This window comes from Python bivittatus, unplaced genomic scaffold (assembly GCF_059951505.1).
Source record: "Python bivittatus isolate LINGU-HERP-01145 unplaced genomic scaffold, Pbiv_v1 ctg000610_np1212, whole genome shotgun sequence".
Lineage (NCBI taxonomy): Eukaryota > Metazoa > Chordata > Lepidosauria > Squamata > Pythonidae > Python > Python bivittatus.
This window is the reverse complement of record NW_028277088.1, coordinates 41007128-41151306: the sequence shown is the minus strand read 5'-3', so window position 1 is coordinate 41151306 and position 144179 is coordinate 41007128. Positions and strand designations below refer to the sequence as shown.

The window sequence follows — 144179 nt, the reverse complement described above, 5'->3', positions numbered from 1 at the left end:
CATAGCAGAGATGGTAGTGCAATGTGTAGAAATTATAGCACTCACACATACACAACCAAAAGTATGGATCTAGTATGTAGATGACACCTTTGTCATAATAAAAAAGGAACAACTAGAGAAGACACATGAAACCATCCACAACATCTTCAAAGGAATAAAACTCACCAGAGATGAAGAAAACAACAACACGCTACCCTTCCTGGATATCCTCATCAGCAGAGGAAACAACAGCAAATTAGAAACCCAAGTCTATCAGAAGACATCCCACACTAATCAAGTACTCCAACCTCCCACAAGAGGATCTGTGTAATTCAAACAAGCACAAACGCATTGCAGCAACCCAGAACAGCAGAAAAAGGAAACAGACCACCTATGCAACAGCTTCCAACAAAACAGATACCCACACAACTTTATCAAAACCTGCCTGACCACTCAACCCACTACAACACAACCAACACAAGCTATGAAAAGGATAACACTGCCATACATCAGAAACATCTCAGAAACAACTAACAGACTGTTACAACCACATGGCATCTCTGTAGCACACAAACCAACTAAAGCCCTCCAAAACCTCTTAAGTAAACCAAATGACCCAGTAGCCCAAGAAGAAAAAACAGGAGTCATCTACAACATACAATGTAAGGACTGTAACAACCACTATGTGGACAGACAGGCAGAAGACAAGCAGAGCGCATCCATGAACACCAACTAGCAGTCAGAAGACATGATGAAAACTCCTTAATCTCACAACACATTGACAGACTCAATCATAATTTCAACTGGGAAACTATCAGCATCTTAAACCAAACTAAATCCAAAAATGCAAGGGAATTCCTGGAAGCTTGGTATTTAGTCAAGTCAGCCATCAACAGGCACACAGAGAGAAACAACATTTACATACCATTCAAAAAATACAATAAAAAGCTAAAAAAAGGAAACAAAAAGACCAGAAAACCTCCTCACCAGCAATCAACAACACTCAGATAAGAGGGATTAACACCAGGATTAACACCAAATAATCAAGCAGTAAATAATACCATAATCAAGGAACTAACTCAGACAAACAATCAGGCAGTAAACAATAGCCTAATCAAGGAACTACCAAGGAGAAAACAATACCCCCTCCAACACTGACAGGGCAAGCTACTATATATAAACAGAGAGCAAACCCCATTCCATTCTAGCACTGAAGATGTTACCTAGTCAGGTACTGAAATGTCTGCAAGAAAACAACCAAGCTCAGAGAACCCCAAGGACTCCACAGTGGGTTAGTATGTCATGCAAAGCCAGCCATAGAGGTCTGTAAATCATGATTTATGGCTGTGGAAACCCAGCTTCCAGTGATTGTGCTTCTCCACTCCCTACCCCCACTAACTTTCAACACTTGCATGAAGGACCTTATGCAAACATTTCCCTGCATGCATCAATGCTAGGGACTAGAACAAAATCACAATTGGATTCAATATATTTTGAGTTTATTAAACATAAATGTGATTATTTTCCATTTGTATTTATGTTTCCTGTCCCGTTAAAATCATACTTTATTAATAACTTCCTGGAGGTTTTGGGGGATGTATCCAACACTTTCAAGGCAACTCAGGGGCTTTGGGTCCTAAGCTAAATCATCACACCTTACTCACCCAGTGCAAGTAACTCAAGAGTAAATAATTTAAAATAAGACATGAATGCAGTCCAGAATGATCAACCATCATTTCAGGGAAATCCACTGAGGCGAAGGTTAAAAAAAAACCACCTAAAGATGACAGCCACAACTGTACAACCAAAGCCCCATCCATTAAAAAAATTGGGTGGGCTTTGGGTGACATAGTTGTGGCAGCTTCTTGACTTTTTTGAGACACACACTCCTTAGACACTTCTGAATACGTGCCACAGCCAGCTTTTCAAACATTCGTAGCTGAGCCTTTAAAACATAGTGGTAGACAGAGACACTTCTTACCACATGGAGATAAATTAGCAGATGCTAATTGTTGTTTACCTGAGAATGCATTTTCTCCCTTTCTGTTAAGAAACAGAAAACTACCTTTAAAATATACATATAGGTATACACCGGTATAATAGTCCCCTATAAATCAACAGCATCATCTTGCCAAGAAGAATACAAACCAAGGGAAACAGTTTTATGTGCAAAAATGAATTCTCCAAATGTACATGTAACCATTTCTCTTCATTCTAGTGATGCCTCTGAAAGGTGCAAGCACAGATGTCAGCCCTACAAGATAGACTAGACTAAGAAACCAATGCCATATAAGTCAGGACTACTTTTATTGTAACAGCTTTGGTAACAGAATCTTGCAAGTCTGAATGTGCTTCCCTCCTTCCTCACTTTATCTTCCTGTGAATTAGGGAGGGGCTTGTCTGAGGCATTTTCTCAAATTAGTTTCTTGGGTAGGGCTCAAGCCCTGCTTATCTAACTGTTGTCTTGTAGTGGCTCTTCCTCCTGTCCTTCAAGGCCATTCCCTATTCCCTCTACAACAGACCACCATTACTAAGAAGAGGCAGGAGGTATTCGCTGCTTTGTTCAAGTTGCTTATTGACAGTTACTGTTGCCTGAACCAAGCATCATGCAGAATCCCTTGGTCTCTCCAGGTTAATTAAGCTTTCCAACATTCAACGACAAAAGCAGTGGTGATTACAACACAAACATATAGCTGGAGAGAGGTGTATAGTGCATCAGAGGTCAGCAACCTTCTTCCGTTGAGGGCCACATTACCTCTAGCCTTAGTCTACTAGGAGGGCAAATGGTGGGCAGGAGAGAAGCAGTACGTAGTATCTCTCTCTTTAATACATAGTCATTTTCCCCCACTTTATGACTTTCTATCTTCTCTCTCCTAATTTGCAAGGAAAGATAGATAAGAAACACTGTTGAGTGAAGCTCAATTCCTGCTGAGGGCAACAATATAAAGTGGTTTGCCTTCTTCTGGAATGTTGTTTTGACTTCCCACTTTAGCCCACAGCTGTGGGATTTTCCAGTGATCTCCTATCCAAAAACAAATCAGGATGACCTATTTAGCTTTGTCAAGAACAGTCAAGATCAGGTAGGTGCTGTCAATGATAACTCTTAACTAGGGTCTAAACTAACCTTGGTTAATGGATCTGAAATTAGTCCAAGGGCTACTACATTGAGTTCTGGACTCTGCCATTTAGGCAGAAGTTCCACTGAATACAATGAGTGTTACTTCTGAGTGGACATGTATCCAATTGCACTGGGAGCTTTCTTCCTGTTTTTTACCAGGTTCAGGTGCCAGCAAAAAAAATTAACAGTCTTCCCCAGATTTGCACAGAACATTGGACTAAAAAGTAGTCAGCCAATATTGACTCAGGGTATTGTATGAACACAGCCAATATGATTTCTGTTTATGTTTTGGCATGTTGTACAAATACAGGCATTAGGGTTTATTCAGGAAATCATGGTGCAGTTAACCATGGGTGAACATGCTGTGGGAACAGAGCCACTGCAGGTCATAGCTTGTATCGGTCTCTGCTAGAAAAGTGTTGGCCCTGGATATGCTGCCCCTGCAAGCTGATAAATAAATAAATGTCTCCTGTTTAGGATGTGTTACCCAACTTAAATGTTGTTTGGGTAACTTGCCATTAGATTTACAAAAGCAACAAGCATGTGAAGCCTGTAGTACAAAACCAGCCATTGGATAAGGAAGAAAAGACAGGGGGGAAAAAAACAGGAATGGAAGGAAGAAGAAAGGAAGGTTGGCTCTCTGTCACTGTACTGAAGTCTTGAGTAATTCCTGAATAAAAATGAATTATGGTAGCTTTGCTTTGCTTTGCTACCATAAGATGGATATGGGTGCCAGAAACCCAAGTTCAAATCGAGGATAAGTTCCAAAGCTTCAACAGCTCTCTCTGGCTACATTTGCACAAAATGCCGACCCATGGTTAACTGAAGCATGATTAACTGATTGAACCTAACTGCCTAAGTTAACACAGGTACACAAATGAGCAAACCACATTTTAGCCTAGTGTAGGCAAACCCGGCCTCTCTCGTTCTAAGGCTGCAATTGTTTAACTCTGAGTAAGAACTATAGTATTGGCTTCAGTAGGCTGCAGCTGCAGAGAAGTTGTCAGCTGGTAGCTGTTCCACTGGGGAACATGCCAGGATATCCTCAAGCCTCCTAATATCTATGTGCAATCATTGTGCACTGTGTGCATGGAAATAGATAAATAAGGTCAAATAGGTTCACCTGCCATGATTCAACATACCCATCAGAGATGCCATAACTTGCAGTGTGACCCTGGAATACCACCAAAAGAAGAGTGTTCATGGGGGGTGGGTCCATAATAGTCAAGACGGTGGTTGCAATCATACAATCCTAAATTCCATCCCCTTTTTTTAGAGGCAGAGCAACACAGGTAATAAAGAGACAGCATTTTCATTACACAATCATGGATGCCATCTTTAATTTTTTGACACCCCCCCCAGCAGATGCCCCTGCTTCAAAAGGTGTAGCCAAATTGTAATTTCTGGCATAACAAAAATGGGAAATTATTAAATAAGGAGTTGAAATCATGCCAACTGTATTGAATCGATTTAATTTAAATTGCATAATAGGATTCTTTTCCTGGCCCTGCCCACTTCTTGTGCTTAGTCTCCAGCATGTCTCGTAGGCTCAGTATGGCTTTTAGCTGGAGAAGGGTTGTACTCTTCCTACAATAAATAATATACTAGTTGGTTTTATGTTGAGTCCACTGGCAACTCCATTGGCAAATGCTGAATGGAATCCTCATGCACTGCATTATGAGAACTGAAGAACAAGGAGGGAGAAGAAAAATGGACTTGCCTTTTTTGCTCCATGTTACTTCCTTCAGAATGTCGAGATTGCCTTCTCTTTCCCAGTCTTATATAATCCCATCTGTTTCCTTGGTTTCCTGCCTTTCTGTCCTTCTGTACTTGGGCACCACTCTCAGTCTTGGGGAGATTTCCTGAAGGGTACATTTTGCTATTTAACTGTTCTTCCTGGTAGGCTTTTCTGCTCTTTTCACATTATTCTTTAGATTTCTTTTTTCAAAAGAGTGCTAGTTGTTTCTTTCTCTGAAATCTTGTATTAGATACCAAATAGTAATTTTCTAGGTCTGCTCCATAAATTGATTTTGTCGCAATAATGATTCACTTTGCAATCTGAACATGAATTAATAACTGTAGCAACAAGAGTGACCTGCCAGATAAAGATCTGAAGTTGATTAATCATCTGGTTTTCATCAATTAATTGATTACATTTAAATAAATGTCATTTGCATATTAAGAAAGCATCAGTAGCTTTTAGAGGAAAACTAAAACAAGACAATTTATCCCTGAATCTATTGAACTGAATATTTCCATACATTTTTACAGCTAGACATCTTAAATATTAACAGTAAAACACACATCCACATTACTTTTAAAAAGGCAAGCCAATATTTTCATTAATCTCAGATCCAAATACTAAATATATCATGCTGATCAATCAATTTTTTTTCTTGCATGTATTTCCTGTGTTTTCTTTGGGATCTCAGAGTGAAATATATCAGACTGCCTTTTAATTTTACCCACACAACGTTGAGCTGGGAGAATGGGTAGTCCAAAAGTTATCTAGTGAGCACTGTGGTGGCTAAGTAAGTAGGGACCTGAATCTGGGTTCCCCCAGGCCAACTCTACATTACTCACTTAGTAATCTACTTATTAATTTTAACATAGTTTATGGTCTGTTGTATTTCTAAACTGTTAGAACAGCCAAGACATGGCAGCAAGAGATAACTGAAAGTCCTAATTTTTTGGTGTCCTCCACCAGGTCTGTGCCCCCTAGATCTGGTGGCTCTACTCTTACTAGTAAGTAAATCTGTGAGGAATCCAGACTGTCATACTTGGATCTTTCTCAAAATATAACTAAATCTGGATCTGAGTGGATTCAATATTCTACACTGAATTACATATAAGAGACTAGAGTAGAAATGCATAAAACTATGCAATAGGAAACAGGAAGAATCCCTGTTATGGATGATATTAGAATGTTAATGAATACATACTTTGGTATACAAATACAATACAAATACAATACAAAATACTTTAATGACAAAGTATAAAATATATACAAGGAATTTGTCTTCGGTGATGAACAGCAAGATCAAGTATTTAATATGATTGAAGAGAGATCTCAGGGCATCAGAGATATTTAGGTTTTGATGCTAGATTCTCATTGTTTCGTGCACCCATTATTGTTTTTCCTAAGCACTAAATGGAAACAGAGTTTTCTGCTTTCCCCACATCTAGTTGTGGTCCACACTTTTACACCAAGATGTGTAGCCCTCGTTTTCAATTTCATATGAATTTAATCAGCAAAGGAGTGGGGAGACCCTATCCTTGCTACTCCTGCCAGTTTGCTAGAAGGGAAGATAGAGAATAGAGAAAGCAATAACATACAGAGGAGATGTTTCAGGTACATGGATTTTACTGATCATTCTAAAGAGGGTGTTTGGTTTTGTTATTACTGGGGGGAAAATGCTGCCAGGTGGAACAATGTTGACCAGATTGGTTATTCTAAAATTAGTTAGGGCAATGTATTTATTAGATCAAATTAATGGTTATAAATAACATTGACGATTCTCAGTTCTTCAGAATTCTTTATCAGGCAAGAAATAAAACAAGGGCATGACAGGAAGTAATTGATACTTAGTTACATTTGCATTTAGATACAACAGCCTTTCCCAACCTGAGTGCAGACCAAGGGCTCTGTAGGACACCTACTGAGGGGTTGAGTTCCAGTGTTAAGATGCCCTGGAGCTTGAATATGCTCTTTGTATGTTACTGATAACCCTGTTGGCCCCAGAGTAGTAGGTGGAAGGGAGGGAAAACAGGGCAGTGATAGAATTCTTTTTAAATATTTTAATTTTTTTTGTGAAAACTATTCTTGGCTTCTCAAATGCAAAATAATAATAATAGTAATAGTAGTAGTAGTAGTAATAATAATAATAATAATAATAATAATAATAATACATGCAGACTTTAGGAACAATGTTTATTCTGGATGGGGGTGTCTTTGATGAAACTCTAGCACCCCAGTTCCAATCAAGACTCTGTTGGGTGTAGCCTTCTAAAACAGTGAGATACTCTAGCACTCAGGAACCAGCACCCACCACCTTTTGCTCCCTCCACCATATATTTTTTATTTATCAATCTGATGTTAGGGCCAATCTCTCCTTTAAAAAAAAAAGGATATTATTGATCAGGGATACTTGATAATTGCTGGGAAATGGAATACAAATAAGGCATTGATGATGATGGTCCTTGTAATAATTCTAAAGGCAGTTAAGCCCTAATGCCATTGTCTCTGCCAGCACCTTTGTATGTATTTTTCCTCTAAACCTCCGAACCCCAGTCGATTCCGTGACCCTCAAAAGCTGCCCTATAAGGTGTAGGGTTGGGTCCTTTGTGAGTTTAGGATTGCAGTTCACCAATCCACTGCTCAGCAGGTTGATACAGTGAATGGAACTATTACCGGATGTGCCTGAATTATCCTTTTCACATTTTTCTTTCAGTTAAATCATGCCCCAGTCAGTCTGCTAAACCACTGCTGTCCATATTAAGGTGGGCAACTTAAAGACCATGTTTTGCAGCTCCTGTATCGTGCCACCAATTTTTTTTATGTTACTTTCAGTAATAGTGAAAATTAATAAATATGTGGACATTAACCTTTCCCCATCCCACAATTAAAAAGGATTGGAAATGTCAGTTTCATCTCCACTAGTGTTATCAATCCATTACTGCCAGATCTCTGGAGGCTGAAAAAATAAAGTTTCAGTCCTCAGCCTTAAAAAAGCGATCCATCTGTTGATTTATAGAACATGAGACTCGTGATAGTATCTAAAAGCATAAAATCAGAATCTAAGGTTACTGCATTCAGTCCATGCTCAACATAGGATATGGTTCTGGCGTTCTGAACAGATAGCGCTCCAGCCTCTGTTTAAAGATTTCCCATCACCTCCAGTGGCACTTCGTTCTAGCCTTGTGTCACCATTCAGAAGTTTCTCCCAATGTTTAGCACAAATCTCTTTCCCTGCCTTCATGAGCAAAGGAAAAACACATAATTACATACACTGAGGACCACTGTAACCATAATTATCTCCAGAGAAACCCAATGGTTTCCCAACAACATTTTCAGTACATAGTAAAGATTTTCTGTACAAAAAAAATCACCATTTTGATTACTGTGATGCCCTGAAGAACTATTAATAATTATATGGGTGAACAATAAGGTTAATTGCAAATTAAAAGTAACTAAGGCATAAGAAGGAGAGAAAGAGAGAGAGAGAGATGTGGGTGGTACTTATTTTATTTACTTAAAATGACAGGTGTGAGGCTGTGCAAATTACCGTGTAGGAAGTGAACAATTTGGGTTCTGTCTATTAATGGTCATCTGATAGAAACTCACAAAAATGTAGGTAGGTGTCAGCAAACTGAAAGAAAAAATAAGCTAATTTTAAGTCCTAGTCCAGATATTTTTAAATTTAAATTTTATTTTAAAATAAAACCAGCAAGAACTTCAGCAATTCAACCCCAAATGCATGTAAAGATAATGTAAAAAGAACAATTCTAAAACAGGTCACACTTAGAACAGATCTATTGAAATCAGTTCAAGTTAAATATTACTAACATAACTCCCATGGATTTCTGCACAATTTTTCTCAACATGGCAGAGTCTATGATTACTTTCTTACATCGTGCTAAGTTAAATCCCAACCAAGCTTAGCATGTTGTGCGAACCTGCCTCTGGGGACACAACATAATACAGAGTTAAATAAAATCCATTGATTTAAATGTAATTAGGTATAGGAACCACTGTATAATTGAAATGCTTGGAGAAAAAGGAAGAGAAAGGAGAAAGCAGCCAGCTGGTTCACAAACATGTGTTTGAATGCCATTAAGAAGTTTTCAGCCTGTGAACTTGCTTAGAGATACATTCTCTTGCCTAATGGTAGATCTGTGTGTCTGAGCAAATATTCTATTAAAGATCTTCCTTTGCACAGGAAACACCAAAATACATTGGAAACTGGCAGATCCCGTTGGGAAGGACCTTGTTATATATCTGCATGTATTTTTTGCTTGCTTTTAGTCTATAGAACTAAATCTAATTATTTTAGGTTAAAAATTCAACCCTTTCAATTTTATTTTTAAAAAGAAGATATTTATAGAAATTTGCTCTTGCCTAATTTGTTGTTCAAGTATAAATTAAGTTTAAATATAAACTAAAAACTTATTGTTAGGTGATACTCACCCTCAACATCATATGTATAAACTAAGCTGAGTTGGCATGGTCTATCAAAAGGTCAAAGTAACAATGAGACAGGAAGGCAAGACACGTTTTAGTAAACTTGTTAGAAGGTCACACTGACATTAAGTTACCATTTCAGACTCCCATTTCCTTTAAATCTAATCTCATTTTCAGAAAATTAATTATTACTCTTAAGAGTATTAAAATAACAAGACCAGCAACTCGTAATAAGCCCAGAAATGAACCTCCACTATCAGTTTATGGTGGCATAGGAACTACCATGTGCATGATTATAATTATCCACAGTATTGTCACAGTATATACAAGTTTATATTTTCTTCTATTTTATAACTTTATAGAAATATAAGACAGACATCTTTTTCTTACTCATTGTGGCCTCTATTTCTGAGCTGTGACCTCTTATAAGGGAATCCCACTGGTCTCAGAAAAGTTAGCTTTCCCATAAATAGGATAGCAGTGAATTGCGTGGCAGCTGAGTAAATAGGCTCAAGAACAGACTGAAATGATTGACTATCATATATATTAATTGTTTGTATCTTCTAATGGAAAACCTTTGCAAGGCAGGGCACACAATTTTTGCCCATTGTCCCAACCTACCAGCTTCAGTCTCATTGTCCTCCAAAACATAAGGGGAATCATAAAAAAGCAGGGTTACCTGAGCACTTCTGCAATATAATTTTGATGTTTAAGACCTTTGCTTTTTAGATGGGAATTTTATCTGCCACCCCGAGCATGGAGTTTCTGTTACATTAAAACAGTGTCACATATTTCCAGAAAGTCAAGATCAATTCAACATTTTAGAACTTAGTCAATAGCAAATGTCCGCTTTCATCATCCACTTCTCAAAAAGTAGCATTTGGACAAATTAGCCAGAGTGATCCACAGCACTAGGTTCCTCTGCTTTTTAGGAAGTCTCAGCAAAAGCCATTAGACAGTAAGGCAACATATCTCCATTTTGATCAGGCAAATTTCTTTATTCTTTATTATAGGAGAGGTTCTTCGTGTATTCTTTTCCCTTTTTACATCTATAGTACTAATTTACCTTTTTAAAATAGTAAGGATTTCTGTCTGAATTGCAGAGTAAGCTCTAAGGGCATGCCCCAATTAATTCCTAATCATCATAAATATCAAATGTTAATTTCTTCTTTGAGCACAGTGAAAAGAGCATCAGCCAGAAATTAGAGAAAGGCATAAGCTGGGGAAAACCAAACTTTACAAAAGTGGGGAGGGAGGGATGGATGGATGGATGGATGGATAACATGTAATACTGAGCAAATTCTGGAATGAAACATTCTGGAAAAGTATCTGGTTGGCTTACACTATGCTGCAAAGTTTTATTGTTTATCTCACTTGTCACATGTATACACAACAGAAAAGACTATAAGGAATGATTCTGCTTCAGCATAGTTATTGATGGCTGTTATCTCTAGCATTTGTTAAGGAAGTGAATAATAAATATACACTGGATTGCAGTCTTAATGTAAATGTAATGTTTTGTAAAGCAGTGTGCATGTTTTTCATGTTTTTATTTTGAACCTAGAACTTTTAAACTGTCCTTTGCATTTTACACATTTCAGAATTTAAAATAAGCTGAATATGTTTTGCTGAATTTTATTAAGACAGGAAAGGGGACAGCTTGACAAAATTATGCCAATCTGAAATTGTAAAGGACAAATTAATTAAGCAAATAGCAGTGCAGCAGAGAATAATGAATAGTGCATGAGAATAGCAAGCATATTCAAAACTGCAGGTCTAAAGATCATTGCAAATATTAAAAGAAATTCAGAAATGAAATATTCAGTGGATATTTAAACAGTAATTAATTAAAATTAAAATAATTGTAAATTGTTGGGCAAGCCTCTCTATGGCAAACATTTCATAATTCAGATGTCTATTGATATAAGGTGGCTCACAAATAGCTTAATAAATACAATAAATCAAAAACTGAGTGGCCATAAGTAAAAAGGCTCTAAATTTATGCTCTACCCTTTGGTTTTAGAACCTGAGGAGCTGAGTTTCCTTAGGTTTCCAACCAGATAGAGCTTTTCAGGTCAAAATGTGGGCCTGGAAATTAATTAGAAGGCCATAAAAAGGAAAAAAAAATCGTACAGTATCACATATCCATGCTTGCTCCCTATAAGATCTGCTGTATTTTGCATCATCTTAAATGTCTGGATTGTCTTCAAAAGCAGCCCCACAGCTGGTGATGATGGGCTTTGTAATCCAATTTATTTAGAAAGGCCAGGTAGGGGAAGACTATGCTGTAGTAATCTAAATGGGTGGTTACCAAAGCATGATTCATGGAAATCATCAAGTCCTAAGAAGCACTGTTACCCTGAAGAAGCAAGAAGGGAGTCTGAGAAATATTTCAAACACACTAATTACAGCACTTTCTGACTCTGAGAAGTGTGCAGAAACCCTTTCTGACACAAATTATCTAGACAGCATGTATGTTTAATGCATAAACAGCCCATTCTGATGAATTTAGTTCTATATAACAAGTCATTAAAGTATGATTTAAAATAAATTTGATTCCTAATTTTACAGAACTCTTTTCAGGAATCTGCAATCACATGGTTGGATCTTAAGTGAAGAAAATCAAGATTTTTGTTTTTATTTTTAAATGAGAAAGATAGTAAAACTATCTTTTTCTGAAGTTAAAATCTCTGGTGCTTGCAAATCAAGTATTCTAACCACTGAGTTATGGTCTTTCCCCAAAAGTCTACACTTTTATTATCATGGTATTTCAGCTTTTCTTCTGGCTTCAGTAAATGAACAATCAGTTCTGTATTCTTCTTATGGATAAAATAGCCACACATGACTGACAATTTTCTATCATGGTACATCAAAGCTGCAGTTTGAAACCAATGAACAGTTAGCTGCACATCTTGTAATTTAAGAGTTTCACTCTAAAAATATAAATATCGTCACATTTTTATTAAGTTGCACTGTTCTCAAAGGAGCTTACTCCTTTGTAAGTATATTTAGGAATGCATCTTAATCAACTTTTCTGATATCTGATACTTGTGGCTGCATTACAATCATTTTATGAAAAGCAAGTGTTCTTAAAACTACATTCAACAAAATTATTTCCTGCATTAAAGAAAAAATGTGGTAAACATACTTGATCCCCAACTATTATTCAAAAATCAGTAGGGCTGAGCTTCAATGTTTATCAGATGAACAGCCTTCTGCACCTTATGAAGTTAAATACAAGTGCTTAAAAATAGTTGGATCCAAAATTTGACATCAGGAGGTCTACACTGTGGCATAACAATGTATCTAACAACTGACCTCCACCACCATCTTAAAGAAATCTTCCCTCTTTGGACTGACATGGGTAGGAGTCCCTCTTTTGAGATCTGCTGTAAAAATGTATGCAGATTATTAATCAGAAATTGGTTTTCACTCCCTTCAGAATGAATTTATTCATGTGTAAATGAATGTAGATTTACTGCATTGGTTAATCAGTTGAAAAATCTCATGAAGTTTCTTTAATCGGAGATATCCCTAATTTCCTTCTTTGGAACGAGGCTGTGGAACCCTTCAGTCCCGAAATTGTTTGATTTACAAACACTGGTTTCAGAATGCTACTTCTTAACGCTGTGTTGTAGCTGTTTAAGGCTCCTGATCATTAACCTGGATAAACTCTTTGCTCTAGAGTAACTATTTTATTCTAAAAAGTATAAATATGTGAAGTAAAGATCAAGACACTGTCCTTTTAATTGTCTAGTTTAAAACAGGCTTTAACGACATGTTTTTATTCCTTCCCCGTTCAAATAGTAATATAAAACTAATATTCTTTCAGTATCGTAGTATCTTACGCTGCAAGGCTGTGCAGTTACTTCAGGATAATTCTACTAGAAATAGGGATGTACATCTGAGTAAACCGGTTTAAGCTTGAGCTGGGCTTCTTTCAGATAAACAGGGTGCTTGAGACCAGCCGAGCAAAATTTAAGATCTTCAAAGGTAAGCTTGAAGAAACCGAACTTCCCCGACGCTGACTCCTAATCCTCCCACGCCTGTGCCTCTCTTGAAAAAGGGGCCGCCGCGCATTCATTCCAAGTCGTCGCTTTTTCCGCTCGCTTGCTAGAACCTCCAGAACCTCGATGCTCAGCCTGAAACGACGCAGCCCCGCACAAAAGGCAGCGGCACTAAGAGGGTTAATGTTTCCTGTTTGCTTTTTTTGAGCTCTCCTCTCCCCCTCCTCCTCCTCCTTTCCCTCTAACCACCCCCTCAGCGCTCAGGCGGAAGTGAGTTCGCTCCTTTGGAGATTAAAAGGATTCCGAACTCTCGATCGGTTTCAATAACAGGCGTTCCGAAAGAGGCGGACCAGGAATGCGAGCATCTCGGCGCCCTGCAAAAATCAGGCTCACCTAAATCGGGGAGGGGGGGAGGGAGGGGAAAGGCTTTTTTTTTTTTTTAGAAGTGCAAAATCCAGAGCAACGTAGGGAGAGAGAAACCACCCATTCACCGGCACGATGGCTCCGCTGGAATCGAATGGGCTCTCCATGCTCCTGCATGACTGTTGTTAATTTAACCCTCGGCCGGCGGGCCCCCCCTCTCCCGCGGGATAGATTTTCTTGATAACAACGTCGGGGATTTTTTCATCTTTGGAGCGTCAAATAAGAATTTCGTTTTTAACTATTTCTTTTCCTGGAAGACCACGCGAAGAGTTGAAATGACAAAGGAAATGTGATCGCACTGGTTACGGAGCGAGCAGCAAAAGGAGTTGGAGGGTGCTGCCGGACCGTAGGCCTGGGGAAAGCGTTGCACCGCTGTTCCAGTTTGTGCAAGCGAACCTAATACGCCCCCCATGAATAATTCAGGAAGGCCGGCCGGAACCTGCCACCACCGTCCTTTTCCCAGGCGGCTCCTTTCACCGGTTTAAACGCGTGTGCGCCCAAGCTACAGGAAAGAGCGAGACCGCGTGCGCGCCGCTGCCGCCCTCGCTTTAGTGGCGGCAGCAGCAGCAGCAGCGAAGAAGAGCCGATTCGGGAAATCCCGAGAAAGAAGAAGGGACCTGATCGATGCGCTCACTCGGCTTCCCGGGGGATCCGCTTGGAGACCTGGGAAAGGCGTGGACCCGCGAAGAAGACGACCTCTCGAGCGTAAGATCGCGCGCTCGTTCGTTCATTCACACGCATCACCCACCCACACTCCCTTTTTCTTTAGGACGCCCGCCTGCCCAGAGAGCTGCTGCGCCGGAGGGATCGCCATCGCTGCTTCCCGCTTCCAAGACATGCGGTGGTGGAGCCCGCAGCGGCGGATCGGTGCCGGAGGAATCTGCCGGGGCAACTTCCGTGTCTCCCGAAGCTTCTCGGAGTCCCCAAGAAAGGAGAAGTGAAGCAAACGACCCCCTCGCTCTCTCTTGCCTCTCTCCTTCTCCACCCGCCGAGCCCTTTCCTCATTCCCTCGCCATCAACCCGCCTCTTCTGATACACCAACTAAAGAGAAGATTTCACCCCCCTCCTTCAGTTTTTTCCCTAGAAGGAAGCGAAGAACAGCCGCCCGACCGGATCCAGTTCACGCTGGATTTCTGAGGAGAAGGGACCGATGCACTTTTCTGTTCAGGAAACCCTCATTCTTCCGCCTCGCCGTCCGAGAAGCGCTGAGCCGGCGGAGGAGGAGGAGGAGGAAGACGCTGTCGCGGGTGGGAAGCAGCTTCAAACGCAGCGCGAGGGAGGTGGCAACCCAGAGGAGCGTGTGCCTCCTGGCGCTGCTTAAGGAATAGGGCGAAGCGAGGGGGAAGGAAGGGGAAAGCGAGAGGGCCACCGGTTGAAACCGCTCCCGTCTCGCCAAGCCCGCGAAGGGGCGGCTTGGAGCAGCAGGAATCCTCGCAGCGCCCCCACACAGCGACTAATTGATGCCACCCACCAGGGCTTGCAACGCGGGTCGTCGTCGCTCGCCTCGGTTCATGCTGCTGCCGCCGCCGCTGCCGCTACTGCCTCCTTATTAGCCGCGCGCGCGCTGCGCTGCCCCCTCCCCCTCCTCCCCCCCTCCCCACCCCTCCCAATGGCTTCGTTCCCCGAGTCGGATTTCCAGATCTGTCCGCTGTGCAAGGAGATGTGCGGCTCGCCGGCTCCAGTCTCCTCTAATTCGTCCACTTCGTCGTCCTCTTCGCAGACCTCAAACTCGTCCGGCGGAGGCGGAGGCGGGTCGTCGTCCTGCACCCCGTCGAGGCGGCTCCACGTCCTGCCCTGCCTGCACGCTTTCTGCCGCCAGTGCCTGGAAGCGCAGCGCCACCCAACCGCGGGCGACTCTCTCAAGCTGCGCTGCCCCATTTGCGACCAGAAGGTGGTGATCTCGGAGCCGTCGGGCATGGATGCGCTGCCCTCCTCCAACTTCCTCCTCAGCAACCTGCTCGACGTGGTTGTCGTGGCCGCCGCCGCCGCCGAAGACCAGAAGAACAACGGCCGCCCGGGCGGCAGCAGTGGCGGCCAAGGAGGCGGCGGTGGCGGCAGCGGGGCGGCGAGCAACAGCAACGCCAACAACCGGCACCCTCATCCCCGTCAGCAGCCCGGGCAGCAGCCGCAGCAGCAGCAGCAGCACCGCGCCTCTGCAGGCGGGTCCTCCCCGGGCTCTGCCGCCGGCTCGGCGCCGTCCGGGGGAGGCGGGGGCTCCGCGCTGCTGCTCCGGCGGCCCCACAGCCGACAGGGCGAGCCCCGCTGCAGCTCGTGCGACGAAGGCAACGCCGCCAGCTCCCGCTGCCTCGACTGCCAGGAGCACCTGTGTGACAACTGTGTGCGCGCCCACCAGCGCGTCCGCCTCACGAAAGACCACTTCATCGAGCGCTTTGGCCCAGGGCCGCCCGCGTCGGCGGGGACCGGCCCCGCCTCGGCAGCCGCCCAGCTCGCCCTCAGCCAGCCCTATTCCGGCACGCCTTACAACATCCTCTCCGTCTTCCCGGACCGTGTCAACTATTGCCAGCACCACGACGACGAGGTGAGTGTCCCGAGCACCCCTCTCTCTCCCAGCAGAACCAGTCAAGTGGCTGGTCCTCAAAGAGTCCCTGTTCGTTAACTTGTGCACAGAGGGGGTCGAGGAAGTGGCCTTTTCCTTCTTCCCCTACGTTTTGGGGAGGGGTACTGTCCAATCAGAGGCATTCTGCTTTGTGCCTAGGCGAGGAAGCAGGAAGAGGCCAACAGGTGGGGGGGCAGGGGCAACCCTGTGAATCCCTTCCCCAAGTCCATCATCAATGGCTAGGACATGGCTTGGTTTCTGAGGGGCTTGGAACATATGTTTTGGTTGTAGCAGTACTGAGGGGGGATATATAAAAAAGTGTGCTCCTTCTCGAATAGACACAAACACATCTTGTAGTAAAGACTTAGCCTTGCTTTTGTGGGACTGTGTCCAGCAGTGATAATCTGGATTAAGGGACAGCTAAATAAAAAGGGCCATTGGCACACTAGGATTTCAAGATGGACTTTCATTCACAAACATATGCTGATAGTTTTTTTTACTGTATCAGTCTCAAAATAATTGAATGATAGCATCCTGTACATATTGGAAGTTGTTCAAAGGTGCTAAATTCCTCAGAACAGGCTGGGAGGGGGGTGGGGAGGGCAATTTGGTGCTCCTCAAGGTTACAAATGTATGGAGTTTGTGTAATGGATAACTGAGCAAGAGGTTTCTGCAGTTCTTTCTTCTTGTAACTTCGGTATTTTTGTGGCTATGCAGTACAAATTTCTTACCTTAGAACTGTGTTGTAGTTCTGACAGGCATACATGATTTCTTTTCCCATCAGGCTGTCAAGCAGTCTCTCCTCCCCATTAACAGGAATGTCTTTCAGTTTCCAGAATATCTGTTGGCTTTAATTTCCTTTTTTAAAAAAATAGTTCCCCCTTCTTTAATTCTTTTCCTTTGCTTATGTGGTTAGTTTTTTGCAGCTTCCCTCTTTCTTCCATGCTTTTGTTCACGTGGAGCTGTCCAAGCTTAACTGGAGTAAATCATAATGTTCTACAAAGCAGCAGAGCTTTTCCATGTGCTGCAGGGGGGAGAGAATAGCTGGAGCCATTTAAAAACAGCACCAACTGTGTGTGTTTGGGGGGGGGGGCGGCGGAGAGTGATGCTGCAGAGAGGTGAGCTTCTCGCAATGCTTTGGAGAAAAGTACATGCATTGTTTCTTCAGGGATACCAAGATAGAAATCTTAAATGTGAGAATTGGCAGTCCTAATTTCAGGCACATCTTTTTGTTTTTTGCTACACATTCCTCTGCCAATTTGGTGGTTTTGTGCCCATTCCCAGGACTACATATGCCCTTGAGATGGGCAAGGTGCTCAGTAACCCTTTAATTTATGTCTTCGAGTAAACAGACTGGTAAATTTGCTTCCCTGCTTGATGTAGCTCCTGATTACAGACTCCTGCAGATGAAGGAGTAAGGCACTGACATACTTTTAGCACATAAGATTTGGGTTAAACCTAAGTGCTCTTGTAAAGGGAGATGCTGAACAAATAATCTATAAGTGTCAGTTTAAACCAGCTGTGGAAGTTGGGATGCTGGTATTTCTGAGCATGTGTGAAGTATCATTTGCACAGAAGTTATTTCACGTTAGTAAATAAAAGATTTAAGACAAGCATCTCAGTGTAGGTTTGATGGCCACTGTCTTTCCTTTTCCTTTATTAAAAAAAGCCCACTGACCTTTTGTTTAGGGAAAAGATACCTATGTAAGTTGATTGTTTTTGCATATGTTCTATTTTGCATTTTTAAAAAAAGCTTTGTCTTTTTATTAATATTTCAGATTTTTAAAAGAAATCTTGCTGGGCTTTCCTGGAGGTTGTCTGATATAAGGAAAATAACAAGATAATTCAACAACCACTGTTGTTACATTGGAAATAGGGGAGCTTGGGGGTAGGTGGGGAAGAAACCTGAAAATTGAGTTTGTGATTCTAGCATTACTTCATAGTAGGAGAAAGCTATTTGAGCACACTATATCTTTGATGTGAGGCATATTTAATGGTCTGAATTACTTCCCATTCTGAAAAGACAGGGCAGAATATGTGAGTTTCTGTTCCTGTTGGTAAAAACATTCTTAAATTTGATGCACATGTTGTAGTGCTGTTTTGAAAGTGTCTAAATTGATGGAGATCATTATTCTTGCACAGATGATACTTTGTTTATAATACTTATATTTCTTGCAAGTTGGGCAAGAACCACATATAAATAACTGAAAATGGCATTCTGACAGATTTTTTCTACTTTCAAGGGATAGGATCAATAAGGAATACCTGAAGCAAAATGAAAACTTAGCAAGCAAGTGAATCAGTGTACTGATTATAATTCTGTCTATAGTTATGGTTTGAAATTGCATGTGTTTGGTGTAAGTTGAATGACCTCTTATGGTAATATATAAATAAAAGGTTTAAGATCAGAGTGTCAAGTTAGTACATCCAAATGCATCTATTTCCTGAGTACTGCAATTGAAAGAAGATCAGTTGTTTATAGATTTTTAAAAATAGTTATTTTAATAACTATTAAACTATTAACTATTAACAGAATCATTGCTTCGGATCCCAAAGAATAACACCTAGTTGTGAATGCAGGCACTGGAAGTACAACTTGTAAGCCGACATTCCTCTTAGCCCTTTGCATAGACCACAGTGGAATTTTCCATTAGCTTCATTGTTAGAGGATAGCTTACTCCATGCTATAGTTCCTGGTTGATCCTTACTACTGAAAGATAACAACCAGGTTTGGAAGCTGAATCATTAGTTATTGCTATTTAGATACTCTGTAGCTTGGAAGAAAAGAATCCATGATCTATTTTGAAAATGGATGGCTGCTCATCTTTTGCCGTTTTTGTGTGGTTGTTTAAAAAATGAAAAAGAGTGCCTACTTTTGTTTTTTAAGAGAAGGTATTTTATTAGAGTTTTTAGCAAGGGTTTGAGGAAATGCAAACATCTCCTTATTAGCACTTGGCTGTCTCCCACTGAGCTTTCTAGCATTTGCCACAAATAGGAATATTTATCAGTCTGAAGGAAAGTTGGAACTCCTAATACAAGATTAAGAATGATAAGGTAAATTGTGTGGTGTTTACAGGAATGATATAAATATATGAATATTTCTGTTGTCCTGAAGGAGTTACATCAAAAAGTGTTCTCTTCCAACCATCCCTTCCTCATGCTATTTTCACTACTACTCATTTACTAGATTAATTTTACAGGAATTCTGTAGGGAAAAAGTCCTAGAAATACTTTATTTTTGTGGCTGTATTGTGCATGAGTATCTTGGACAAAGTATTGTAATTCATCTTTATCATAATGCTTGGGTTTTAAATAATTGTGATGTCTTGTATACTGAAAAACTTAAATTTGTACTCTGCTTTGCAGTGCTAGTTAATTTCTTTCCTCATTTTTAAAGAATTACTTCAACACTTAACAGAACATGTTGTGTCTTCTTCTTTTTAGTCACATTATTTATGATAGCTCTTTTGGAGCAAATATTCCATCAATAACCTCTCAGTATAACTTAATACAATACTTTTTTGTTGTAATTTTAAATGTGAGTATTTAGGAATAGCTAAATAGAAATAAATACCAAATAGAATAGGGATTACATCTGGTAAAAAATTCAGAATTGTGCTGTTAAAGAGAGTCTTGACTTGGGGTTATAGTGAAAAAAAAAATTTGTATGTTAAGGGGATATACACTTGGCACAGTTTTTCAGTTAATATAAGATTTTTATGGGAGAAGGGGATTAGGGGTGTTCCAAAGGTACCTATTTCTGCTTGCACAAGGCTGGCATACTACATACTCCTGGGTTCCCTGGAAAGCCACCATTGAGGATTAAGAAACCTTCTGACACAGTGTGCTATTCTAACACAAGGGCTACCATGACAAGTTATGAAGAGTTGTAATTGGCAGGGATGGAAGACAACAGCCCCTCTGACTTCAAACCAATGGGGAATTTCAACTGCAGTCTTATTTTTGACTTATCTGTAACTCAGGTATTTCATGAAAGCGGACTTGGGTATGACTTGTGTTGGTAGTCCCCTCAAGGTTACTCCATGAATTCAGCTATTTCTTTTCATCACTGACTACTAGCTGTTCTTTAGAATGCCTGTTATGACTTGGAGAGACATGCTGCGTATGGTTCTATTTTAAGAAAAGCCATCGCTTGTTCTGATGGCCTTTATTTCTCCAGAATCATTCAAAATGCAAGTTAAAACAGAGAAATATTGACTGTTCTACTAAATAGTGATAGGAAAGAAAATATTATGTTGTCGCATAAATGTATCTAAACAACATCTTGCAGTTTTGTTTTGTTTTGTTTTAACATTTTCTGGAGTAGTGTTTCTCAACTGAGTCTCTAGATGGGTTGTGATTGTAGCTCCCAGAATTTTGAGCCAGCATTTGGAGGGTCCCAGTTGAAAAAGGCTGCTGTAGAGAACTGTAAATCTACCCAGTTGGTATTTTGGAGATTCTCTGAAACATTGTACATTTATAGTATTCTAGAACACTACAATCATTTGCTTGTTTACTTAGAAGTAAATTCTATGGTCAGTGAAATTTCCTTCCAAATAAGTCTATTCAGAATTATATTTTTAATCTTGGTTGTTGTTTTTTAACCTGTTCATCCAAATATCACAAACTGAAAGCTGTTATACAGGATTTAGAAGCCTTTTCCATGTGCTTTTATGATTTTGGTAGTCACTGTTTCCTTTCTTAAAGAGTGAATATCAGTATTCAGTCTTTTCCTATTTGTAAATCTCTCCACAATTTTTTGTCCTCTTCTGCAACTCTGCTATGGGGGTGGGGGCACTAAGCCTAGTGGGCCTTCTCTTTGTGTACTTGTGATAGTGTACTAGTGTACTTGCTGTTTATGTTTTTGTGCTTGCTAGATGGGTATAGTAATAGAATTATCTTCGAATGGGATACCTTTCAAGTAAGGAGCAAACATATTTATCTCAAGTTAGTTGGGTAGGTTGACACAGAGAAGTTGAAACGGGAGCGTGAAAAGCAAAGGCTAAGGAAATAGAGTATTATTTCTTTAAGAATGTCCTTATATGATAAGCTTAGCTTTTTCAGAGGATGGATATGTTCTGATTGCTTTGCTTTCAGAAATTGTTTCGCCTGGCCTGACTGAATTTCAGTATACATGAAACAGTGTTTCCATCTAATATCAGAGATCTGAGGTTTCTGGTAAGACTCCTGTTTTAAGTGGGGTGGGAGAAAATTTCTTCTTCCTGGCTTACTCACTGTGTGTGCATTTTGCTTTGTGTGTGTTGCATTATGTAGTTGTTAGTTTTCTAGTTTAAAATAAAAATTTACATCTTAAATGGACACTGAAGATAAAAAATATATATGGAGTCTTAGCATGCATGCTTCATTGTGTATTTCAGATATATTTATGCATAGAAATAGTGGAAGAGGATAAAGTATTTGTGTACATTTGGGGATTTTCCTTAAGCATTATTTTTTTCTAGTATTAAAAATATTTTGGAGTAGATAATAAGGGCCCTGTAATGCTGAGTTTTGGTTATGTAACTAGACTACACGTTTTCAGGGCATCTACAAAATGCTTCTTTAATCGGCCTGCCAGTACCACCGCACTGGAATAATAAAAATTGTTTACCTAAAAGGTTTGACTATCTCTGGGAAAAAGTTTGAACAACAGACTGCATGGTGCCAGCTATCATAACAAGTGACCCCAATGGTCACATCAAAACACAGCTAGTGAAAAAGTAACTATTTGACTCTAGAGATTGTAAAATTAGAGAGTTAAACATTTCCCTGAGGCTCAAATATTTTTGAACACAATGACAAGAAGTGCAATTTAAGTTTGCAGTAGGGAAGGAAAGAGGGAAAGGACCTAAAACGAAAAATGCCCCAATCTTATAGCTCAGGTATTGATTTTCATGAATTAGCAAGGTTGGATTTGGGCGTGCCAAATCTGTGTTCTATATATTGTAATTATTTCCACCAACAGCTTCTGTGAGATAACTTGGATCCCTTAAAAATAAATAGTTGGACTCTTTTTAGACATAAGGAGGTGGACTCACACATATACTTACAGAGTATCAGTTAATGATGTTATTTAACATTTATGCCCCCCATCAACTTTTTCTTGTATATTATTCTGTTATGGGGCTCAGCACTGATTGAACCATGCAAGAAAGAGCATAAGTATTTTACACCTGGTGAAGCATTTTGCAAGTGCTCAATACGAAGAATAGTTTTAAGTTGAACAGTTTTCCCCAACCTGGTGCTAAAAACCTTGTTTGGCTTTGTTTTAGTGTGAACCAATTGGCACTGGGCTGCTTGTGTGGGAGAGAAAGTAGTGGATTACTACCAGAGTTGCCTCTATTCATATAAAAAATGTTAGAGAAGTCTCATATAGTGCCACAGGTTTGTACAAGAAATGCAGTAGGGTATGAAGACTGTACACTAGTGTATAGTTTGCCTACTTGCACTGTAAAATAAGAGGATCTTTTTTGGGTATAAGCACTTGTGTTATATCTTGGAAATTGTGGCACATTGTCTTGTGTGTCAGTTTTGACTACAGCAGTGGTAATTCCTCTGTTAGCATGAGTTTTACTTGCTACTGTTTGTAGGGAAAGTCTAAGATGTTTTTGTGGTAAAAAGAATAATGTGGACATGTGTGGGGGCAGCTGGGTTTGGAGAAAAGTAATGATTGTTGTTTAAATTTGTAACCTGTTTAATATCAGATGAAATAACTTCAGCTGTGTTCAAGCCATTTCATCCAGTCTCTTCCTGTAGTGACAAATAGGGATTCTTGCATAAGTCTATAAAAGACTATAAAAATAAGTCTACAGTTAGATGGATCTCTACTTGCTGTACAAAATGAGAACAATTTTTGTGTATTTTGAACAAGAAAAAAACAGCCTTGTTGTTGAACTTCCTGGAATCTATATTCCTGCTCTGTCAAAGTAGCATGACCTTTTAAACTTACAAATAACCTGATGAGAGCATCTTGACTGAAGCCATTCCTGTTTAATGTATACTAATTGCTGTGAAGCTAAAATTAAACTCTCTGATTTTCGTTATTGTATTCTACTAGACTTACTTGCAATGTTAAATCACACAAAAAAGGAAAAATTAAGACTGTGTTATTGAACAATATTTTTAGGAATATTGTGGGGAAACTATACTTCCAACATCATCTTGGTATGTAGTGTATACTTCCGTCTCTAAAAGCCTGCCATCTTAATTCTGTTTTAAATGAAAACCAGGAAGTTACATTTCCTTAGAAACCGAGTAGTGGCACTGATGATTCCCAGTGGTTGTCAAATGCAGCCCATTATGTTGCTCCTGTGAATGTTGAGGGGGGTGGGGTGAGGTGCAGAGATCAACAAGCCAAAGCTGTTATAGTGAGGACAGAATGGAAGAGAGATGGGCACTTGACCCCATCTACTTCCAATCGAACTCTAGTAAAATAGATTCAGATCTAATTCTGTACTTCGTACATGTTGACTAAAACTTCTTCCCCTCTTTTGATCAGTTTGCCATTTATCTTCAACAAACACGACAGTTGAAAGCTCTTGGCAAACTTAGTACAGGGTGGAATAAAATCATTTGTTGCTTTTCTTTAATAACTTGGTGTGAAGAGAGTGGCAGAATGTAATTCGGTTTAAAAATATCTTTCTTTCTGAAGTATTGTATTTCTGCAGTGTCAGTAGTTATTGAGTTAAAATGAAATCTATCCTAACAGTTGCGTGTCAGCAGCTACAGCCCAGCTGTCCAATGAAGTACAACGGCTGCAGCATCTACACCATGTGCTTCCTTTGTGCAAACGAGTGAGAAAGTTAGCAAATAATACTCGGTGCCAGGTAATTTTTATTATACTGATTGCGGCCAATATCTTTCTGTTTGCATTTGGGTTATTTGCATATGAACACCTGTGTTAAAACTAGACAAATATTATCCAATTTGGGATGATAATATTTGAAGTGGCACACATCTGGAAAGCACAAGGATGGAGAAGATTGGCATATGATCCCTCAGTGGCTGTGTTGACCTAATTTAATGTAACTACTGGTATAAAGAGAGACACTTTCTTATTCTTCCCAGTTTTTTCTTTCCTCCCTTGTAATATATCCATATAACACAAGAATTGTTTATGACTTAATGCCACGTCGTTGACTGATTATAAGGATGGACACTGGCCTGATTAACACATATCATGTAAGCCATCATAGGATTCTTCTAGGTAGCCTGATGGGGCTGGGTCTTGAGGTTAGCTGTTTCACAGTACTTCCAGTCCTAGTGTAGGGCAGTGTCCATAAAGTAGCATGGTTAGCCTGTAGAAGTCCCACAGGGTTCCACAATACCTGCATGGTAGTGTTGTGAGAAGTCATCCAGACCTTTGGAGTAAAGAAGCAGATTTCCAGCTCTTAACCATTTAATTTTAACTTAACCTAGTTCCAGGGAAGTCAACGATTGCTTAAATACAAAATGAACTAGATGAGGGTGAATACATTGAAATTAAGCATGGACAAGATGGATGTACTGTTGGTCAGTGAAAAACAAAGCTCCAAATTGGGGTTGATCCTGTTATGGATGAAGTTGCACTCTGCCTGCAAAAACAGTCTCTAGATGCTCCTGGATCTACAGCTACCTCTGAATTCCCAGGGAGGAGCAGCAGCAGCAAGAACTATGTTTGCAATAATGACATCTAGTGCACCACTTGTTACACTGCTGAGTCAGTCAGATCTGGAAATAATTACCTGTGACTTGGTTATATTCCAAGTTGATTACTGCTCTCTATGTGGGGCTATCCTTGAGGAACATCCAGAAACTTGAGTTGGTGTAAGATGTTAGCTAGGCTGCTAAGCAAAATTGATTACTGGTACATATCTTATGGAGGTCCATCTATTAGGATCATGGGAAAGGGCTTCTCCTGTGCTGCTCCTAAGCTATGGGCTATACTTTCTCAAGAGTTGTAAATATTTTTCATCTTTTAGAAGAGATCAAGACTAGAAACATCCTCAGCAAAGCACAATGACATCAAAATGATGACATGTGATGTCATCATGCAAATGTCATTTATGGATTTGAGTCCTGATGTTTGAAGCAAGTCCATAAGTTACAGATTTTGTGTGATGACATTATCATGCTTATTTCATTATTCCACCCTCCACAGACACACACCCCATGGCCATGATCAAGATATTGTTCTTAGCTAGGATTTTCAGTTTGTTACTTTATAGTACCTTAAGGGTTTTTATTATATTTTAAGTGCTGTTTTCTTTTTTATTGTTAACTGATTTTGAGTACCTTGTGGACAGAAAGGTAGGATATAAATTGGAATAAGTAAATAAATGATGAAGGGGTTTGCTAAGAGTGCTGTGTAAACTTACTTGTCATAGCTTGTTACTGTGTGAACCAAATATAGGTCCATAAGATCTGGGCTGCAAAAATTTAGATGGACAGTAGGCGGCGGCAGCATATAGATGCTGAAAACTGTCTTCGCTGCTACCTAGTGAATGATTATCTGGACTTTTCCATCCAATCTTGTAGATTACCCAACCATGTTCAGCTAACTATGATTTTAAAAAATCTTGGCTTAGCATTATGTTGTGAACATAGTTTCTGTATAATCTCTGTTTTGATATTGTGGGAAAGATGAGAAATATAGCCACCGTTTTGCCACTTTAGAATGCATAATTTGGAACTGAATTCTAGAGATGAGGACTTAGAAGTCAGATGAAAGCTTGCTTGCTAAGTTTAAGAAAGCAAGAATTGCAGAAAAGAAGGCCTTTGTTAGGCAGGGACAGCTGGCTAAATGACAACTTGTATTTTGACAGGTGAGATAGTATTGTACAGTTTATTAGGGAGGGAAGGGAACTTTATTTGCCCTCTCTAAGGATTGCTCTTAATAGTTGGAGATGCATTTCCTCCCTTTTACTAAAGTTCAACTTAACAAAAGCAGCAGAAAAAGATAGCTTTATTGACAAATGTTTTATTTCACTGAGGCTGATACAGCTTGACCAATAAACTGTTTGGAGTGCAAGAATGAACTTGTTGTATCTCCTCATTTGGATCCTTTTTTTTTCTTCTACAATAAGATTGTAGATTAACTCCAGGAACTATTCTGATTCTCAGTCTTTATTTGGGACCCAGATAAATAATAGAGGTGAGCATTAGTATACTGATAAAATAGATTCCTTGAATTGCTTACTGGTTTCATCTTTAAATTTTATTGTGGCTATTTCTTCCCATCCTTACTCTTACTAGTATTGTCCATATTCAGAATATTGGATGCTCTTTTTGTCCAATAGTCTTCCTTAGGCTCACTCTTAAACTGTGGTAACTCTGTCATATCCTAACATTGGATATTACTGTACACTGCTTGAAACTTTGAGGAAACTCATTAAATAAGGAGCATATTGAAATCCTAGCATAGTATTCCCCAATGCAGTGTCCTCCATTTTTGCTGGGTTGTAACATAAATCCAACTGCTGGGTTCCAAAAATCCAGACCACCACTGGAGAGTAGCAAAGAGTTAGAATTTTCGGTACCTCTTTGGTGCCATCTAGTGCTCACTGAATTTTGCAGTCCAGGCTGATTTACCAAAATGTAAAGCAGGAGTTCCCAGTTTCTTTCCCTTCATTTATAGAAAATAGGGGACAAATGAGAAATAATACTAATAGTTGGGGTGAAAAGACTTGAGTGGACTTTGTGAGAGAGAGCCGTTTCTTCTAAGTAGCTTGTGAAGAACATTCTGTACTTTCTCACTCATACATGTCTTTGAAGCCAGTGTTGATCTTGCTTACATTAGATTTAAAAGATCCTTCCTTAAATTTTTCTCTTCCTTCCCCCCTTTTGAAAAAGAGAACAAATTCATAGCCTTAAGAATTGCTGATGGTTTGGGATTTGTAGGCAAAATTCTATTGACATGCTTTGCTGGTAATTCATCTGCCTAATTTGTTGTTTAGAGTACTACATGTTTCCTTATTTTACATTTGTGAAAATGACATAAACTCATGCATACCATATGTTTATTATTATCTGAATACTCAGGAGTGTTGAGGATTAAATTAATTTTCACAGTGTGGTGTAGATGGACTCCAGCTACAGATACTATAATGCAGAAATGTACATTTTGTCATTTTGAGAATTACACCAGGATTTGTGTGGTATGTCTGGGTCACACATCACTCTGAGTGGTACCAGAGCTTAGTTTGGGGACATTTAAAATGGGTGCCTTAAGGCACTTGTTTTGCCCCTTACAATCCCACAAGCCTTCCCAAATCCAGAATTCTCCAGTTTTTGGCCTCGCTACTCTGTGGGGAATTCTAAAGAAAATAAAGCCCTGTTTTTTATTTTGTTTCCTTTCCTTCACTGGTTGTTAAAAATAAGCTTGGGCTTCAAGCAAAGAATGCCTTAAACAGTTATTGTATAAATGAGTACACAATTATAGAGTTTGCTAATGAAGAAAAGTTTGTTTTCCATCTTGTCATTTATCTACTTTTTCACTTACAGTCATGTGAAAAAGTAAGTATACCCCATGTAGTTGTTTTTTTTTTAAATGTATGTGGACATAACAATATTTCACCTTCATTCAAATAGTATATAAAGGTGATATAATTGAACAAAAAAACCCTGAAAATTTGACTTTGCAATCATTGATTCAACAAAAAAAGAGCCAGTTTGGTCTAGTGGTTAAGGCACCAAGCTAGAAAGCAGGAGACTGTCCCACTTTAGGCATAAAAGCTGTCTGGGTGACTTTGGGCCAGTCCCTCTCTCTCAGCCCAACTCACCTCACAGGGTGGTTGTTGTGGGGAAAATAGGAGGAGGAAGGAGTATTAGGTATGTTCACTGCCTTGAGTTATTTATAAAAATAGTAAATAATTAAAAAAAAAGCCATTTCCTTCTGTGGAAAAAGTAAATACATCCTTGGCTCTAATACTTGGTATTGCCCCCTTTGGCAGAAACAACCTCAAATAGGCCTTTCTTATAACTGTTTACCAGTTTCCAGTGTCAACTGGGAGGATTTTTTTCCTACTCCTCCTAGTTTATAGTAGAATTGTGCAATGTTTGAGGAGTTTCTTGCATGCAGAGCCCACGTCAAGTTACCCCACAGCATCTCAGTGGGATTTAGATCTGGGCTTTGACTTGGCCACTCCAGAACCCTCCATTTCTTTTCTTTTTTTGTCTTCAGCCATTCCTCAGTAGACTTACTGAAACGTTTAAAGTCATTGTCATGTTGCAAAGTCTTCAATCTTCTGACAGATGGTCTCACATTATCCTCAAGCACCCTCTAGTACAGTGTTTCTCAACTTTGGCAACTTTAAGACGGGTAGACTTCCACTCCCAGAATTCCCCAGCCAACATGGCTGGCTGGGGAATCCTGGGAGTGGAAGTCCACCCATCTTAAAGTTGCCAAAATTGAAAAAAAAACTGCTCTAGTACAATGAAGAATTAATAGTGGATTTTAGGATGGTGAGCTACCTAGGCCCTGATGCAGTAAAGCAGCCTCAAATCATAAGATTTCCACCACCATGCTTTACAGTTGGCGTCATGTTCGTATGGTGAAATGCTGTCTTTGGTTTTGGCCAAACATGTCTTCTGGTACTGTGGCCAAATAACTCTATCCTTGCCTCATCTGTCCAGAGCACATAGTTCCAGAAGTCCTATTCTTTGCCTAGGTATTCATGAGCAAACTTTAGTCTTGCCTTGATGTTCTTTGTGAACAGCAAAGATTTCCTTCTAGCAGACCTTCTACATAGATCAAATTTGTGCCACTTCTTTCTAATGGTAGACTCATGCACCATGACATCAGTAGTGGTGAGAGCTACCTTCAGGTCACATTATGAAATTTTGGGTTTCTTAGAGACTTCTTGTATTCTGCTCTCAGACCGAACTTGCTAGGATAGCCTGGCCTGTTGTTGGAAATCTTCTTCACTTGTAGATGATCTTTTGGACAGTGGAATGACTGATGTCCAATTGTTTGGCAATCTTTTTAAATCCCTTCCCAGACTCATATGCATCTATAAACCTCCTTTCTGAAGGCCTTAGAGAGCTCTTTTGATCTAGGCATGATGATACCACACACTTCAACAACAAAGAGCCAATCAGACTAAATATCTGAGGTTTAAATAGACAGGTTCCTCCCAGATCCTCTCTAATGATCTAATTGTTTATACCAAATCTGGTGTACCTGGTTCTAATTTTAGGTGTTTGAGGTAGTGGTAAATGTAGGAGTGTACTTATTTTTTCCACATGCAAAATTTGCATTTTTGTTTATTTAAATTACACAATAGACTATAAAATTAAAATGTTGCATTATATTTGTTATATTATATCCCCTTTATCAATATTCTTCAAATGAAGATCAAATACCTGTATGTTGAAATATGTTGAAAAAGTCAATTCAGTGGGGGTGTACTTACTTTTTCACATAACTGTAGCCCTTCTCTTAGAGCATTAAAGTTTAGGATGAATTAACGCTCGATAGATATATGAAAAATATATCAAAGCTAATAGAATTCCATATCTTTAAAAGAACATCAGAAGAAATAGATATTCAGCCTATTCAGGTTACTCAACGTGACAAAGTAAATTTCTGATGCAGTAAAAGTATTTTAATCAGATACAAAAGGTTAGAGGACAGTCCAAAATGGAGGAAGGAAATTGTCAAGTTTCCCTTTTCATATCTCAGCCATTCCTCCAGTATACTATACATATAGATTTAAACAAAAATCTTTAGCACTTGTAGGGTAATTCACACCTGTACTCTCTCTGCAAAGCCTTCTAATTTGCAACTTCTTGGATAATTAAGCTAAGGAAACCACTATAAGCAAGGCAGAACCATACCAGTGACAAGTGCTATGTAAATGGTAGGTACTGTATATTGGCTACTTGCAAATAGCGATCATGTCCTATATGTTTATTTTGGTCAAGACTGAGTGATGTTATTGGTTGAGTTGAAACTCCCAGTACTAAGGGGCCTATCAATAAATATTAATACTAGATGATTCTGAATGGGAATTGGAGGTCATATGTTGATTATACAGTAGCTTTGGTAGTGAGGAATCCTCTAAAAGTGTATTGTTACATCTTATATTCCTCAAAGAGTAAAAAATTGTATCATATTTTAGGAAGGGAGTTGTGAACCAGTCCTAAGGTCCTAGTGTTGTTATCTATACAATATTAATCATTACCTTTGACCTTCTGCACTTTGTGACACATTGCATTGATCACTATTTAATACTTCTTTCTCATTGCTGCTTTCGTTTTCTAAGAGGACCATGGAGAAATTATTTTATTTCAGAAGATTGATTGCCTGTATTTAATATTTTGTAGCTTGCTGTTTCCTGGCCCTTCTGACACCGTCCTGTACTTTCCCATCCAAAATGTTTGACTAGTTATCTCCATATTTTCTGTAATTTCTAACATAATGAAGTTTTTTTTTAAATAGGGGAATGGTCCATCATACACATCTTGAGAATAATACATGCAACCTATTCTTGGGAAGATCAGTAAGGTTGGCAAATGTTGCAAGATGCTGAAAGATTAAGAGAGTCAATGGAAGTAGTCTGGCTGTATTAAGGACTGATATTTTTCCTATAAGATTTTTTTAAAAACTTTTGTCTCTAAGGAGCGTAAAGTGGCCAAAAGGAATATTAAAGAAAGGGGTTCAGCTTGTTTTATATTCAGTTTGATTCACATTGAGGCTGGTCAGTTTGCTTTACATCTTTAATTCTCAAAGTCTCTGGTTGCTCTGTTCCTTTCAAAGCCTGTGTGTATAGAGTGTTTGAAAATTCTGCGTGCCGGTACTTTCATACTTGTATTACATCCATACATTTAAACATTTTAAGAGTTAATCTTTAACAGAATATTTTATCCTCATTCAAATGTTGGAACTTAGGTGTTTTAAATATAATCCCATGATGGAAATTATATAGTGTGATGGGGCCGGAATATCCAACTCTGTCAGACTGCCACCAGAAGAAGAAAAATCAGCCTTTTTTTTTTTCAAAAATAAAGGTTAGCCCCATACCTTGATGGCAGCTAGAAAAGCAGTGATTTAGTGTGACCTGACCTTTGGCATACTCGCCCATTTGAATCTGACCCAATCTTTTAATTTATCAGTGCTGCTGGGCTTTGCACTTTGTCTGTTTCCAGATATATCTTATGGTTTATTACTAAATTAGGGATGCCCTATTCCTCTAAAACGATTTGAGAAGGAAAAACACATGACTTTTAATACTATTTGAGTGAGAAGTCATCTTTAGTAAATATAGATCTCTTGTACTATGACAGATTTATTAGTTATAACTGAATTGGGATTTCTACTGAATGTGCATTTCTGACTCATAATACATTATGTGTTCTATGTTTTTCAACAAGCTTAACTTACTATATTCTTTATAAAATGAAATGGGAAAAAAATGTTTGAATTCAGGAGCAGGTAATCTCCAAAGTGTGTGGAGGCAGGAGATTGGAGCTTTTAAGAGGTGATGGTAGGGCATTCTGCACATGCTCTCAGACATACTTTGGACAGAACTTTCTTAGCACAAGGATAATCTGTTTCTGAGAAGTATTACAAGATAAAAAGTGAAGGGGTAGGTGTTGATTATGATGGACAAAGGAACCAAACATTGGTGTTTGTGGGAGATATTCACAAAAGTGGGATCAGTGCTAAATCTTTCATTCAAGAAGCAGTGGGGCTTAACCCTCTGTTGCAGATACGGTATCACCCTGCACATATGCTCCTTAATTCTATTTCTGCAACTACATCCTCTTGTTTTGTGACACAATAATGAAAGGAAAACCACTGTGTTCCAATAGAAGAGAATATATGTAGCTCAGGGTTGAACTGTGGAGTCCTTGGTGCTCTCTGAGCTTGGTTGTTTTCTTGCAGACATTTCATTACCCGACTAGGTAACATCATCAGTGCTCAGTGCACTGTCAGGTAATGAAGCACCTGCAAGCAAACAACCAAGCTCAGAGAGCACCAAGGACTCCACAAAAAACAGTGTATATCCATAGGAATACTTGTCTTTTTTAATGTAATATCTAGAATATTATTTTTCAGATCGATTAATACTCTGTGCCTAACAGTAGTTTGTATCTTTTGCCTGAAACCACAGGCAGATATAGGCAACTGCCAGCTTCCATAGTTTCTGAAATGACTTTTTATCTTCCCACAAGAATCCTATCTCTGTTAGTATCTGGAGCAGCATCTGACAGCAGCTAAAGAATTCTCTATAATCTCCGTGTTGAGTTTGTATCCAAAATGCAGGCAACATTTTCACTTCAACATCTTGTCTGGCATTTTGGTTTCTTTTATTTATTTTCTATGCACTTCTGTATCTAAGTGACTTTGAGCCAGTCACTGTCTTTCAAGACAACCTACTTTAAAGGGCACCTGATGTGAGAAAAAAATTGGATGGAATGATAAGTACACCACCTTGAATATTTGGAGAAAAAGCAGGGTATAAATGTAGTAAATAAATTTGCATTTAACTTGCCACATGGTCTATCAAATTGTCTTGTGACTTTTGTTATTTGGGTTGTGTTACTTGCTTAACTGTGGCTTATTTTACATCAGGGTTGTCTTGGATTTGTAACTTTCTATTAGAAAGGTCAACTTGGTGAAATCCGTTTTACCCTTCCCAACAAATCACAAGACTGACCTTGTTTTTCATTTTTAAACAGTGAATTTTGTGCAGTCAGCTTTGCTTCTTAAGGTGACCGTGAAACCTGCTGAAATCATTTTGCAGGCTTCTTTATACAATGATGTGTGTTGGATGTCAGGTATCCTACAGATGCCAAAGTTCTAGCATGGAATATTACTCATTTGAATGAAAAGCCTGCAACTCATTGGTGTACTGCCGTGTTAAGTGGTTAGTCTGATGGAGCCACCATGTGTCAATATATTCCAAAATTTCCTAGGTTCTTCAAAGATTTTTTTTAAAATTTGTGTGTGTTTTAGTCTAATTTAAATACCTTTTCAGGCATCTGTTTATAGTATAAATGCATAATTGCAAGCCTTGGTATTCTATACCAGGATCCTTTTTCCTGGTTGTTTCGTATGTGTTGAGCTATGTGATGTTTTTGAATGATAATATTTGTAATTAAAAACGCCTGAAGGGAATCACATTGGGGAAGGCTGCCCTATTCTATTACATTAGTTTTTAGTAGCTGCCTCTGCTACATGGCAAATACTTCTAAAACATCTCTGAAACTCAGAAGTAGTACGTGAGGGAGCGAGAGATAATTCTGGGTCTGGTTCTCAAAACCAAGGCTGTTAAATTAGTGAGATTAGGAGTAAAAATACATTTAGTTACTTTGAAATTAAGTGAAGTCTGTATTTAATGCAGTTATTCCAAATAAATAACTTGCTTGCATTAAACTGAATGTTTGGAATTTCACTTAATTGAGACAGAAAATTAAGTGATATTTACCAAAATATCACTGATATTTTCCAAAGTTTAAAACTATTTGAGGTCAGTCTCTATCATATATGCTGGTCCTATTTTTTACCTTGTTTAAAGCTCTCATTTCATTGCTGCAGTGAATCAGGATTTAAGTTATTTATTTGAAAGGGAAATTACAAGAAATGTTGGTAATAATAGGAGGTATCAAAAATTTTCCAGTGCTAAGTCCTGTGTTCAGAGAGCAAATGAAAAAAAGAAGATACTCTCTCAGTGAAAATAAGATTAGTGAGAATTAATTTCCTCTCTTCTTGATTCCTGGAACTCAATTTAATTACAACCTAAAATCTTGTTCAAAGTTCTGGGTGGCTTCATTCTGGAAGTGTTAACTTTTATTCTAATAAACATGCTACAGGATGTGTATGTGCCCTACAACAAACATTTTGTGTTGGAAAAATGGCCCTTGTCCCCTGAAAATATATATACTTATGAGAGAATATATGCATGTGCATAAATAATTCTTTACTTTAACAGAGATGAAATATTTTAGAGAATTTTTTAAAAGTTCTTGCTGCCTTAAGTTAATTAAAATCTTATTTTTCTGATTTGTTTTATAATTTTAGTTTTGTTTATTGTTTTATATCCCACCTTTTCTCTGGGATCTCAAAGTGAGGTACATCAGAATGTCCTCTTCTTTCATTTTATCCTCACAGTAACAGTGCCTTTGGGCTGAGGGAGATTGAGTGTTGTCTAAAGTCAACTACATAGCTGAAGGTTGACTTCAGCTAGTAATCTCCTTGGTCCTAATTCAACCCCTTACCACTAGCTCAGTGTTTCTCAACCGTGGCAACTTCAAGATGAGTGGACTCAACTCCCAGAATTCCCCAGCCAGCATGGCTGGCCGGGGAATTCTGGGAGTTGAAATCCACTCATCTTAAAGTTGCCAAGGTTGAGAAACACTGCACTAGCTCCTGTCAGTGTCAAGTACTGCTGGATCTGTAATACTAATATCTCAGGGATATGTTCCAGGGGACTTGCAGAAAGTAGATTTTTCCCTTGGAGAGGTCTTTCCTCGGGGTCAGATCTCCATTGTTCTCTTCGAAGCTGACTATTTTAATATTGGAAAGGGTTTAGTAGGATAGGCAGTATTCACCTTCATTTTAGCTTCACAGAAAAATAAAATTGTTTTGTTAAGTAGGCTTTAACAATACATTAAAACAAATTCTAATATTTACTTGGAAATTACTTCATTATAATACTTATGGCTACTCTTAGATAACTAGAGGCATCTTAGATTTTGAGAAAAGTGAATGTACAGAGATATTAATATATTAATTTTAGCATGCCTCAAAAAACACACACAATACACTTAAGGCATAATCTCCTGAATGCTTCAGTTTCTGGTTTTTGATATGACTGCTATCCATCGATTTTACTAAATTGATGAATACATTTCTAAATATGTGGGGTAGGGAAAAATGTCATTGTTTCCACTGTATTGGAAGTATTTAACCAGGTTTTTGTTTGTATGAAACTCTAAACTGTGCTTATTTGATCTTGCATACATTATAGTTATACGTTATAGAAAAATTATTATGGTTTAACATGTAAATGCTGTCTGTAGAAGTTAACTTTTTTATCTGCAGTTATTTGGTGCTTTTGTTGAATGGTTATTTTAAGGAGAAAGAAGACTAAATAAAGCCTACTACTTTATGAATTAATTATCAGGACTGCACCAAACTATTTGGAGGATGTTTGATGACAATGTCACCAGAAGTGTCATTTGTGTCTATACTTGTGTGCTTAGATCGTGGGAAGATCTTTGAGGTGGCTGCATTGGGTTTTCAAAAGGATGTGAAGCTTTTCAAGAAGCTAGTTCAGAATTTTTGTTCTTGAAGTACCTCTCAAAATGGTTTGGCTGACGCTGCTATATCCAGTGAATCTTCTGATTAATCATATCAAATTCAGAGAGAGATTGCTGCTAGAAGAGATTGAAGTAACTTCTGTCAGCATGTGCTTAATAAATGACATTTATATGTGAGGGAAGATTTTCAAGTTTTTGTTAATATTAATAAGTTTATATTGGACCCAAGATAAATTTATCTGGTGTCTATAGAGGTTAGGCTGAAGCCAAAAGAAAGCATCAGAGCAACCATCTTTATGTGTTAAATACAGCTTTCATCATCCTCAGGCAACCTTGATAAAACTTTTTGCATGTGAAGTGTAAAATGATAAAATGGATATGAGGCAAAAATAGAGGCAGAGTTCTCTTCATACAGTGTAATTTGGCTGTGCATATAAGAGTTATCTAAGGTACCTCTAATTGCTTAAACTTAAACTACAGATGCCATCTTTTTCAATAAAGCTGGCTATTTGTCATTCCTGCTGTGGATAATGAGAGAGAGTTAAAGTCTGAGAAATTTGCAGAATATTAGGTTGAGGAAGGCTATTCTACTACAATAAAGAAGGCATTGCCTTAGTCTAAACTTCAATAAGTGGACTTGCCAGTGAGGTGAATCTGGATGGTCCAAGTCTGCAGTTAAGGAGAACTTGTAATCTTGCCCCAAAGGAGAATAGTATTATAAATCTGGGTAGTAAAATAACCGCCCAAAAAAGGGTGAGAAACTATAAGCAGTACTTTTTTTTCATTGAGGTGAATGTTGAGTCTTACCAGAGAAATGAAGGTTGAGATTGTAGGATACAAACAGAGACAATCTAACCTAATAGAAGCGAATATGTGTAGCTCAGGGTTGAACTATGCAGTCCTTGGGGTTCTCTGAGCTTGATTGTTTTCTTGCAAACATTTCATTACCCAGCTAGGTAACATCTTCAGTGCTAGAATGGAATGGGGTTTGCTCTCTGTTTTATATATTGTGGCATGCCCTGTCAGTGTTGGTGTTGGTGGGGGTGTGGGTTTTGTTTTCTTCCTCTGGTAGTTCCTTGATTAAGGTATTGTTTACTGCTTGTATGTCTGGTGGTAATCTGGATGTTAATCTCTGCTTATCTGGGTGATGATTGCTGGTGAGGAGATGTTCTGGTCTTTTGTTTTCCTTTCTGTTGTCTCTTTTGAATAGTGTGTAGATGTTGTTTATCTCTTTGTGCCTGTTGATGGCTGCCTTGTTTGAATACCAAGCTTCCAAGAATTCCCTTGCATTTTTGGATTTAGCTTGGTCTAAGATGTTGACTGTTTCCCAGTTGAAAGTATGGTTAAGTCTGTCCATGTGTTGTGAGATTAAGGAGTTTTCATCATGTCTTCTGACTGCTAGTTGGTGTTCATGGATGCGCTCTGCTTGTCTTCTGCCTGTCTGTCCTACATAGTGGTTGTTCAAGTCCTTACATTGTATGTTGTAGATGACTCCTGTTTTTACTTCTTGGGCAACTGGGTCTTTTGGTTTGCTTAAGATATTTTGAAGGGCTTTAGTTGGTTTGTGTGCTACGGAGATGCCATGTGGTTGTAACAGTCTGTTAGTTGTTTCTGAGATGTTTCTGATGTACAGTGGGGCAAAAAAGTATTTAGTCAGCCACCAATTGTGCAAATTCTCCCACTTAAAAAGATGAGAGAGGCCTGTAATTTTCATCATAGGTATACCTCAACTATGAGAGACAAAATGGGGGAAAAAAACCAGAAAATCACATTGTCTGATTTTTAAAGAATTTATTTGCAAATCATGGTGGAAAATAAGTATTTGGTCAATATCAAAAGTTCATCTCAATACTTTGTTATATATCCTTTGTTGGCAATGACAGAGGTCAAATGTTTTCTGTAAGTCTTCACAAGGTTTTCACACACTGTTGCTGTTATTTTGGCAGATCTCCTCTAGAGCAGTGATGTTTTGGGGCTGTCACTGGGCAACATGGACTTTCAACTCCCTCCAAAGGTTTTCCATGGGGTTGAGATCTGGAGATGGGCTAGGCCACTCTAGGACCTTGAAATGCTTCTTACGAAGCCACTCCTTTGTTGCCCGGGCAGTGTGTTGGGATCATTGTCATGCTGAAAGACCCAGCCACGTTTCATCTTCAAAGCCCTTGCTGATGGAAGGAGGTGTTCACTCAAAATCTCACGATACATGGCCCCATTCATTCTTACCTTTACACGGATCAGTCGTCCTGGTCCCTTTGCAGAAAAACAGCCCCAAAGCATGATGTTTCCACCCCCATGCTTCACAGTAGGTATGGTGTTCTTTGGATGCAACTCAGCATTCTCTCTCCTCCAAACACGACGAGTTGAGTTTAGACCAAAACATTCTACTTTGGTTTCATCTGACCATATGACATTCTCCCAATCCTCTTCTGGATCATCCAAATGCTCTCTAGCAAACTTCAGACGGGCCCGGACATGTACTGGCTTAAGCAGGGGGACATGTCTGGCACTGCAGGATTTGAGTCCCTGGCGGCGTAGTGTGTTACTGATGGTAGCCTTTGTTACTTTGGTCCCAGCTCTCTGCAGGTCATTCACTAGGTCCCCCCATGTGGTTCTGGGATTTTTGATCACCATTCTTGTGATCATTTTGACCCCACAGGGTGAGATCTTGCATGGAGCCCCAGATCGAGGGAGATTATCAGTGGTCTTGTATGTCTTCCATTTTCTAATTATTGCTCCCACAGTTGATTTCTTCACACCAAGCTGCTTGCCTATTGCAGATTGTCTTCCCAGCCTGGTGCAGGTCTACAATTTTGTTTCTGGTGTCCTTCGACAGCTCTTTGGTCTTGGCCATAGTGGAGTTTGGAGTGTGACTGTTTGAGGTTGTGGACAGGTGTCTTTTATACTGATAACAAGGTCAAACAGGTGCCATTACTACAGGTAACGAGTGGAGGACAGAGGAGCCTCTTAAAGAAGTAGTTACAGGTCTGTGAGAGCCAGACATCTTGCTTGTTTGTAGGTGACCAAATACTTATTTTCCACCATGATTTGCAAATAAATTCTTTAAAAATCAGAAAAATGTGATTTTCTGGATTTTTTCCCCCATTTTGTCTCTCATAGTTGAGGTATACCTATGATGAAAATTACAGGCCTCTCTCATCTTTTTAAGTGGGAGAACTTGCACAATTGGTGGCTGACTAAATACTTTTTTGCCCCACTGTATGGCAGTGTTATCCTTTTCATAGCTTGTGTTGGTTGTGTTGTAGTGGGTTGAGTGGTCAGGCACGTTTTGATAAAGTTGTGTGGGTATCTGTTTTGTTGGAAGATGTTGTATAGATGGTCTGTTTCCTTTTTCTGCTGTTCTGGGTTGCTGCAGTGCGTTTGTGCTTGTTTGAATACTATTACACAGATCCTCTTGTGGGAGGTTGGAGTACTTGATTAGTGTGGGATGTCTTCTGATAGACTTGGGTTTCTAATTTGCTGTTGTTTCCTCTGCTGATGAGGATATCCAGGAAGGGTAGCGTGTTGTTGTTTTCTTCATCTCTGGTGAGTTTTATTCCTTTGAAGATGTTGTGGATGGTTTCATGTGTCTTCTCTAGTTGTTCCTTTTTTATTATGACAAAGGTGTCATCTACATACTAGATCCATACTTTTGGTTGTATGTGTGGAAGTGCTATAGTTTCTAGGCGTTGCATTCCAGTCTCTACCATGAGTCCTGAGAGTGGTGATCCCATGGGTGTGCCTCTAATTTGTTGGTATACTTGTCCATCAAACTGAAAATAGGTAGTGAGGCAGGGGTTGATAAGGTCCGTGATTCTGGGTATTTCAGTCTGGGTCTATTTGGTTAGGTCAGGTGTGTTGTGTAGTACTGCTAATATGGATTCTTTAGCTAGTTCTGGATTTATGGACGTAAAGAGTGCTGTGACATCAAATGGGACCATAATTTCATCTTCATCTATGTGTACATCTTTGATTTTCTGGAACACTGTAGTGAGGAGGTGATAGAATATTCACTCTTCTCTGTGAGATGTCCAAGCTTTTTTGTCAGTTCTTTTGCTATGTTGTATGTTGGGGTTCCTGGTAAGGATGCGATTGGTTGGAGAAGCATGTCAGGCTTGTGTGTTTTTGGTCATCCACAGTTTAATCTACAGAGCAAACACTAAGTTTGAATGGAATAGCACTTACTTAAAATTTTAAGATTTCATTCTATATTGATTCTTCCTGGCTTTTATTTACTTTGTTCTAATAGTTAATTGGCATATTACAAAATAATTTTGAGGTTAAAAATTTCATCATCTTATAAAATAGCAAATATAGAATATGGTTTGCCAAAAAAATTAATACCCTCTCAGCCAAAAACTGAATATAAAATAAAAAGCCATTAAACTTTTATAGGCCAATAAAAAGCAAGCCATCATTCTACTTTTCAGTAAAAAATATTGTTTTCTGTTACTATGCCAGCAACTTTAGTGATAGAACTGTTCAATAGTTGTGTGGTGTTGATGAAAAAGCCTTTGTAGTGGTTGGTAAGTGAGCTAGAATCCTTTAAATCTGAAATTGATTATTCACTCCTATCACCACCCCATCACCCTTGGGTATAGATCAAGTGAAATGACAGGGATCAATTCAGTTCAGTCAGTCAGTTCAAAGTTTATTTTGGTCAAAGACAGTAAAAAACAAAACAGTCAACAAACTGTTTAAACATAGAAGAAGAAGGCCAGATATGAAGCACAAGCTAAAAGGGTAGAATAGAATATTATTACCACTATTGTTATCAGTATAACCTGGATCTCTCAAGCTAGGAATCAGAGTGTTACTTGTCTTAGGTACTTAACATTAGTGACATAAATTCAAGAAACTAAGACAGAAGTAGGCAAAAAGTAAAATCCCTCTCTATATTTATTCAGAGTTATGTAGGGGCTGGTCAACGCGGATCTTATCTTGCTGGCAGCATAACAGAATTTGGCACCATCCAGGACGGTAGAGTCCATTTGATTCAAAAGAAGAGTTTGTCTGTAGAAGGTATCAGAATGACTTGGATATTTTAATAGATAAGGAGGAGAAAATAAAGGGTTCTAATATCCCTATTAAAAACAAAATACGGGCAATAGATTCTATGGTGACATAAGTCTCTGTAGTTGTTTTCATCATATATCCACATGTCCCAAGTTCCATTTCAGATCTGTACCTGGGTTATTAGCTATTACTAATCTGGTTGTACTTAATCATAGTACAACAGTCAAGTCCCTTCTTCTCTTATGTCCCTTCATGAATAATAAGGCGAAGCATGACAACTAAGCCATAAGTCTCAGTTGGCTTCACAATGAATCCAAGTCTTTTATGGGGGGTGTTGTTATTTTTGTTTTTGCATTCCTGTTTTCAGTGGAAACTGCATCCACATTCCATTGCTTTTGTTAATTGTGCCTGGTACTTGAAACTTTTGGAAAGAGGAGGCAGGTAGGTGGGGCATATTGGGGACAATGAAGGGGAGGGGATCTGGTTTAGGAATTGTCTATTCAGGTCAGAGTTTAACTCTAGCGGCCATTCATCAGATGTTGGTTGATTGCTATGGAATCCTTGGAGACGTTTAACTGAATCTCTGCCCATCCCCCTCCTGGCTCTTTGAAAGCAGATGGGCCAAAAAGGGAGTATGACACTTGGACATTCATGTTTTTGGTTTTACTGTGCACTGTAAAGCCCTTTCCTAGAGCAATCAACTTTATAGCCTTGCTCTGGTACTCCTTGAGCTGCTGTGGCTATAAAAGATGAATAGTCCCATGATATGCCTTACCAGCTTTGGAAAATGTAGCCGGTTCCTATAGACAGAGTTTTGTTTGTTTGTTTTAATGAATATGACCAGTTCAAGGAACATTTCCTCCTGGCTGAGGAAATGGGCATTGGTTTACAGTTAATGCAAGTCTTGAATGCAAACAGCTTTAGTATCTGTAAGTAATTCACACATACAACACACACTGCCTCTTCTTTGTCATTCAGTCACGTTGCTGGTTCTGATAATGATCTTAAAAAAGAAATGTTCCTAGGTTTGGCCTGAAATACTTGTAAAACTTAATCTACATCAGGAGATCTGAAATGCTGTTCTATTTTATATCTCTTCTATAATAATGGAAGTTTTAAATAAACTTTTTTGCTTAACTATTTTTGTGTAATTCCAAACCCCACCCCATTTGCATTTCAGGATTTGAGCCTTTGTTCTCTGTTCCTATTTCTTGTTTTGCTACTTTTCAAATACTAGTAACTAAGTAGATATTGGCTAGATGTGGCCAATATCATCTGTGGGGTCAGGTTTAGGAATGTTCCATGACTGACCTGCAAAGTGTAGCGTTTAATTAAAGCCAGCCTTTAAGCAAATAAGTGGGCTTTGTGCATGCAGCACAGTTCTTGCTTCTTGTGCTGTCCCCATATCATAATATAACCATTATGTCTTCTTCCACCGTGCCTAGCAATTTCCTCATTTTGCATTCCAAACAGAGCTTGAGTCCTAGTAAAGGTGTGGGCACATCCATGTAGTTTCCTTGGCAATACAAAAGCAGTTTCTCATTGCCTTTTTCTGGGATTTTGTTTGACTTGGCAGTTTGGTCTACAGCCATGGAATTCCCTGAATTGGTGTCCTGTCTAAATAATTACCCTATTTAACCTCTATGTCCAGATAAGGCTAGCCAAGTTCTGTCATCTATTGAAATACACACTCACACCCACAAACATACATACATACTACAACACCAGAGATAGTTGGGCAACTTGGCCTTCGGTATTTTTTGCAAATAGTCTTAATATGTCATATCTAATTATCTCATTTTCTGAGAACAACTACAGTTTGGCCAGGACCTAAAGAAGTACTGCACTGCTTGTGAGAGTGTGAATTCCCTTTCTATTCAGAACCTTCCAGTATTTCCTGAAAAGTTTCCTGCAACGTTTGAGTAACCCTGGAGTGGTACCTTCATTTTTGTCTGGAAAAATATTATATTGTAGATAGAGCTGGCTTGCTCACTCCTGGAAGCATATGGGAACATTTGTCCAAATGAAGGTGTAATCCAGTTAGCAATTGCAACACAGGACTTTTTTTTTTTGGAATCAACATTTGAATATACACATATAGCACCTTTGGTTGGATGGATAGTATTAGGATCTAAATACAATAGAACTCTAATCTTTGGAAACAATTATGTCAATTAGAAAGCTATGAAATGTAATGTCTAATTAAAAAGAAAGATTTGATCCTTTTTCCCATGCTAAATTGACTCTATGGGGAAACCCAACGTTAAAAATTGGGGAAAAGATGGTGATATGGAAAAGTTGGATGGAAGCAGGGATATTGACTCTGGACCAATTGATAGATGATGAAAATGATTTTTGAACACATGCTGTGTTAAGAGATAATTATCATCTATCAGATGTATCCCGGTGGCAATATCTACAGCTACAACGTTTGTTAACAACATTGTTTGGACCAGCAGCATTTTCAGCTTCCGAGACAGCTGAGATACTAGAACAACTTGTTAAATCCTTTAGAACTAAAAAACCTACTATTAGCTTTTATAGATATTCATTATCAATAAATCAGTTTGATATGCAGATGTTAAGGGATGAGTGCAATAAAGAATTAGAGGTTTCTATATTGCCTAGACAATGAGAAAGTGTCTTAACTTTTATAGCAAAGGTGTCAATGGACCTTAAACTATGACTTATGCAACAAAAAATAATATTTAGAATTTACTGGATTCCATTACATTTGTATAGAAAAGGATTGTCAAAAACAGCATTTTGTTGGAGATGTAATAAGGACAATGCCTCTTTAAAGCATATGTTTTTACAGTATCCTATACTTACTAAGTTTTTGGATAAAGTAGTGGACTATAGCTAAAACTTTCAGGGGATAATATTCTTTTGAACTATATACCTAGTACATGGAATTTGACATCTGAACAATGTAAATGGATTCTCCGTGCCATTACTGTAGCCAAAAGACTGATGTTGCAGCATTGGAAAGATAAATGTATGGCCCCACTCACTCATTGGATTGAAGACCTGATTGCATTTGCCACTTACGAGCAGATTGCCTATAGACATAGACTTTGTATGGACAAGTATAATGAAATACGGGACTCATTTATACAAAATACAGTAGGTTAAAAAAAAGATAATCACCTAAATGTACTGGAAATATATATGCATCTGAATAATATTTACATTAGATAGATAGATAGATAGATAGATAGATAGATAGATAGATAGATAGATAGATATTTGTAACTACTGTTATAATGATATAATATGCTACGTTTTTTTCTTTTGTTGCATTTTTGTCACTTTTTTGTAATAGCACTTTTTAATGTTTCTTTTCTTCTTGATAGTGTATTATTATTTTTGTGTTTTGTTTTTCTTTTTTTGTTATTAAAAAGCAATAAAATTTATAAAAAAATAAAAAATAGCACATTTTTTGAATAAAATGGAATGCTATGATTGAATAATTATTAACGTCTAATTCATTTTATTGTAACCTTTACTTTCTTCCACCATGGCTCATTTAACAAGCTTATTCTCAGATTCTTGGCAGCTTCTTGCACAAAAGATAGTCCAAACTACTGGAGAGCTTTATTCCTTTCACGTTTGTCAGCTGAATGATATATTTTGCAAAATGAAGTGACTCAACTGTGTGCAGTCTGAAATGAAAGCTCTGGTTGGTTTATGGTTTACTGTAATATTGGAATCCATTGTTGTGGTTTATTTGATAAACCATGGTGAGATGAACTAGAAAAGTGACCAGTTCAGTTGAGAGAATGCTGTTAGGAAGAACCAGTCGGGTTGAATTCTTTTTTGTGGGGATGAAAAGCTGCTCTCAGGCTGGTTTGTCTGGGTGTGGCTGTACCTTCTCAACCAGAGGACATGGCAGGGAAGAGCTGAGAAGGAGAAGTGTTGGCAAGCAATACAACTATTCAATAATATGCAGCAGGAGATGGACAGAATTCATTTGTATAGGACAATAGCCAGTAGATATTGTTGTGTTTTTTAGCATCAGAAGCAGAAAAAAATCTTAAGTATTATTATGCGCCCCCCCCCACAAATATGGAAGTATATTGAATAAAGGACAGAAAAAGACATCGTTTTGTTATGCCACACTAGGCAGGTACAACTGCAAAGAGTGTCTGGTATCTTCCAGACTTGTGGGACTATAACTTCCATCGTCACATGCCACTAGTCCTGCCCCACATCTGGAAGGTGCCATGTTGACAAAGGCCAGTAGAAAACTCCACTACAAATGGTTATAGGTATTGTTGTTGCCTTTGATAATGAGAGATGCTACTAAAAAAGTATTCTGGTGAATTTGAAAAATGAAGAAAGAAGACATATCAAAAGGTGGTTCTTAACCCCACGGTATCTTAAGAACAACATCTGTTAGCACAAGATCCTCATTCTATAGTGAGAGGAAAGAAAGGTCCTCCACTTCAGTAATGATGCTTCTGGTAACGTAATGCATGAGTAGAAATTTTTGCAGTTGTGGGCCTAATCTAACTTGTAAAACCAGTTGTATTCTAACCCTAAAAACTTTATTTTGCATATCAAATCTCTATATATTCTATGATAATAAAAAGAACTTGTTTGGCATTGGGTGGTTCCTACAGCTACCAAGCCATTATTTTTAAACTATAGTCAGTTGAATTAGAGGCTTTCTTTAACAATCTATTAATTGTTTTGATTACTTTTTCCTCTCTTTTGTGACTTGTGTGCAGTGATGACTCCTACATTGTATTCCTGTGGAAAGTAGCATCTGGATCTGCATGACAGCACTGCTGTCTGGCCTTTGACCTAGCTTTGCTTCTGGCATTAACTGTTTCAGAGGGTTAATAGTAGGTTTAGCCTGAAGCAGAGTTCTTGCTCATATTGTCGCCATTTTCTTTGCAGATGGCCCCTTTCGGCCAAAGGGAGGGGTGACGCTTCTAACAACCACAAGAATTGTGATATTAATGTGACTCCATAGGTGGCCTGCATGAGCTTCTTTCTGTGCTTTTAAAATGAGTAGCAGGATTTTTTTTTTAATGATCACACTGAATATTTGGAAATAAAATGAAATCAACTAGGTAATAAAATGATGCTGCTATACTCTGCCAAAGGAGAAATGCTGAATTTTGTGTGAGCCCAGGGAATAGTAACGCTGATTGTTAACTATTTTAAAAAGGTTTTGTTTATGAATGTTCAGTATTTAAAGAAAATGCAAATTTTAATGTGGGTACATGATTAAGAACAAATTAATTGAATTCCCCAAAATTCCTCTGATAATAAACTAGGATAAGTACACTACATAATCAGTTTTGTTTGAAAGGGAAACTAACTTTGATTTTGGAAGTGACATTCCAATATAGTTTTATTAATGCTGTAACTCATTTTTGCTGATTGATTGTTATCCATTGGTTTGAGTTTTGTTAAATTAGAACATTTTAACATTATGGTTGATTTTATAGAATAATGAATGAGGATATTTATAGAATAATGAATGAGGATATGCCAAGAAAACAGAAAGAATGTCACTACTTTACATGATTCTAGAACCATTTCTTGTAATTTGAACTATTTGTGTTCTACAGAGATAAATATAAACGTGTTGTGGAGCAGTAAAAAGTGGCATAAACTTGCTGGAGTTTTTTCTTAATACTTAAATGAGGAGCACCCCAAGCTCTCTATTGCTTCCCTCTGCTGGATGAAATGTGAAAAGAGCTTTGTGATTTGCTGATGAATAAATCAGCTAATCCCTTGACATGGTATTTTGGGAAAGTTCACTGGAGTCTGTTTGAGAGTTCTTAACTAAAACATTTTGTCTAAATAAACAGTAAATTAAGAACTTAACAGGAAGGACTTATATAAATCTAATGGCACTTCAAAGAATATAGTTTATAATGGAAAGATATAAACAGAAAAAAGTCATTCTAATACCTTGAATTAAAAGGGAACTTCTGTTGTTCCCCCCCCACTCCCCAAATGTACTTTACAGATTGCTCAGTTAGGAAATGGCTTTTAAAACAAATAAGTCTTAAATCTTCTGTTGATGTACATATTATTGAATACTCTCTCTGTCTCAGGTTCTGCATTTCTACTGTGATGCTTGTTCTGTTCCTATCTGTCGGGAATGCACCATGGGACGCCATGTTGGCCATAGCTTTATCTACCTCCAAGAAGCTTTGCAGGACTCCAGAACACTTACTATTCAGCTGCTAGCAGATGCACAACAGGGTCGCCAGGCCATTCAGGTAAATATGCAGTTTACACGACGGACTGCTATTCTTTGATGTCTCTGGTGCCTATTCAGCTGGGGTAGCAATAATTACTGATAGGCTAAACACTACTAGTCCTGCTATAAAAACACTTCTGTATACACTCTGCTATGCCATTCTCTCTTGAATGATCTAGAAATGGGTCAAGTTGCTGCATAGTATTGGGATTCCTAAATATAGGTGTTAAATATACCAGAGTTGTTATAGAAAGTATTTATAAATAGATCATTGTTTTTAAAATAAAATAGACATTGTTCTATTTTGCTTTTTTTTTCTTAACAGAACAGGGGAAGAAAAAAGAAAACAAAACAACAAAAAATACAGATGTAGAAAATACTTCTTTTGTGTGTGTGTGTGCGTCCATGAGAGAGAGAGAGAGAAGTTAGGATTAGGATCACCCTGGCATAAACGTTTTACAAAAAAGCAACTGGAATTATGTCAAGTTCCAACCTCTATGGAAAGATACCAGATTCCTTCTAACTTGTTAAACTTTGGCAGTTAGATATCTAGAACTTTTTACTTAGACTGTTTCAGTCAAGATTCTTTTCCCAATGCATAATTATTTAAAGCTGCCTGAAGCTCTATATATACACGTAAGCAAAGTATTTGCTTCTGAGAGTCTTTGGACATTTGGTCACAGTTAGTCCAAGCTTTTTGTCTTTCCATTATTGTTTCTAAGAAAAACCAGGGAGATTCAAATTGCAGTTTTGGGGTCTTTAGTACACAAAAGTTTTCAGTCTTCTTTGTTTGCCTTTTACCATCCTATAATCTTCTTGCAGGTTCTCTGGAAGCCTTGCATAAACCACTCTCATTACTGGGTAAATTAAATTAAACTGGGACTTCCAGCTAAAGGAAAAAGTATTCCAACTGTGTATTTTCATAATGTGGTTTCTTGAAAGCTTTGACCTAATAGCCTCAGTGTCTCAATGTTTGGTACATGATAACCATTCTCAAAAATACAACAAAATGTTTTTTTTAATGTTCACAAGGTGGCAGAAGAGTGTCTTTGGACACTCATTGTCTTAGATGCCATTAAACCAGTTAAACAAGTCTAGCTCATCTCAAAATCAAAACTTGTAAGAGACGCTTTTGCTAAGCTTGTGGGCATTTTTCTTGGTCTGGAATGTCATTGGGGCATTACTTCCTGGATTGTTGGCATTCTGTCAGCTTTTAAAAAGTGTTTGAATACTTAAAATAATTCAGACCCAGAAAAAGCATACCCTACATCTTTCTAAAAAATTCTATCAGTTGGTACACACTACAGTTCATAAAATTGATTTTTTGAAAGATGTTACAAATTTAGATCAAGGAATATGTGCCTCATGCAGCCTTTTAAAAAAATATTAGGAAGACTTACTTTAGTAGCATTCTCAAGGTTTTAAGGCAGAGGGAAAAAAAGCCTTAAGAAGAAAAGAGCTGTTAGCAAAATTAACAGGTGAGGGCTTATCTGACATATAGAAAATCATTAAAGATTTTCAGGCTGCTAGTGAAGGTTTATATGTTTGAATTTTTGTTGTTAAAATAATAAATGGGATTCTGGTATCATATAAAGCAAATAGCTAGCAGCAGCCTTTAGCATCATCTTTGTTTACAAGTACCCCTGTGCGTCTCATCCCCTGCAATTGTATGGTGTGGTACTCCAGTATTAGCGCTTGGTTTATGCATGACTCTGTTTGCCTGGGAAAAAATGCAGCAATAGGGTGTATCCACGGGAGAAGACAAAAAAGGAGATAGCAGGGGGAACCTCACCAGTTTAGCTTTATAAACAGGGTAGAAGACTTCTGTCTCATTGGACAAGTGTAGCTCCCTGTCACAAGTGGGATTCCTAGAGCTGCATGCAACCTTTCCTACTTTTCTGATTGGCTGATTATTTGGGAGGAAATGAATTATTCGCTTCCCACTGGCAGAAAATCAAGCATTTTGACCAAACCCAACTACAGGTAGTCCTGTGTTAATGACCATTTGTTCAGTGACCATTTGAAGTTACGACGGCGCTGAATGGTAGTTATGTCCAGTCCTCGAAGTTACAACCATTGCAGCGCCCCTGCAGTCATGTGATTCCAGTCCTAGTTAAGGTTGTTAAGCAGAACTACCTATACGTAATTAGGTAACTTGGCAGAGACCAAATAGGTGGTTTACTTCCATTAACGTCAGCAATTAATCAGAAATCTTCTGTATATGCCTTGATAGGAGAAATGCAAACGAAAGGCAGGAATTCATGAAGAAGATCTTGACCTTTTGCAGGACTACTGTATTTGGGCTACAAAACCCCACACAATTGCTGGATAGCAATAAAGAAATAAACAGATAGTGGCTGCCTTGATGTCAGTAGCCCTATCTTTTGGAAGTGGAAGAATAACTTTTAGCTTGGGCCTGCAATAAAATGCAATGTTCAGCAAACAGATATGTTGCTATCCCAGTAAACCATTATTTTAGAACACTCCTCATCCATAGTAGAAGCCCCAGGGGTATAAACTTGTATGTCTGTAACCTCACGTTCCCTTAGGTGACTTCTACTTATCTATGTTAACCATGTTTTGCTTATAAATCTAAGTTTTAAATTTAAAATATGCTAAAGCACAACTTTTGGTCTTTTTCAGCAATGACATTAATAGTCTTTAAAGTCCTGAGCTACATAATGTGTGCTTAAGAATACATATCTGTCTGTCAGTCTGAAGTTAATTCTTTTTGGGATAGAGATAAATGGGAATGTTACATTTTAATGTTATAATTAACCAGCAACTTCTGTTTTTAGGTTATTAGATGTCTGATGTACAGTGTATGTCCACAGAATTCATTTGGCACTGTAGGGGGAGGAACATAGATCTTTTCCTCTCCTTTTAATTAGTAGGTTATGCCCTTTCACAGCCATGTTGACAGATTTTTTTTTTTTACCAAAAATATCATAAGCATTTTTCACAGTGGCGTTCAGTTATTGCAGTGCAGAATGCCTTTGAATATATTCATACCATCCAGAAAACGTGCTGAAACTTTACAGTTGATAAAATGCTGCAATACTGGAAAAAATGAAATTATTTTGAAATGTTTTCAGTGTGTGCTGTAATGCAATGACTTAAAAGGGTACAGTACTTGGGAGCTTAAGAACAGTCTTTACAATACTGGTGATGTTTAAATGAGATCATATTATATAATTGAATGGATTAAGAAATTGGGAAGGCTGAATTTGGATTCAGGGCTCTTCCTACTTTAAGTCTTGCTACCGCTGAAAGGGGGCACAGACAGAGAGAGAACAAGCAGGAAATTAAAAGCAGAGAACTGCAAGGCATATTGGGGAGAACAAATTCAAAAACCTGAATGGCTGGATCTAATCTACTGTAGAGTCTCTCTCCTGCTGAGTTGCAGGCAGAGGCTGGGCCAAGCTGTTACAATGAATGGAGATATTTGCTGTAGTTCATTGACTGAACTGAATGAGGAAGATGGTGGGGATATGATTTGATAGGCAAGTATAAGACTTCTCTTTTTCACAGCAGCTTGATGTGATGACTGTACATACTGTGAATGGAGGAAAAGAAGCAGGATCTAATATTCTGTATGAGTGGAATTCCTGTGTAGTAGACTAAATCAGAGTTCATGGCGGCAGGAAGTATATGCATTATTTGAGTGAGAGAGAGAGATCTGGGGAAATAGACCAGTTTGGATAAATAAATAGCTTTCTGTCTGAGAAAAATAATCTGTCTTATCAGTTTCCAATTTGGATAATTCACAGAAGATTTTAACATGGTGCTCTGATGCTAATAATGATGAAATGTTCAATCGGCCATTGTCCAGCCCACTTTCAAAGGCTGATGCTTATATTGGTCAAGGTTTGAACATGCTCCATTGAAACTTAACCCGATGTTTCTGTTTGGTAGCCTGTGTTATTTTGTGCTTAATCGTAAAAAAAAAAAAAAAGTTGAGTTGCTTAACAAATGCTCTGTCTCCTACTGTTCAATTACTTGACTAAGCAGTTTTGTCTTTTGTTATAGCTGAGTATTGAGCAAGCGCAAGCTGTAGCAGAACAAGTTGAGATGAAGGCAAAAATGGTACAATCTGAAGTGAAGGCCGTGACTTCCAGACACAAGAAGGCTTTAGAAGAAAGAGAATGTGAGCTGCTATGGAAGGTAAAAAGAGAATGCAATATGTTTATGAATTGTAAGGGCACACTTATCTTTTTTTAAAAAAAATCTTCTATAGAAGGTAAAATTGCTTGTAAAAGGTGGCAAAAGCAGCTGTTTTTGTCATATCCTATTTTTTTCTTTTGTTTGTCTTCATAAACAGAAGTCTATTATAACTGAGAATCCATTAAAACAAAGTTCTTTTGACTTCACCTTTACAAAAAAGCAAAGAATTCCTAGCTGGAACAGAAGGCTAAGCAGATCCAGCTAGAGTTGTACAGTTTATTAGCTGTTCATCTTAGCAGGAAGAGTCAAGTGAAAGTGACTGGACAGCATATGGAAAGGTGTTGCTTACTCATGAGGTGACCTGGGGATTGCAGTCCACAGTTTGAGAATTCTCCTCTAAACATACTTCTGTATGGAATTATTTTTTTTAAAAAAGGACACTAGCCAAATGGCAGCAGATATTGACATCTGGGGTGGAATTTTGCAATTAAACAATAGAAATATCTTATTATGGAGGATAATCTGTGGAAGACCTAATTAAATAAGATGCATGAGAGCTGGATGAAAAAAGACCAGTGAGCTTGGTCAGAAGAGCAAATAGAGATAGAGCTGGGTATGGTGTCAGTGTTAGAACAAGAGAGAGATGAAATTTTGGAGAGTTTGTGTTGGGGACAGTGTCAGAGAAGGAGAATGTACGAAGAAAGTTCTGGTGGAAGGAGAGTGAGTATTGGTTTGTTAATGAAGAAAACAGATATGAAGGGACAGAACAGGATAAAGAAGAACTGGTGTTGGTGATAAAGTTGGACACGGCAGTATTGTATAAAGTTTTGGAATAGTAGAGCAAATGTTGGAATGCTAGTAGGTTGTTGGGGAAAGAATGAATGATAGAAAGGGGGAAGGAAGTAGGAGAGTAAGTAATGATGCTGGGAGAAGTAACTATCTCCTGCTTGGGTCTTCATCCTGCATTGTGTCCTCCACCATGATTGTTATTCTTGAAGTGTCTCATTGCCTGACATCATCTTGTTGAGAATCTTGCTGGTCACTTGCTGCCATTATTATTACCACCATTGCTGCTGGATGGTGCTTTATAATTGCCATTTGATTGCCCACTTCTGCAGTGGTTTTTGTTGCAATGCTTGTGTGCGGCTTGCTGGGTTAAAGCTTGGGGCCCTTCTTATAATTGAGAAGGCTTGTTCTTATGCTACAACACCATTTGTATTCTTGTAGGATCTAAGTCTATGAGATAGGGTATTATTATTAATCTCTTGGAGTTAGCATGTGGGGGCTGGTTATTTAGGGGAAGACTAACTCAAATGAATTTTTGGAGATGAGTTTTAGAAAATAGGCCTGGCTGAGGTTAGGAAAATTCCTTAGGAGTGATGTATTTTCAGGGGAAGATGCAACCAATGGCAAAGTTCTGGTGAGGTCCTAGGGGATGGGGAGTTACTCTAATGCAGGATATTCCAGGAGAAGTAAGTTAGGCAGGTAGTCTCACTTCAGAGCCAGTCGTTAACCTGTTTCAGGCAGACAAGCAACCAAGTAATTTCCCCGAGTCTTTCCTTCTGTTGTTGGTGGCTAATAAAATCAACTTATTGGAAGATCTTATCCAGGTTGGAAATGCCAACTTGGTTTGTGTAATGGAGACCTAATTGGGTAAGCTAGGTAATATCATCTGGGCCCAGATTCTCCCTCCAGGTTTTCATGTGCTGGAGCAAAGAAGGGCTGAAGGCCACAACAGACAATTTTATCAGGCTACAGATCTTCAGAGAACATTTATTTATGTACCAGGCAGCCCTCAGCCCAATAATCTCTGTACCTGAGCAGTTGAGGGTTGTCTTGAATCTGGATGTTGGAATCCCTAAGTTGTTGGTATATGGAAACTTCAACATCTGTGCTGTGGCCAATCTCTTGAATTGTCTCAGGAGTTCTTGGCTACCACAGACCTGTCAAAATTGACAGGGTGCTTAGATGAACTAGAGTTACTACCTATGTCTACTGGACATAGTTCCCTTTTGGTTAGAACTGGTTGGGAGACATCTATTGAAAGAAATTCAACATGTTTTTTCTGAATGCATCCTTTCTCAAGCATGATGCCACCTGCATCAGAGGAGGCAATGGTGTACTCCCTGTTAAAAATATATATTTTTTAACCTTCCCTATTGACAAAGTACAGGTACTTGTAAAAGTACTAACTGAGCAATTCCAGGTGCTCCTGGATGACACAGATAATGTCAGTTTGTTTTGATCTGGTTTTAAGTTGGGATGAAGAAAGGACAATCTGTTAGGTTGGGGTGAAGATAGACAATCTGTTGAGGGAGCATAATAGAAGAGTGTTGTCTCTGTGTGTGCTTCTGGACTTCCTTCAGTACCATTTATCATAATATCCCCCTTGACTGCTTGAAAGAGTTGGAGGTCAGAGGCTTGGCTTTTTTGTGATACTGTTCCTGCCTTGAGGACAGGTGCCTGATGCTACTTTGGGCAGATTACTCCTCCTCCCAAACAAACTTGTTGCTGTAGGCTTCTGTTTTATATAAATTCACTGGAAATGATCAGGGAGAGAGGAGCTAGGTATCAACTTTATGCAGGTGTCAGTCTCCAGGGTAGGCTTCCTGGTTGGACAAGATTTAAGTTTGGATGAGGTGTAGCAAACTAAGTCTGAACCTAAAAAAGTGTGAGAAATTGCTGGGTGGTGTTATTTCTGTCTGATTAGAAGAGCATTTATCTGCTCTGGATGGACTGCACTTTCCCCAAATGTTCAGGTGAGTGTAGTGGCAAGGGGTGCCTTCTATCAGTTGTTGAGCAATTGTCCATGCACTTGTTACCTTCCAGGTGGATCACTGTATTGTGCTTTATATCAGCGTGCTTTGAAAGTTACCTGGAAACTGCAGCAAGACAGTGGCCAGTCTTCCTTTGGATCTCTCGTTAGGAACATGTGACATAAATCTCAACTCAGCTGCAATGGCTCTCCATTGTTTTTGAAGTAAATTCCAAAGTGCTTATTTTTAACATCTTTACAGCTTGGGTTTTGACTACCTAAAGGAATTACTTCCCCAGTATGTTACCAACTGAGAGCTCCATTCATATATCAGGGGCTGGTTTGAGTGCCCCAAAAGGAGAGTTGGCTAGAAACAACTAGGCCTTCTCAGTGGCAGCACCAATATTGTGGATTCCATCCTACTGAGGAGTGGTCTTAATCCTTCCTGGCTGCTTGGTTAGTCAGATTTGAAAAACCACTTCTATAAGCTAGTCTTCCTTTCTGATTACAGGTAGTCCTCACTATCTGACCACAATAGGGGCCAGAATTTAGGTTGCTAAGCAATTTGGTTGTTAAACAAATTGGAGCTGATTTTACTACCTTTTGTGAGTGTTGTTAAGTGAATCACATGGTCATTAAGCAAATCCAGCTTTCCCAATGGATGGCTTTTGCTGGAATTTGCTGAACGACCAAATGATTCGCTTAATGACCATGTGATTCACTTAATGACTATAGTAAAAGGTTGCAAATTGTGATCACGTGACCCTGGGGGTCATAAAGCGTGTTCCCCAAGGCTGTCGTAACTCTGGACCATCGTTAAAAGTTGTTAAGCAAGGACTACCTGTATCACTTTGTATTTATTGATTTGCTTAATGGCTATTTTGGAAATATTTTATATGATATGTTATATATTGTTTTTATGTTGTGCCTTATTGATTATTATATAATGCTATGTTGTAAGCCACTATGGGCTGGCTTTCTAAGAATACTTAGGTAGAAATTCAACAGTAAATAAAATAAGTAAATTTTAATTTGGGATAAGATGAATATCAAAATTCTTTATTAACTTTAACAATTTTGCAGGTTTGCTTTTGCACATTCAAACACACTCTTCCATCCTCTACAGTATTTATAGTTGGCAGCTCTAAATGTGTTTCTTTGCTCTCATTTTAGGTGGAAAAAATCCGCCAAGTGAAAGCCAAGTCCCTCTACCTGCAAGTTGAAAAGTTACGTCAAAACCTCAATAAGCTAGACAACACCATCAGCGCAGTCCAGCAAGTCTTAGAGGAGGGCCGGAACATGGATATCCTCTTAGCACGGGATCGGATGCTTGCACAGGTGCAGGAGATGAAGAATGTAAGAGGCTTCCTGCAGCCTCAAGAGGATGACAGGGTCATGTTCACTCCTCCTGATCAGGCACTGTATATGGCCATCAAGTCTATGGGGTTTGTCAGCAGTGGGGCCTTTGCTCCTCTGACCAAAGCCACTGGGGAGGGTCTCAAACGTGCATTGCAAGGCAAAGTAGCCTCTTTCTCAGTGATAGGTTATGACCACGATGGTGAGCCTCGCCTTTCTGGGGGGGACATGATCTCAGCTGTGGTAATGGGGCCAGATGGAAATCTTTTTGGCGCTGATATATGTGACCAGCAGAATGGAACCTATCTGGTCAATTACAGGCCTCAGATGGAAGGGGAACATCTGATCTCAGTCATGATGTGCAACCAGCATATAGAAAGCAGCCCATTTAAAGTCATGGTCAAATCAGGGCGCAGTTATGTTGGCATTGGACTACCAGGGCTCTGTTTTGCTAGTGAGGGGGATAGTGATGGAAAACTGTGCCGTCCCTGGGGTGTTAGTGTAGACAAGGAAGGCTATATCATTGTTGCCGATCGTAGCAACAACCGCATTCAGATATTTAAGCCTTGTGGGGCTTTTCACCACAAGTTTGGCACCTTGGGCTCCAGACCTGGCCAGTTCGATAGGCCTGCTGGTGTTGCCTGTGACTCCTCGCGGAGGATTGTTGTGGCAGACAAGGACAATCATCGCATCCAGATCTTCACTTTTGATGGCCAGTTCATTCTCAAGTTTGGGGAGAAAGGAACCAAGAATGGTCAGTTCAATTACCCATGGGATGTAGCAGTAAACTCCGAGGGAAAAATCCTGGTGTCCGACACGAGGAATCATCGGGTTCAGCTGTTTGGGCCTGACGGAGTGTTCCTGAATAAATATGGTTTTGAAGGAGCACTCTGGAAGCACTTTGATTCCCCACGAGGCGTGACATTCAATCACGAGGGCCATCTTGTCGTGACCGATTTCAACAATCATCGTCTTCTAGTCATCCATCCCGACTGTCAGTCGGCCCGTTTCCTTGGGTCCGAAGGCACAAATAATGGCCAGTTTCTGCGCCCACAAGGTGTGGCTGTGGATCAGGAAGGTCGTATTATTGTGGCAGATTCCAGGAACCATCGCGTGCAGATCTTTGAGCCGAATGGTAGTTTCTTATGCAAATTTGGCACTCAGGGAAGTGGCTTTGGTCAGATGGACCGTCCTTCAGGTATTACAGTCACCCCAGATGGCATGATAGTTGTGGTGGACTTTGGAAACAATCGAATCCTCGTCTTCTAATCTGTTTATCTGTACTAGGAAGAAACTGTCTCAGGGAAAATCCTTTTAAGAGATCACACCCCCACACAAACACACAAATACTACAATGATAGTTCAAACCTACCTCATCTTTAATTTTTTATAGATGAATGTACTTTCCCTTTTTATCTGCAGGGAGTGAACCTGTGATGTTATAAACTCTTAATCTACCTCATTATCTTTGTGTTCCTTTACCTCCACAGTATACACAGTGCAGTATAAAATTAAGCCTTTTTTTCCCTGAATGGGACATTCATGCACAAGCATGTTTCTGTGCACATTAGCTGGTTGTGTGATAAATTCTGTAGACTCTGCCAAAAAGGCACACTCATCTTTAAAAAGAAGAAAAAAAAAATCAGTAGTTTTAGATTTTTAAAAATGTTTATGTTCAGATTGTACTTTGTTTTTTTTTTATTGGAGGGGGTGAAGGGAGCTGTGTTTTTAGATGCTGCTGCAGCAGAGAACTCTTTTCTTTGTTCTCCTTTTTTTAATACCTCAGTGCATTTGACATACTGTTCCACATAGTGTCTTGTTTCAGAAGGCATTGGTCTTCTGAAGTGGGATGAAAATCACCAGGCAAAAAAGGCTAGGTTCTTTTTAATGGATACTTGTCTGCATGTGTATTTTGAAAAATGCAGTGACTTCACAACATCAAGACAGTGTTTGAGGATGCACAAAACATTGTGATGTGTGTTCAACCTTATTTTGGTAGCTTGGACTTCGGCCCAAAGGGCTACAGGGCCAACCACCCATCCATGACAGACAGCCCTGGAGAGCCTGCCAGCTCTTGGAAACAGCTTCTTTATCTGCTGGGTAAAGTTGCTCTCTAAACTTGGAAACTTTAGAAGTTACCTCTGTTGTTGTCTAAGGAGCTGCTACCTGGGTGAGAATGTGTCTCCCCAAATAGAAGCCCTTTCTGACTTCAAAAGGATATATTTGGAATGTAGCTTTGATATAGATGGATGTTCAAGGCAAACGAGGATTTCCTTTTAGGCTAGCGTTTTTCTCATAGCCTTTGTTCCAGTTTTTTTTTTAATCATTTCCCTTACATAATGTGTGTATGTGTGTGTACATGTTTGACAAACATGGCTGTGTGTGCAGTTGCCGTTACAATGAGTCAAATGTTTGGACATGATATGATATTTCTTCTGTTTTGAAGGTTTGTGTTGAAGAAATTTGCTTTTTGTAATGTAGCTTTATCAAGACGTGTGTGACTTTTCAGGTATATATATATCACAGGAAGCCGAAATTTGGAATTTCAGGGTGCATTTCAGAAGTTACAGATGAAGGAAGGAAAGCAGATTGTAGTAACTAATCTGAGTTGAGGGTTTCCTGCCTTTTTCAGGCTCTTTTTCCCCACTCCTATTAAATGGAACATCTACATGGGAAATTCATCCTGGCAGGATAGCCATGTAGTTCCCTCTTTGGGATAAACACTGTGGAAAGTGAACCACCCTAAATCCTACCTCATTTGCTCCAGCGCCAAAGAATGCCATGTAAAATGGGGGTGCATATCGAAAACCAAAACTAGTGAATATCTTGAATTCAATCAGCCACAACATTTAGCACTGAAAATACTGAGAATGTTTATACTTCTCCAAGAAGCTCTGTAACTCAAATTTTGTATCAAGTCATAGGAATGTAATTCCTTCCATGCTTTGTCATTAACCCCTATATACCTCTACTGATATTTGAGCAAATGTGTTCTGGGTTGCTATGGTGCTTAGTCTCTATGCTAAGGCTGTCCTTGGAGTCATATCTGTAATGTGGTGTAATGTCTCCTCTTTAGGATCCTGCTTGGAGATCCAAAATCCTGATAGAGCAATCTGGATGTTTTCAAAGAGATTTCTCCTCCTTTTTGAACTGAATAATCAGAAGGGGACAATAAACTATTATTTCATATAGTGGCTGAAATGCTCTTTAATGAAAAATAATGCTCCCTGCCCAACCATATATTAATTACTGGCAGAACTATCCATGAACATTTTGAACTGACCAAGATGTTATGAGTTGCACTTTTTGCATTTTTTCCAAGAAATTAACTTCTAGATGTGAGGAAATTGAGTTTCATCCTTTAACTGGATGGCTACATTGATAAATGGAGAATTAATTACTGTATCCTTCTCCCAGGAAATCAGGGAGTTCAGAATCTTACCAATTCTACAATCCTTCACTGAACTATCCTAGCATTTCTAATGTCTTATTTAAATCAGTTGGGCAGACCCAGTGGTTTCCTTTTAGTCACCACCAATATCTCTTGAGTGCAAGGATTCAAATTAGGTTTAGGGTAGAGTGGATAAAACATAAGCTATTTTCAATATTTCTGCATTGCCACAACTGACATAAAACTAAGTTGCGAAGGAGCTTTGGAGCTAAGGGATTAAAAGCTAGGATATCTGAAACTAAGGAATGCCTTCTTGACCATGGACAGACCAATACAGTATATGATGGAGGTGGAATTAATATTTTAAGATTGCATTTGATAATGCTGTGAAAGATTTTCTTCTCTTGGAACACGAAATATGCCTTCTGTTTCAGATTTTTTTTTAAAAAACTGCTTTTTTAAGCAGAAGACTTGTCCATAGATGTCAATCACATTATGCTTGTCAGAAACTGGAGTTTAAGAAGGGGTTAATGCTTGACCATTGTCACTGGAAACAAAAGTATGTTTATCTTGATGCCAAGCTTAATGTAAGACCAGTGCATAACCTATGAAGGCATTTCAGATTAGAGTTTGTACTTGTAACAAACTTGTAACATGTTAGTTTCTCCAAAATAGCTACCAAAGATAACTGGTTAAAAGCTTTAATTTTATTGTTGACAGAATTCCCTGTGTGCTTATAATGGAAGCAGCTACTTCTGTTGATTCCAATCTTGTTTTCTGGTGAGCTTTTCAAAAAATAAGCTACTTCTAGAAGTTTTTGTCCAATAGCAACTCTGTGCCATCCATTCCTTCTAGCCTCAGAAAACTGCCAACTAGTGAAGTTCTGTTTTGAGAGACATATATATGCACACTTACATACCTACATTAAGAGGCTATACAAGATTGCAAAGTCAGGAACCCCATCTGGGGAAGAAATGGTGTGTGTTCTCGGTTTGTTCATCCATAAATATGTTCTTCATTTCTATTGCAGATCTATATATCTGCTATTTTGGCACAAAGCAAACAATTTAAAAAAGGGTGGTGTTTTCATACATTTTTTCCTGCTTGTGTATTATTAAGCTTTTAATTTTTATATGCTGCTGTTTGGCTACCCAGAGTGACTTCTGTACAGTTACTGCAATAGGAAATGCAAAGCACATTTTATCTCACTTTAAAGTATTATTGAAGCTTCTACACGGGAGTGTTTATAATACTATGAAGCTAAATAGTATAATAATAAGAGAAAACATTTAATGCCAGTGTAAAAATGCCCCCTAGGGGTCTGGTTTTATTTGGGATGTAACTCACAGGATTTCAAGTCTTACGTATTTGCTGTTTGTGGACTTATTGGGCTCCAGATAGACAGTAATTGAGTACAAAACTAAAACTAGGGAAGCAAAGGTTTGAAAACAGTTTGTAAGCGTGCGTTTATTCTTCAGCTCTTGGCTACTAAGCTAATACATCTCAGTTACAAAATGTTTATTTATAAAGTTTTTACCTGCATTTGGGGAGTGGTTGTGCTATAAATGTTTGAATTTGGCTAATCAATAAGCTGTTAGATTATTTAGTTTTCTTCTGCTTCAAATAGTTATATTTTCTTTTTCCTGAAAGCCCAGGTGCTGCTAAATAGCAGCCACTTCAAACAGTAAATTGAACAGTGTACTCTTAAATACAACTTTGGGGGAAACTTTAACGGCATTTGAAAACCCTATAAATGATACGCTGCCTAAGATTAATCAGAACTGGTAGTAAGGGAGGCACTTCCTTATGGCGTCCAGCTGGAATTGCATATGATTTGATCCTGGTGCTTTTAGTTAGTTAAGCTCAAAACTAATTTATTGAAGAAAAGCCTCTGCTTGATTTTAGCCATATCTCTGATTTCTTTTGAAGATTAGGAGATTCTTATATTAAGTTCTGGTTCAAAATAAGTGCCAAAGCATTTTATGTGGTCATTTAAAAAAAAACAAAACATGCACATATCCAAATGGTGCCAAAAGGTAATAGGGTATTTTTTAAAAAAGAAAGTTTAGAGACCCCACCCTACCTCCACACACAGTTTTAAGCTGTGTAAAAAGTAAATATTGGTACTTGTGTTAGACAAACACTGTTTATGGTCCTTGAGTCCTTGGGAAACCAGCAAGCCCCAATTTGCTGTGGTACAGGAAGCTTGAAGAAGTGTTTTAAATTCCTACCTCACTTTTAACTTTAGAAGCACAGCATCTACCTCAAAGTTAGTATTGAGAAGTCAGAGGAGAAGTTGGGTGTTCAGCATGGCCAGGAAGCCACCTGAAAACCAGGTAGCATTTTCTCCTTCTTGCTCCAAAGAGCAATACATCCTGGAATCTAACATGGCTGTGTTTCCCTTTAACATTAGGCTACCTGACCTAAAAGTGGACACCTCAGGCAAATCTATTAATCCTCTTTCTCTATGAACGTATGTCTAGGGAACACACCCCACCTCTGCCTATTTCAGTATTTAACCCAGCTGGTTGGCACAGTGAATTAATGCTAGTTACAGAGTCATTGCAGTTATAGGTTTCCTCTCTTGACAGAAAGAAATATGTTGTATTTATAGCAAGTTTATTGAACAGTCATCTTCTAGAGATCTGGAAATGCCTGGTAAATTCTCCAAAGCAGTCAAGTCTATTAAAAGAAATAATAATATTTCCACTTCCATTAAGTGGAAGGAGATTGAGGGTTCTTACACTGATTTTTTTTGTTTTGCAAATTTTGACGTAGTTTATTTAGACAAAGGATTCCTACCCAAAGCAGCTTAGACTGGATTATTTCATCCATTGTTTCCTGCATGCCGCAAAGCTAGAATGCAAGCACACTCTGGACACCCTGTGGATTATCACTACTTCCTCAGTCTTGCTTAAAATGGACATAGAAAACTACTCTGCAGTTATGCTGTGTTGAGCTTGGATGGAAGATGTCTTTCTGGTGTTCCTTTCAGCAGTTTTGCAGCTTGACAAATGTTGGGTCCATTCTCTTCCCCATCCCTCAAGTAATGATTCTTCAGGAAAAAAGTTTTTTAAAAATGCTTTGTGTACCTGCATGGTCTTAGACCTCTTCAATGATTGTATCAACTTACAAACTCAGGTTGATTTTTTACTTTGTTGTAAGCTCCTTTTTCAGAGCTTTGGTAACTGAATGTTTAGTGTATGTAGTAGAGTGTGGTGTTCTTTAAGCCACCAAACTAGTAAGTTCTTTTTGTAGCGTTATAGATTTCTTAGTAAATGTAGCTTCTTTCCCAGAGGGAGATCTTGTTTGTAGCCTCCCATCATATATATATATATATATTTTTAAATAGGTTATGTAATGTGTGTTCAGTCATCCAAACTGATGGCTCTTCCTATCTTGTATGTGATGTTCCTTGTACTGTGCCTCACCTATTACACATTTGTTTATATAGTGCTAGACCCTTTTTTAAAAGTAGCATTAGCATGACATGCCTTGGTGGTTATTTTTTTTTTTTAAAAGAGCATTTCCAGTATTTTTCTGTGCCTAAACCCCATGGTTGGTCTAAGACCAAATCAACTCCAAAAATCAGCATAGAAACTCTGCAGATCAAATCCCTCCATTGATTAGTCACAACTTCTTATAAATCAAATTTCTCCCAAACTTTTTGAAACAATTCATTTATTTGCAGGACTGCGTAAGATTCTGCCTGGTTTTGGAAAATATACTTCTTTTGAGCAGGTTGAATTTTAGTGGTTCATATACTGCTGAGTACACCTTGGATTTGTTTTATTAGAAGAAAACATAGTAAAAGTCTCATAGAACAAATCTCTTCTATGTATTATTGCTGGGCTTGGCCAAGGTTATTTTCTTACTCAGTTGAAAGCCCTTAACTTTTAAAATTTGGTCACTCCAACTATTGCTGTTAGACTGCAGAGTAAAGTGGGAAAGGTGAGGCACAAGCTTTATTTGAACAGGCTAAAATGTTAGAACTTGTGTGGTTTTTTTTAAAATGGAGGCTTCTGAATGTATCTTTGTGGTCCATGGAGAAGGCTGAAGGATGTAGCAAGGAGACGATGTATCAGCTACTGGCAGCCTTAAAACAAAGTCATGGTCTCCATGGACTTTAAAATGTTTCTATGCAGTTTATTTTATTTTTGTTTAATCAAATAAATGTGAGTTTCACTTCAACCGTGTCTTTTTTTTTTCCCCTCCCAAAATAGTTGTCCACACCTTTTCATATGTCTCTGGGGGCAGATAGCACACCCATGTTGTTTTTCCTATTAATGCTTTTATCCATATAATATGTTGCCTGACATAATTCACAGCCCTTTTTAATTTGAAGCATTTCTCCCTCTACTGTGAAGCTGCAGTTACATGAGAAGGTTGTAAAGAGCAAATTGACGAATGTTTGCCTCTTTGTAGTCAAAGCAGTATGTGCTTAAATACCATCAGTTAAACATGTGAAGTTTTGATAGCAGCCAAATTGTACATAACTAGACTGAATTTCAGCAGGCCAGTAGGGGCCTGCACAAAGTGGAATCTTGTGTTCTAGACTGGAACAAATCACGTCCTGGAAGTTCTGCCAACCATTTTAGATCAGCTGCGGTTCTGGGTTTTGGGTGAAGCAAAATCTGAGGGGAATTGCATGGAATCCATAAGGTAAAGCTGGTGTATGTTTCTCTCTCTCCAGCCCTTGCCCCCAATCTTCTTAGCACCTTCTTTATGGCTGTTGCTAGTGATGTCTTTGTCTTTTTCTCACTCTTGACCCCCACCCACCCATGTACTTCTGCCTGAGCCATATTTCAGGTTATAAACAGAATACTGGACACAGCCCACCTGAAAGCTGGTATTCTGTGCAGATAATGTTTTGAACATCCCTAAGAACTATGTACTTTAGCACTATCCTTAGTTTTTGACTTTTTAAAAAACATCAATTACAACATGCAACACAATTAACAAGGATCACTATCCTGGGCAGCTTTTTTTTAGTATGCTCAAGAGCTGTTCCCATGAATCAGCAGAGCATTTAGATTTCCTATAATTTTGAGATGATTCAAGAATGCTATTTTTGCTGATTCTTACTGCTGAACAGGGCAGAAGATTCAGTTCTGACAAGGGTAGATGCAATACAATGAAAAATCAAGAAATGCTCAAATGGAAAACACATTCTTGCAAAATCCCAAGTTATTTTTAGTAGTACTAAACCATGCAAGATTTTGGCTTTATTATTGATGATGAAAGTACGATTTTCCTGCCCTCTCCTTTACAGCCCAAAAAATGAGGGAGGGTCTCTTCTGAGCCTCTTGCCCCACCCATTTTGCAGCTGCAGGCTATGCTGACTCTTATCTGACACTTCCCTAGGCAGCATCTCTCCCTCACCGCTGTCTCCCAAGGTCTTTCCCACACCCCATTACAGTGCTGTTGCCATACTGTGGCATAACTCATACTTGCTACAGTCTGGCAATGGTCCCTCAAGCTGAGCTTAACTCTTGGTGATTTCACAGACATGCCCGTGCAGTTTTCTTGGGAGCGGTGCAGAAATGGTTTGCCACTGCTTGTCTTCAGTGTAGCTTTTTGATTTCCCAATCTAGTCTACAGCTCTGGGATTTCTTGGTGATCTCCCATCCTGTTAACCAGATCTGACCTTGCTTAACCTTTTCAAGATCAGCCATGTGATACTCACTGCCCAGAAAGGTTGATGGAAGATACATATAAACAGAGGTGACCAAGTGTTAAAAGTGAAAAGACCTCCAAGATGATACATGCAGGTTTGAAGTACAGCCACATCATTTTGGACTATAAAGGGATTCACAGGAAAAACACCAATGAACATCATAAATAACAATCTTGAAAATATTAAAATGAATCTTCAGTCTTTTTGTGGATTTTATTCTTAAATGAAAAAAAACCTTAATGCATGATATATGCAGATACAAGAAACAGTTTTTAAAAATTACAAAACAAATCTTAAGTGCTCCCTCAGAGGGCCATTCTGTTTACAGAGGTTCACTTCCTCTGAACAGTGGTAAATGTTGGCATCTGAATAGGTTGAACCAAGTGGGGAGGTTGGAATACAGGTTTTTTTCGTATTTCAGAGAGCATTTTCACTGAAGGGAGAAGCTGGTTTCTTTTGATGATTTGCAACGCCAGTTGAGTATTGCCTAAAAAACAATTTCAAAATTTATTAAGATCTGATATATGACAAGCCTATGAAACATGAGGTATGCTTCACAAAATCTCAACTGCCATTATAGCTGGATTTTCATTACTATTTTATTGAGAATAAATGACACATGAAATGATTTAACATTTAAAGGAATGTCAGCCAATTCCTTTCTTGGCAGGCGAAATTCAGTTTCTACTTTTTCCCATGACTGCACTAGTCTTTAACTATTACACACACACACACACACACACACACACACACACAGATTGAGCATAGGATGCACAAGACATTTTGTGCAAAGAATCACACAAAGAATCTGTGAAGCTGAGAGATGGCAACCTTTCCTATTCAGGATACATTCTTCTATGTTTGCCTAAGAACCTAAGCGAACATTAACTTATGTAACTTTACCTAAATGTTTTTCTAAAACAATATTAGACTGGTATCCTGAAATCTGATACCTTAGGCACAGAGGTGTTTCAGCTTTTCACTGAAAACATCAGTTTTGACACACAAGTTGGCTAAGAATTGGAATTAATTTGTAAAAACAATCTTTTCCACTCACTTTTGCTACACTTCTGCAACTAACTTACCAAAAGCCTGATAACCAGAACAATCTCTTCCCAATGGACTGAAATTGCCAACACTCAACTAAGCACTACAGATCCATTAAAGAACGAGTTCCGTTCCCAAGTCCTGTCCTTAAGTTGAATTTGTATGTAAGTTGGAACAGTATTATTGCATAATACTGTATAAGTAGTATTGTGTAATGAACTCGAACCATTGTGTATTTAATTCAAATCATTATGTATTTAACTCAAATTTTGCTACAATGGGCTCCGTTCTTAACTATGGATGTCTTTAACCCGGGCATTCTTAACCCAGGGACTACCTGCATTTGCTTATGCCCTCTTAGCTCAATAAAACCTTCCAAATATTGTAACCCAGTTTTTCTCAACCTTGGCAACTTTAAGATAGCTGGACTTCAACTCCCAGAATTCCCCAGTCCAGCCATCTTAAAAGTTGTCAAGGTTGAGAAATACTGCTGTAACCTACTTTCACTCCCTTCCATGATAAATATCCCTAGCAATCTAGTCTTTAAGTAGTCTACTTTTTTCCAAGTCATAGCATACTGGCACGCTGCAATCTGGAGATTCTTCTTTGCTGTTAATTCATAACAATTATGAGTTGGCTGATGTGAAGCAAAGTATATGAGGGCTTTGTTGAAGTGCATGTATTTTAAAATATCCAATAGCATTTTATAAGATAACATATTAATTGTGCAATTAATTGCATTTGCAATTGTTAACTTTAATTTTGACTATGGAGTTTGGAAAAACAAATCCAGTATGAAGATGGGAGATAAATAATTCAGACTGGGAAAATAACCATTGCTTCAATTTCCACCTCGAATGACAACAAAATAAAATTTTATGGAAGATATTTTTAATCTCTTCTTGAAATTGTGGAGGAAGACATTATGTTTCTTGGAGATATGATTTTTTTTCCTCCAAACATAGACACATCTGCTTTATCTAAAATGAACTCTGGTACAACTTCCTCAAAATGTCTTCAAGTATATGTCACTATTATCTCTTTTCAATATGTAGAGAAAGAATATACTTTCTATCTTCTGTTCATAAACTTACTTTAGAACAGGTATGTGCTAGATTTTTAACTCATTAACTAATCTCACAGACATGGAAATTACAGCTCATACATATGCAAATCATAACACAATAATTGTAAGATTAAATAGAGGACCCTCCAGACTAAAGAAGGGGGAGACTTAACTTTTACTATTATAAGAGAACTTCAAACTGAAGTGCCAAGAAGAATTAAAGAGTTTCTTCCAAATCAATTTAACATCTGATGATTCTTTATCTACTGTATGGGACTCTACTAAAGCATTTATGAAAGGATTGTTTATCTCACTGACGTCAAATTAAAAAAAGAACCTATGCAAGAACAGGACCTATTGTTAAATGAACTTAGACACAAGTGTAATCCAGTTTTGGACTTAGAACGAAATATTATAGTGATTCATAATTAACTAGATCTAATGGAAAGAAATGAATATCTGAATAAATGAGTCCTATATAAAGCTGAATTTTGTCAAATAGAAATATTTTGAAAAAGGCACCTAGTCAGTCAAACTGTTGGCTTACCAACTGTGAAAATGAACAAGACCAAAGAACTATTACTTCTATTTGGTACCGAACTAGACATGTGAACTAGACAAGGATATGATGGAACGATTTGTTAAATAAGTTCAAGATTATGTAGTAAACAGACATCTGATCCAGAAATATTCAGTACTTGAATATAATACTAATTAGAAAACTTACAGATCAAGAAAAGAAGATTCTCAACACATAACCAAACATGAAACTAAAGAAGCAATCAGAAAACTGAAACTGAACAAATCTCCAGGATCTGATGACATCTCTACAATATACAACAAGACTTTTCAAGAAATTTTGGTTAGACCACTATCTTAGGTAATTAATGAAGTCAAGAACTCTCTTTGTTATGGAAAGAAGCTTTCATTTCTTTGATCTACAAGGAAAGCAATGACCTGAACTATTCAGAATTGTATAGACTTCTGTATTAAATGTAGACTACAAGCTTTTCACAATACTTGCAAAAAGAAGAAATCGTTTTTTAATTCAATTAATACATCCTGACCACACTGGATTTGTCCCAAAGTTTATGACAGCCAATATATCTTGAATGCTATTGATAAAATGAGAGGGCAACCATATTCTTTCTTGGTGCAGAGTAAGCTTTTGATAATTTGGAATGGTCTTTCACGCTTACAACTCTGAAGAAGATGAATTGTAGCTCTAATTTCTTTAAATGGACACAGTTTTAATAAAAAACAAGAAGCCAAGATCATAGTAAATGGTTTTTTATCACAAAAATGTACCATAATGGTGAAATACGAATCAGAAACTGATTAAGTTAAAGACTGTATGATTAAATGGATGTAGAATTTAGATACAAGAACTGATATGCAACAATGGGAAAATATGAAATTCACAGTGAATATTACAGGTAGTCCTCGACTTATGACTATTCATTTAACAACTGTTCAGTTACGACAGTGCTAAAAAGGTGGCTCATGACCGGTCCTTGCACTTATGACCGCTGCAGCATCCCCGCGGTCATATGACAAGATTCAGGCACATGGCAACCAGCATGTATTTATGATGGTTGCAGTATCCCAGGGTCACATGATTACCATTTGTGATCTTCCCGGGGGGCTTCCAACAACCAAAGTCAATGGGGAAAGCCAGATTCACTTAACAACCGTGGCAAAAAAGGTAATAAAAACAGGCATGAATCACTTAATGACTGCATTGCTTAGCAATGGAAGTTCCAGTCCCAATTGTGGTTGTAAATAGAGGACTACGTGTATATCTAGAGATAACTGGTATAAGATGATTTACCACTGGTATATTACTCCAGTATTGATTACTAAAACATACAGCTCATTTTCTAAAAATCATTGGAAATGCAATTAACTCATTGGGTCATTTTTCCATATTTGGTGGCAATGTTGTAAAGTTCAACAATTTTGGAAAATGATTTACAATAGAAACAAATTGGAAAAATTGAATTTCCTTTCCAACCTGCTGTTTTTATATTAAACATTACTAAATCTTACATTCCCACAAAGTATACTGAACTAGCTCTGTATGTGGTAACTGCTGCAATGCTACTCTACACCTCCTTTTGAAGGTACTCATAGTTCCTTTTGCAGAATGGCTAATTAAGCTCTTAATTATGCCTCAATGTCTAAAATAACTTAATTTTTTCAAAAGTAACTTTGACACAGAATTTATTTCAACTTGGAAACCATGTTTAGATTACAACACTATATACAGTCTTGTAGCACATCAAAAATTTGGTTTTCTCTTGACATAAAGTCTTTAATTACTTGGATAGAAATTACTGTAATTCTTAATCTTTTATGATTTATACTACGCTGACTACTGCTATTGATAGTCATATCTTACTTGGATTTTGACAATGATTTGTAGTTTTTAAAACAATACACTTTACTCAGTTACTTAAAACTAATTCACGAAATATTGAAAATGCTAACCTAATTCTGTAATGCCTGTAAACTCCCTATTTATCTATTTTGTATTTTATTTTTCCTTTTTCTCATTTCTTTTGTGTGTGTGTCTTTTTTTCCTTTTCCTTTTCCCCCTTTTCTTAAAAATACTTAATAAAAATTTAATTAAAAAAAGAGCAATTGTTTACCATTCTGGAGCTCAAGATATACAGCCAGTAAGATAGCTTCTGGTGGAATCTCTTTTGGATGAATTAGTGAGGCAGCCTTATAGAAGAGATAAATTAACTTAATGTACTTTTTATGAAAGAATACAGTAGACTTCCAATACAACGAAAAGCATTTTATGTCAAATTTCATCCCCAAAGAATAAAGACTGTTGCTACCAAAGCAATGCAGATAAATAACATGATTCCATCATTTGCATCAATTTGCATCATTGGTGGTTACATAAATTGACACAAAGATGTACTTACATCAATTATGTAATTTAATGGACATCTCTTCCCTCCCAAATGATCTTTTAAATTAAATAAATTTAAGCATATGTTTAAACAAGACCATTTCTAAACCACAGTGAGATTTTCCCAAACAGGTAATATGTTTGACAGTGGGATATTGTTCAAGGCTTGCTACCCTACTGGAAATAATATTATTTCTCTGGTGTGGTCTCTGGGATGTGCACAGAGGGCAACACATATTAAGTAGGTTTTGGAAACATCTGCAGAGAATGCTTAACTTCCATGGTTGAGGAAAGAGTCCTGTCTTCCAGCTTGTTAGGATGGGAGTCAAATATTGTTCCAATGAAAACAACGAAGTGAATCTAGATCTTGCTTTAATATTGCAGTTGGCCATATTTTAACAGTTTCCCCAAGAAACAATGTAAGAAAACCTTTTTTTTTTTAACCTGATGCAGACATTTCCGGGCTTTGTCATACTCGCTTCTTAAGCAGTAGGCACTTCCAAGATTGAACAGCATCATGGTTCGTGCAGATGTAACAGAACTGGGATAACACTGGGGTGTTTGCTTGCCAGCTGGATTAAAATTGATACAGAGTGCCATAGTTAAACTATGTAAAAAATGGGAATAAAGCTAAAGATTAATCAGCATTCAGAAATAGAAGAGTTGCTAGCAGGAAATATGAGCTTCCCAAGAAAATGCAAAACAAGAATAGTTTCTTAAACTGTAGCTAAGCTGACAAGTAGCATTCACTACAGTGAACATAACAGTATGAAAAAGAAACATCTCTCAGAATTTGGATCACCTGAATGGGCTACAGATGCCAAAATATTATGTTTTATATTTGGAGATAGGATTTTCACTCTACTTTTTGGACAAGTAGTCCCCAGGTTAAGAATGCCCAGTTTAAAGACAATTCATAGTTAAGAACGGAGCCCTTTGTAGCAAAATTCAAGTTAAATACACAATGGTTCGAGTTCGTTACACAATACTACTTATACAATATTATACAATAATACTGTTCTGGCTTACATGCAAATTCAACTTAAAGACAGACCTTGGGAACGGAACTCATTCTTAAACTGGGGATTACCTGTATTTAAAAACACTTAGTAAAAACTGTATTTGCAAAAAAATGCAAAAAGCTACTGAAAAGGGGGAGTGACTAAACCTGAATTGCTTATTTGACCCATCTAGTAAGGTGCTGACAGGTTTATGAAACCCACTGATAAAATGATATTTAAGTATTGTTTTGATCTGTAGCATAAGCTAAAAAAACTGGATACAAAGTAAACTGGATTTTCCAGTTACTTTATACTGTAGAATAAATGGGAAGATGTTAGTTTACAGACGTACACAAACTTACATGATTCCATGGCTTCATTTTCTCCTTTATCAGACCCTGAAGAGAAACCAACCAGAAGGTATAATAAGCACATCATGCATTAAAAGTATAATGTTGACAAAATGTAATCTGTGTTGAGGGGCTAACTACTAATTTGAACAAGAAGTAAAACTAAAGCAACCAGAAGTAATCACACGTAGAATACATAATATTTAAGACATAATGGAATTCCATTAATTATAACATGTATGTATGTATCTATGCATGTGTATATGAACATGTACGTGTGTGTGTACATGTGCCTCACTCGAGGCACAAATGACCAGGCTCAAATTATCCTACTTCAGACACATTATGCGAAGACCCAGCTTTCTGGAAAAAGCTGTAATGCTGGGAAAGGTGGAAGGAAAGAGAAGAGGACGATCAGCACCAGCAGCAACGTGGATGGACTCAGTTACAGTGGTGATGGGGGCGCCAGTGGAAGAGCTGAAGGACTAGGTTAGAGATAGATCATCATGGAGTATATCTGTCTTATGTGGTCACTAGAAGCTGAAAACCACTTGATGGCATATAGTCAATCAATCAGTCAATCAATCAAAGCAACTGTCATTTCAAAGCATCATTAGCACAACAATACACATCACTTGTGATGCTTTTGAACTGCCTTTTGTTTGCCTGGCTATTTCACCAGTGCCAGTGGTTGGCTGCTTCAGAGCAGGTACCTTGTCACTAACTAATAACTTGGTTTGCCCTATTACCACCAGCAGTGGCGAAGATAGTTAAATAGTTAGGCAGAGACTTAGGCTTATACCCTGGCTCTGCTGACCCCTTCTATGCAAATAACATAGCGTAAGAACCTGAGATCAGGCCTGAAGTGATACCATGCTGCACTGCCCTTGGAATTGTAGGGTACACATTTTAGTGGGGTAGGATATCTGCTGGGTCTTCTGGGTCACCAAACCCAGCAGCAGCAAGGCCTGCTTACTAACTGGCTGGCCTGCAATTAGCACTACTATCTCCTCTCTTTCTCCCAGCACTGGGCTCAGCTTCAGTCTCAGTGACAATGCAACAGCTGCTATGCTCCCCTTTCCCTGGTCAAGAGACCTTGATCCTTCTACTTTTCCACAGCTGTGATTGGTGGAAAGAGATGATGGATGTAGCTGGCTAGCCCTAATCTTGAAGAAGCTCTAAAGATGAACTTTGATTTAAAATGAGAATGCAGTATTAATTCTATACATGTGCAGTACTATCAGGATGAGAATATACACACTCCTAGTTGTGAGAATTAATTTCTCCCAAATAAGCATGTAGACCTTATCAGGAGGGTAGAGGGGAGATGAACCTTAAGGAAGGTGAACTGAAAAACAGACTGGGGGTGGGGGGAGGGGGAATCTCTCTTCTCCAGTATTTTCCCTGCTTTGAAACTGAAGCACAGTAGGGGTGGCAAGACTAGGAGGTACAGTTTTGGGTTAGGGCTCTGGAATATCCTTCCCTTACAAATAAGATTATCACTTTCCAAGAAGACATTACAGAAAGTGCAAAAGATGGAGTGGTTATGGTTGTTGCTGGAGTGGTTGCCAGTGTTTTGTCAAAGTACTGTAACTACGTTCAGATTTAATATTAATAATTTTGAATTAATTGATTTACCATAGATTTTTAACTATTTTATTGTGATTGTTTTAATTATCAGCTGTAAACCACAGTGCGTCCTTGTTGGATTTGTTGGTATGGAAATAGGATAAATGAATGACTATTAAAATGTGATGTGGAATGGGGACTGCCCAAAGCACTTGGCCAGTGAGGCTCCAGCTACAGTAGATGTCTCTTCTAGTCAAAATTATTTGTCAGAAGCAGTCCTCTCTCTGCAGCAGCAAAGTACAGTCCAAATAGCTTTTCGGGCCCTGAGCTAAGAGCTTAAATAACTGCTGCTCTCTGTCAGTAATCCACTCCACACATCACTCCATCCAATAGCAAGAGGGACATGACCAGCTTGCTCCTATATTGACTAGACTGGAAGAAGTCTGAAAAACAGCAATGCCTTCCAGTTGCAGAACCAACCAATCACAGCATTGGGAACAGCCAGAGTGCTTAGAACAACCTGAAGCAGCCAATCCCTGTGTTTTGTTCTACGCTTGAAACAAGCTTTCAGAATGTGGCTAATTTGTTTCAAGTTTAAAATGTCCATTATGAGCACAAAAATTTCAAGCTTGGAACATTTTGCACACCCCTAACTTGAGGAAATTACAGATCTATTTTTTAGTCTTATATACATTTATATGTTTTTGTAGGATGCCTGCATTAGAATTACAAGCTGATAACCTTCATTTCTGTGTAATTTAGTATTTAACAAACATGAACTGCTGAGGCAAATCTGAGTAAGACAATACAGGTGGTCCTCAGTAACAACCATTTGGTTAGTGACCGTTCAAAGTTACAATGGTGCTGAACAAAAGGACTTACAACTGGTCCTCACACTTAAAACTGCTGCAGCATCCCCATGGTTACGTGATCATGATCCAGGCACTTGGCAGCCAGCTTGCACTTATGACAGTTGCAGCATCCTGGAGTCAAGTGATCATCATTTGCGACCTTCCCAGGCGGTTTCCAGGGAGCCATGTGATTCGCTTAATGACCACATGATTTGCTTAACATCCATGGTGATTCACTTAATGACCACTGCAAAAAAGGTCATAAAATCCGGTACAGCTCACTTAACAACTGCCCTGCTTAACAACAAATTTTACGGTCTCTATTGTGGTTGTTAAGAGAGGACTACCTGTATGTATTCTTCAGTGACTGTCAAGAATGCATTAACTTTAGAAAATGTACAGGCAGAAGCAATGTCCTTTGAAACAATGTAGTACTAAAAGGAAGAGCCCTTACAAGTTACACAGAAAGACAGCTGAAAGCATAACTGATTCTAATAAACTACGACTCATTAACCTTGATCCTGCTCGTTTGAAGAAATCCCCAAGGACACATCAGTGACATTCTCAGGATTCAAGTGAGTAATAGCATCAGAGATTCTGTCCAGAGAAATAAGGGCCACTGCAGCATACAAATGGCCAAGGAACCTACAACACCAAGAGCACATTGAAAAAGATCAATCTTGCAACAAGTTGCATCAAGCAGGCAACTAATTAATGAAAAGCAGAGAATGTGGATTCTTCTCTCAGTAGCAGCTTCTAGCTAATCTGCACATCAAATTCAGTAGAAAGAGATACCTGCACAAAACGGCCACTGCTCATATATTTAAGGAGTTGTTCACTACTCTTTCTTGGTCCCCTGCTACCCATATAAATCTATTCATGACTAATTGCCTGCTTTGGTAAGGATCACCAACCAGCTGAGATTTTATTACGCTAAATACATTGCTGGGTATCGAATGGCATCTTCCAAGCCTGATTAGTATTTCTCACTTCCCGCACTGCAAAGCTGTATAATACTTTATTGGTAAGATGAAAGAAGGGCAGAAAAATAAAAGCCAGGGTTGTGGCTTGAAGGTGTTTTGGAGCCTGTGGGGGTGTGAACCTAGCATTGTCCTATAACTCCTTTAACCCAATGTGTCTTTTCAAGGCTCATGCTGCAGCTGAAGAGGGTAGGAGCGCAATCATGGGAAAGGGGTGGCTGGCTGAACAAGATGCAGACTGGAGCTGGGTGACCATCTCTACCTGCTGCAAAGCACCCTTCTGTCTTTGAATTTGAAGCTCTGTCCACAACGATAATAAAAACAACGCCCTACCAAAGCATCTGTTCACTATCCCTTGTTGATTACATTGAAGGCTATGCCTACACTATATATACAGGAATGAAATAGCCTATTAATATCTAACAGCAAGATAAGGTCAAGCATACTTAAGCGATCCTGAGAGTTTGGGCTGCTGAAGAAGTTTATCTGCGTGGCTCAGAGCCATAAGGTTGTCCCCCAGTGCCAAAGCCACATAAGCACTGCAGGCAAGCATGGAACATCTAGGAGAGAAAAAGAAAAGGATACTTAGTTTATGGACACATATAGATACCAGTATGAATATATTTTAGCATACCTTAAGAAAATTTGCAAAAGAAATAACCTATATTAGAATGCTGACCCATCCCTGTTGGATGAAAGCATGCACATTTCAATACATTCCACTCTTGATGAGTGCTTTTCTTATTCATGCTGCCCTAGAAGCTGTTAATTATGTCTATTCACAAGGAATAGCAGCAATTTTCAATCAGCATTATTATTAAAATTTGAAAAAAAATGGTACCACCAGAATCTATGAAACCACAACAAAAACAAAGCAAAAAGCCTTTTTTTCCACAATATTCACCAACAATTCCATAAAACACAAGCTGGTCCTCAAATGCTTGTTCCTGAAATTTGAGCTACACATTCCACAGCTTCACGCACAAGGCCCATAAGGATGCAAGTATTAGGTCAGATTTTTACAGCCTGTGACCCCTGCCTCCCTCCCTTCCCCCCCTCCCCAGCACTTTTGGATATTTTCCACTTCAGAAGACTGAGTTCAAGGCAAGCTGCCTTTGTTTTAGGGCAGAAGCAAATGTTTTCCTTGCTACAATAAGAGATTCCATTTCCAATAATAATAATACAAAAGAATATAAGGGACACGATCTAACAGATCTGATGTGTTGTAGAGCTGCAAGACGAGTATATTAAACCCGCTAGCCACTAGATGGGCAATTACTGCTTCTGGAAATTGTCAAGCCCACTTTTGCTTCAGCAATAAGCCACGTTAATTCATGGCAGGGTCTGGGGTTTCTTTATTTCTGAGTCCCAGGAGGCATGTTCTTTAATTATAGATGGGCAAGATGAGAAGCCTCTCCATTGCCCCTCCCCATTTCCTTTGTACCATGCCCAGATGTCACTTCAAATCTCACCCATGAAAAGCTTGCCATGGAAAGGAGGCATCCTTTCAAGCCCCAAATCTATTTGGCTTCTTAAAATCAATGCAGTGGTTGCCTAGAGGAACAGGGTAGGGGCTACGTATTGGGGGCTGATTGTTCCTGTAGATATATTCAATAGAAACCAGGCCACAAAGACTGTGCAATGAATCGATTCCAAACCTATCAAGTCCACACTGACTTTCATATGCAGACACATTTCTTAGTAGACCCTTTGCAGTATTTCAAATCAATAGACCCACTATTGTGCCAGACATATTCTATGGGAAGAGATAATGTAAATCAAGCAAGCTATATAATTTTCTCAGTCTCTCTTTCCCACTGCCCAGAAATTATCACCGTGTGGAAACCCAAATGTTAGGACCTAAGAATCCATACAAAATACACTTCACTGCCCCATTCTCAAATTTAAATTTTAACTGAGCACTCTGATGTCTCTTTTGTATACTCATTGGACAGCACATGAAAAAAAACCTGAACCTGAGCTAGATTCCACAACTTGTACTATGTTGCAGAATGTCAGTCAAACTGATTCATTTTCAGTCTTTATTAATAACTGCTTATTTCAGAAATACATTGCAATAGTTTCTATGCCTCCAAGGAACAATATTGCTCCTTTCATGGTCAAATCTGCTAGTCGATGAAATCAAAAATTTTATATAGCTATGCCAAATTACAGCCACAATCAAGTTTAGCATTATTCAGTATAACATAATTTGAAGCACAATCCACAATGGTATTTGCAAGCTAATGAACTTGCTTTCTGAAAAAAATAAAACAGCATTTAGTACTGTAGGGCTATACTGTATAGCACTTCAGATTTGAGGGCAAAAAGCTGCTTTGGAGCATGCCTGTAACTCCAGAACCCATATATGTGTTTTCCCAGGGCTGCCTAGCAGCTACGGAGTACAGATGTATGATCCTAGCAAAAAATGCAGCTACTATGAACAACACACAGATACATGAGCAACATCACGCCTCTGAAGAACCCTTTTGCCATCCATTTCAAAATGCTGTACAGCTCTAATATTTTGAATAGCAGATCTGAGCTAAAACATTGGGGCCATTTTAAATCTTTACATTCAACTTACAATTTTCTCCTGAAGTATTATTTTGCATTAGTTCCAGAAGAAAAATGAGCAAAACTGGAGGGAAAGTATTTCTGCTTCATTTTTATTATGCATCCTTCATGGTGTATATCTTTTCAAAATGGCCTCCAATTCTATAGCATTTTTTCACAGATCACCTACAGTCAGGTCCAGAAATATTGGGACATCGACACAATTCTAACATCTTTGGCTCTATACACCACCACAATGGATTTGGAATGAAACAAACACAATGTGCCTTAACTGCAGACTGTCAGCTTTAATTTGAGGGTATGTACATCCAACTCAGGTGAACGGTGTAGGAATTACAAGTTTGCATATGTGCCTCCCACTTGTTAAGGGACCAAAAGTAATGGGACAATTGGCTTCTCAGCTGTTCCATGGCCAGGTGTGTGATATCCCCTCAGTACCCCAATTACAATGTGCAGATAAAAGGCCCAGAGTTCATTTCAAGTGTGCTATTTGCATTTGGAATCTGTTGCTGTCAACTCTCAAGATGAGATCCAAAGAGCTGTCACTATCAGTGAAGCAAGCCATCATTAGGCTGAAGAAACAAAACAAACCCATCAGAGAGATAGCAAGAACATTAGGCGTGGCCAAAACAACTGTTTGGAACATTCTCAAAAAGAAGGAACGCACCGGTGAGCTCAGCAACACCAAAAGACCCGGGAGACAACGGAAAACAACTGTGGTGGATGACCGAAGAATTCGTTCCCTGGCGAAGAAAACACCCTTCACAACAGTTGGCCAGATCAAGAACACTCTCCAGGAGGTAGGTGTATGTGTGTCAAAGTCAACAGTCAAAAGAAGACTTCACCAGAATGAATACAGAGGGTTCACCACAAGATGTAAACCATTGGTGAGCCTCAAAAACAGGAAGGCCAGATTAGAGTTTGCCAAACGACATCTAAAAAAGCCTTCACAGTTCTGGAACAACATCCCAAATGCTGCAGAACTCATTGGACGGCGCTTCACAGTACAGATGGACAATGACCCAAAGCATTCTGCAAAAGCAACCAAAGAGTGTTTGAAGGGACAGAAGTGGAATGTTATGCAATGGCCAAGTCAATCACCTGACCTGAATCCCATTGAGCATGCATTTCACTTGCTGAAGACAAAACTGAAGGGAAAATGCCCCAAGAACAAGCAGGAACTGAAGACAGTTGCAGTAGAGGCCTGGCAGAGCATCACCAGGGATGAAACCCAGTGTCTGGTGATGTCTATGCGTTCCAGACTTCAGGCTGTGATTGACTGCAACGGATTTGCAACCAAGTATTAAAAAGGGAAAGTTTGATGTATGATTATTATTCTGTCCCATTACTTTTGGTCCCTTAACAAGTGGGAGGCACATATGCAAACTGTTGTAATTCCTACACTGTTCACCTGAGTTGGATGTACATATCCTCAAATTAAAGCTGACAGTCTGCAGTTAACGCACATTGTGTTTGTTTCATTCCAAATCCATTGTGGTGGTGTATAGAGCCAAAGATGTTAGAATTGTGTCGATGTCCCAATATTTCTGGACCTGACTGTATGTTCTGCCAAGCAGCATACCCCATAACTAATGCTTCAGATAGGACAATAATTCATATATTAGTATCTCCACACGGACAGAATTCAAAGTTGCCAGAGCAGCACTCTGCTCACTTGATGGGATTCTCTCCTTTCCTCACCTCCTTCCATAAGATTTGCTCCAGAAAGCTCCAACTGATGACAACCACTAGCATGTAAACAGTGAAATCATAAGCTGCTGAGATACACACCTCAGGCAGAGACAATCACTGGTTAATGTATGAGAACCTACCATTTCCACTGAAGGCAGAGACTGAGTAAGTGTGTCGCTGTGGCAGCCTTCATGACAAATTATAAGCTTGATCCCTACATTTATTCTAGACAGACCTCTTGCTAGCAAAAATAATTTCACAGGAAGTTATGTCTCACTGAGATACAAATACTTACTGTAAAGCTGTGTCATTCAGTAGGCAAGGACATGGATAGCTTGTTAATCCACTCCACTGCCCCAGTTGACTTTTGCTGTCCTCTTACTCCCACTGCTGATAAGGCTTGCCTGCCTTGGCCCTTTGTGGGGCAGCTGCTGGCCATGTGAGGCCATCTTCCACAGGTCTCATGAGGAAACTGCTGCATGCGACCTTGGGAAGAAAGCCTTGTGCAGCCAGCAGCTGCTTCGCAAAGGGCCAGGCTGGGCATATTTGGTCAGTAGTGGGAGCCGGAAGACAGCGAAGGTCAGCTAGGGCAATAGAAGCCGCAGAGTGCAGGGAGCAAAAACAGCATAGATGGGGGGGGAGATAGGTGGGTAGGGGGAGTTGAAGCGCCCCTGCAGTTTTAAGTGTGAGCGGGCTGCCAAGCACTTGAATTTTGATCATGTGACCGCGAGAGCACTGCAATAACCATAACTTGAGGGACCAGTTGTAAGTCCCTTCATTCAGCACTGTTGTAACTTCAAATGGTTGCTGAGCGAATAGTCATAAGTTGAGGACTACCTGTAGTTCATTTTGGATGACAGAGTTTACCTTAGGTTTTCTAATTCCTGCTTTCTCAAGGGAGAAGATGGTGGAGCAGGGATGAATTTGTCTCCTTCATGACTTTTACTACTGAAATAAAGATACCATGAGTAGCAGCTTAAAGGAACAACACAAGATCAGCACTTATTCACTAGTTGACAAAGCAAACCTAAATTAAGCATATTTACAGAGGAATAAAAAGGGGTTAGTGTTTTATGATCACAGCAGAAAAGATGCAATAGCTTTTAAAAATGCATTTTAGTAGAAAAATTATTTTAAAAACTTAAGACTACAGCAGCCACTTTGTGGAATGTCTTAATGGGATTAGATTATCTGCATTCCTTGCAATGCCTTTAAGATGGAATAAGTGCATTACATGTATCAAAAAACCCTACACAAAAGCAAAAAGCCAACATAATTTTGAATATGTATAAATATATTCCTAAGCTTAAGGATACAAAAATCATCTATAATCAACATTTCTATCCAAAAACACTTTTCTAAAGATGGAAGTGACCTAAATGATTCTTCAGAATTTTTTGTTGCTGTGTTATTTTCCCCCACATTTTTAAATATGATCCACAGAAGGTATATTTTAATTTTCCACTGACTGATGACCCTACATGGTAGAAAAAAACCCCTCTCCTTTGAAGTCAAGAGAGAGACACCATCAAGCCAGTCTGAAACTAGGGTGACTGAAAAGTGACATTTTAAAATGTTTACTTTAATGTTCAAGACAGCTTGTATTAAATTTTTACACACATTAAAAACCATTAAAAACACACAATGTTTTCTCCAAGGACAAAATGGGAAATATCAGATAAAAGCAATGTCGATTGACATTGAGCTTCCTAAGTCTTCATACCTTTGTTTAGGACATATAAGCCATCATTCAAGATTTTTTTAAAAATGTGTGGCACTAAATATCCTGCTATGATTATATCATATTCCTCACTACTGCTATACCATTTATTAAATAGCAGAAGGCTTTAAAATATTGAATGCTTTACTAGTGACATAACATCAATAGTGAGGGGAAGTACAGAGGAAATGCTTGAAAAAAAATGAAAGTTTTAACCAGAATGTTGAAAAAGTGTCTTTTTAAAAAACAATCAGTATGATAATCTTTGTTTTTAGAATATGAAGCTGACATCACTATGACTTTGCTTCTGAACTTAGAGCACTGTATTATACAGTGGTACCTGGAGTTACGAATTTAATCCGTTCCGTGACTCTGGTTGCAACTCGAATTGGTCGCAACACGAGGCAAATTTTCCCATAAGGTTCAATGTAATTACTGTTAATCCGTTCTGGCGTGGAGGACAGGGAGGCGGCTATTGCTTGGAGGGAGAGTCAGGGGCGGAAAAATGGCCACAGACCACGTGTCAGGGGCGGAAAAATGGCCACAGACCACGTGTCAGGGGCGGAAAAATGGCTGCGGACGTGTCAGGGGCGGAAAAATGGCCGCGGATCATGTGTCAGGGGCGGAAAAATGGCCGTGGACCACGTGTCAGGGGTGGAAAATGGCCACGGACCACGTGTCAGGGGCGGAAAATGGCCACGGACCATGTGTCATGGGAGGGAAAATGGCCGCGGACCACGTGTCACGGGAAGGAAAATGGCCGCGGATCCGGTTCGTAACTCGAGGTGGTTCGCAACACGAGGTAAATTTTCGGGGCCGGAGCTGGTCGTAACATGAAAAATTCATAAGCAGAGGCGTTCGTAACTCGAGGTTCCACTGTACTTAGCAGAGTTTCCCAAAGTAAGAGATGAAAAGTAAATCAAACAGATTGCATTCTTCACGCCAGAAAAATATATGAAGCTGTCTTTGACTCAGACCCAGCTGGGTGACTGCTAGTAGACAGTTGCTAAAAAGTTAGGCAGATTGAACCAGGTTAGTATTTGGTGGGAAACCACCAGGAAATCCCCAAGCTGTAGACTAGAATGGGAAGCTGGAAAAATATCCCAGAAGAATCAACAGCAAACCATTTCTCCTCCGTTGCCAAAGAAAAGTATAGATGTGTTCATGAAGCCTCCAGGAAATGGATCTGACTTCAAGGAGATTTTTTCCATACTCTTTTTCTTTCACATAAGCTAGAATCCTTTTTTTCACTATCAATTGATAAAAAAAGATAAACTGCTAGTCAACTTTTCATGCATTCCCTTTGTAATGGCTTCTTGGCATATCTTGCATTTATTTTCCATACTGTGAAGAAATTTTTTTTTTCATAAGTCATCATTCAGTGGTACAGTCGCAACATAGTCCTTTCAAGAGCACTTCTGCTTACTATTTATGTGCAAAGTAATTTTTCCCTTATTCAAACTCTATCTACAGGTGATATACGTTAGTTGCCAAACAAGCTACGTCCACCCACTGTCATACTTACCTGCAAGCTTCATTGTTCTCACTGCTTTCATTCCCACTCAACTGATTACCAACTTTAGATCCATTTTCTTGCTTTGGCTCTTGCTGGTCTTCAGGAAGCAACAGCAAAGCATTTCTTAGACAAATCGCTGCAAACTCCATGCTGGCTACAGGAATAGCTGAAGATTGGCCATCGCTTGCAAAGAAAAAAGCAGTATATTGATTTCCCCCCCTTTTTAACACTTGTCCCATTTGTTTGCACTGCATTTGTGTAGTTCACACAATGAAGCCATCAATGCATGATGTGACAAAGGGCTTGTTCTTCAGCTAGTTCGTCACAGAGTCTGACACTGTTTTGAAGTTGAGACACAGTGATTGGCCCACGATTACCCTGTGGCTTCTGTGCCTAAGAGAGGACTACATCCTGGTTTCCCCCTACCCCTAGTCCAGCACCTTAACCACTACACAACACCGTTTAAAGAGAGTTTCAAAATGCGTCCATTTTTTTTTATTTACATGCAAGTTGATTGGAACATTTATAAAGAAATGTTCGGTTTTAGAAACCGAAAAAGAAATATTTATATTGAGCAACAAAGAAAAGGATGGGTTAATTTGATTTATTTTGTATCCCCCAAAACATGTCTCTTTTAAAAGAATCTTAAATGTATTAAACTTAATAGTTTACATAATCATCTAACTAGATTCTACATTCAGAATCTATTCAACTTTCCAAAGTCACAGTCAACTGTACAGGGTATTCTGTAAATAAGGACTAAATCTGATACACTTGCAATATAAAAAAAGACTTTGGGGAACATGTTAAGCCTATTTTTCCATTTACACTCACTTTTGCAAACATTTACAGCATTTCCTCTAAAACCAAAGATTTGTATGATTAATAAACAAAAATAGCAAAACGCAACAATAGTTAAGAAATTTTCCAACCAACTACTCACCCTTACATTAAAGAAACCAAATACTACCCCAAAGTACTTACTTATAAACAATGTTCTGCACAGACTGTGATGCTAAGACGATTTTACGATGATAGCCCTGACCTACAATGGACTGTACAATCCCCTTTTTGCTTGGAAGGCCCTTTGTTTCTTGTTCCAAACTCTAGGAAAAAACATTGAGGACATCAGGAGGTTGACATGCTCTCTCCCTGCTCCTATCCAGAATTTTATTTCCAGTCCTGGTCACAGAATGCTTATATTCAACATTACAACTATAAGGGCTGGGATGGGGGGCACAAGATTTTCCAAGCAGGCCAACCTGCACTTTATTTATTTATTTATTTATTAAATTTGTCCCCCGCACATCTCCCCCCAATAGGGGACTCTGGGTAGCTCACAACACGTTAAAACAATAAATAAATATACAATTAAAACCTATAACAATACACATTCACAAAAATAAAAGGGAAAAAATCCAGAAGGCCGATGGTTCAAGGCAGCAATGCCGGGCCACTAAGGGACTAGCCAACCCCACACTCGATGATCCCTCTCCTCGCCCCAGAGCCAGGTCTTCAGATCCCTCTGAAAGGCCAGGAGTGAGGGGGCCAATCTCACCTCCAGGGGCAAGATATTCCAAAAGGCGGGGGCTACAGCAGAGAAGGCCCGTCTTCTGGGCCCCGCTAGTCGGAGTTCTTTTGCCAAAGGGATCTGGAGCATGCCCTCTCTGTGTGATCAGGTGGGACGGGATGAACTCATGAGGGAGAGGCGGTCCCTCAGGTAACCACATTAACATTAGCCACAGGATCACTAATTCCATAATTAAGCTAGAGTCAGGGACTCAACATATTACTCCTACACAAATCAACAGGATTGGGGAAAGAGCAGACAATGACTATTCCTTCCTGAAATCAAGTTTTGGGCTTCTTGTGTTGCTTATTTGCAACATCATCATCACTTTAATTCACCTCAAAGACGCCATCTGTATATAGCTGCCCTATTAACTCATTTGGGATAGATGGGCAGCATATAAATTTAATAATAAATAAAATAAATAAAAATAAAAATAAAATCTGACCATAATGAAATTCCCAAAAAATCATAGCAATTGAAATCAGTAGTCATTAACCTTTTCTGATCTGAGACCCATCTTAATCATGGTTTTATAATACTGTATCATTTACTGCTTTTATCATGGTGAGGAGTCAATCAGGTGTTGCTAAGTGTTTGCTTTTGGTTTAACATGTTTGATGAACTCCATCAACTGTAATTTGTGGTTTAACACGTGTGCAAACCACCCACTGTGGTGCAGTCAACAAATTATGACATGGTACATGTGAGCTTTCTCAAAGAGAAATCTGCAAAGAGGATTCAGGCTGAAATATCAGTGCACACCTATTTGTTTTAGCTCTGTGCCTGCTGACTACGGGGAGAAAAAAAAGAAAATCCAAGGCAAAGAAAGCTTTTCCAGCTTCTCTCCAGCTTTGAGCTGAAAGATGCCAGAAGAGTGAATGGTTTTTCTCTGACTTCAGGTGATGCATTTTTAATATGTAACATAAAAGCTTGTCATCCTTGACAAGCTCTCACCCCTGAGCAGTAATAACCTAACCTATTTGTCATGACCACTGACACACAAAATGTAATTTTTTATTTAATTAATTTTAATTAATAAAAACAAAATAAAAAATTAATTTAATTTAATTTAATTTAATTAATAAAACAAATTTTAAACATAAAACAATTATGTTACACTATTCAAAATCTCTCCTAGGTCAAGTCAGATTGCAATCCACTAAAGCAGAGGTTGACAACCTTCTTCTGCATAGGGGTCAGAGCCCATATCTGTAAGTAGATGGCGAGCCATTCTCTCCTCTCTCAGGTGAATACACTGGCACTTGGGAGGATTCTTCAGGGCAAACCATAGAGACACATTTCTTTCTTAGAGGAAAAAAAAGGAGGCGTGGCCAAAGCGGGAAATGAGGGTATGCTCTAGGGGTACCTCTTGTGGTTAGGGAAAGAAATGCTTATGGAGGGAGGAAGAAGAGTCCTCAATATCCAAAGGTACTATATAAACATACATACATACGTACATACGTACATATATATGGGCTTGTAACACCACCCAAATTGTTACAATTTATTAAAAATAGTGCAGTTCTGTATCAGGCCTGAGATAGCATTACAAACTTTTTTAGGACCACCAGGGGGTTGGGTGGATATGATCTTTCTTTTTGGGACTACAGGCTGGAGGATTTCAGGTGTCAGGCATTAAAGGGTTTTCATTCATCAGTCAAAATCAATCTAAATAAGCAATTAAAAAGTAAGTGCTAGGAGAAAGAAACCAAGCATGAATAAGGCAAAAGTAATTCTGAAACTGCATTTCCAGCTCATTAGCTAAATTCAACCACTCTGGTTTAGAACATGTGTGCATCATCCTACAACTACATCCCACTTCTTCACACTCATCCCTCCCACCCCATTACTGCTTTGTGCCTCTGCTCCATCCTCTTTCTCTTCACCCCTCTAATTACCAAATCTTTAGACACTGGTATTATGTCCAAAGTGGGCCAAAAGATTAGGCTGTTCTCTTCTCTCCTCCTTTAGCACAGCTGCAAGGAGAAAATCAGGCTGGCTTTCACTTCCACCTTCCACTCAGAGTTCTTTGTTTAGAAATATCACCTGTAAGGTAAATGTTCATAAACCGTCTGGGCTTGTAATCCTCTCTTACTAAAAATTATAGTTTTTATAGCTCAGGCAGGAGCAACTCCAATTAATTTAAAAGCAGATGCTTTTGATTTCCCTTCTTATGATCATATTAGGACCCTGAGGCTCATAGTGCTCCTGTTCATGCAAGGTTAGAGGAAAAAAGTGAATTTTGGCTTTATTAAAAAAAAAAAAAAAGAGCACAATTTCAATAGTAAAAAGCCAAGTTATTCAGAAGATTAAATTTAATTTCTAGCACAAAACTGTTATGAAAAAAGACCACTGACATCAGTCTTACCCCTCTATTGGCAGCAATACAACATTCAGCTATTCTCAGCCACAGACGAGGATTTGAATGATAAACCTGGACAGCTTCTATCAGGCATTCAAAAGCAGCTAGTGGCCTCCCAATGTGTAAAAGCTGAATGCCACAGTTATATAGCAACTCATAACGCTTGTTGGTCAGTAACGTGCACATTGGTCGTCCTGAGAACTTTTTACCTGTGATTAAAAATTGGATATTAACTATGCAGTTTAAGAGGATAGCCACAAATGGATATTATTGGACAAGGACCAGTTAAATTATCCTGTAACCAGAGGAGCTAACACATATTAGTAATTTATAATCACTACAATTCAATCACTTGCTTTGTGTTGGTTGCTTTATTTGGGCTGTCATTAGCTTTTTTATAGATTAAAAATGTAGGATGAGAAATGGAGCTCAAAATCCTGGCTCCTATAAGTCTCTTTCTTATAAAAAATAAAAATTTCTCATCTGAGCAGAAACTGCCCAAATATTATCAGGTATGATAAACAGGGCTGTTGGTTATGGCACAATTTCACCAAGGATCTCGTGTCTCTGAACTTTCAGAGTGCTTCTCCTATCTAGGATGAGTTGTAGGCACTTGACTGGTGTGAACAGATCAGTGAAGTCAAGAATACATAATATATACATTCTTATTGTACAAACATAAATGTATATAATACATACTATTATTATTATTATTATATATACATTATTCATACAGAGAATGTCCTATTATCTTCCTCTATTTCCCTTTGTGTGTTCTTTCAGATTATATAAACTTATCTCACAAATTCTAATCCATACATAGACTCTTATTCTAAAATTCATAATTTAAATCAAGAAGAAACGTGTCACTACTATACGTTGTCTGTATTTAAGCCTGAGGTTTATGATTATTGTCCTTCCCAATTTACTCATTAGTAAATATTTCTGCAGCTAATGAAGTCAATTCAACAAATGATACTCTTGAGCACTTGAGATTTACCTATCAATAGTGGTTATCTATGTATCATTTCTAGTATTACTCTAACTGCATTTGAAGACATTTAATGAATTCCACTTTTAATATATTCCACTATAATTCTACTTTTTATATTTCACTCCTTAGTTGCAAACAGGACTAGAAAAACAATTCTAAGATGTCATATGCATATTTTAAAAAAACCCCAAAACAAATCAGTTTCAAAAATTAGGAAAGTCAGCAGTTCTGTATTTATTTTATATCCTTTAATCTATTCATCAGTCCTTACAGTGCATTTATTACTTGCTTACTTTACCTGGATCTGTGCCACCTGTCCCAAGCTGTGCACAGGCATTGTCATTTTCTTGCAAAGCCTTTTTAAAATAGAAAATTCCTAAGTTGTGTTTCCCCATAGCAAAATGGATGCAACCAAGATTATTCCAGAACATACACCGTAAACATTCTCCTAAGAAAAAGCAAACAGAAATCAAATGATGGGCTTTCTAAGGGAGATGAGCAGCATTTGATTTCCTATACATTTATTTTTAACTACAGAGATTAAACATTTAATGTCTAATTTCCTTTTTTTCACATTCATTTGGTCTATTACAAACTAGCAGTCACAGCTTTGACATTACGTTCAGCAATACTGAGCCCTGCTTTCTTTGACCACTGAACGTCCCCCATTATTCTTTCTTCAAATTGCAGTCCAAATGTTCTCCATGTTTCCTTCAAAAGCATTTGAAGAAGGACAAGAATTTCTTCCAAGGAGAAAACTTTCAAGTTCAACTAAATTTATATTGACTCAGTGAAACTCTTTAATTAGTCTCAACAGATAATGCAACAGCAATGTAAGTTGCATAATTTAATGTGAATGCATTAAAATGAACAATGAAGGGAAAATTGTTACAGGCAAAAACAAGGGCTTGTGTATTCAGATAATGAGCTTAACCAGACATTATATGGCTTTAAACTTTAAAAAATAGTTGGAGCTGTGGATTTAACCACTGTGAGACTTCTAAGGCTATAACCCTTTTCATATTTACTGCATTTACAGAGACTCAATTAAAGATTTATTTGATTGCTTAGTAAAACAATGGAAGTGGTCTATTAAATGACACTTCTTCTAGATAGAACATTTGGAATTTATAAGATGTTCAACAGTAAAATGATCTTATATATTGCTAGAGGAAATAAAGACATTTCCAAGGAGGACAGAAAATATGAAACTCAGCTAGAGATACCTTCATCCATACAATGTTTTATACCAAATCAGGGAAATAAAAATCAAAGTATAAAAGTGAATTGTACCTGTCTTCATAAATCCCGGATGCTCAGCAATATTTGAGCTGTTCAGGAGCTTTACAGCTTTCCGGTAATTGCCTCTTAAATACTCAAAGTTGCTTTTCAGAAAAAGAGAAGGAGCAGACTGTGAAGTGCATAAAAACAATAGTTACTGGTAGTTTGAAGGAACAGAGTTGGAAGCTTGAATTAACAACATGAGAAAAGCAAAAGCTGCAGAAATTACTAACCATTTACTGCCAGAAAGGTACCACTAAAATGTACAATTTATAGTGGTCTGAAGAGTTCTGAAAGGAATTCATTTTAATATAAAGAGGCTGCTTAAGTAGAAGTATTGAAGGAAAAAATTTCATTCAGAATTATAAGGAAGGAAACGAAATGCAAGTTAATAAAAACACTAGAAGAATAATACTTAGGGTGCTACAATATTCTTCTAAAGGGATTCTAGTTCAAAGGGGTCTTTCAGAATAGTTTTTATTTCAGTATTAAAAACAGCTGTGTTTTAAAGTTTGAAACACTATGGTCCAAAACAGTCTGCAAACCTAAGTAAGCAAGAATTGCTTAAATGATTAATCAGGAATCTGGTTGTACCTTTTCCAACTAAACAACTGTATTAAAAAATAATTGTTAGTTAATTGGAAAAGGTGCAACCAGACTCCTGATTTTTTTGCCATCATAAGCTAATAGGGCTCTCCTCCTACAATGTCTTAAATGATTTTCCATGGCTAAAACAAATAGCAGATTTTTAGATATGATAAATATGAAAAGTAGAATAATAATCCAAAAACTGGAAGGGAGTTAAGGAAAACAATTAACCACTTTAATCCTTAATTGTAGAGGTATTTCATAATAGGATGTATCCAATGGCTGCATCAGTTTATATGCTTATGGAACAACATCTGCCAACATAATGGATCTCTCCTCACCTCACATCAGATCTGTAGGGGAATCTGCCAAAACAAATTAAGATCTATATAGTAGACAGAAGAAGAATGAGGGAGAGTTCTACTGTCTGAGCAAAAATATGTAATATTAGATAGTTCAGGTCCTAGAAATGACAAATATGTTATTCATTATAGTCATTAAGTACTTACATTTCCAGCTGTATTCATAACTGACTTGATTTCCCTCTTGCATGCTTTCAGAGATTTCATTTGAATATAAGCTCGAACCTTATACTGGTAAAAATGAATGTAAAACTTCATTATGCTAAGAAAAAAATGATGTCACTATTCAGAAATTATACTGGTCCTGGTATCAAAATTAGATGCAATTATTACAATTTGGACAAGTAATATGGTATACTGGTTAAACTTTAAAATAATTCTAAAAGTAAGAACAAATATGACAGTGTGGAACAATTGGTTTCAAGAGCTGATGTCAAACACAATCCTGGTAATTAAAAGAGCATATTAGCACTTTTATGGCCAACTGATAATCCATACTATTCCTTTTAATTATTTCCCCTGGGAATACTGTAGAGCAAAACAACATATAAAAAGTTGAGACTGTGCTTCAAAGCGCAAGTTAGAATTTCTAATAGTGGATACTTATTTTATCCATGGATTACTTTTGGGTAAAGGATTATGTAGAGAAAACTCTTGGGAACTGGACTGTGCACACAGTGACCATCACAGTCACAACAGCTGAAAGGAATGAATAAGTGGCTGCTGAAAACTGTACACAGCCCAGTTTAGACATTGGTTATTTCCAAAATAATACACAGGGAGATCTATAAAAAGAAACCCATACTTAGCTAATATATACCAACTAACTCTGGGTCAGTCTGAAAATGGACAACATTTCTAAGAGAAATATTTAAGCAGAACCCAGCATTTATCTTACCTGATGTATTTTTGATTTAGCAGCTTCTGTTAGAGTACCACTTTCAGACTTGTTGTTGGCTTCCTTGCTAGCATTATTACCTGTCTGATTACAAATCAAGAAATGAAATAGTTGTCAGTTTTTGAAACCAATGAGTATTTGATAAAGTAAACATATTGTGTAATTCCTGAAATTGAACTTCTAATGATGATTTATCTCTTCTTTTTCCATAACTAAAGTAACAGGTAATTACTAGGGGAAAAAACTTTTTTCCTATTGGGTAAACACAGCATATTTCAAATTAATCTTACTTGGAAGCTCAAAATATGGCATGTGTACAGTACTTCCCAAATATCTGACCAAGCATGAGTTAGAGCTGCTATTAAGGCCTACTTCATGGCAGTAAGGGAAGTGAAATGTCAGTATTTCTCTGCCCTTTTTGCATCTGTGGATAGCTGTCTGGTGACTTTATTTAGGGTTACCAGGGCCCTCTTGAGAAGGGTTGGCACAGAAGTCTACCTGCAAGGTTGTATGAGGAATATGTTGGACGTCTGTTGGGTAAAGTTGCTCAGATTCACTCTAAGTTGGATTCTAGGCTTGGTGCAGGTCTTATGGAGGTGGTTGAGGCTCAGTGTAGTTTGATTACCTGGGAGGAGTTTGATCCTGTTGGTCCTGATGAAGTGGACAGGATTCTCATGACTGTTAGCTTAGCCACCCGTATATTAGACCCATGTCCTTCCTGGTTGACAATGCCTCCCAGAAGGTGGCATATAGTCAGGGTTTAACAGTAGTAAATACTTTGAGAGACAGAGTTGTCCCATTATCTCTTAAGGAGGCAATAGTTTGCTTCCTCCTCAAGAAGCCATTGCTGGACACAATGGTGCTGGACAATTTCATCCAGTCTTCAACTTTCTCTTTTTAGGGAAGATTGTAAAGAAGGTGGTCATGCAGCAGTTCCAGAGAACTCTGGAGGAAATGAATTATCTGGACCCCTTTCAGTCAAGATTCAGGCCTCCATATGGGCTGAAACAGCATTGATTGCACCTGTAGATGACCTCTGGCAAAAGCAGGATGAGGATGGTGCATTCATCCTTGCTCTTCTTGACCTCTTGGCAGCTTTTGATACCATCAATCGTGGTATCCTTCTGGATCAGCTTTGGGGTTTGGGAGTGGGTGGTACTGTGTTGTGCTGGTTCTCCTGCCTTCCTCCAGAGCCAGTTCCAGTCAGTGTTGATGGGGGGAGAGGTCCAGCCCATGGCCCTTGCTTTGTGAGGCTTGGTTCTCTCTCTGCTCCTGTTTAACATCTACATGAAACTGCTGGGTGAGGTCATCTAATGGCAAGGGGTGAGATATCTTCAGTATGCTGATGATACCCAACTTTACATCTCCAACCCTGGCGGCCACCCAAGTGATGCTGTGGAGGTTCTTTCTCAGTGCCTGGAGGCTGTGGCAGTTTGGAAGGGGAGCAACAGGCTTCAACTGAACCCTATCAAGACAGAGTGGCTGTAGTTATTAGGGTCTTCCGTTTCTGGGGACTTTCCATCTTTAGTTCTGCATGGGGCTGCACTACCTAAACCAAACCAGTGCACAATTTGGGGGTCCTCCTGGACTCATGGCTCCTGTTAAAAGAGCAGGTGCCAGCTGTGGCCAGGAGGGCCTTTGCACAACTGCGTTCTGTGCCAACTGCTCCCATTCCTGGACCATGAGGCTCTGTTCACAGTCATTCATGCCTTGGACACCTTCCAAATGGGCTACTGCAATGTGTTTTACATGGGGCTATCCGTGAAGGGCATTCTGATTGCTACTTCTGGGCGCAATTCATTTATAGTGATCTATAAAACCCTTCATGCCATGGGACTGGGTTATTTGAGAGACCGCCTCTCTCCCATTTGGTCTAGCAGGAAGAGCACATTCCAGGTCCCATCTCTTAAGGAGTGCCACCTGGCAGGGCTCAGGAAGACAGCCTTTTCTGTCATGGTGCTCACCCTTTGGAACATCATTCCCCCAGAGGTTAGATTCCCCCAGAGGTTAGGTTGGCCTTTTAAAGGCATGGTTCTGTCACTGGGCCTGGGGATTCGTATATGTGCATGAGTCCATGCAATGGCTGTGCTGATTTGTGTTCTGGGTTTTTTTTTTTACTTCAGCTATAGATTATATGTGTGCTGCTGTTTTTTTACTGTTTAAGTTTTTATGACTTAAACAGACTTTTTTTTAAAGTCAAGAATTTGGATAGGCAGCCATATAAATTGAAATTATAAACAAAATACATAAAAATAAATACCTCAGTTTTCCCATTTTTGTTATTGCTGCCTTGCGAAACCATTTTTTCCAGGACAGCAAGCAGATGTAGGGCTTTCTCAGCTTGACAAGTCAGTAGGTATAAGTCAACTAATAGAAAACATACTGCCTGAGCAAACTTTTCCTCTAAAAAACAAAAAAAAATGTTCAATGTGTGGGATATATTTCTGGCAAATTACCCTGGCAAAGATTTAGGCTTCTCACACAAGTGTCATATAATTAACTATCTGCTCAAATGGCATCTTTATAATGATTGGACAACAAGTGCTTAGGACTCTTCTACATTACTGAACTTTTTATTAAACATACTGCATATTTATACTAAAGTAACTATTCCAGTTGAATTGCATAGGCTAATTGTAATAAACCACAATAACAGTTTCTGTAATCTCAGCAAAGGAGGAGGAAGAACAACAAGTCATATAAAATGAATGAATGAATGAATGAATGGACCTCTTTGGTTGTCCATAATCTTACCAAATGGTTCAATGAATTGATAAAGTTTCTCCCCAACTATTATTGCTTCAGTGTACTGCCGCAGATGATATAAAATAACAGCTTGATTATAATAGAGCATGCTGTTTTCAACATCATCTAAACCGTCCATTTCCTCAACAGCTGAATGAACCTGGGGGGTGTGGGGAGGGAGAAAAGGAAGGATATCCAAATATACCTTCATTGGCTCATTTATAAAGTGACAACAAAGCTGAATTACAAGAGACTGTACTACAAATTGATTCAAATATTGTAAATATAACTTAATAGTTAAAACATTGGTTAACCATCGATTTTGCTGAAAAGACATCTTTAAAAATAAGAATAGCTTGCATAGCTAAGAATGATTTTTGCCTCTGCTTAACTAACCGAAATACCATAATCATTATTTGTTAGGAAAAATAATCATTTACCAATAGAGTGAACTAAGGCCTAATTTCTTCCAACACAGTAGAATACTACTCAAGTATATTTTAAGATAAACAGACTTCAGAATCAATTTTGCCTATTAGGATTTATCACACAGAATAAAATTCATAGGCATTCATCAGATAGCCTCTGAATAGCACGTCAGGAAAAATAATTGTATTGTTTGGAAATTAGAAATCATTAATGATAACTCAGTAGTTATTCCCTTTAATAAAACCCTTTAAGTCCTGAAGAAATTTTAAGAAATTAATAGGCCAGAAATTATAGATAGAAGGTTTCAATCTATGCATCCCATCCTATCCATGACTATTTGTTAAAGTTCCATGGATTTCAGGGAACAGATGTATATAGAGTGACAACCCTAGACAACATTAATTTTACATATTTATTTATTTTTGTGCCTTCAAGGCAGTCTTGACTCCTGGCAACTGCCTAGATGAATCACTGCAGTTTCATTGGAAGATTTTCAGAAGTGGTTTGCCATTGCCGCCTCCTTCCTAGGGCTTCGTGCCTAAGGGGGGACTAGAACTCACCATCTCTTATTTCTAGCCTGGTGACTTCAACAACTACACCACATTGGCTCTAATTATTATATATAGTCCATTCTGTTTATTCTGATTTGCTCAGCTATAGTCAGATAGCATAATAAACCACCAAACATTTTCCAACCATGAATAAAAATTTTGAGACTGGTAATTTTTAAATGGAAAATTGCCTTTCCTGTCTTTTTTGTTTAAAAGGAAAATGGAAGAGGAACACAAAACACCCTTCAATATTTAACTTATTATAAAAAGTGCGTTCCCTTTTGGAAATCACCAGATTTTTTTAAAAAAAGAAATGCAGGAGCTCAGAAGCATTGTGCCTAACACAAGAATTCCAACCCTAAAGATGAAAAAGTTACTAATTCAACAAACAAAGCAATACCTGGTTTTTCAGCTGATTAAGTGTTTGTTTCAAGTTATCTGTTGTAGTTTGATTATTTTTACAGAATTCTGCTACTGCCATGTTCAAAACTATTTTGTAATCATCTTTGTTTATTTCTTGCAAGCAGCTAAGCTGTTGCAGACAAATATCATAGTTTCCAGCCTGTAAAATCAACAACAAAAAATACAGGGCATAAGCAGATATATGTTAAAATCAATCAATAACCTGGAATGTTAAATGTCTTGCTATAATTAAGTATATACATTGCCTGCAATTAATTTTGTTTCAATGGCCTTTAAATCCATAGTGATGTCATGCATATTATACTTGCTCCATAGGAAAACAACAATTTACCTGCTTCCTCTCCAACTAGATTCAGGACAACAGAACAGTACTGCGATAAGAAATGTCAAAAGGAAAGCAGAAAAGCATCCTTTCCTTTCACATATAGAAATCCATAACACAAGAAACAAATTAATAAATAGAAGCCATATTTTGATTTTCCTATCAGCTCAACTAAGATATTTAGGCTGCAGAAAATGGGCTAAAGAATCTCTTACTTTAGAACACTACAGGAAGGGACCTATACCATGTCAAGAATTATCTTACCAAAAAGGCTTGTAGTGCACTGTTTGATAGCTCCTTCTCTTGATCAGTAATCCCAGAAGAAGTACCTGCTCCTTCATGTTTCTCTGTTCCCTGATCTATAATACAATGTAAATGTTAGAAACAATTTTTAAATCTAATTGAAATGTCAAGCCATTTATTTATCACTGTGACTTCTAATCAGTCATGATTCCTTCATTTTTCTTGGCACATTTTTGAAGAGGTTTGCCATTGCCTTCTTCTTAGGGCTGAGAAAGATTGAACGGCCAAAGGTCATTCAGCTAGCTTTGTATCTTAGTCAGGACTAAAACTCAGTCTCCCAGTTTCTAACTTAGTGCCTTTAATGACCACACTAAACTGGCTCTATAGTGAATTATTTTTAGCCTGCAAGGATTCTGAATTTGGTAAATCTAAACTATTCCTCTGTAATATTTTCAATTATATTCTGAGTTTGTAAACAGTTCAATATTTAAGTTATAGGTTGAACAAGTTATCCAAGGTCAATCTAAAAGTTATTGGGGCAGTGTACGTGGCATATAAGAACTGGGGCAGACAAAACGTACATCTGGTTAAATCTACTGGATGACTGGTAATAGCTCAGCATGGAGATTTTCATGTAAACAATTTGACTCCTCACACTCTAAATTATACTGCTGAAGCTAAGCAAGTTGACATAAACAAAGATAATATTATGTGGACAATTAACATCATTAAGTAATGGTATTCAAAAGAAATTTCTGGGCTCAGGTTTATTTATTCTAGGAATAAGTAACTCTGATTAGGTGACAGATTTCAGAGTTCTAAAAACATAGACCCTGCAAGCTGAGTTTTCTCACATCTGCCTTAAAACTCACAGGACAATAGGTTAATTGTTCTGATATTGCTTCTTTTCATTTTATCCTGCTTTGCAAGCTATGTTTGTGGGTAGTGGGGGTGGGGTAGGGCAAGGGTTTGTTAGGATGTTCAGCTTATGTCAAATTCTTTATTTGACATAAACTGAATATTATTTTTAAAAAACCAATCTAGTTCAGCCTGTAAACATTCTGACTGATTTAGGGTCAATGGCGTCAGAAACCACGATGCACAATGTAAGGTAAAGTCAACAGTCTTTTTGTACTGCAGTTAGAGATTAGGAAGATACGAGGCATAAAGGTGGAATGAATCAAAAATATGTGTACTACATCAACTGATGTCAAGAAAAAAAATGTTCATATTTAACTATTTACATCCAGACAATTCACAGAAACTACCATGGAGAACTGGTGTCACAAAAAGCAACATGAGATACAAGAGTAATTTACTACTTGTTTGTACTCTATATATTAGCCTTCTATTTATGAAAAAGCTCCACTGCAATGAGAGATGTATGGAGAGACTCCCACTGCACTGTCTGAAAATGTATGTCACAGCAACCAAGATGAAGTCAAGGAAGTCAGGGTTCTTGCCAGTGGATAGTCTAGAAAATCAATGCCCACCACCACAGATTCCACAATGGAAGGCACGTGGGATAGGGAAACAATCTATATTACTTTATTAGGACTTCTTAAAAGCCTGTCACGAGAGGAAATCAGTCTCCCTTACAAAAGACCTCCATATCACACAGAAGGCAATGCTATTTAGATCCTGACCTAAAATCAATCATAGAAGGTTACCTAACCACATTTTTATATTTAACAAATGCTCGCACAACGCTCTTTTAGGGCAAAAAAAGGAAGCCACGTCTTTAGCCTTCTCCTGCATCTGTCCTCTTAAACAGGAGATAGATTCAATGGACGTGGAGCCCCTCTACCCGTCTCCACATTCTTCCCCTCTTCCAGTTAGGTTGCAAAATCGAAACAGATCACCTGAAGCCCTTTGGGCTTCCACTCAACGTGCGGAGAAATATATGGGGAGACACCCTCCAACCAATGGCGGCATAGAGCCCTCCAGTGAAGACCACCGGAGGAAGCGGGTAGCCTGCCTCGCCCTAAAAGAGACCGCTCTTTGTCCTCACCTCCGCCCTTGTCCGCTGCCATTGATGCTGCAGGAGCCGATCTATTGACATAGATAGAGACAAGGCTCCCGACGGGCGCGGCTGCCACCGGTGCCTCAACAGCTCAGCCTCAGAAGCGTCGGCTTGAAAAAGAAAAGGGATGGAGGAAGAGAAAACACACGCATCGGCACAAGCTCCCTCCACTTCCGATGGGATTCCACTTTTGTTTCCGGGTTAGGTGAGAGTAAAGGAAAACGCGAAGCCCAAGCGTCCTCTCGCTGCTCGCAGCGTAGAGACGTCACGCAGGGGGAAGACCGGACTGTTCCACGGCTAAGGGGCGGGGCCAGGGCAGAATGGGCGGGACGAGGAGGAAGAACTGTGGGTTCCCCCAGTGCCGATGCCGTTGTCCGGAATGAGCGTTGCTGATTAGGCCCCTGGATCTCTTGCCTGGTGGAATAATCAAGTAACCTCGGATAAAAACCGGGCATCGTCTCCACAAGCTGTGGTGATCGTCACGGCTGCTAGCATAGACTGGTAGTAAAACGTAATTAGCCCGTTCGTGGGGGATAAGCCTGTTCATGGCTAGCAATTGCGATGGCTTTGTATTAACACACTACATATTAGTGCGTCCCGCAGTGGCTGTACTCAGACAGCATGCTTAACGAGGATCTAATGGCTGCGCTTGCACAACATTTTAACCTTAGCTAGTTTTAATGCTGGTTAGCTTTTTGTGGCATAGCCTGTTGTATGAGCCCAGCCCATATGTTATGGTTCGGTGCAGTGTGAACCCAGATCAATTCAAAATCCAGGTAAGATATGTTGACACAGCCAGTGCCAGTTAGAGTGGAATCTGTATTCCTTCAAGTGGAGCTCAACTTCTGGTGGTTTTATTGGCACACATATGCAATTTCTTGGCAACAATATAGGAGTGATTTAACAGTGCCTTCTGGATTTTTGTTTGTTTTTTGGTTTGGTTTGTTGCATTTGTTTTATTTTGTAGTCTGATTTATAACCTGGGATTTCCTGGCAGTCCTTCTTCCAAATAGCAACAAGACTCGACTCTGCTTAGCTTTTTCAGATCAGCCAAAGTCAGCTAGGTGTTGTTGTTGTTGTTCAGTCGTTAAGTCGTGTCTGACTCTTCGTGACCCCATGAACCATATTGCGCCAGGCCTTCCTGTCCTTCACTGCCTCCCAGAGTTTGCTCAGTTTCATGCTCATTGCTTCGGTGATGCTATCTAACCATCTCATCCTCTGCCGTCCCCTTCTCCTTTTGCCTTCAATCTTTCCCAGCATCAGGGTCTTTTCTAAAGAGTCCTCTCTTTGCATTAGTTGACCAAAGTATCTGAGCTTGAGCTTCATTATCAATCCTTCCAATGAGCAATCAGGGTTGATTTCCTTTAAGATTGACTGGTTTGACCTCCTAGCAGTCCAGGGGACTCCTAAGAGTCTTTTCCAGCACCACAGTTCAAAGACATCAATTCTTTGGCACTCAGCCTTCTTTATGGTCCAGCTCTCACAGCCATACATTACTACTGGAAAAACCATAGCTTTGATTATGCAGATCTTTGTCGGCAAGGTGATGTCTCTGCTTTTTAATATGCTGTCTAGGTTTGCCATAGCTTTCCTCCCAAGGAGCAAGTGTCTTTTAATTTCATGGCTACAGATGGAGATCTGCGGTGAACTTGGAGCCCAAATAAATGAAGTCTGTTACTGCTTCCATTTCTACCCCTTCTATTTGCCAGGAATTGATGGGTCCAGATGCCATGATCTTAGTTTTTTTAATGTTGAGTTTCAAGCCAGCTTTCGCACTCTCCTCTTTCACCCTCATCAACTTCTGGTGGTTTTATTGGCACACATATGCAATTTCTTCTTCTTCACTTTCTGCCATTAGGGCAGTATCATCTACATGTCTGAGGTTGTTGATGTTTCTCCCTGCAATCTTAATTCTGGCTTGTGATTCTTCCAGCCTGGCATTTCTCATGATATACTTTGCATATAAGTTAAATAAGCCGGGTGAGAGTATACAGCCTTGTCGTACTCCTTTCCCTATTTTTAACCAACTGGTTGTTCCATGACTGGTTCTAACTGTTGCTTCTTGGCCCGCATACAGATTTCCCTAACCCTATTCAAGAATTTGCCACAGTTTGTTGTGATCCACACAATCAAAGGCTTTTGCATAGTCAGTGAAGCAGAAGTAGATGTTTTTCTGGAACTCTCGTGCTTCCTCCATGATCCAGCGAATGTTGGCAGTTTGATCTCTGGTTCCTCTGCCTCTTTGAAACCCAGCTTGTACATCTGGTAGTTCTCGGTTCACATACTGCTGAAGCCTAGCTTGTAGGATTTTGAGCATAACCTTGCTTGCATGTGGAATGAGCGCAATTGTGCGATAGTCCGAGCATTCTTTGGCACTGGAACGTAAACTGACCTTTTCCAATCCCGTGGCCACTGTTGTGTTTTCCAAACTTGCTGGCATATTGAGTGCAGCGCTTTAAGAGCATCATCTTTTAGTATTTTAAATAACTCAGCTGGAATACTGTCATCTCTGCTAGCTTTGTTGTTAGTAATGCTTCCTAAGGCCCACTTGACTTCGCTCTCTAGGATGTCCGGCTCAAGGTCAGTGACCACACCAGCGTGGACATCAGGGACATTAAGATCTTTCTTGTATAGTTCTTCTGTGTATTCTTGCCACCTCTTCTTAATCTCTTCTGCTTCTGTTAGGTCCCTGCCTTCTTTGTCCTTTATCATGCCCATTTTTGCACTAAACATTCCTTTGATATCTCCAGTTTTCTTGAAGAGATCTCTAGTCTTCCCCATTCTATTGTTTTCCTCGATTTCTTTGCATTGTTCATTTAAGAAGGCCTTCTTATCTCTCCTTGCTATTCTCTGGAAATCTGCATTCAGTTTCTTTTATCTTTCCCTTTCACCCTTGCTTTTCGCATTCCTTCTTTCCACAGCTATTTGTAAAACCTCATTAGACAGCCATTTTGCTTTCTTGCATTTCTTTTTCTTTGGGATGGTTTTAGTTGCTGCCTCCTGTACAATGTTATGGACCTCCGTCCATAGTTCTTCAGGCACTCTGTCTACCAAATCTAATCCCCTAAATCTATTCATCACCTTCGCTGTATACTCACAAGGAATATGATCTAAGTCATACCTGAGTGGTCTAGTGGTTTTCCCTATGTTCTTCAATTTAAGCCTAAATTTTGCAGTAAGAAGCTCATGATCTGAGCCACAGTCAGCTCCTGGTCTTGTTTTTGCTGTCTGTATAGAGCTTCTCCATCTTTGGGTGCAAAGTACATAATCAATCTGGTTTCGGTATTGACCATCTGGTGATGTCCATGTGTAGAGTCGTATCTTGTGTTGTTGGAAAAGAGTGTTTGCTATGACCAGCTTGTTCTTTTGACAGAACTCTATTAGCCTTTGCCCTGCTTCAGTTTGTACTCTAAGGCCAAACTTGCCTGTTATTCCAATTATTCCTTGACTTCCTACTTTAGCATTCCAGTCCCCTATGATGAAAAGGACATCTTTTTTTGGTGCTAGTTCTAGAAGGTGTTGTAGGTCTTCATAGAACCGGTCAACGTCAGCTTCTTCGGCATCAGTGGTTGGGGCATAGACTTGGATTACTGTGATGTTGAATGGTTTGCCTTGGATTCGCACTGAGATCATTCTGTCATTTTTGAGGTTGTACCCCATTACTGCCTTTCCCACTCTCTTATTGACTATGAGTGCTACTCCATTTCTTCTAAGGGTTTCTTGCCCACAGTAGTAGATATAATGGTCACCTGAATTAAATTCACCCATTCCCATCCATCTTAATTCACTGATTCCCAAGATGTTGATGTTCAATCTTGTCATCTCATGTTTGACCACATCCAGCTTGCCTTGGTTCATAGATCTTACATTCCAGGTTCCCATACAATGTTGTTCTTTACAGCATTGGACCTTCTTTTCGCTTCCAGATACATCCACAGCTGAACGTCCTTTCGGCTTTGGCCCAGCTGCTTCACTCTTTCTGGAGCTACTTGGAACTGCCCTCCGCTCTTCCCCAGTAGCATATTGGACACCTTCCGACCTGAGGGGCTCATCTTCCGGCATCATATCTTTTAGCCTTTTGACATTGTCCATGGGGTTTTCTTGGCAAGAATACTGGAGTGGGTTGCCGTTTCCTTCTCCAGTGGACTACGTTTTGTCAGAACTCTCTGTCATGACCTGTCCGTCTTGGGTGGCCCTGCACGGCATAGCTCATGGCTTCAGATGGCTTGGAGTTACACAAGCCCCTTTGCCATGAGAAGGCAGTGATCCATGAAGGGATCACAGCTAGGTATGGGTAGATGCTAATATACCCATGTCCTGCTCAGATGTTTCTGGCTGGCTATTGTAGGAAAAGAACACAAAAGTCTGATAAAATATTTTTCTTAAGGGTTTTTTTTTTCAGATATAAATGGAACTTGTGATATAACATTGCAGTAAATAATGTACCTATTAAAGTTTCTATTTAATTAGAATAGTTACAGTATTTTCAACAAAAACTCAACATTCCATAACTCAATTTAGATTGAATTGCTTTGAATTTTCCAACTCCTTGTTCCCTCTAGATATATTTTTGTACTTTTACAAAGCTTGAGTTCCATGAACCTTGACATTTAACTATCTGGTCACCTATAATTTGAATGTATGCATATTTACAAATACAGATGCCTCCTATTTATGCAGTACCTCCTTCAAAACCAAAGTGTCAAAGTAATTAGGGTCTTAAAAAAAAACTTGGCATCTGGCTTCTGGTGGGGATTAATGGCAGGCTGACGCTCTGCAAAGCATGGAGAGACACTGCAGCTGAGAAACGCTGGCTGGGAGGCGGATTCCAGCCAGCCCAATCTTCCTGGATCAAAGAAACATTGGGAGATTAACCACATGTGCTCTGGACGACAGTTCCTTCTGAATTAACTGCAGAAACTGAAGTTTTTGCAGCCGGCTTGGGAGGTAGGCACTGGGAGACCTGGAATTCCATCTATGCTCCTAACTGGGGTGGGGTGAAATGGACATCACAGCTTTGCTTCTCCTCATTTCTTAACCATTTTGTGAAGTAATTAATTGCAGATGAAGAGAGATTTCCTCTGCAGCAAAGATAAGACTCCTTGTGGTGAGTTAAACCTTCTTTCAAGATTATAAAAATAACATAAGAGAGACTTTAATTGAAAGATTCAAGAACTATTTGCAAAAAGCTTAATTAAGAGAAGATATAAGAAAGTTTTTTAAAACAGACAAGGGAACAATTTTTTTGTTTTTCTTCCTATTTTTCTATTTCTATTTTTATTATTTTTACTTTTGTTGAAAGTGCTTTGCTATATTTTTTTCTTAAGCCAGCTAGAGATTAGCCTGGCATGGGAATGTTACTAGCTAGCCTTAAAGAGTCTATGTGATTGGTGGAATCTGCATAATAAAGTATAGTTGCCATGGAAACATGAGCTTTGTTGTGGTGAAAGTTATTGAGTGCTACTAAAGTGAAAGTGTTTGAAACAAGAAGATAACAAGAAAAAGAAAGGCAGAAGCTTGTCTTTTTATTTTGCTGGCTTGGGACTTTTTTTGCTTTTGGATTAAAAATGAACATTAGAAAAATGGCAGAAGAGGCTTGCTAGAACCACCTACAGAAAAAATAATTACACAAGATATGCTTCAGAAATTTTTTGAGCATATGGGAAATAAATTGGATGCATTCAAGAAAAGAATGGATGAAAAATTTGTAAAGCTAAGAGAAGAGATGAGAGAAGATGTTAAAAAGATGGAAAATTCTATAAAACAAATATCTGGAGAGGTAAAACAAATTAATAATAGAGTGGACATTTTAGAGAGAAAGTCTGAGGTTCAAAGCAGAGAGATGGAAAGTGAATTGGATAACTTGGCTTTACTGGAATTGAGGGAGAAAGAATTCTATTTGAGATTTAGAGCTGTTCCAGAGATCCCAGATGAAAATATTAGAGAGTGGCTTATTAATGTTTTGGCAACTTTTTTGGATTTAGAAGAGGAAGATATGGAGACAGAAATTGATAAGATTTATAGAATAAATTCCAGATTTGCCAGGATGAGGAATGTCCCTAGAGATATCTTGGTGCATTTTGTTAGAAGACAAGGGATCAAGTCCTGCAGCAACATTTTAATATATATGACAACTGCAGCAAAACTATTTCATGCTCAAAAATGGAAAAAACTACCCACAATGAGGAATGGCTGGTGAAGATGATGGAACTTGCAGAGATGGGCAAACTGACTTCTTTGATTAGAGAAAAACAATATCTACATTTATGGCTGACTGGAAACCCCTTATAGACTTTTTGCATGAAACGGAAAAAAATGTGCTTATGATTTGTGGCTTTGATGATTAGAAAAAAAACTGGACAATAGAAAAAAGTGAGCTTTTTTTATAATCATAAAGTAAGAGTTAATTTTGTAATTGTACTTATATTTGCTGCAAAAGAAATTGGAAGCTTTTTTTTCTTTTTGTTCTCTTTCTGCACTTTTTCTTCTCTCTTTCTTTGGTTCTTTTACTCTATCAGTTTGTGTTTTTTATAAAACTTTTAATAACAAAATTATTTTAAAAACTTGGCATCTGATGCAAAGATGATGAACCAAATTTCTCTTACTGCCTTAATATTGTGGAATATAATTTCAGCAGACACATGCTGAACTTCCAATATAAAGGTGCAACCTACAAAGCGGATTGCCTAGGTGGGACGTAGACTTTGTATGGACAAGTATAATGAAATATAGGACTCATTTATACAAAATACAATAGGTTAAAAAAAAACATAGTCATATAAATGTATTAGAAATATATATGTCCTTGAATAATATTGCATTAGATAAGTATATATAGAATTGTAATTGTTTACTGTTATAATGACATATCAACACTTTTTTTCCTTTGTTGTATTTCTTTCACTTTTTTGTTAAAGCACTTTCTATGTGTTTCTTTCCTTCTTCTCGGTAATAAAAAATAAATAAATAAAATGCAACCTACAGAAGTTCTCAAAAGCAGCCATAAGTGGTTTTCACTCAGGAGATTAGGTCCCTCACTTTTTCTGACCTCCCTACGCACAAGAACACTTTATAGGTACCTGAGCAGACCTGGAGCTCTGTACTTGGTAACAACATTTTTATTCCCTATATTCTGAATATGCCTTCAAGAACATAGGAAGCTTCCTTGGTGAGACAGTGTCCATCTAGCGCATTCTTTATTGCACAGCAGGAACTCTTCAATGTTTTGGCAGAGGTCTTTTTATGTATTTTGTTCCCTTCTTTTCCTTAACCCTGTCATTTTCTTTATTGTCTTAACTCAGTATGTAGGGACAATCTAATTACCCATTCTTAGAAGTTTCCAGTGATGCAAATAGATGTGTAGAGAAGAAAGCAAATGATTTACTGTTTATTATTATTACAATTTGTTTAATTTGGATTCAGCGTGTTGTGTGAACCAAGCCTTTGTGTTTTGAAAAGCAATGTTCATGGCAGCGTTAGGAGGAAACCTGGTTGTTATGGCTAGTTCAACAACCACAGTTGAAACAGATTTCCAAAATACATTTTTGGCTTAGTCTGGAATCTACTAAGGCAGTTCAGTAGGAAAAAGTAGAATATAAATAAGCAGATATATGATACAAATTTGGTGAAGACTTCCTGGTTGCTAATAAAAAGCCTTGTTTTAAAAACATTTATTAATATCTAACTCCTCATCTAAGGACTCTGGCATTCAAAACATATTCCATAGAGTTGGTATTGGAATAGAAATGCCATATGGGGTTATTTCATGAACTCAATTCAAAGATATAGTTATTAAATAGAAACAGTTTCTCTGTTACATCTGAGGAAACTAGGAAGTTATGCTGTTTAGAAGCAGGATTTCAGGCAGAAGTCTATCTGAGCGTCAGGGACTAATGGAAGTAGAAAGTTCCATCAGTAAACTATTACTTTTCGGTTGTTATGATTCTAAAAGTTTTAACATCTATATTATAGATTACTTTTGTGATTGCAAGTATTAAAGCTGGAAATATTCAGGAAAAATTACATTTTAAATTGTTTATGATCCTTTGATTGATATAATGCTATCAACTCGGTATAAACTCTAGTGATCAATAGACAGACTTTCTCTCAAATGTTCCAGAGCTGGCCCTTCAGGTCTCTCAGCAGTGCACTCATCACTACTGAAATCAAATCCATCCACCTTGTTGCTGGTTGTCATCTTCTTCACGTTCCTTCCACCTTTCCCAGCATTATAGACTTCTCAAAAGAGCTAGTTCTTCACATAATGTGTCCAAAATATAATTTGAATCTGGTCATTTGTGCCTTAAGTGAGAACCCTGATTGATTTGTTCTGTAAACCATTTCGTTGTTTTCTTGACTATCCATGGTATTCTCAGGAGTCTTCTCCAACACCAGAGTTCAAAATTGTCAATACTCTATTTGCTTTTTTGAAGATCAACTTTTGCTTCTGTAGTGTCACAGAAAAGACCACTGCCTGTATGATTCTGATCTTTGTAGGTGCAGACACACCATAGACAAGGCATCTGCGTATCTTTTCCAAGGCCTTTATTGTAACTCTGTGAAGTGCTAGTCTGCAGCACATTTCTTGAGTACTGATTCCTTTACTCTTGATAGTGGCTCCTAAAAGGCAGAAGCTATCCACCACTTCAGTGTCAATGACAATGTCATTGTCAGTTCTAAGACTGGTTGCTGTACCTGTTGTTATTGATTTGATCTTTGGATGTAATCTTAGTCCTCTTTTTTCACTATGCTCCTTGACTTTTATTACAAAAGCTTCCAAACCATTTGCATGTTCAGCAATCAGTATATTTCATCAGCCTTTTTCAGGCTCTTTATGTTTTTTCCTCCAATTTTAAAACACACTCATCTTCTTCCACTCCAGCTTTCCTCAATATGCAGCATATAAATTGAATAAATAAGAAGAGTTTGTAGCCTTGTCTCACTCCTTTGCCAACCTGGAACCAGTTTGTTCACCATGTCCCATCTGGACACAGGATAGGTTTTGCATGAGGACAGTGAGATGTTGTGAGATTCCCATTTTCCATGGACATGTTAGCCCTTTGAGGTAGACTAGACTTGAACACCAAAGTTATGAATACTAAAACCATTTTATTATAGGGCTTCTCCCCCCCCCCTCCTAAAGAGAACTAGAAAAGTCAAATCTGAGACATTTTCTCAAATTCCATTCCTGCTTTGGACTGACAGTTGTCTTGGCTGTGGCTCTTCTTCCTGTTCCTCAAGGTTATTCTCACAGCCCATTACAGGACATTCTACAGCTTGACATAATCTACACAACCAAAAGCCTGAATCAATAAATCAATGAAGCACATATTGATTTCTTCTTGGTATTTTTTGGGCTTCTCTATTATGCAGAGTGTGTCAGCAATGATGTATCTTGTTCCTCAGTCTTTTCTAAAACCATCTTGAACATCTGGCATCTCTCTTCTCATGTAAGACTTTAATCTGTGTTGGATGATCCTAAACATAATTTTGCTAGCATGTGAAATTAAGGATATTGCACAATAATTTGCACACTCGTTTATGTCTCTCTTCTTTGGTATTGGTATGTAGACTGATCTCTTCCAATCTGTTGGCCACTGTGTTCTTCAGATTTGCTGGCATAGTTTGGTTGGAAATTTTACTGTTCCTTCTTCTGTTGGTTGCCATACTTCTGTATATATTCCATTAATTCCTGTAGTCTTCCAATCTGATAGTGACCAGCATGCTGATTTAACTTCATCTTCTTGTCCTAGAGGTTCTTGTAAGTAGGTAATATCTCCTAAAATATCTTGGATGTTGACATTTTTACTGTACAAAATTTCAGCATATTCCTTCCAACTTTATTTGATCTTCTTTGAATCAGTTACCATCTGTCCATGACATCCTTTGGCATACCAACTGTAGGTTGGAACCACCTTCTGAGTTTAGAAATCTTTTGGAAGACTTTCCTTGTTTTTCTGTGTCTTCAATGGTCTTAAGCAATCTCTTTTCGCATTCAGCCTTAACAATTTATTTATTTCACAGTTCCTCTGATTCCTTATCAATGAAGTTCAGGACTTCAAAATGATTCCTGATGTTTTCTTTGAAAATGGTGGGTATATGCTCAAGTTCATATAATGGAAACTGGTTGGCTTTGTTCTTCTGCTTTAGCTTGGAACTTGCACATGATCAATCCATGAACAGTTCTGCAATCAGCCCTTGGCCATGTTGTTGCTATTATAACTGAGCTTTTCCACCTCCTTGTACCAATAATATAGTTATTTTGATTTCTGTGTACTTCATCTAGTTATGCCCATGTATACAGGTGTCATTTTAGTTGTTTGAATGTATAAGCAGTGAAGAAATCACTGGATTGGCAGAAATGGATAAATCACTCTTCTTCATTTCTGTTTACTAGGCCATACAGTCCAACCACATTTTCCTCCCTAGTATTTCCAATGCCCAACCAAAAGCAGTATATCTTGCTTGCATTTCTGTTACCATATTTTTCCGACTATAAGACGATACTTTTTTCTAAAATCCTTACGCTAAAAATTGAAGGGCGTCTTATTCAAGGAAGTCAGCCGAGGAGAGAACCATGCGGTTGCAAAACTGCCCATACTTTGTTTCTGCAAAGAGGCTTCCTCCTATTGCTAGCCTCCAATCACGAGTGAAATAGCTTGAGTCTGCAAACAGACTTCCTCCAATCACAAGCCTTATGTAACTGACGTCAACTGATGCTGAACAAACCAATTGGAGGAAGTCTGTTTGCAGAGACGAGCTATCGGCAGTTTCACTCGTGATTGAATGTAATCAGTTATGCAAAAGAACATGGAAATAGAGCTGCAGAGAGACGGTTTGGACCTCCTCCCACCGAGTGTATCAGGTAAATGTTAACTAATTACTAAATAAAAATATGTTCTGCACTATCTTTAAAATATTGATTTCTTAATTTTGGGTTGGAAAAGTGGGGGTCGTCTTGTACATGGGGGCGTCTTATTGACGGAAAAATACAGTACTTTCAGAGTGAACAAGAGCATAGAACTTGTTAACCTCCTCTTCAGTGGTTGGAGCATAAACTCAAGTAGCTGTCGTATTAAAGGGTTTCCATGAAGTCTAATTGTTATTTATTTGAGTCACTGACTGCATTGTACCTAAATACTGTTTTTGCTATATCCTTCTTATGAAACCAATGCAATTCCTTTGTTTTTCATGTTATGTAGGAAACAGTGTGATCCTCTGACTGAAAGTGTCCAATTCTAGTATATTTCAATTAGCTGCTGCCTAAGGTGTCAATGTATAATTAATTCATTTCTTCATTCTCTGTGTTGAGTTTCCCATATTCATGCTTCTTATGTTCCATATTCCCAGTGTAATTCTGTCTTTGCAGCTTCAGGTTTTCTTTTCCTACATGGCAACATCAGCAACTAGATGTTCAGAAGCTTTAATCTAGCCATATTATAAACACCATTTGTATTCCAAAAAAATCCACAGCTCTTCCTCAGTTGCATCTTCTGTGCCATCTGACCTGAGAGGCTCATCATCCAGCACTGTGTCATCAATCATTTTATATTGTCTATCCATGTGGCTTTCTTGATAAAATACAAAAAAGTTTACTATTTGCTATTTATTTATTATTAAATTTATATGGTCACTCATCTCACTGCCATGACTCTGAGTGGCTTACTATTCTTTTCTCCCATACGGTATCAGATGATGTCTTTGTCATTGATCATCCAACATCTTTATATATCACTGCTGCCCAATATAAGTGCCTGCTTGCCTTAGCTGGGAAGTTGGGATGCCTTCATGCCTTCAGTGACCTGCTAGGAGTATATAGGCTTAGGGTATACTCCTGGCATTCTTTGCTCATCCTTCTCAGGAGCACCTGCCCACTCACCATGATGAGGCAGCATAGTAAGACTTGGGGGGGGGGGCGGGGAGGAAGATTATGATCCTACCATGAACAAACAGATAAAATATTTAGAGCACCTTTTAAAAAACAGTCAATAAAATGTTAACATATATTTGCAGGCCAAGAATACAATTTTTCAGGTCAAGTATATTGGCAATATTTTGGCTTGGGCTGTGCCAGAGAAAACATATGATAGTGTCCTAGTATAAACTGTTAGATTACTAACACATAATCATATGATTATCACACTTGCTATTAAAATCACCGACAGCTAAGTTATATTAGAATTTTGTCCCTGGGTTAAAACTTTTTAAAAAATGGTGCTTTTATCTCAACAAAGATTTTCATAATATTCCATGACAGACACAACAGCTAGTATTTTTTTTAAAAAAGGTCAAGATTATTCCATTGATACATTTAAAAAACCCAATAAAAATTAGTTTGAGATTTGGAATATTGAAAGTATCTGTCTGTCTGACTGTCTGTCTATCTATAAAATATATATGACCACCCATCTCACAAGAAGCGACTCTCAGCGGTGTACAGCAAAAAATATAAAACAATAAACATGTCAAACACAATCATATTTAAAAACACACACACACACACACAAGAGATCAGATCAGCAAGGGAGCCACTTCAAGATCTCACTGGTCCCTGAGACACCCAGGCCTGATGACATAGCCAGGTCTTGAGGGACTTCTGGAAAATAAGAAGGGATGGAGCTGACCTCACTTTGGGGGAGAGAATGTTCCATAAGGCGGGTGCCTTGGCAGAGAAGGCCTGCCTCTTTGGGCCCACCAAGTGTAGTTGCCTGACAGTCGGGACCTACAGCATGCTTCTCTTGCCAGATCTGATGGGACAGGCAGATGTAATTAGGGAGAGGTGGTCCCTCAAATAACCCAGCCCCATGCCATGAAGGACTTTAAAGGTGAAAAACAGTACCTTGAATTATACCGAGAAGCAGACTGGCAACCAGTGCAGCTCACGAAGCAGAGGTATAATGTGCTATTCTAGAAGCACACATAACTGCCTATGCTGCTGTGTTTTGCATCAGCTGAAGCTTCCGGATACTCTTCAAGGGCAGCCCCGTGTAGAGCGCATTACAATAGCCCAATTGGAAGGTGGCTAGGGCACGAGTGACTGAACAGAGCCCCCTGATCCAGGAACGATCGGAACTGTCATACCACACAAAGCTGTGTAAAGGCCATCCTAGCCACACCTTCCACCTGCTCTTTGAACAGGAGTTGTGAGTCCAGGAGGACTCCTAGATTGTGCACAGGGTCTGTCTGGGGTCGTACAACCCCATCCAGCACCACAGCTGACATAATCCTGGAACCGGCAGGCCCCAAAACCCACTCAGTATTGGCAGGGTTCAGCTGAAATCTGTTGTTCCCCATCCAGACCCTCACAGCCTGGGATGAGATGTCCATAAATACCATCACTTAATTTGCCAGGGGCAGAGATGAATAATTGGGTATCATCAGCATATTGGTGATGGATGATCTAACCCAGTGGCCTCATGTAGATGTTGAATAGGAGCAGAGAGAGCACTGAACCCTGCAGTACCCCACATAGTAGGGCCCAGGGGCAGGATCTTTCCTCCCCAATCACCACTGACTGGAACAAACCCTGGAGAAAGGAGGTGAACCAGCATAACACATTGAAAGCCGCAGAGAGGTCAAGTAGGGCAAGGATGGATGCACAACCCTCATCCTGCCCTTGCTAGAGATCACCCAAAAGCGCAACCAATGCCATTTTCATCCCATACCCAGGTCAGAAGCCGAACTGAAAGAGATCCGGATAATCCACTTCATCCAAGGTCCTCTGAAGCTGCTGCACAACCACCTTCTCAACCACCTTCCCCAGAAAGGGGAGGTTAGATACTGGATGAAAATTGTCCAGTATAGTAGGGTCCAGCAATGGTTTCTTGAAGAGGGGGCAAACCAAGTCCTCTTTAAGTGATAAAGGAACAATCCCCTCGCTCAAGGAAGAGTTCACCACCAGTAGAACCCACTCACACAACACTCCCTGAGCCACTTTAACAAGCCAGGAGGGGCATGGATCTAAAGGGCAGGTGGCTGAGCTCACAGTCCTAAGGACCCTGTCCACTTCCTCAGGCCCAACTTTGTTTGTTATCCAAAATACTCTCTCTGCAATGACCAAGCCCTAAAATTATTTTTTAGCTATAGATGAGAGACTAGTTTTTCTTCCCTGTGTTTTGTAAAACTTTATCCCAACATCACTTTCTGAGACTTAGGTTCAACTTGAAACCATAATACCCAATTTATACCTTATTTGAAAGTCCACTGCTTCCTCCCACAATTTACATACAATACTAAGATATATCAGACATGTGCAAATATTTTGAATGTATACCATTTTAAACTCAAAAAGTCCTATTTCAAGCCTGGGAAACCTCTTGCAACATCATCAAATAAACTATCAGAAATGTTCTGATCTCAAAGTGTGTTGGTTCAATTTCAAAGAGTTTGCCCTCCTCTACATACTGTATTTTGTTCTGTTAAACAACATTAGTGATATACTAAGCCATAGGCCATGGTTTAAAAAACTATGTGAAGGTTTTGAGATGTTTGTTAAAGTAGGAATATATATAATCAAAAACAAGCTGTTTATGGCCTTTCCTCTGAACTGCCTCTATTAAAATAGGCTGTACTGTATTCACACATTACGCAAAACCATTTTTTTAAACATTACATTGGTAATGGTCTGATTCATACATAATGCTAAACCATAATATGTTCTTTCTCACATTTGCATTAAATCAAAGCAATAATGGGCTTAGCTCAATGGATAAACTCAGGCACTACATCAAGACATGGTAAGAGAAACCTATAATGTCACTTGATTGGTGGTCAATAACAATAAAAAAATAAGCATGTAATTGAAAACTGAGGAAAATGAACTATAACTAAACAATAAATATCATCTGCACAATAAATACAAGTTCCTTCTCCTCTTATTTATTGCAGAAATATAAATTCTAATGCAGTCTGTTGTAAGAGTAATACATTTTCCTAAACATATTGGTTTGGGAAATGTGTATTTTTCATAGATCAGGGTTGATTGGCATGTGAATAATATTTGAACAGCCACTTCCATATTGTAGGTATGAAAACTATATGGACATCTCTTCAGTTATCAGGAGCCAGGCTTGAGTCAAAGGAAGCTTAATTAGGATTAGTCTCCCTATTTCTAATACACCTAAAGCATTTCAACATACTCTCATGAAGATGACCAATAAGCATGAAAATAATCCCACCAATAACTATTTTTTAGCCTGACAAAGAAAGATAGATAATACTATCATTTTGAATCTGTGTTAATACTCAGTTCTGTTAATAAATGCTGCATAGAAGCATGTATGTATGGTAGCAATTCTGTTTATGGTTGGCCACTGCAATGCACCTTATCTATCTGAAAAAGGCACAAAACAGCATGCCTTTTTCTAAACATAGTGGTCCTTTACCAATGTTTTCTCCTTAGAAGATCATTGTACCATGCATGAGGAGCATTATAAGTAGTCTTCTTGTTTAACATTACTGTGCTTAGTAGACTGTTTTCTAGCATTGCTTTCTGTTGATCCAGAGTTTGAGTGCTGATTTACAAAGCTCAGGCCAAAGATCAAACTCTGTGCAGAAAGATCAGAGTGATTATTTAGAGGTGAGGACCATTTGAATAGCACTATGACAGACTAAATAAATAACTGAACGTAATAAATTATTTCAACAAATGCTGAAAAACCCTCTTTAGAAGAGGGCAAAACAATTTAAAATAATTTCTGAATGCAGCATCAATAAATGCAAGAATAAGGGTGAATATAGTAAGGGGAATGTGCCTCCAGCAAAATGAACTAGATTTGGTAGGTCTGTCATTAGTCATTTCCAAGATGGGAAGATGGTCTAAATGCTGAAGAGACTCAAAACATCTCTCCCACATACATATTCAATGCAGCTATTTTCTTCTCATCATTGTGTCCTCTTTCCTTGGCAAATTTAAGTATTTACTTCAGACTACCACACTTCCTCCTTCCTGCATTAACTATTTATTTTTAAAGTTTGTTTCTATAACGCCAAGCACATTTCTCATTTTTATGACATTCTGAAAAGGGCAATTTAACCCTAAATATTGCACACAATAAATGTAGATATTCAGAATGATAAAAACTTTTAGAGCCAATTTATATTAGCATTCTGAGCTGGTTTTGGTGTAAATAAAGCAATAGCTTTATTAAATTAAATCTAATTAAATAATAAGCTAGAAATACAACAGAAAGTATTTAGAGTGCATAAACACTTGCATGTAAATGTGAGGCTGTCTCTCTTGCTGCTTTCTTTTTGAAATCAACATAACTTTGCTCATACTAAAAATTGCGATCCAAGCCCAGTCCTTTTATATGCTGACACTGGATGCATGTACAAAGGGATGGGTTCAAGTGTGATGCCACAACCATCATCCTGCCCTACTTTGATCCACCCCAGATGCCACTGCCTGAAAGAGAATAGTATGTTTGTAGTTAGGAGAGTTTACCCCTTTTTTTTACTCTATTAAATATCCTCTGGAAATTACAATATCTGGAAGCCAGGGGGTGCTAAAAAGGGGGTTTGGAGCTCATAAGGCCCATGTATTATACTATCTCTGGTCTAAATAGTTTAATTTTCAATCTGTTCCCCTCCTTCGTTTTTTCCTCATTTTTTAACCACAAATGTCTGTTAAGAAGGAAAGAGAAGAATTGCACAATTACTTTTGATTGGTCACATTAAGAATTCTGCCTAGAAGCACATGAATGCTATGTTGGTGTGAGGCAAGAAGAAGTGGCTTTTTTCTGCAACAGTTTCTGGATGCCTTTAAGAGTGAAAGAGGGAATTAGGCTGTAGTGGCACATGGTTCCTTTGGGATTTTCTCTCAAATGCTAAAATGTCTGCAACTTAATATGTCAGATATCAGAGGGGAGGAAATGACACATTTTCAGATGAAATACATTCCCAGATATATCTTTCATAGTACAATTTTCTTTATGTCTACTGAGAAGTAACGCCAAGTTTACTCAAAGGTAAGTGGGGTACAGAGTTGCAGTCTGTCACTAAAGAAGCAGCAGTTTCACAGCACTTTAAATAGACAAAAATATGTATTTATCCAGAAAGATTATCCTGAGTTTAAACCCAACTCCAGCTCACCCCAGATTATAAACAGAAAACTTTATCTGCCATTTATTCTTAGTTAATCTAAGACAATCCTCCCATTTCAGAGATAAATATTTTCGGGAAAGTTGTTTGCTTCTGGGTGAATGAAGTACTAAGGCATGGGTTTAATCCCCACTTCATTCATGTACACGTTTATTGCATTCTAGTAATGGCAAGCCATTGCTGCCAAGAAAACCACATGATAATTTTTGCATTAAGTCGCTAGGAGCAGAGATCAATTTGAAGCAAACTTTACTTTTACCTCCGCCCCAAAATGTACATTATCTTAATAAATTTGTTAAACGCTTTAGGTAAGGTGTAACGTGCTTCCCTTTTTAAGGCCACACGTTGCAACTGACAAATACGGCTTGAACAGGTTTCTCTTTGAAGACGTTTTTAATCGTTGGCTACCGAAGAACCTGGCTTCCAGCCTCGTAGTTGAAAAACGCGGTTCATGGCCTCTCCCTCTGCCGACCGAAACACGCCTCAGTGTACCTGAGCTGGCTCAGCGGATCGGCCAAGGGCGTGGCGCTAGTGAGAGTTGAGCGGCAGGGGGTGACTGTCAGCATAGTACAGCATTTGTGACTAACGTGTGAGGCGACCTTTTCCCCTTGGGTTTTCGTCATCCAGAAATAATACTTATCTACGGCCCGTGAAAGGAGGATAAGGCAGAGAAAGGGAGGAACAAGAGAAAGTGGACCAGCGGAGACAACAGCAAAAACTGAGGAAGCGCAAAGGAAGAAGCGCGTGCGAGAGAGCCCTCCCTCTCCTCCCGTCTCCTTAGCGGCGCCCGAGCGGCGACGCGCATCCACTCGGCGTTCTATTCCCAACATCCGGGTTTTTGTCGACGTCGCCGAGCCTGCCGTTGCCGCCCGCTCGTGTGGCTTTCTGCCTCTCATTGAAGAAAAAGGCGACGGAGGTGGCGGCGGCAGCAGCGAGGACGCTTTGCTCGGTGGGGTCGATAGAGCGGCGGGAAGGGGACCCACGCGCGCCCCCGCCTCCCTCCCGGTGTTGTGAGTGCGTGTGCGCGCAGCGAAGATGGCGGCGGTAGTAGGAGGGCGAGCCGGTTCCTTTCGTTCCTCTTCTTCGCCGGGGATGAGCTCGGGCTACGGGGCTGCCGCCGCCTTCGCCACAAATAACAGCAGCGGTGCGGACGCGCGAGCGGGGGTGGATGAGGACGATGGGCAGAATCTCTGGTAATTGAACCCGTCTCCCCCTTCCTTTATCGGTTCCAGAGGGGGACCATTAATACCCGACCGCTCCTCTCCCCTCGAGCGCCCAACAACTGCCCCCGCATCGCTCACCCCCACAGGGTCCTTTTTTTCGGGGCTTGGGGGGTCTCCACCGGAAGGCTACTCCGCCATGTTACCGTCTTCCCGACCCCTTCTTTTCTGTCCCCGAGGGATCTCTCCTTTCCTCCCGCATCTTTCGCCCAGCACTGCTGGCGCCGTGACAGGAGCGGGTCCTTCCCCCCGGGCCTTGCCCTCCTTCACGGCTCTCCTTGTTTCGCGGCAGGTCCTGCATTCTCAGCGAGGTGTCCACTCGTTCCCGATCTAAACTGCCTTCTGGGAAAAACGTCGTCCTGTTGGGTGAGTGTCCCTTTTTTCTAATCTCCTGCCTTTTCTCTCCTTTGATTATTCTCTCGTGGCCTTACCCTTATTCATCCAGGGGGCTGGACCGCTTCACGCTTTCTTTAGAGCAGCAGCGAAAGAGGCCGCTTGTGCCGAAGGGAGCGGTGGCTGCAGCCAGCGATTCATTGATCTTCCAGCCTACTTTCTCATGCTCACCCCCGCCCCCTTGCAAGATTGAGCAGATTCTCTTGTGCTATACGAAAATGCACCACAGGAGCCGTGTTTGTCCTCCTTAAACAATAGTATATACGAAGTAAGGTGTTAAAACTGGTTTTCCGGGTCTGCTTTGTGGTCTTCGCATTTGTTGATTGGGAAGCTGGGGGAAAAAAAGCTTTGTGTATTTGCCTAAGATCTGTCAACAGTATTTTTGTTGCACGATGTGTCAGCAGCAACAGTGTCTGTTGCTGTTTTGCATTATAATGCTTTAATGTTTCTGTCTGTTAGATATGGTTAGTTATTCTTCACATTCTTTTTACTATTTGTGAATAGAAGTCACACTAGACTGCTTGAAAGTAACTGACATTTGAGGTTGTCAAAATTTGTTTGTACCAGCAACTATTTTCTTCTGGTGTGGGGGGAGTTTTATAAAGTCCTAGAGCAGTCAGAGTTATATACTGGTGAATGGTTTCTATTTTGATGATGTATATTATAATTTGAGAAATTAGTATAGTGAAAAAAATATACATTGTGTTCCAGTAAACTTGTTTCTTGAAATGCAAACTTGGGTATCAAGTATGAGTAACCCCACTTGTGGGTTAGCTTTCTAATGACTGCTTTAAATAGTTTGTAGATTAGTTAATTTAAGTTGTAGAAATGAAATAGATGAAAATATTAACTGTGAAGATGAATGACACACATCACTTTGGGTTCTAACTACTAGGTAAAAAAATAATGTATTCTTCAAATTGATTTGGCAACCATATGGAAGTGGCTTTTTAAAATAATTATTTCCCAATTTAGCATTCAGCATATACGGTGGTATATGCTGTTGGTCTCCTGTCCATATACTGATCTGGTCTGATCTTGCTTTTTGAAATCCACCAAGGTGGGCTAGTTAAATGAATGTTACTTTATTTGGCTGTTCAGTCCAAAATTTCAAGAGTCTATAAGTTTGTTTTCAATACTATATTATATGGAACATGCTAGTGAGGCATGATGGGTAATCTGTTTTAGCATGTGGAGTTACACTTTTAGCTATGTAATTCAGTATGACTAGTAGGTTTATTTTCCCATGAATAACAATTTAAAATACTGTTATGTGTGCTAGCTTTCCATAACCTAGTAACAATGAATTCCTGGTAATTTGTCAAATTCATTCAAGTTCTCCATTCTGAGCAACATTATTTATAGATCTCAATACTGTTTATAACTCCAATATGTCTTCAACAGTCCTGGCCTCTTTTTTTTTTTTAAATGCTTTACTGCAAAAAAGTCCTATCTCTGATCACTGTTGCTGAGATAATTTTGTGCCACATTATTACTTATTAAATATCAATGACTATTAGGTACCCTGCAAGGTTAAAAATGCAACATGAGGATATCATTATTTGTTTCAGACAGCTAAAGGCTGCTGCAAATAAGATATTGTGACCAGGATATGTGATTATATAATTCCACTGTATTGGAAGGAATAATATCCCCTTTCTCAAATTTCACTTAATTGACATCAAGAGTTACTGTGAGGTTTATTCAATTTCTCCATAACCTTGTTTTCATTGGAATAATAATAATAATAAAAAAATCTGGCTTCATATCTTAATTAAAAGAGCATTTGAGTTAGTCTAATATTGATGCCAGTGCAGTGCTGTGGGAAGAATCAAGAAAGAATAGGATCTAGTGGGGGAAACAATAATTTTGTAGCTCATTCTCATTCTCAACATTATTTATTTATATATTTGAATCTATTAGCCACCCAACTCCAGTGGACTCTTAATTGTGGCTATAAATTTTAGTAGTGTTAGTCCATGTCGGTCCCTATAATTTTTTCCTAGTATTTCATGTTCAACATATTTTTAGAAAGCATATTATAAGTCATTGATTGCATTTATATATTGTACTTTGTTATGGTTTGTTTTTATTTACCAAAAAGTCAGACCATAGCTATGTTTTCACAACATACTAACCATAAACCATGCTTTAAAAATCATAGTGGATGTCAAAACAGAATTATCCACATTATGTCTTAACTTGGTCCATACAACATGGTATCATATTAAGCCAAATGCTGGTTTTGGCTTAGCATTTTATGTGAATTCTGCTAATTGTCCATTAGTGTATGTCTGTTTTAGAAACATTATAAAAACAATTAACACATTAAAAATTGCACATTTTGTGGGAAGTGTTATATAAGCTAGATTAGTGTTTGTGTAAATAATTGCTCTATTTCTTGGACCTAAGTAATAATTACTGTACTTAGGTCCAAGAAATAGAGCAATTCTTTTGAGAGAGATAAGTAGTAGGGTTGTAGTGGCTGTAGAGATATTCTTAATATAATTGTTTGGAAAAAATAGTATCAAGACATTGATGCCCAGATTTTAGAAGGCCAGTTGGCCTTTTAGTGCAGTGTTGAAGAACATGTCCTAAAATATAAGTAGGAGCAAGGATAAAAGCATGGGATGTGTTAGGACAAAAATGAAATGTTTAATTTAAATATAAGCTTAATTATAATGACATTAACTATGTTTAATAAGATAATTTATTAATTGAACATTAATAATTGTCTCAGAACTCTTCTAAATGTTGCTGTCAAACTTGTGATTCTTAATGTGATAAAAAAAATTATAGCTTGACAGCAACATTTGGAAGAGTTCTGGGAGCAATAACCAGGCTTCAGAGGCCATATCACTTCAGTTGGGGGCTTCAGTTGCTGTACCTCTATAACAAATGGATGCTAGTCCTGGCTGTTAGAAGTAAACAGTATAAAAGGTAGTGTATTTCATTGTAAATTAAAATGACTTGGTCAGATTTGCACAAGTTTTCAAAAATATTTTATTTATTTATTTATTTATTTATTTATTTATTTATTACACCCTCTTTTTTGTAGTAATTTAAATCCTTCATGGCCATTTCCTGTGCACTTTGAAAAAAACACAGCAGATACTAGAGAACCTTGATGAGAAGGTGTGAGCTGTTTGCACACATTATAGCCAGCTGATTAGGTCAGAAAATGATACAGCATGGTTCTATTTGTGTACAACAGATAGTCTTTTAAATAACGTGTTTCATCCTGACTAATGTTTGTTCAGATACTAGTATATAAGTATACTTTTAAAAAGCTTGTTTAATTGTCTTGGCCTTTAAAATCTTGTATCTTGGCACTATTTTTTTTTCTTTGATCAGCATATTACAGAGCCTAAGGCAATGTTTTTTCTAACTGGTTGGCTCAGTTACTTTGGGCAGCCTCAGAAATATTTCTTCTTTCTGATTTATGTTACATGAGCAAATTCAATGTAATTTGTTTTTTTTTTTAAAAAGCCATAATAACTGCCTTTGTGCTTTCAGTGCTTTAATACTGAAACATCCTGGATTTTGTATAGGACAGTTAAAAATAAAGGACAATTAATATCCTTTATTTTTTAATAGGGCTTTGGAATTTCAACTTATAGGCTTTATTAAAGATCTCTGTATTGCATATATACCTATCTTTAGATAAACAGGAATCAAGGTAAGTGTCCAGTCTAAGCAGTTGCATGTCAGATTTAAGAAGCTGCTTAGTATAATTGTATGATACTGTGCACAATGTGCTGCAGTTTTCTGCAGTAGAAATATGGAAGGTAGTGATATTGGACTAACATATAAGGAGATAGGAAGGTTATTGAGAGCCAGCTTGCTTTAGTGGTTAAAGGCACCACTTTAGAAATCAGGAGACCATGAGTTCTAGTCCTGCCTTAGGCATGAAGCCAGCTGGGTAACTTTGGGCCAGTTCCTCTCCCTCAGTGACAAGGGGAAAGCAATAACAAACTACTTCTGAAAAATTTCCAAGAAGACTGTATGGACCTGTTGAGGCAAACGCCAGGAGTCAAAACTGATTTGGAGACACAGAAACATAAAAGGAACTTTATTATACAATAACACATAGAAGGCTTTTGTTGTACTGGCTTCTAAATGGGAGGAGTATGTAAGGAAAAAAAAGTTACAGCAAGTGACCAGGCAGACATAAGTATCATAAGCACAGGTGCTCATGTCATTTGGATTCAGTTTGTTGCAGTTAGGCCCTGTTAAAATAACTGAAATAAATATGATAACAGCTAACTGAAATCCCAGCAAGTACAGTGGAAATGAAACTGAAATGTACATCTCTTAATCTTAATTAAAAATATTTGTTACTTGCTGTAATTCTATATGATTTGTATTAGTCCTAAAAGGTAAAATGTGCAGTAGGACTGTACAGCGTGTCAGATTCAATTTCAGAAGATGCTTTCAAGTGCATGGGGGCACAAATACTGCGCATATTTGCATCTTGTTCAAGCAACTGTGTCTTTTCCGAGATAAATGGCTGCTTTAAGGAGTTACAGATGCATACAGTACTACGTTTGCACCCCGCATGCATTAAAACACTCTTTTGGAAATGAATCTAAAACAGTGTTTCCTACAGTGTGGTCCTAGACCCCTGGGGTTCCCCAAAATCAAAATTATTTGCCAGCCTATGTTGAAAAATAATACAATATTAAAATCCCATCAAACAATCATAAGAAATGATGGCAGTGAATGCATCAATGTTAATTTTTAATACGGTAAATATTGATAAATATAACCCATACAAAAAAAAGATCTTTTGGGGTCCTCCATAATTTTTAAAAATGGGAAGGGGTCCTGAGAGAAAAAAGTTTAGGAAATACTGATCTAAAATATTCCACAGCCATACTATACAATGTATCCTACCAGTATAAGTATTGTCAGGATTGAAACTGTATTATTTTTACCCTCATATATAACCACTTGGCCTGTACTCATAGAGCATACTGCTTTTCAAGTTATCATGCATGCCTGATGTTTCTAACCTAAACATTATGATGAGCAATGCTGGACAAAGCAGCTCTTGTCAGGAAGTATCCTGGATAACTTTTTAATATTTTTTGCTGACATGCACAAAAAGTGCCGCAGATATAAGAGCTGTTTGCAGTCTTCATCATTTTTATATACAGTATTACATTGCTGCTTTATTTTTTAATCAGTACATTTAACTCTGTGTTGTTGGCTAATGCAAATTTGGTTTTAATTATTTCATATTTTATTCCATAGGCCCCCTTTTGTGAGTTATGCCCTAAAAGATAGGTTATAGATATATATCAAGTAAATGAATACGGAATGTGGGAGTAAGACATTCAACAAAAAATTAGTTCAAAAGTGCATGTATCTCACCTCTTATATTTGATATTTTGTCTGCATATTAGATTCTAGTAGTCCTTAATTTATGACCATTTGTTTAGCAACTGTTCAACTGACGGTGCTAAAAAGTGACTTACGACCAGTCCTCACACTTACAACCATCACAGCGTCCTCATAGTCACGTGATCAAAATTCAGGTGCTTGGCAACTGGCATATATTTACAATGGTTGCAGCATCCCAGGGTCATGTGATCGCCATTTGCGACTGTCCCAGCTGACTTTGGACAAGCAAACTCAATGGGGAACTGTGTGATTCACTTAACGACCATGGTGATTCGCGTTAATGACTGCTGCAAAGAATGTCATAAAATCGGGTGCAGTCATGTGATGCCTTACTTAATGACCACACCACTTAATTATGAATTTTCTGGTCCCTATTGTGGTTGTAAGTTGAGGACTACCTGTAGTCCTACCTGACATTCTGAAAAATACACACATCCTTGTATATTAATCCCCCACTTCCCCAAGGCATTCATTTGACTGCTTATTGACTGCTGATCTGGAGAGTCAGTCTAATCTGTGGGGAGATCTTTTTAGAGAAAACCAGAAAGAGAGCTGAAAAGTAATCTCTTGTATGTTTGGAATATGACAGCCTGTTTAGTATAGTGGTTAAGGTGTTGGCCTAGAAACGAGGAGACTATGAGTTCTAGACCTCCCTTTGGCATAAGAGCTGGCTGGATGACTTTGGCCAGTCACTGTCTCTCAGCCCAACTCACCTCACAGGGTTGTTGTGGAGAAAGTAAGAGGCAGGAGTATTAGGGATGTTTGCTGACTTGAGTTGATCAAATTTTTAAAAAATGGGATAAAATCTAATAATAATAACAATAAACAATAGTTTGAATCCTAGGCATTGTTTATTTGGTTAGCCTGAGTAGATGAATTCTCTCACCAACGTTTCTTCAAGGAATAAGCAGAATTCATTAAACAAATGTTGACTATTACTCTCATTATCTACCAATAGTCGTGTTCTTTGGGAGGGTTTTGTTTTGTTTAGTTTACAATATTTGAATAATCAGGTTTTGCATATTCCTCAGCCAAGACATATTTTCAAGTATTTATTACTGGGCAAGGGTAAGATGAGAATTTTCTTCCTATCCTGATATTCAGTTTTTTCCCCCTTCATAGTTACATATACTACAGACAACGGTTCTGATTCAGTGCTATAATATTGCTTATATTTCAATTCAGATACCCATTCCAGAGGAAGACCCCTAACTTTCCTTTCTTTCTTATATTTATCTGACTGCATCATACCAAAGTTGGACATACCAGAATTGCATAGACATGGTTCTTGGTCACATATATACTTCCACTATTTTACAAAATACTGCTGTGGAAACTGTAATCTGCAGTGGAAGACTACAGGTAGTCTTGAATTCCTGAATTATGACCGTAATTTCTATCGCTAAGGGATGTGGTCATAAAGCAAGATGTCATGTGACTACATCCCTTAACGAAGGCAATCCTGGCACTCCCCACTGCAGTTGTTAAGCGAATTCCAGCAGTCGTTAGCCGAGGACCCGACCCAAGCCAAGCCATTCCAGGCTTGGTCCCTCCCAGCCCCAAACTTCAATAAGGCAAGGGACTGCCTCCAACTCCCCCACCTACCTATCTCCCCCCCATTTCTGCCTTTTTGGTCACTCTGCACCCTGCCTTTCAGGGTGGGAAGCAGCCCCAGAACCATGCGGCTCTGGGGCTGCTTGCCATGCTCTGGGAAGCCCCAGCTGCCCCAGCCCAATCCCAGCCACAGTCACCCTCGCCACTCTGCACTCCACCATCCCAGCTGACCTTCGCCATCTTCTTGCTCCTGCTGCTGATCAGGCATGCCTGGCCTGGCTCTCTGCAGGCAGCTGCTGGCCATGTGAGGTCATCTTCCCCAGGTCTCATGAGGAAACTGCCATGCATGACCTGGGAAAGAAAGCTTCACATGGCCAGCAGCTGCATTGTGAAGGGCCAGGCTGGGCATACCTTGTCAACAGTGGAAGCAAGAAGATGGCAAAGGTCAGCTGGGGCGGTGGAGTGCAGGATGGCAGGGGGCCAAAGGGGCATAGATGGGGGGAGATAGGCAGGGGGATGAATTGCCCCTGTGGTTGTAAGTGTGGGCTGGCTGCCAAGCACCTGAATTTTGATCACATGACTGGGGGGGCACTGCAACGGCCATAACTTTGGGGACAAGTCATAGGTCCCTTTGTTCAGTGCCGCCATAACTTCAGATGGTCATAAGTCAAGGACTACCTATAGTGTGTAAAAGATGTATGTGTTAGAAAGAAACAGAAGAAGCATAACTTTGCTGATTCTTCTACTCATCTTTGCACTTTGCAAGAGATTTGGGTAGAAAGTGTTCATTTAGGAATGGAGCAGCCAGTGAAAGTATGGAATGATAAAGCTTCTGTTTCTTTCCTGTGCTGTTCACTACACATTGCAGAGTTGACAGCAGTATTTTGTATAGAAAGATGGAGAAAAACTATGCAGCTGATCCATTTGGATTGAGTGAGGAGGGGAACTGTGTTTAGATAACTTAATAAACTATGTGGAATAAAAGCAGATTTGTTCTTCAGTTGCTTTGCTGTCATAGGATCACTATCGGATAGCTATTTAAGTGCTCTTAAAGCTAGGTAAGAGAGCCAGTTTGGTGTAGTGGTTAAGGCATCTGGCTAGAAACCGGGAGACTGTGAATTTTAGTCCTACCTAGCCACAAAGCCAGCTGGGTGACCTTGGGCCAGTCACTTTCTGTCAGCCTTAGGAAGGAGGCAGTGACAAACCACTTCTGAAAAACGTTGCCAAGAAAACTTAAGGGACTTGTCCAGGCAGACTCTGAGAATCAGACATGATTGAACAGATTAAAAAAAAAAAGTGGCCTGGTAAAGCACACTGTGTAGCTTTGATATATAGCAGTTGATAGTGCATTCCAAAACAAAAATAGTGAGCATCAAAGTACTTTATGTGTAAAGGGATCATTTTCTGTCGTAAGTCTTAAAATATAACTATTACAAGTAGTCTTCAGCCTACACCCATTCGTTCAGTGACGTTTAAAGTTATGGTGGCACTGAAAAAGTGGACTTACAACTGGTCCTTGAAATGCCAACCATCACAGCACTCCTGTGGTCGTGTGATCACAATCCAGGCGTTTAGGTCCCCAGCTCAGGATTATGAAGTTGCAGGGAGCTGCGGTCACATGATTGCCATTTGTGTTCTTCCCTGCCAGCTTCCCACAAACTCAGTGGAGAAGCCAGCAGGAAAGGTCGCAAATTGCTTTGGTAAGTTGCTCCTGCTTTTTCTCCTGCCCACAGCCCTCCCAGGCCTCTCCCACCCACCTCCGCGGCATGCCTGTGCTCCTTATCTTGGGACTCCTGCCTTTTCCCGCTTAATGACCCACATGTCTTGGGGTTATGATGGCAACCAGGATTGCCCAGGATTGCAGTCACTAAGCGATGCGATCACATGATGTTGTGATTTACGACCGCATCACTTAGCAATGGCAATCCCAACCCCAATTGCCATCATAACCCAAGGACTACCTGTATATTCTTTTATGTAGTAGCCTTATTGAAATGATATCCATAAGCTGTTTTTTTTAATCTTCAAACACTGCATGTAGTATGCTATCTCTAGAGAAATGGGAGCTGTATTTGGGTGCAGCAGACATACAAATTTCCTCTTTAGAGGGAGAAATTGCCCTTTCCCTTCTCTTTACCTGTTCCTCACAACAGTCTTATGAAACTCTTGTCATGACTGTACGGTATACATACTCTCTGGGGGCCCTCCTGTGTGGGGTACTGCAGGGTTCTCCCCTCCTTTTAAATCTCTACATGAAACTGCTGGGAAAGGTCATAATTGGTTTAGGGTTTGGTATCATCAATATGATGATGATACCCAATTACATCTTTTGACCCCAGTCCAGCCGAGTGAGGCTGTCCTAGTGCCTGGAGGCTGTGCAGGTTTGGATGGGGAGGAACTGTCTCTGACTCAATCCTATCAAGGCCAAGTGGCTATGGGTACTTGAGATGCTTAGATCTGGGGATATTGCATTTCTGACCTTGGATGGGGTTGCACTTCCCCCTTCAGGTTTGATATACGGTTTGGGGATCTTAGACTTGCAGCTGCTGCTTGAAGAGCAGGTGTCAGCGGTAACCAGGAAGGCCTTTGCATAACTCCATCTGGTGTGCCAGTTGCACTCTTTCCTGGATCGGGGGGCCTTTAGACAGTCACTCATGCCCTAGTCACCTTGTGGCTTGACTATTGCAATGCTCTCTACATGGGGCTGTCCTTGAAGACCACCCAGAAGCTTTACCTGGTCCAGAATGTAGTGGTGTGAGCAGAAATGGACATGCCTCGGTATGCCTGTGTAACACCTTTGTTTTGCAGGCTGTTTGCTTCAAGGGGCTGGTTGTTACTTATAAAGCCCTACATGGCATAAGGCCTAGTTACTTGAGGGATTGCCTGTTTTCCATAACATCTGCCCAGCTGATTCAATCCTGCAGGGTTGGCATGCTCTGGTTCCTTCAATTAAACAATGTCATTGGAAGCACACCTTCTCTAGTAGTGCTTGCCTTCTGGAACAAGGTTCTGCTCGAGTTCTGGATGGCCCCACTCAGTTGTTTAGAAGAGCTGTGAAGACCTTTGGCAAGGGACAGTGAGACCCCTAATTTCATCACACTTGCCATCTTTTATCTTTATTTTTTATGTTTTATTGATTTTATGGTATGTTCTTAGTTTGGTTTTTGTGAGCTACCCAGATAGCCAGGCAGCATACAGCATTAATAAATTATTATTGTTGGTTCCACAGTCAGCCAGATGTTTAGACTGGATTTGGCATTTTTATCTACTTATTGAGTCCTTCCCAAGGACCTGGGATAGGCAGATGTTGTTGTTTGATGGTGTTAAAGTTATTGTTGCAGGATATAAGCTGTTCCAAGTAAAGCTGCCTTTTGCAATTGACTGATGGTGATTCTGTCAAGGCCGATGGTCTTCAAGTGGTGCTCCAGATGTTTTGGGATTGCACCCAAGGCACCTATTACTATTGGTACTATCTTTGCTTTCTTTTGCCACAGTCGTTCTATTTCTATTTGCAGGTCTTTGTATTTTATGATTTTCTCCAGTTATTTCTCTTCTCTTCTGCTATCTGCAGGTATTGCAGCGTCTACTATCCAGACTTTTTTGTCTTTCTTATCAACAATTGTTACATCTGGGGTGTTGTGTGGCAGGCGCTTGTCTGTTTGAATTCTGAAGTCCCAGAGCACTTTAGCTTCTTCATTTTCTATTATTTTGTCTGTTTTGTGGTCCTACCAGTTGTTGCTTGCAGGCAAATGGTATTTCTTGCAGATATTCCAATCCATCACTGTTGCTACTTTGTCATCCTGTTGTTTGTAGTCAGTCTGTGCGAACTTCTTGCAGCAGCTAACTAGGTGGTCCACTGTTACGTCTGCTTCTTTGCAGAGGCGGCATTTGCTGTCTATTGCTGTCTTCTCAATTCCGGCTTTGCATGCATTTGTTCTTAAGGCTTGATCTTGTGCAGCCAGAATAAGCCCCCTGTATCTTTCTTCAACTTTCTTGCTCTTAGTCATTGCCAGGTCTTGTTGTGATCTGCTTTGCCTGCTAGTTTTTTTGTGCATGTGTGTGTACTGGCCATGTAATACTTTGCCTTGCTGTGTCTCTTTTTCTATTCTTCATTTGGTCTTTCTTATAGGCCAGTTTGGTCTCTTCACTATTCAGTAAGCCTTCATGGTGTACTAGCTTCAGTGCATCTTTTTCACTGTCCTTCAGATATTCTTCCAATGCCCTTTTTTCTTCTTCAACTGTCTGGTGTACTCGCAACATTCCACACCCACCTACGCTCCTTGGTAAGTAGAGTCTGTCAGCATCGCTGCGTGGATGAAGGACATCATTCATTATTTTTCTGGTCTTTCTATCCAGGGCTTCTAATTCTGCTTGAATCCAGTCCACTATTCCAGTTGTGTATCTAATGACTGGAATTGCCCAGGTGTTAATTGCCTCGATGGTATTTCTGCCACCAAGTTTGGACTTTAAGATCTTCACTCTCATGACATATTCGTTACTAACCTTCTTCTTGACTTCAGTGTGCTTGATGTTGTCAGCTTGAAAGATGCCCAGGTAATTGTAGTGATCTTCTTCATCCAGATTCTTGATATTATTTCCATGGGCATCTTGATTCCTTCAGTTTTCACTGTTTTTCCCCTGTTGATGGTAAGGGTGGCATGTTTGTCCAGTCCAAACTCCATTGCAATATCTTGGCTGTATATTCAGACAGTGTTGAGCAGCGATTCTATTTCAGATGGTGTTTTTCCATACAGCTTCAGATTATCCATGTAAAGGAGGTGGGATAGCCTGGCAGATGTTTTTGATGTTTGATAGCCATGGCTTGAGTTGTTCAATATTGTTGACAGAGGAATCAATGCAATGACAAACAGTAGTGGTGATAGTGAGTCTCCTTGAAAGATTCTTTTCTTGATATTAATCTCTTCCAGTCTATCACCATTGACCAGAAGCTGTGTCTTCCATTGTGCCATTGACCTTTGCACAAAGCTTCTGATGTTTCTACTGACTCCTGTTATTTCTAGGTACTTGATTATCCAGTCATGTGGCAGGGAGTTGAATGCCTTCTTGTAATCGATCCAAACTACATTCAAGTTGGTCTTCCTTCTCTTGCAGTTTTCCAAAATCATCTTGTCAATTAGGAGCTGATGTTTTGTTCCTCTGCTGTTTGGGCGATTTCCTTTCTGCTCAGATGGGAAGAGCTTGTTTTCAAATAGATGCTGTTGGGCTGCATCAGCTACCACACCAGTTAGCAATTTGAAAGTTGTTGGCAAGCAGGTAATTGGCCTGTAGTTGCCTGGTGCTGACCCTTTTGTTGGATCTTTCATTATCTGGTTAACAGCTGGCAAAACCTACCTATCTTCAATTTCACCTTCTTGCAGTATGTTGTTAAACTACTTGGCAGTGAGTGGGTGCAGACCACTCAGATGTTTCAACCAAAAACCATGCAGTTCATCTTCTCCTGGTGCTGACCAATTCTTGATCTTCCTTGCCCTTTTCTCCACCATTTCTGCTGTTAGTATAAGTTCTTTCATTTCAGTTTCTTTTTTATTCTTATCCACCTCCTTTATCCAAGCTGCATTCTTGTTGTATTTCTTTGGGTTGGGCTGCACCCGGAACTGCACTGTTTCTTCTTTGTCAGGGGTTGACTGGTTCATTGCAGTCTCTCCATTGATGGATTGGTAGAAACATTTCTGATTCGACTGAAATTGGAGATTCTGCCTATGGTGTGCAATTCGAGCTTCGTATCTGCTGATCTTTTTGGTGATGGGTGTTATTTTTGCTTTATTATTTCCAGTGCTTCTTTGATCTTCCTTGTTTCTAGGTCATATTTCTTGATCAGGTATTCTTTGGACTTCTTGTTCTTCAGCTTCTTTTCTTTCATCTGTTCTAGCTTGCTGCATCTAAGATGCATCTCATCTTAGCATGCTGATCTTATTTTCCAACCTGATCTTCCATTTTGGTGGTGCACTGTTTTGGCTTTTTTTCTTGCTTGTTGATTTTGCATCCAAGGTATTTAGTTATAACTGCAGCAATGCTGTACATTAGTTGGTTTGATTCTTGCAGTGAGCTGGTGGTTATATTTCATATTACAGTATTGGCATCTTTTAATACTTGTGCTAGCTGTTTCTTTATAACAAGCTTCGATGCAGGCAACCTTATTCTGTTCTTCTTGTGCTATTCTAGATGCTCAGTTATTCTTTGTTTTAACTCCTCTTGTTTTTTAGTTAGAGGGCTTTGTTCTTTCTGAGGAGAAGGCAGCGGAAAGGGTGCCTAGTTTGGGAATGAAAATGATTTAATAGCTATGCTGGCTTCCTCTACTGCTGACTCCCCCTGGTTTGCTTCTACATCTGAGCTACTTCTTGCAAGGCTTCAATTTCTTTGCCCTGGGTAGATCTTTGCAGTTCTTCTAATTCTACTTTTGTGAATACTTTATTTCATATTATAAATTGATGTTGATCTGATAGCCTCTGTTATGTTATTTCTGATTCCGAATGTTGTTCTTTCCAGAACTGGTGCATTCTTTTCAAATATCCTCTTCTTATTGGATTTGATTTGTAATAGCAGATCATTATTACTTTGTTTTCAGTCTTTGTATATTTGTGACAGGTAAACAACTTTTCTTCCAGTAGTCCTGCAGTGCTGGCCCAGCCAACAGTCCTGAGTTCTGTAGCCCACTTGTCACCAGATGCCAGGAACTAGAACACCTAGCACAGTCCTTGTTGACCCGGGTGACGACTGATCTGGTATAAGTTTCTGTAAATTACATCTCACCATATTGTTTATGGGAGAGACACTCTTCCCTTATTAACTTCCTCCTCCTCCTCCTCCTCCTGGTTGGTCAGTCAGATGTTTAGACTGGATTTGGCATTTATATCCACCTATCAGGTCCTTCCCAAGGACCTGGGATAAGCAGATGTCGTTTGATGGTGTTGTTATTATTTTACATTTGATAAAGGACTTTAATTTACAAAAACCTATGTAATCATTAATATTATCTAGCATGTGAGAAAGCTATTTTTGCTGCAAAAGACTATCACAGCTATGCTTCTGTAAATTCTTGTGAAAAATATATTAAAGCTAATGTTAATAAATGCTCAGTTTTTGTTGTTTAAATCTAGGTGAAGATGGAGCAGGTAAAACTAGCTTAATTGGAAAACTTCAGGGAATTGAGGAATACAAGAAAGGAAGAGGAATGGAATATCTGTACCTTAATGTTCATGATGAAGACAGAGATGGTAAGTACCAGTTGAGACATGAAGATGTTACATTCTTGATTATTTGGAGCATGTTCTAGCATTTTAAAATGCGTGTCATCTTGATTAATCAGCAAGTATCAGATAAAATATCCCATAGCTATATCTCATGTATCATGCTTTCTGCTTACTTATGGGAGTTGGTAGGTTAGAAAAAAGTGAATTTTGAAAGTATGGCTTACACTATAGAAAATGTGATGGCTGGTTGAGGGTGACTATGCAAGATAAGAAACTTTCCTTACCTTTAATGACCTCTACTTGCTATTTTCTCTGTTCTGTAAAGCACTTGTATAGCCCATATCTGCATCATTTTTTCCCCATCATTTCTAATTATTTTCCCAACTGTTTAACTCCCAGACTGAGCTTTACATTAAAGTGTTCGATTTCCCTCTGTCCTGGTATTTCTTAGTTGCTTTTACTTTGCCTCTTTTTTCCTGTTTGTGTCTGTTTTTTCTAGCTCTCCCCTACTTTTCTTCAAAATCTTTTATACCATATTTTATTCTAGTATTTTCATCTCTCTTGTCTTCATATGTTCCATTTTAATTAATATTTTCTATTTCAAAATATATAAAATAATCAGACTACTTTAGGTTAGATAGATAGGTGTCAGAGATTTTGGAAGGTTTTGTGTATTGCTGGGGGGGAGGGGTTTTAACCAAGAGAAAAAAGCTCTTGAAACCTGGCCAGTGTCAAGATTCACCTGACATTTTGCAGGTTTGCATACCTCTGCTAACAAAACAAACAATATTTCACTGTGAACCATAATGAAGTTTTTAGTTCCAGCTATTTAAAATATATCTGATTAGATAAGAATTCAAAGATTATCTTTAATGAATTATGCTACCATGTTTTCTTTCATAAGAAAAAAAATTGAGAAAATATTTGCTATCAAAATTCAATGTAATCATAATTATACTATAGTTTGCTGTTATCATTGCCACTGGTGTGCTATGTGACTTTTGCTTTGTTTCCAGATCAGACAAGATGCAATGTATGGATATTGGATGGTGATCTGTACCATAAAGGGCTGCTCAAATTTGCAATAGAAGCCACATCTCTAAAGGATACTTTAGTTATGCTGGTAGTAGACATGTCTAAGCCATGGACTGCTTTAGATTCTTTACAAAAGTGGGCAAGTGTTGTAAGAGAACATATTGACAAATTAAAAATTCCTCCTGAAGAAATAAAGGAAATGGAACAAAAAAGTAAGTTTTTTATAAACAGGTATTTGATACATGTTGGGAAAATATTGATAAACTTCTCTTAGTTGTAAATGCATCTTTTCCATTCTGAAGATATTAGGTACAACTGTCAGTCTTCTTTATCAAACGAAATCTAATTGTGACATTAGATCTAGCATCTATTTATAGATGCTGTTGTTGATGTTTCTCTTATAAACTAATTGGAGGAGACATTGCCTTAATAGGCAATATAAATCTTACATTTTAATTGAATTAATTATAATACTTTATAAAGATCTTCTGTTATATATTTATATTTTCAGCATAATATAATTGTAATATCTACCAAGCCATTATGTGTCAGATTATCATCAATCTGTCCTAAAAATAGTAAGGTTTAGCAAATAAACAGTTCAGTTTAATATTCTTGAAATAGTTCTATTCATTATAAAGCTATGGAATCAATACCTCTGTTCAGAACATATTATTTGATTTTTTTTAAAAAAATTCCTTAAATGCATGAATGTCTTTTCTCACCTATGTCTTCTAAAAATGGACACTCAGAAAATGTGGTTGGGCCTAAATAGCTGAAAGCAAAGATTACTAAAAAACAGATGAGATCCTTCAAGTCAGAAGTCTACTTTTACTGTTGATAATGCTTAATATTAACTAGGGCTATGTATGCTTTGAAAATGATTTGGTTTTTTTCTTAATAATTTTATTGAAAATTTTGATTAGTTTGTATTTACTTTTACTATTGTAAACTCAGAAAGAAAAAGAGAGATAGAAAGAATAAAAAGAAAAGAAAAAGAAGAAAAAGAAGAAAGTAAGATAAAGAAAAGGAATATAAATATTTAAAGAAGTGACTTCTGATCTTCATCATAAGCATAAACAAACTTAATAACTCTTCACCCTTTATAAGGTTACAGACAAATATCTCTTCTTCCTATAACTATATGCAAATCCATAAATCATAACTTTTCAGTCCTGGTGTCAGCAAAAAGGGTTATCAGAGCTTTATAGAAACATGTCCTATTTTAACCTTGGTCAAACAAATCAACTTTATATTCCTTTTACTTCTAACAATCTTGATCTTTAATTCAGATTAATTAAAGATCAGGATTGTCATAGGATTTGATCTCTCTTCAATTTTTCTTTTTTCCATCCCAAAGGCTTCTTCGAGGCTCTTTTGTAAATCCAATAAAAAGCCATTATTCAGGTCATTTTCTTGGTTTATCATTTGTGTTTGTAGTTTAATTTTCAAAGGTTCAACTTTTTTTGTATATCCAGTAGCAAGTCTTTATCTGGGTCATCCTCTTGGCTTGTCGTTTGTGTTTCCACTTTAGCTGCCTTCTGTCTTATAATCCACACTTTTTTTTATTATCCAGTATTTCTGGTTCTAATATTTCTACATCAGGAAAATTTGTTTCACATCTGTCATTCCTTCATTAACATCTTTTGGACAAAGTCTACCCATAGAATTAAATGAGTAATTTCCAAAAGTGATTAGAAAGTAAGGTTAGTAAACCCAGTGTCCTTTAAAAGGCTCTGCCGCAGTTGTGAGCATGATGGTTGTTCCCTTTGTCTCCTGGCGCGCAAACCTGCGGGAGATTGCTGTCCTAAGGTCTCCTCACAAGGAGTAGCTGTCCAGAGCATGTGTGGTAATCTCCTCTCCTTTTCTGGAGGGGTTCCATAGAACCAGTCTACTCACCAGTTCTTTGGTCTTTGCCACAGTTGACTCTGCTCATTTGGAGATGTGCTAGCTTGCCTCCCCTGGAGGTCCGCTTTGTCCCCTGTGCTCAGTCGGCTGGTGGCAAGGCCCGACAGGTGAGAGGGTCATGAAGGGAGGGCAAACAGTACAAGCCTATATTATGTGTGGGGTTGGATGGATGGATGGAAGAAGGAGAAGGGAGGAAGGAAGGAGGGAGGGATAAGGGATCCCCAATCTCTTTCCCACCTCCCTCTGGTCCCTGTCCCCTATTGGCTGGTGGCAAGGCCCAGTGCGCGAGCGGCGATTGGCTGTTTTGGAATGGAGGCTGAAATTTATATCAATGGCGGGCATTGAGGGAAGGACGAAGGAGCAATTCAGATGCCTGCTGGTGAAGTAGGGCTGGCTGGGGGGGGGCGCTGGCAGTTGACAGATGAGCCCTCTTCCTCGAGGGAGGGGGCCCTCGGGGACATGCCGGAATGGGGAGCAGGGGTGCAGTTTTCCTCCCGGTCCGCAGCTCCCTTTGATCCACCTCCCACCAGCAAAGTGGTACACAGTTCCATGGGTCAGCCAAGGAGGAGAAGGAGGCTTCACTGGGGCTCTCCTGAGGGTTGTGAGAGGAGGGCAAATGGCACAAGCCTATGTTATATGTGGTGGGAGGGAGGGAGATTTCTGACACTCCCTGCCAGCTTCCCACAAGCAAAGTCAATGGGGAAGCCAGCAGCAAGTCGTAAGTTGCTCATGTTCCCACTGCTTTTTTGCCCTTGGTCATTCTGTTTCTCTGTTTAGGTAAGGAAATATCTCTGAAGCGATGACCCAGCAGATCACGGGTTGTCTAGTCTAACTTAATTTTAATTGTACAACAGTTTTAAACTGATCCAAGGTAATACTATGAAAGGTACAGTTCATTCCCAACAATTCTTAGGCTATAAAAATATAAGGAAGCTTATTTCAGTACTAAAGTCTGGTTTTTTTTAGTATCTATTGTTCATAACCATTTTTATGAAATAATCATACTGACTTAGTGCAGTATTCCTGTGATAGTAGATTTCTTAGGTGCAAGACAGGTCTCACTGAAACACTGAGAACGTGAGCTAGATACTAGATAACCTCCTCCAGTGAAATATCCTCAGAATTTAGATTTTGTAAGGCGTAGGCAAAGAATGAATTTTGTGAATCGCTACCCTTTAAAAAAAAAAAAAAAATCTCCTGTGTTTGTATTTGCCTTTCTATCTACTTCCAGTTATTTATTTTATTCAGAATTGTTTTGCAGATTGCAACGTGCCTAAAAAACTTTACTATATATATTAATTCTTTGATGCCTATTAATTAGTTTCTTTTTTTAAAACATTAAAATGATTACCGTATTCTCTGGAAGAAAGACTAACATAATTGAAAGTATATAATATTTCTGATGGAAATGCAAAATTTATTTAGGGAGAAAGTAACTTTTCTCTTCTCTTCTCTTCTCTTCTCTTCTCTTCTCTTCTCTTCTCTTCTCTTCTCTTCTCTTTTCCCTCCTTCCCTCCCTCCCTCCCTCCCTCCCTCCCTCCCTCCCTCCCTCCCTTCCTTCCTTCCTTCCTTCCTTCCTTCCTTCCTTCCTTCCTTCCTTCCTTCCTTCCTTTTCCCAGTTGTTAGAGACTTCCAAGAATATACAGAACCAGGAGAAGACTTTCCAGCTTCTCCACAGAGGAGAAATACTTCATCGCAAGAAGACAAAGATGACAGTGTTATTTTACCTCTGGGTGCAGATACACTAACATGTAATTTAGGCATTCCTGTAGTAGTAGTTTGTACAAAGGTTTGTTCCATTTTAATTAATGTTATATATCTTTAAATAACTTAATTAAACTTTAAAAACAATTGTTTGGTTCATTAAAAGCCTTAAGAGAAAATAATATATTGTTTTGTTTTTGTTTGGTTTTTTAAACCTTCTCTTATTTTTGGCCATTTCTTATACCTTTTATTCTGAATATATTGTAAACTGGTAAATGACAAGATTATATATCTTTGAATATAGGCTTCAAATTTATTTTAGACTGGTGCTAATTATGATTTTGGACCACCCACAAGTCTTTCAATTACTACAATGAGAAGAGATATTTTATTGCTCTAGATGCATATCTGTCTCAAGAATTTCTGCTCTAGAACCAGTATATTAATATAAATACAGTGGTACCTCGGGTTACGAACACCTCTGCTTACGAACTTTTCGGGTTGCGACCAGCTCCAGCCGCAAAAATTTACCTCAGTTCGCGTACTCCGCCTTGGGGTACGAACCAGATCTGCGGCCATTTTCCGCCCGTGCCACGTGGTCCGCGGCCATTTTCCGCCCGTGCCACGTGGTCCGTGGCCGTTTTTCCGCCCGTGCCACGTGGTCCGCGGCCGTTTTTCCGCCCTGCTGCGCGGTCCACGGCCGTTTTTCCGCTCGTGCCACGCGGTCCGCGGCCGTTTTTCCGCCCTGCCGCGCGGTCCGCGGCCGCTTTTCCTCCCTGCCGTGTGGTCTGCGGCCGTTTTTCCGCCCTTGACACGTCCGCGGACGCCGGAACGGATTAACGGTAATTACATTGAACCTTATGGGAAAATTTGCTTCGGGTTGCGAATAAATCGGGTTGCGACCAGAGTCATGGAACGGATTAAATTCGTAACCCGAGGTACCACTGTATTCTATACTACTGTATACATTAGGAGTTTCTAGAACTGCAATTAAATAGAATTCTACATATACAATATTAACCTCAAAATAATTATTTTATTTATTTTGCAGTGTGATGCCATTAACCTTCTGGAAAAAGAACATGATTACAGAGATGAGCACTTTGACTTTATTCAGTCATACATCCGACGGTTTTGTTTACAGTGTATCCTTCGTTAGATATAGCATTAACTTTCAGTTTAGATCATTGTGAGGGTCATTCTATACCCTCAAGCTCCCTGCTGAAATCAAAAAGATTAAGGTGACAGGATTATTGTATCTTGATCTTAATAGGTTGAAGTATGAGTAAAACTTTTACATTTATGCAGCCTTTGCTCCTCCTTCATTTCCAAACAATCAAACCAGGAGTTGTCTTTTAATCAGCTTACAGCAAAACTATTAAATAATAGTTTGAAGTTGACTTAATTTATAAGTTCATTCCAAAGTTAGTAACTATCAAGTCTTTCTTAAGAAAAAACAGGAAACCTATAATTATATATTTAATTGCTTATGTTATAAAAGAAGGAATAGAGGGGCTACATGAGTGGCCAAATGGCTTTTGTGATATAATCATCCACATGGGCAAACAAGTAAATACAGGTAGTCTTCATTTAGTGACCACAAATGGAACTGGCAATGTGGTCTTTAAGTGAAGCAGGCACTAAGTGAAACTGCGACTGTGCTTATTACCTTACTTCAGATTTCCTTTGCTTTAGAGACCTGCGAAGGTTGTAAATGCAAGGATTGGTTGCAAAGTTACTTTTTCATCACCGTCGTAATTGTGAACAGTTGCTGTACGAGGCAATCACTAAGCGAGGACTACCTGTATGATAAATGGAAGAAAGCATGCTTAGTAGCATATTCTTGAATTGTTAGATTTGGCGCATCTCTGAAAGTAATTTTAGATTTTTAAACTTGGTGGATGTTATCATACATTTAAGAAGATAATATTTTCAAGGTACAGTAGAGTCTCGTTTAACCAACCTTCGCTTATCCGACATTCCGTCTTATCCGACGCCCCTAAAAAAAACCCAACAACACGCATAAATTGGCGACGAGAAAAGTGTGCCGCTTGTTTGCGAGCGTGAGTGTACTCTTTCTTGTTGCTCCTGATGCTGCGGCACCGCAAAGCAAAAATCGATTGCAACAGGCACAGCAGGCACATGCATCTAGCCTATGACTCATGTGTCGGTCATGTCTCACCTTTCCTAATGGTCGCTCAGTGCAGTTTGTTATTGTATGCGGATCAGTTTTTTTTTTTTTTTTACCGCACTCAATCGTTACTGTGTGTTATCCGACATTTTCGCTTATCCAATGTTCTGCCGGCCCGTTTATGTTGGATAAGCGAGACTCTACTGTATATAGATTTGGAAAAGTATTAACATTTTGCATTTTCTTTAACAAATAATTCAGATGGTGCAGCACTTATTTACACTTCAGTAAAGGAAAATAAGAATATTGATTTAGTGTATAAATATATTGTGCAGAAATTATATGGATTTCCTTTCAACATATCTCCTGTTGTTGTGGAAAAAGATGCAGTATTTATGTAAGTTGTTTAGTAATTGGGCTTCTATATCTTCAAAATATTGTTGCTTATTTCCAGTTTTTTAAATGAGTGTTTTATTTACAGTAGATTTCCAGTTGCTAAAATACCAGCATTGAAATAATTTTTAGAGTTCACTGGGAGGGGAATTTCAGGCAGAAGGACACTTTTCCTAACCTACTGAAGCCTCCCATTTTTGTCCTATACAGTTTTAAAAGGCTTCCAAATAGGGTGTTTAATTGGTATATATTGGGTTAGGAGGGGAAAGTTTATTCAAAATAGTAATAAATAAATCCTATATAGTGCTGGTAGTATGTATCCGTGTGTGTGTGTGTGTGTGTGTGTAACTGAATTTTTCATTTTAAATTTCAAAAGGACTCATGGAATTTAATATGAAAATTCCTTGAAGAACAGAGGTATTTTTGTATGGGATATGACTGGAGAGAAAGAGAACCAAATGTGAACAATTGAAATCTGTTGTGTGATAGTATTTTGTCTTCAGTCCTGCAGGATGGGACAATGAAAAGAAGATAGGAATATTACATGAGAACTTTCAAACTTTAAAAGTCAGTGACAACTTTGAAGATATTGTTACAAAGCCACCTGTCAGAAAGGTAATTGCTTACTGTAATTAAAAGACATATTAGTATATTGGTTTATTTGCAATCTTAAGCAATAGTAATGTGACCCACAACTTCAGATACATCTGAAATTTCTTTTTTGGCTGTAATCTGAAGCATATTTAGAAGTCATTTAACAATGCTGTGGTATTTAACTTGGAGATTAGGCTGGCTCCCTTTATTGATTTTTTTTTTTAAGTTGCTAAAAATTGAGCTGTTTTAGAGAGCTTTCTCCTGATTTGGAGTTGTCATCTTTATTTTTTTATTTTCTACTTTTATGTTATCATGGTTTTTGCTAATGTTGTTATTTTTACTTATGAGTATTGGGTTTTTAGATTGTACTGTGGATGTTTTAAATGTATTACTTATTCTGTGTAAGCCAGCAAATCTTTCTTGAATTGCAGCAGGATAGAAATATGTGAAATCAATAAATCCAGAGCCATAGTATCTGTTACATATCCCCCTTTGAAGAATAGGATTGGGAATATAGTTTAGAGTATAAATGGGAATAGCTTTGAAGAATTGATGCATGGAATGTTGTTAGAAAATATAATATTATTTAAGAGGACTTTTCTCATGCGTTTAATGTTAGGAAAATATTATAATAAACTTGCTTTTAAATGGTTGAGTATTTCATCTGTAGTGTTAACATGATGTCTTTTGGCTGCCTTGATTCATACCTTGTAATACTTACAACAAAAGGCTGTTATAACTTAGCCTGTATCTTTGTAAATAAGTACGAATAAATATATTTTTTCAGGATGCTACATGTAAGTTCAAGAGCACAGTTGTGCTTTACATAGATTACATTAAACAATCATTAAACAAGAAAATTATGAATTATAACTTTAACTGTTTTTCAACAATAAATTGGTCATATTTGTATTAGTAGAATTCTAATTTGTTAATGTAAATGTCATATCAGATAAATGAACGAACTTCTGCTTGCGAAAGAAATGAAGCTTCCCAAATAACATTGGTTGTAAGCTGCCCAGAGTTGGTTTAAAGATGGGTGGCTATGCAAACTATACAAAAGCTCCTAGGCTGCTAAGAAAAGGCAGAGAGCTACATTTCTGCACTAGTGCAATAGAAGTATAGAAATGTCCTTTTGCATACTGTTCTTGGACATCTATAATTAGTAGGTTAGTGCTTAACTACAATACTGCAGTAGTGGTTAAACAGCAAGATCAATAATGCAGTCTTACAAAGAGCTTGTGTGTTAGACATATCTTTCTTCTAACAATGGCCCAACCAGCCATAGTCTCTTGAGAAGCTCATAGCACAGCATGAAGACAAGGGCCCCTCTCATTTCTGTCCAGAAGTCAGTTTTTAGTGTTACACTATCTCTGAGCAGGAAAGTTCTTATTTAATACTGTATGGCTAATATCTACTGATGTGCCTAGTTATTTGTGAATTTATATGATATCTTGATAAGATTCTTAGCAACTGGTTGCAAAACTTGCAAAACCACTGCTTTGAGAGACTCACCCCATAGCCATAAGCATTTTATGATAAGCAACAAAAAGATAAAAAGCAGAGATTCTTTAGGATATTTTATTGGTTAAATGAGGCCTAGGCTGTTTAGGAGCTTTAAAGGTCACAATAATGTTTGGAAGATGGGCTTGAGTCTGATATCTATGTATTTCATATTTTGCTAGACACATTTTAATACGTTTTTGTTGTTGCAGTTTGTACATGAGAAGGAGATAGTAGCAGAAGATGACCAAGTATTTCTTATGAAGCAACAGGTATTAATCTGTACTTTTCATAGTCATTAAAATGTATTTTATTTAACTAGAATTAAATTTCATTTATATTTCATTGCTTATGAACTTTTGCTCTTGTATGTCTAATTGTGTTTTTCAGTCTCTGTTAGCCAAACAGCCCTCTTCAGCAGCTGGAAGACCAGTGGTTAGTAAAAAATATTAACTTGTTAATAATTTACAACAGGTTTTGTTTTAATATGGTATAGTAGCTCATTTCTAATGAAATATTTTATATGTTCCTAACTTTGCATTTTGTACCTGAAATCTTTAACCATTTTGCTTCTTTTAGACTATATATCCCCATATGTACATACCTGACAGCATGTTGAATTCAGTGGGACTTATGAATAGATATAAAACATTGTTCTGTTAAACTGCGTGTCCTACCTTTTGTTCATTTCATTTTTTGATTCTTAAAAAAAAAAAACTAGAATACTGCTTATGAAAAACTTAAATCTAAATTTTTAGATTTTGAAGACATGAGATATATGCCAACATTGAAATGTTCATTTAGCAAACAAACCAGTTTTGCCAACTTTGTGAACACTATTCGTGTGCTGATGTTAGAAGTTAATAATCAATCAGTCAAATCTTTATTTCGGTCATAGACCAGCATAGAAGTGAATAATGAACCTCATGTTTTTTCTTCCTAATAGCTATTATATTGAAAGGTTTTCCTAATCTGTTGAAGTATGCTCAGTAGCCATCAGTATATTCTTGTTCATTCTGTCAATCTATATGCCTAAAATTACAATCTCATTTTCTTTTTCTTACATATTTGTATAAGGTTCACCTCTTTTCCTAATCTATATTTGGTCTAGTGGTTAAAGCCCCAGGCTAGAAACCAGGAGACTGTGAGTTCTAGTCCCGCCTTAGTCATGAAAGCCAGCTTGGGTGACTTTGGGCCAGTCACTCTCTCTCAGCCCATCTCACCTCACGGGGTTGTTGTGGGGAAAATAGGAGGAGGGAAGAGTATATATTAGGTATGTTCACCACCTTGAGTTATTTATAAAAATAATGAAGGAGGGATTTTTAAAAAAAATCATTTTAGAAATGGTTCTGTTATATAGGAAAAAGGAAGGAATTGTTTAATTTCATTCTTTCAAGATGCTAAACTGAGATTTTTGTGCCAGTGAAATGCCACTTGTTCTCTAATTATTTATAGACTACATAATCTATAACTATAGTCTTTTTAACAGTCATTTTTAAAGGTTTTTTTTTTCTAGAGGTGGCTCTAAATAGAATATTTTTAACATCTTGACATTTTCCAGATGATTTTATGTCCATGAGATAAGTAATTTACTGTAGTTTCATATTCTGTATAGGACACCTCACCAAGAGTTCCTGGAGGATCACCCAGGACACCAAACAGATCTGTAACCTCAAATGTTACCAGTGTTACACCCATCCCTGCTGGATCCAAAAAAATAGATCCTAGTATGAAAGGTAAAACACTGAAGGTATTATTAATTTGATTGGGATTTTGGTTTAATACTCAGTTGGTGAAGCAATTCTTTACATATAGTTGACATTTATTTACTAATTTATATTTGTATCCATTGTATAAAATCATTTAGTTATGTTTGAACTAAAACATTTTATTACCATGTCATGGACTTTTTAAAAACTTTTCAGCTGGAGCGACAAGTGAGGGAGTATTGGCAAACTTTTTCAACAGTTTGCTGAGTAAGAAAACCGGGTCACCTGGTGGACCTAGTAGCGTTGGTAGTCCAGGAGGAGTAGGAGGCACTGGAAGTAGTAACAACAGTAACCTGCCGCCATCTGCAAAAAAATCAGGTAAGAACTATATATAAACATTTTGAGGTTGATTCAATGGAACTTAAAGGATAGCTTCAAATTAACTGAACTCAAATTAACTGAACTCATATTAAATGCTCAAGCAACTAAATACAGTATAAGAACTTATATAATGACTTAACATTAATGTTTAGTGATTTGCGTTTTGGCTGATTTCCTCATCATTACAAGTTGAAAGTAGTCCAGTGCACAAGCTCATAAATTCTTCTACAGAGATTTGACTCTGGCTGGTTTTTTGCCCATAACTTCTGGATTTAAATTCTCCTTCTCCAAAGCTGTCTTAAAGAAAACTCTTACTGCATGTGATTTTGGAAAAGCAAAAGACAACATTAAGTTCCTGTTGCTATGCTTTATAATAAGACATATTATAAAAACTGTTTACAGTTGTGGCATAGAGAGATACACTATGGCAAACAGACATCAAGACAGATAATATGTTAACTTTGTAACAGTAAGGGTTATATTATTTTTAATATTCCAGTATCTTTATTGATCATGTTTGTTCAACTTTTTTCCCACTCTACAATGAGCTAATTTACTTCTACATCAGAAGCAGACCTTTGTCTTTCTTACAGCTCTGTGTTGATGGGAATGAGAAAAGTATTGTTTTATCTATGTGAGCAAATTCCCCTCTCCCTCCGCCTAGAATATTCAGAATAAATTGAGGATAAATAATAAATATAGAATAAATTGGGGGTACATTGATAGGAGCTTGATATGGGAAATTATTCTCACCAAAGCATTCTTTCCTAATATATAAGTATAGATATGCCTACTTGTGATACTGATTTTTCAGACTTATTATTGGATACCGTTTCCTGTCAGACTTGTCCTAAGACTGTCTTAATACTGGCAAATAAACAGCACAAGTTTATATTCTTGAATGCAAAGTTGTAACTACAGTGAGTCTGCACATTATTTTGATAAACTTATGTCCTCAAACTTGTGGTTGCTAAAGCTGAGACCAAGAAGTATGTATATGGAAAAAAAATCAGCGTGTATAGGTTTGGCATAAATATTCTGTCCCAAATTTGCCAGTTCTTCCTTGCCAATTTCCACCTTCCATATCTGGTAGTGAGAGATTAAAAATTATCTTGTACTACTAATTCTGTGCTTCAAATGTCCTCTCCCCAGTTCTTACATTAGCATTACAAAAGACTATGGATAGTAACTTAGGGCTGAAATGAGCTTTTAAGAGTATTGTAAGATAAATTGCTAAATTGGATATGGCCATCTGAGTACAACTTTGGGAAGATAGTTTGTTTGACCAAAGAGAAAGTGAGAGGGGGAAAAAAAACAGTAATACATCCAAAAGAAGCCAGGTAAAGACAATGATACAAGATTATGTTTATGCAAGTATTTTCAATCTGTGAAAAAACTACATGAAATGCGTTTTAGTATTAACTAAAAATATGTAATGGCAACAATGTCAAATTTGGTAATAAAAACATACTTGGCATACAGTGTCTGTGTGGAAAATTACCAACAAAATTATATTTTTTCTTTCTTTATAGGGCAAAAGCCTGTCTTGACAGATGTTCAAGCTGAATTGGATAGAATCTCACAAAAACCAGACTTGGTTTCTCCAACAACACCTACATCCCCCACAGAAGGTGAAGCATCTTGAAGACACCAAATACAGCCATTTATTCAGTTTTATGGGATAATTTAAACTTGACTCTGCCTCTTCATTCAGTGACTGGAACTGGGGAACTGAAACACTTTCAGAAAAGGACAAGCAGATGATGTCTGTTGTATTGCTCAACACTGTAAAAGGGAATTGTATAGATGAAAATTATTACACAATGTAATACTGCTATTCACAATTCAGTGTGACATTCAGAAATCACTTATTCCTGGATTTTGTTTAAAGTCAGTGCCATTCTGTAAATTTGAAGGTGTCCACTTAATCATTTGAAATCAAAAAGCTGCTTGAAGAGTTGGCAAAATGATATGCAAGAAATATGGGCACTTAATTTATATTGAACTCCCATCTTAGCTTAACTCAGTTTTACAAATCCTCTTGGGGAAGGATCTACTAGTTTTGTTGGAGAAAGGTTAATCAACTATTGTTCTTTTGTGCACCATCACTAAACTAACGCAAATAAAATTTAACACTTCATTTGGAATATGACTTCAGATTATGCTGATCTCATTTGAAATTTAACTGTATTAAACTGTTTGAATTAAAGAGTGATACAGTATTGAGGATTCAGTTCCAAATATTGGCATGGGCTTGAATCATTTTGGGATTCTAAATTTCTGAAAAGGAAATAGAAAAAGTACATGTGAACATTACTCTCAAATTAATGCAAATAAATTCCTTAGATATGTTTTACATTTATGCCTTAATACTCATTTTTGTTGTTTAGGTAGAAATGTTATCTAAAATCTTTCATACAGATTTCAGCATATTTTTGTAGTACATAAAATGTTACTTATTTCTTTGCTTTTGGGAAAGTCACTTTTAGTTTCATAAATCTATTTCTAATAAGTTGCCTTCTAGACCATTTCTTAGTTTTTGGGAGATTACTGTTGGTATAGTACAGTACAGAAGTACCCTAAATACTGTAGGTTCATTCATAAGCTTGTATGCATCTCCTTTGGATTCCTGCCTCCTCAAATAATGTCTCATAAATGCTTTGGAAATTCCACTCCTTTTCACAAGTAGTTTGCCATGCAATATTTGGGGCTGATGTTCAACAAATCCAAAGCATACTTAAATAATTATATGATAGCTCAACTCAGATCATTGGCCAGTATATGTTAGAAATATCTCTGGTTTGAGATGGGCGACTATACAAATCAAATAAATAAAGGGAAGAAAAATACAAATTTTCACATAGCATGGTAGCAAACATGAAATCACCATTTATAAAACTTCATATAAGAGTTCTCTTTCTAGTGCATTCTACATTCTTAGACAAACATACTTTTTAAAAAGGTAATAATCAGCTTGAAGGCTTTTTCTTGGCATTTCTGAGAATACTTTTTAAAAAATAATAGGTTTGTTAATATAAGCTTTCTAGATTGAGTTTTTTTTAAAAACTCAATTTCCTGATAAAAGAAGTAAGCTCAAATTACAGTTGCTTTACATCATTAAATTCTAACTTTATTAAATGAATGCTTACTCCAACAAGGAACATAGTTACAGAAGGCTATTTATAGAAGTTTTCTTCATTTTTAATGAAATACATGAAATAAATTGTACCTTTGAACAGATTAGTGCTATGTAAACACAGTGTGAATATTTTGATGTGCATTTAAGATGTGCATGAGTTTATACTACAGATGAGGTAAGTCATGTATCTTTCCAGTCATTTATATCTTAAGAATTGAAGTGTTTAACTTTATTATTTGTCTAATTTATAACAAAGGTTATAGAAGAGGCTTTATAGTTTGATAGAATATGCAAAGGAAACACATTGAAGATAATGTTAACGAAATTAAGGATAATATAAGGTTAAAAGTTAAAGATAACGCTAAAGGTATTAAGGAAATGTATTAAACTAGGAAGTATTTGTCTTACAAAAAAGTATCAGCAGATATATTTTCTATGCTATGTGAAGTATCTCATATATTTAATTAAATACGTTTTAATAGAAATAAAATTCTAAAAAGGCAAAGGGAGACCAGAAGCCATGACAATCTAGATTAGCATTTCTCATTTTAATTGTCACAGATTACTATTTATTGGAACTTGAAATTTCCCAAAGCACATTTTGAAATTAAGTTGATAAT

General features: G+C 38.4%; 3 protein-coding genes across 8 annotated transcripts; 2 read left to right on the top strand and 1 right to left on the bottom strand.

Moving 5' to 3' along the window:
• Positions 1-15317: 15317 nt before the first annotated feature.
• Positions 15318-56293, top strand: TRIM71 (tripartite motif containing 71). Its single transcript, XM_088150634.1, has 4 exons — positions 15318-16247; positions 46601-46768; positions 50779-50913; positions 54842-56293. Exons 1-4 carry the CDS (start codon positions 15318-15320, stop codon positions 56291-56293), a joined length of 2685 nt encoding a protein of 894 aa, XP_088006760.1.
• A 7977-nt stretch (positions 56294-64270) lies between these two features.
• CNOT10 (CCR4-NOT transcription complex subunit 10) lies at positions 64271-96383 on the bottom strand. Of its 5 annotated transcripts, none has more exons than XM_025171404.2 (19): positions 96167-96383; positions 94177-94271; positions 93568-93729; positions 92197-92347; positions 91703-91845; positions 89443-89526; positions 88692-88775; positions 87607-87724; positions 86612-86761; positions 85326-85528; positions 82369-82490; positions 81394-81567; positions 79016-79093; positions 74326-74439; positions 73414-73544; positions 70492-70527; positions 69558-69700; positions 68857-68932; positions 64271-64579 (listed from the first exon to the last, which is right to left on the bottom strand). In XM_025171404.2, the coding sequence occupies exons 1-19, from the start codon at positions 96186-96188 to the stop codon at positions 64425-64427; spliced, it is 2241 nt and encodes a 746-aa protein (XP_025027172.1). In that variant the 5' UTR covers positions 96189-96383; the 3' UTR covers positions 64271-64424. The 5 variants fall into 5 exon arrangements, with proteins under 5 accessions (XP_025027172.1, XP_088006994.1, XP_025027168.1 ...); XM_025171400.2 differs by having other exon boundaries at positions 64272-64579; positions 79016-79096; XM_007421364.3 differs by having other exon boundaries at positions 64272-64579; positions 69573-69700; positions 79016-79096; positions 96167-96382.
• A 17472-nt stretch (positions 96384-113855) lies between these two features.
• DYNC1LI1 (dynein cytoplasmic 1 light intermediate chain 1) lies at positions 113856-142776 on the top strand. Of its 2 annotated transcripts, XM_007421363.3 has the most exons (13): positions 113856-114471; positions 114791-114864; positions 128970-129086; positions 130079-130309; positions 133625-133794; positions 134761-134854; positions 136102-136237; positions 136737-136848; positions 138543-138602; positions 138721-138765; positions 139946-140066; positions 140256-140417; positions 141953-142776. In XM_007421363.3, exons 1-13 carry the CDS (start codon positions 114314-114316, stop codon positions 142063-142065), a joined length of 1593 nt encoding a protein of 530 aa, XP_007421425.1. In that variant the 5' UTR covers positions 113856-114313; the 3' UTR covers positions 142066-142776. The 2 variants fall into 2 exon arrangements, with proteins under 2 accessions (XP_007421425.1, XP_088006995.1); XM_088150869.1 differs by lacking the exons at positions 113856-114471; positions 114791-114864 and adding an exon at positions 122432-128594.
• The last annotated feature ends 1403 nt before the right edge of the window (positions 142777-144179 follow it).

Coding starts and splice junctions, on each gene's coding strand:
- DYNC1LI1 (XM_007421363.3), top strand. CDS start 114,314: ATGGCGGCGGTAGTAGGAGGGCGAGCCGGTTCCTTTCGTTCCTCTTCT. Junction 129,087..130,078: donor TCATGATGAAGACAGAGATG/GTAAGTACCAGT, acceptor CTTTGTTTCCAG/ATCAGACAAGATGCAATGTA. Junction 134,855..136,101: donor CCGACGGTTTTGTTTACAGT/GTATCCTTCGTT, acceptor CAAATAATTCAG/ATGGTGCAGCACTTATTTAC.
- TRIM71 (XM_088150634.1), top strand. CDS start 15,318: ATGGCTTCGTTCCCCGAGTCGGATTTCCAGATCTGTCCGCTGTGCAAG. Junction 46,769..50,778: donor AGGGTCGCCAGGCCATTCAG/GTAAATATGCAG, acceptor CTTTTGTTATAG/CTGAGTATTGAGCAAGCGCA. Junction 50,914..54,841: donor AATGTGAGCTGCTATGGAAG/GTAAAAAGAGAA, acceptor CTCTCATTTTAG/GTGGAAAAAATCCGCCAAGT.
- CNOT10 (XM_025171400.2), bottom strand. CDS start 96,188: ATGGCAGCGGACAAGGGCGGAG. Junction 93,730..94,176: donor GTGCACTACAAGCCTTTTTG/GTAAGATAATTC, acceptor TTGATTTTACAG/GCTGGAAACTATGATATTTG. Junction 91,846..92,196: donor TCAATTCATTGAACCATTTG/GTAAGATTATGG, acceptor TTTGTTTTTTAG/AGGAAAAGTTTGCTCAGGCA.